Genomic DNA, 144,179 nt, shown 5'->3' with positions numbered 1-144,179 from the left:
ACGCCGGGGCATTCTTTCCTCTCCGCAACAAGGTATAAATAAACATACTGTACTTAAACTTAATGAAAACAAAGTGCTCGCTCCACCGCCTTTCCACCCCTCTGAATTCCACTCGTGTTTTATCAAAAGTGATTTAAATCTTCCATATTTTTTTTTTGTTCTAGAACTAATTTAAAACTCCTGTTATTTATGGCCCCCGACTAACTAATGTTGACCATTAAAAAGGAAATGTTTTTTTAAATAATGAGATTATGAGACATTTTCATCAGGAATGAGGAAACGAACTTTCTTTCGTCATGGAAGGACAGTGGACAGATCTTATGGGCAGCTGATCAAGGCTTTAATGATCTGGTGAGAAGACTACTGACGGGCAAGAGACGACCTTTATAAGGTTGATGTCAGGCACTGGATTCAGGCCGTTTCCTTGGCTTTTATCCAGATGTGAACATCAAATGATGATGGTATTTTATATATTATATTTTCCTATATCAAACTCCCCGTGTGTATCTTGAAACGCTTCAACTAGAACGATGACGAGCAACTTTTGTCTTGCGATTTTCTCAGGACAGTGGTATTACGAAATCTACAAAAATTGTTTAGTTTCCTTCTTGTAAAATTTGTATGATTTTACAATAAACTCTCCTGTAATGCCTTTTAAAAAAAATTAAGGAGTTAATTATACAATAAGTTGTCAACAAAAACCCTATAACGATTGTAATTGATACTATAGCTTGTGAATTATTAACTGGAATAGCGTGTTAAAAACGATTGGGAAAACAAAAAAAAAGTTCGTTTGATTGTACCCTAATAAACTGACCAGCTCATACATCAGTGTGTTTCAACCTTTATTATTCCACGTCTACCTTGGCCTTTATAAAATGTTTACGCATAAATATTTTTTATATTAATACAAAAGTATTAATCTCGGGTCGAGTCTATTAAGGAACAGCACACATTAACAACCAAATTGCCCCACTGTGGGACGTGGACCCCAAATTGGGAAACACTGTCATAAATGCTCAATTAGTCATTGAAAATGCTATGTTTAGTGATTTAACGGTGGTAGTTGTGTAATTCGCATGGTTTGCTGCATGCGCATTTATCAGCGGGCTGGCGGGCGGTGCACTTTATTGCACGTACGACTATTGCTACATAGCAGAAGTAGCTATTAGTATATTAGTTCTTTTCTTACTTAGGATAGACTTCCGTAAAGTAACGCTTGAATCTATTAGATGCTATGCTATAGTCGGAATTTTTGACGAGATGAAACCAGAGATTAGGATGTCCGTAGACTAAATAAATTAACTGCAGTGGGCAGGCCACTTAGTGCTCTGAACAAATGGCCACCGGTACCATAAGGGCTTAGAATGGAGAACACGAACCGGCAAGCGTAGCTAAGGAAGTCATCTTACAAGGGGGACAGACAACCATGTTAAAGTGGTTGACAGACGCTGGATCACCAATTTTTTACCGGTCTTATTGGAAATCTATGGAGACACCAAAGTCCAACAGTGAAAGTCCTGTGGTTGAACTGATAGTGATGAAGCTGTTCGCAGAAAAAAACACATTACGACTTAAAATCTGATAAATTTGTAACTACTAGTCTACGTTATTTGAACCTCAATTTGATTTAACTCCTGAAAAGGTAAGGCAATATTAATAAAACAATGTAAAGTTAAAGCTATCTGAATTTATTTCTTAGTATTTATCCAAATACAGGTCGAGTTTAATTAATTAATTAAAAGGGAAAATTCTCTGCGAAGTTTCCATGAATTACAAATTTTGCTTTTATTCCTCAACCTCATTTAGCATTCTTCTATACAATTTTAGTTAATCGGCCCGATTTAATCTACAGTATATCCTATAAACGCGACAATTTTTTGTTTTATTTTTAAGTGCATACATACCGAATAATGGTAATGATAATGATAAATTCCGATATAAAAGGCATAGACAAGGTATTAATGTACAAATGAATGTTATAATTTCTCACGAACTTTTCTTTTTACTTGTGACAGTTATAATTAAGCTGTAATTGAACTAAAAATAAAAATTATTCGCAGATTAACCCAGAAATTATTCAACTAGATGAGCAGATATCTAGGATCGCTTTGCTACATCGCAAATTATGTAATTGAGATTGCCTTAACCTCCTAGCAGTCCAGACTTTGAAGACGATATTAGCTTGTCACTTTGAAATAAAAAAAAATAATTTAAAACATTTCCGAATGATTATTTTATTTATTAATTAAAAGCTTTCACTTTTAAATAAAACAATTTTGATATCGATAATAAAGCTTGGTCAAACGTGAGAATATTTTTATCAATCTGACAAAAAAATTACAATTATTTCGTGTTGTGTCTTTTGAGCAATTTTCTGTTTTTTTTTTTCATAGCATTCTTCCACAAAGAATTACGAATGTTATAAAAAACGATGAACGAACAAGAAGTTCTCAAATTAGGCGTGACCAAGGGAAAAAGGGATAAAATAGAAAATAGAGTTAAAAACTTATTAAAATGCTCTGTGTCATGGTTGACTATATAACAATATTTATACATCGCATTTATAACAACTTAACAAAGCTTCATGAAATCCTTTGAAACAAGTTTGAGTCAAAACGAAAAAAAAACTTTAGTGGTTACTCAGTTCTGCGAATGACGTTTTCTTTAAAGTTAGCCTTTAACTTGAAAAGTTTAAATGTGGAAAAGAATTTTGGCTCAAAAAGTTTTAGCGGCAATTCAGTTTGTTTGGTGAAATGAACGACTTTAATATAAATAGTAATTCTTAACCATAGCAACCTATGATTACGCAACTCTTTAAACTTTTTTCTTATATGCTATAAATTTATTCATCATCTTCATCATCACCAGACCTTCCCTGCTGAACATAGGACCCTCCCATACATTTCCAGCAGGATCAGATCAGACCGGTCCGTGGTATCCACTCCAAAACCTTAATGCACCAATGGCAGTCTGTTCTGAGGGCTATTTAGTCTTCTAATGCTAATTCAAGTTGCCAATCTGCTGTGCATTGCCTGTTACTCCTTCGTCTACTGATGTTCTCATTTTTCATTCGATCTCCTAGAGAAATCCCTAGTAAAATTATTGATGGAGAGTATGTAATTAATTAAAAAAAATATATTTTATTTTTTATGAAAAGGGTGTGTTTTTCATCACTTATCTCTAAATAACTAAAGGTATGTACCCAATGTAACATGACATACCCTTACTTATAAGTAGGAACGTATCATACATAAAGATGTTCATTGCTTAGAAATGCATATATGAAATTAGAACAGCAACTAAATGTTGTTTTGCCACAGCATGAATTACGATGTTTTTGAAGGGCGATGAATTAGTGAAAAAAGCTAGATATATGGGACCATGTCTCATACAATTTAAAATCGGCTCTAACAGTTCGGATATTTTTTTAAAGGATAATATATAGAAAAATTATCGAATACTACAAAACATCCTGTTAACTATAAAGATCGCAGAGGAATTAATAAATCTGTTCCTAGCTTTCAAACATTTGACGTCAATCAAAATCGAGAAAAGGTTTGTTAAGATGTTATTAAATCAACGATAAAGTGCATTAATAAATATTTACAATGAAAACCCAAATGTCTCGGAGTGTACGAAATATAAAATTTATGTTTTTAAGCAATTAGTAGAGTTTTCAAATGGCGACCACGTGCCGGCACACGCGGCGTGGTTAAGCCTTCCACTAGGCGGACCGAGTCATAGTCAAGTTACTTATAAGTAACTTTGGGGTAAGCCTTTGCCTTGCAGTGAGCATCCATCGCCTGAAAAGAAAAAGTAGTAATTGATTTTAAGACAATTAAAGGAGGTCAATGACATTTCACAGCATGGAATTGGAGAAGCCAAAATAAAACCAAAAAATCTGTTCAAAACCAACTTCAGGAATTTGAATTAAGGCTTTAATTTTTGATTCTATATTCACGTGTAATTCAAAACAACTGAACTGTGGAATGCTATTTGTGTCCGCAAACGCGTGGAAGGGTTTACACAATAAAATCTGAAGCATCTAAGTGGACCCTGAGGCTTTGTGTCGTAAAGTACACAACGAAAATAACACTTCATACAGTTTTACGATCAAATAAATTAATAAAATTACTCGAATTATAGTTGATGTTCTTTTACGCAACAAATTTTAAAGTTTGATATTATTTAAACTTCTGTGTTTGGCACTAATCGGTGTGACATAACTTCTGAAGATGCCCCGTGGAGGGGTGAAACATATGTTGAATGATGTAATAGTGGCAGTTGTGTAGTTCGCATTCTTTGCCGCATGCGCATTTATCAGCGGGCTGCCGGGCGGTGCACTTTGTTGCACGACTACCACTGAATGTACGGAAGTGGCTAAATATAATAATTATTTAAACTTACCATATTAATATCGTCTCTAAACTATTCATATAAAAATGCTATTTTCGATATTTGTTCATTTATTTAAAAATGAATTACTAAAAGACTCATACAACGAAATGAGATATCAATTGCTAGCGTCCCTGTATCGGGGAAGATCTTAAGTAGTTTCTAATGTAAATTAAGATTCTTCATCTATTTCTTAATCATCATCTCTGTAGATCTGCATTTCAAATTTACAATAACATCGGGTGGAATCGGCCAACATATAGCATTCTCTGTCGACAGTAACATTTGTCCACTTTGTGGGTAAACATCCTATGCTGCTTTTGTCGATCCGTGGTTTCATTCTAGGACCTTAGGTTTTGGGGAACATTTCTTCTGTATGCCACATGATCTACCCACTTCCATTGGATTTTACGAAGACAGCTACAAAGTTTTTTTATTCCAAATAGTAATAACTGGTAGGTTTCATCCTCTAATTGATGTTCTGCAACGTCGTCTCATTAAATATACTATACTTAAATGATGTCCTTAGCATTCTTCTGGATAAAATTTTAATAACTTCCAGACATTTGCTCAGTTATTTTGTATGACTCCGAACCGAATACAGAACCGCTCCAAACATACCCTGGATGAGATTCGAAGAGAGAGTAATATAATGTTTTATCTTGAGGAACGCATGACTGGTTTGCTTTAGGCGACAACTTCAACGCTGTAGTAAGTACGGTCATAAAAAGTTCCTAAAGTAAGCAGTTCTCACGTGTTTCAATTAAAAAAAAATCTTTTTTTTCGATCCTTACAGAAAGATCATGTAACGTAGATATTTAGAGATCTCATGAGTATTTATAGTGAATATTTATTCACTGTAATTTCGACTCAGAATCAATTATGGTAATAACTCCTGTACGTCGAGAGCCATTGCATTCCTTATTAAGATGACTTCGTCAGCCTGGCGAGGGAGTAATGACTATGGGAACATGGTACGATCTAAGACAAGATTCTTCGCTATTCCTCCTTCATCGAGAATTTACTTGAAAATCTTTGGATCTTAAGACATTCACAGTACCTTAGACAGTAAATCTCCGATGCATTGTCTTCTTTGATATAACATATTTTTTATTTTTAAATTGAACGTTTAATGGCTATGATCATCACATCAGCCAATTGACGCCTACTGTAAAACAAAGAACTCCTTCAAAGATCATGATGATGACCGGTCTTGCGTTGCCTGCTTCCAGGAACCTTTCGCAACCTTAACACTTTAGGCAACCTAATGGAGGCTTAACACAGCTCGTAGTCGCCAGTCGAGTACCAATCGTCTCCAACAGCCATCGCTTTACCTTCCTCATTGCCATTTAAGACAAGCAACTCTTCAAGCTTTCTTCGACCTTGGTTCTTCTGCATATCAACTCATTTTTGATTTAAGCACGAAAAAAAAAACTCTGAGCATAGCCTATAATAGAGAGATATTTTTTTTCTGTCCCATCAGTCACTCGTGATGCTTGCGTTGCTCCTTTTCCTTTAGCCATCTTTGCCACGATTGCTTAAAGCGCGGTAAAGCAGTTTCGGTATAATACAGCGTAATGATTATTATTTTGTAACAAATTACTAATATTTTTTCAGTGCTTGTACACAATAAAAAAACTAAAATATTCCGAACGTAGTATAAGTATTCGTAATTGAAAAATATGCATGAAAACCTATTCCAAAAATTTACAAATGTAATTGAAAAAAATACAATAAAATTATATTATCTATTTTCAACAATTCGTTTGCAATGCTGACAAATATTCCCAGCTAGTTTGTAATTCCATTGAAGAGCCGCAATACAATACGACACTCTTTATTGGTTTAGTTATTGTCGCGTATTTTCAGTGAAACTAACCTATGCCAAATCGTACAAATACTGTAAAATATTTGTTTACAGGAATTCAATGCTCTTGTTTTCGCTCAAAAGTGGTTTCCACCTCATTGAAGTATCATATTCACTGAAATACCATACTCATTAAAATAGGGGGACCGGAAACTAATATTGTTACTATCGACATATTTTACAGAAAATCCGATTAATTTTTACCGCTTCGTCATTAAATTTTTTTATACCAAATGGCAGAAGGTTGTTGACGACGACAAGTGAATACATTGTTGATTAGAAATAAACATTGTTAAAAATGTAATCGCGTAAGTTTAACTTTAGAAAATGACATTACTTTCCGGCCCCCTCAGTAGATACATATACACAGAATGGTTGGTTGCAGGTATAAAGAATATTAAAGGATATGTATGACTAACCCTATTTAAAAATCAATGCTTTCGGAACGTAATGATAACACGGTAAGGAGAAAACTATTCCAGTAGTGGATTTTTCTTCTCTTTTGTTTTAGCCGATGGATGCCCACAGCTGGGCAAAGGCCTCCGCCAAGGATAGCCACGATAACCGGTCTAGCGCTGCTGGTATCCAGCGACTTCCTGATCTTAACAATATCAGCAATTCATATTGATGACATACCGCATTCCAATAGAAAAAAATCATATTGGATGACCATTCTACGCTTCGACACCAGCTTTCTGTTACCGTGCCTGAATAAAATTATTGAAAAAATATTGACACATGAAAATATTTTTGTTAATTCACAAAACCACAAAGCTTAAAATTTCTCTGATAACTTAATCTAGAAAAAAATATATTACTAATAAAATCAGGTGTAAAGACAGTGATGTACAAAGGGATCGCGTTCCAAATAATAAACTTTTAAATAATCTTCAAAGGGCTTTGGAAATGTTTCGAATTACAAAGCATATACAGCAAAATTTTTGAGCAGTAATTGCCCAGCGATAGAAGACTGAGACTTGCGATCGTAGGTCGCGGTTTCAATTCCCTGAGTAAAATTTTGTGAATACACAGTTTTTGAATCAATCGTATGACATTGCCAATGCTCACAAATAAGTTTTAAAAGTATGGGCGTCTTCTGCATACCATAATACCATGCCGTGATCACTAACCCGATTACGGCATATCCTCCCATAGATATCTTTGGAGAAGACCTATGCCTTTGCAGTAGGCATCTGTGACCTGAATCAAACGAACGACCAAACGAATTTTCAGCTCAGAGGGTCATGGTCTCGATGCACCTTGGGCGTGAAGGCCTCACGTTGCGCTTACCGGTCCTTGGTAGAGACTCTAGAACCATAAGGTCCCAGCTGTCATCTCTTATAAAAAACAACGTATTGAATAAATAAAAGAAAAAAATAAAATTTAACTAAAATTTCAGGTTAAAAAAACAGTTTTTCATCTTTAAACAAGAAGGTATATTTAAATAAGAATAAATGTATTGAATTCATACGAAATAAATCACGAAAGGTGTAAATAGGCATCCAATCAAAAATAAAGATGTGACTTTTCGTTATGTTAATATAAAACAAAATACAAACATTTTATATTGCCATTAATATATCACCTTCAAGATAAAGTCTGTCTTTTCTCCGTACAAGAGTATCGCATGTAAATTTAACGGAATTTGCATTTTATGATGAAAACACTGTCAGCCCGTAAAAGAAATACTAACACACTTCTTACATGACACTTTGCAACTTGGTGTTCAAAACGCAAACGCGGATTTATGTTATTATACAGAACTATACAGTTCAGGTCATTGGATGCTTATATTTATGGCAAGTCCTATTTACGATCATCATTATCACCCATATTTCACCCGTAGAAAGTGCATTACTGAATTAAGATTTCAACCACGTGTGATGTGTGTTAAAAATAATTCCAATCTATATTTGTGATAAGAAGGACTGAGATGATTAAAAATATTATTAAGTTCACGAAATAAAATTATTTAGCATCAATTTCATCCTTATCTTTATTTGCGTTGTCGATGCCACTACCGTTTTTGTTGATGATGATGTTTGCGATGTCGTTGTCGTTGTCGAGATCTCACCATTTCACATCTCTCTAACAACACTAATAACAATAAGAGATTCCATTACTACCTCATATATTATAGCATACAAAAGCCCAGGGTTTGTCCTGTGATGATCTAAGAAGGCTTTTCTTATTAATATTAATTCTAATTTGTATCGCTAGTGTTTTTTTAAAATACTTATTTTTCCCTTTAACTACATGCAGACAGTTTGGAGAGGGTTGTCGCTATTTGATACGTATCGTTCTTCTCCCAGCTGCGAGGCACGAGAGCGTTTTATAATTTTTTACAATTTTTCTTAAAAATTTTCTCTTATGCGTAAATACAGTTAAAATTTATACATATTAACAAAACAATTTGAAATACTCAATTATATATTAGTAGCTACATTATTTTATTTCAAGTCGCTGCCCAAGCGCTACAGACCGTTAAATGCCTTGAGATTTAGGACAATGTGCCGGGCCAACTCATCAAAAGATACTGCTGTAGATTTTTTCTTGAGAAGGTCCGGTAAGTTGAATGGAGGTATATTAAGGTTTTCACATAAGGTCACGTGGTTACGTCTTTTGGATGCGAATCGGGAGCAGTGGATGAGTAAGTGATCAAAAGTCTGTACTATGGAGTCGTTACATGGGCAAGTCTCATTATCGATTATTTTAAAACGGTGCAGGTACTGCTTGCAGTACCCGTGCCCGCTTAGTAGTTGTGTGAGATGGAAAGATGTCTTGATGAGTTTTCGCAGTTTGTGTAGGTCAGTTTCGAAAGGAGTATGTCGACCCTGAGCGGAGCTCTCGTATCTAGCCTACCAAACGCGGTTGTGTTAAGCGCGGATTCTAAGATCTAAGAAGGCTACTAAGTTTCTTTTAAATAGGTGTATATCACAAATGTTTCAGATATCCCATCAGCGTTCGTAGACAGAGTACGTGTGTGACTCTCTCACATGTCCATTGCTTGAGAAAATCAAGCATGTTTTCTCCCGGTAAATGATCTGCCATCCAAAGATTGACAATACATGTAATATTTTCAACCAAATAACGACGTTACCTATGTCCCTTTCGATTCACTTAAAATTATATAACCAATTAATCAACAGAGGTTTTTAATAATAATCCAAATACTAAATCACATGTTTTATTAGAACTTTGGCATCAAAATACGATAGGTTTAATGAACGAATTAAAATTTGCGGTTCGAATTACACCCAGTGAGTTTTATACAAACTGCTCTCGGTGCCAGCGGTAATAAAGAGAAATTATTTACGATTTCTTATTGCGCTGTTGGTTAAAGTTATTGTGCATCAAGTTGTTTTATTAATCATAAATACAAATACTAAACAAACAGCTCAACAAATAACATTAAAATGACCTAGACCAGTGATTTCCAAAGTGGTCTATATCGACCCCTAGGTGTCTATGACAACCTGCAAGGGGTCTACGTCAGCGAAAAGATTTTCTTTTAATGTTACGTATATTTTACATAACAGATACAAAATTTTATTTTGAGGGGTTTTAATTTAAATTCAATTAATAAATGTATAAATTAACATGTGTTTTTACTTTAAGTTTTCAACACTAAACTTCGCTACAGTTAGAAAGTTGCAGGAAATCAATATCAGGTAAGTAGGTGGTCTACCCAACACGGAAAAACATGGCAAGGGGTCTACGACACAAAATAGTTTGGGGAACTCTGGACTAGAGGAATCAAGGTAAGTTCCCCAGTGGTCGATGAGATATAAAAATCGGCACCTATTTATCCTCCTTGTATTGTATGCTACTAAGAATTGTGACCCTTTTTGGAAAGTTAATCGTGCACTGCCGCGTCATTTGTGCCGGTCTTCGGCGGTATGTATTGCTTCGGCTACTATTGTACCAAGCAGGGGCAAATAAGATCAGACCAGCGCACCGGACTGCAGCCTTGTGGTCACCGTACATCTACTTTTCCTATGATCAAAAGCTTTTAGTTGCCTGTTTTTAAGGTATCTACATCTTTGACACGGCAAATCACCACTTATTATTCTTTCACTAATGGTTTATTATTGGCTTTAGGTTCGGGATTGTATAAAAACTGAGATTTTTAGGTATATTAATTTACGCTCTACTCAATGGAAAATTATCTATGCTATTTTTATCTATTTTTACTATTCGACTGTATCATTTCTTGTTTATTCCGCCTATGTAGCTTCATTTCAAACTCAAAGTCAAATTAAAAACATCTGTGTTACATTAGATAATTACATTCATTTATAATCGACAGCTTAAAATAAAGTTTATGTCAGTTGGTACCATGCCATTTCCTAAGAAGAACATTCTTAATGAATTTTAAATTTCGAACGCCATTTGAAACATTTAAATATTGATAACAAGAAACAAAAAGAGAAAAAAAACATTTTTTTTAAATTCAGAATTAGATATTCTTATAGCCTGGATAAGTGTTAATCAAAATCGAGTAGATGTAACACTAGCCTTCAAGAAATATCTCAGCTTATTTTGTCTTTTCAGAAACAACTCACAAACTAGATGCCTTTAATAAAATTTACAATTTTTGAAAAAAATATTTTTCCGAAGCGAAAACAACTATTTCCATAAATCAACAGCACAACAGCTGCGAAGCGTTATACAGCCACATTATTTATAAAGGTTTACGGACACAGCCGAAATATACCGTTATTAATTTATTTTGCTGACCATACATCATATGGTGACGATCGTTGTTAATAATTGCGTTGAAAGAGTTTAACAGTAAAGATTTCACTCGCTGGGTGTTTTAATAAGGTCACTGAGAGATATTTCAGAAATTACTTCCGTCATTTTAGCCCATAGACGCATCGCATCGCGACCACCGAAGCTGGTAATTGGATGGCCGGTAAATTATGATAAGCATTGCTACTTCAACTAGTCGGCACTGTGTTGACTCCTAGTACGCTCCGATAGGAGGGATCTGGCCTTACCGGTAGGTAATGGGATAAAGGGCCCCGAGCTGTAAACAACTCGCGCATCTGCTCATTCTTATACTAATAATATTTATAAAAAGGTACGTGTTTATATATCCATACAGAAGTTAGTCTTCGAACGAGAATTTTTTAAATGTTTCCAAAAGTTGACTAAGAAAGTTATTTACATACGTTGATTGATGTAAAAGCGTCATAGTGGTGAACGTATAGTTTACTTTTTGATAATTAATGTACCTTTTGGAAAGGTTGCAAAAATAATAAATAATGTGATGATAATACAATAAGAAAAAACGTTTTTTTAAATTTGAACTACTAACTGTTACTGCAGACTTTATACTGCTAGAAGTTATTGGCAACTCATATTTATAATATAAAAATGAATGTTACATATTTCATAGTTAATATAGATAGGGTGATTGGCAATAAGTGTAAATCTGCCTATGTGCTATACAATCATCTCTTTAAAGCTGTTATATCTATAACATTGACACTGTACAGATCATAAATGTTACACAAAGTATTATAAATAAAAATAAAAATGTTACGAGATGTTTTATTAGACAAATAAAAATAAAAAGTTTTTATTATTGAAACTGGAATAAAACACATTGATTTGCAAATAAATTTACTAAAACTAAATTGTTCGTTCAAGGTTGATAAATGACCTTGTTATGGTCGAAGGAAAACGCAGGTTGTTTCCAGCTGGCCTTATTGAAATCTATTGTGGGGGCCCACTGTTCAGCAGTAGACATCATACGGCTGAAACTTAATGATCTTGAATTTAAACTTTCAGATGAATGTATATATTAATGTAATATACATTATACCAAATAACTTGAAACAGTCATTAAAGTTCATCAAATTATGTTTAGCATTAGCTCATGACTTTTTATATCTTTACTTAAAGTCGACAAACTTTCATTACAGTTGAACAATAAATTCAAGTTACGTGTTAAATTTTAGCAGAACTGAATCTCATTTTCCCAGACACTAATTAAATTCTACGGATTCTGTTTGTAACACGGCATCTGTTCAAGCAACAAAAACAGCTTATCTGCTTAATATAGTCAGCTAATAGTCACACTGTGTATTGAAGTAGAAAATTAGAATAGAAAAATATAGGTAAATAGCTAAGTATGCCAAAAATATTACTTCGTAAGTATTTTATACTGTTTTATTTATAACAACGTGGTCTCTCACTTTGAACCTCATTGGCAGAGTCACAATCAGAGAAGGCTGTGCTCCCGAACATTATACATATACACACTTTACATTCTATAAAATATTACTAAGTAAGATAGATACAGAGGAACAGTAGCCCAGTGATCATAAATAATTCACAATTTGTGCATTAATTATATAGGATTAGATACAGAGCAATAGTAGCCCAGTGATCATATATAATTCACAATTTGTGCATTAATTATATAGGATTGCCACTGCTCACAAACAAGTTTCTAGAGGATGGATAGCAGCGTCTTCTGCGTACCATAATACCACACTATGATCGCCAATTCGCCTGCAAAGCGCAGCGATTATGATATATCCCCCCCCCCCCCCATAGATAGCTATCATTTGAGGAGACCTGTGCCTTGCAGTGAGCGATATATGTAATACAGATAAGTCATGGCATTAAATTATATTTTGTTTATTAATTGTTTCTATTTGATCGCGTCATCGTTCAACGAGCCATGGAGACTACTAATGTTTTGGATTTATCTAAGAGATCGAATAATGAATTACGACATTAATAGACGGATGAAAGCAACCGACGTAGTCCAGGGATTTAGCAAGTTGAAGTGGCAAAGCGTGTCACAGAACAAAGCTACTGAGGCCCGGAGTGGATAAAGTGGACTGATAACCATAAGTCCAAAAACTCAGTAAGAAAAGGACCAATATTTAGCCATTTCCGCACATTACACCGATTAGTGTCAAACACAGAGTTCTCTCGGTGTAACATAACTCCTGAAGATTTTTTTTCTTTTTTTCTTATTTTTTTCTCACGCCTTCTTAGCTCATAAGTGGCAGAGACATACATATATGTACAAATATATATTTATATGTATATTAATAACTATTTTAGTTTGATTTTTGTTTACAGTATTACTTATTCTATTTCTCTTTTTTTTTGTCATCTGATCGCTTCTTGGCTCTTCCCATATTCCATATATTTATTTACTCTGTGTTTGGCACTAATGTAACATAACTCCTGAAGATGCCCCGTGGAGGGGTGAAACACGTGTTGAGTGATTTAACGGTGGCAGTTGTGTAATTCGCATTGTCTGCCGCATGCGCAATTATCAGCGGACTGGCGGGCGGTGCACTTTATTGCACGTCTACCACTGCATGTGCGGAAGTGGCTAAATATTGATCCTTTTCTTACTTAGGATGGACTTCCGCAAAATAATGCCTGATTCCATTAAATATCCAAAAACTCATGACGCAACTTGCTTCCAACAGGTCTCATGTGAAATTTATGGGAAAGATCTATGTTCAGCATTGGATCGATATTTGTACATGTAAATGTTCGTTATTTTTTTCATATTTTGATCGTAATAAGGTGATGAGGATTGGTATCCTAAATAAGAAAAGCCCAATTTGATAGAAACTACTTTCAAATTCAGATTTGCTATAATGGAATCGCTTAAGTTAAAGTACATCTATTGTTTTATTTAGTTCGTAAATCCGATAATACCGTCGATTGTACATCTGTATTGTTATTACAATGTTTCCATGTAATTTTAATAGGATTAACATAAATCAATGTATAAATAAACAAACAAACACTTTAGTAGTTACAGCAAAAGTTTACAACGAAGCCGTTTCGTTAGCAATCCTCAATAATTACAGAACAATGATTTGCTCTCAACTTGTCGGAACAGAAATAAATTGTCGGCCATAATTTGAAATTAATTTGAGGCCCGTTGCGGCGTTTGTAGTTCAATTTGCGAATGTTCGCTCCAATAATTTTTGGGACAGTGAACGATGTTAATTTCATTTATGTTACTTAACGGTTCAAAAAAATAGGTCGTTCGTTTCGGAAGTATAAGCAACACTCATTTTATAATCGTCTTTATGAAGGAGAAATATTTTATAGCCAATTTGTTAATTAAGTGCACAATTTCTTTTTAACTTTATTTACACGTGAGAGATATGGTGATGGCGTTGAATGTGAAGAATCCCATGAACATCGCATTAATTAGACTATTTTTTAAAATTTCAAAGTAAGAACCTGACTTTCGACAGGCTGATTCAACAGAATCATCTAATACTTCGTCCTCATTGCACGGAAGAGCTCGGATAATCTAAAGAAGGTAATAGTTGTCGGCAAAATGGAGAATAAAAGAACCAGAGGATGGTCACCTACTCGCTGGACTTACGCAAGGCTCCTTGAAGCTTTAAGAAAACAGAAAAGGTTTGCCAAAAATGGAATCGGGGACAAGTTTCGTCGAATAAGAAGTATTTTTTTTTCGCTTCTGTGAACCGGGCGTTGACCAGACCGTGATCCACCTTGTGACCCAGTGTCCCGCATTCGGAGGACTCCGGTTCGACTTCGTGTGCCGGTCTGGTGAAAAAATCAGGCAGGACTCAATAGCTTCCCTGATAAGAGAAGAAAAAACAAAAGAAGACTTCCTCTTACTCTGTAGGGAAATAATTAGTAAAGTGATAGATAAAAACAAAAGCTTATAAAAATGTAAATAAATAAAACACATAAAAATAATGTAAAACAATGTGATAATGTAATTAAAAAACCTTAGATAGAAATAAAATAAAAATCTAACATAAATAAAATGTGAATGAGTTATGAGAGATGAATGGAAGGCGTTATAGAGCGAAAGGGTAAGAAAGAAGGAATGTCGTAAGAAATATCGAATGAAAGAACATAAGATGCATGCAAGAAAGAGAAAATAAAAAAGTTCGTGAAAAAATTTATAAATTGTAGAACAAAAGTCCCTGATCCCAACAAATTAAGGATACGAGTATAAAGAAAATATTGTTTTCACATAGGATCACTCAAAGTGATCACTTTCGTTCGTCAGATATCTAGAAAAGTCCAACTTAGTAGAAACTATAATCAAGGGACCTATCCTTTTAATAATATCCTAAACTTTAAACCTCGAGACTTCCATATGTGATTTGATCTGAAGTGGTCGCAAAACAAACTTAAACAGATTACATGGACCATTTTACGATCTTAATAATCATAGTTATAAAAAAAATTCATTACTTAGCTTTATTACACGTATTTAATGGAATCAGGCGTTACCTTGTAGAAGTCCATCCTATGTAAGAAAAGGACCAATATTTAGCCACTTCCGCACATGCAGTGGTAGTCGTGCAACAAAGTGCACCGCCCGCCAGCCCGTTGACAAATGCGCATGCGGCAAACAATGCGAACTACACCACTGCCACCGTTAAATCACTCAACACGTGTTTCACCCCTCCACGGGGCATCTTCAGGAGTTATGTTACACCGATTAGAGCCAAACACAGAGTTGTGGCTAAATATTGGTCCTTTTCTTACTTATTACACGTAGCTTCTTCTTCTTCTCTTTATCTTTACAATGTATTATGATACTTTATAAGATTATTTTATTCATAACTCAAAGACATTACAAAAACTTTAAATACGATTGTCCCATACATATTTAACTTCATAGAAGTTAAGGTGATATTTAAAGACTGACTAACCAAACTATCCTTGAATAATGACATCAAACATAAAAAAATGTTATTGTTTAAGTAACTCAGAATTGTTCAAAGTTAATTTACTTAAAGTTTGGAGCGATATTTATAGACATGTTTATTATTATTTGACTGTTAAAATTTTAACAATCGCTTTTAGTATTCTCAAATAAATGTTTTGAGCTCATTGGCGTAACAATTATTGAACGAAAGACTTTTCTTAATTGCCTATAGCTATAAAAAGATAAACTAAACCACATTTTTAACAGGTAGTTGCAAATTAGGAGCAGCAGTGGGATCCCAGCGGTAGAAGATTGAGATTACCGCGTTCGATTACCGGAATATACTTTTATATGTAATTCACACGTGCATTAATTTTATACGAATCCCTCTTCTCATAAACAAGTTTTCAAGAGATAGGCAACAGCATCCTCTGCGTACCATACTGTGATTATCAAGCGATTTTGTTACATCCTCCCATAGATATCTTTGAGGATAACCTAGGCGTTAGAGGGGGTGTCTATGGGCTGATAGGACCTATTAAAAATAAACGTTTTCTATTTGTCCCAGCAGACTTTGTACTGTTAGAATTTATAAGGCCATAACACATTACAGTGTGTACATAGTAGCTTGTGATCTATTCTATAAATATATATAAGTAAAATGTAAATAAATTTACCTTTTTAACTTCTATAGCCTATGATGTTTGTACTAGTAGTTATTCACTTTTAGAATTGATTTTTGAATTGACTTGCACCGTATCTGTTTATAACGTTATACAGTGAAATATATTACATTGCTCACTTTTTTTTAATTTTTTATGGGTCCTGTTATCGGAGACCTCTGCTTCCATCTGGTTTGGGACAAGGTTGTTTTTTAACTCTACTAATTCTTCAGACTTTTTTATTTTAGTTTATAGCTGCCATCTTTCACATAGTCTATCATTCTATTCTTTCATACCACAATTCGATCTGTATTTCTGTCTCATTCTTATTGCCACTCGTTCATCGCCTCATCCTTTTCCCTCATTTCTTAGTTTTGACAAAAAAAATTACATTCGTTTATTATTTTTACTTACTATTAATACTATCGCAGTATACTTATCTTCTAATTTATCACAGATTTTTGGGTTTAATTTCAATTACTTTGCCGTCTCAAGACAGGAGAAATCTGGTGAAATTTTTTTTAAGAGGCGTAGTTTTGATTAGTCCTACGCAACAAATATTATAAAACTTCTCTGTGGCGTTATCGCATTGAAATATTAATAAATGAAATGAAATGAATATTTATTCTTTCGAATAGTCTTTGCTAAGCTTACACTCTTAGAAAGGTCAAGAACTAGTAGCTGAAATGATAAAGTAAGGAGACCGAATTTATTGATGAAAAAAAAAATTCTGCGATATATGAACTTAATTGTAAGAGAGTCGATGGTAGCGTAGTTTTGGACACGTTACCTTACCATGTGAACTTTTATCTTACCTCAATGACTGTAATTACTAGATTACTGTAAATATTAAAAATACTAGATGTTTAATTGGATTCCCTAATGATCGTGTGGAAAAAAAAATTTAACTATGCACTCGACAGATCCCGACCCTCCTAGCATGAAACTACTACAGCGCTCACAGTTCAACATCAAATCCCATTATTATTTATTGTAAAACTGTATTACAAAATACAATATATTCTGTTAACTGTCGACTGCAATACTTTATTTGAATTTAGAATCACCTCAATTGTATGTATTTCTAAAAACAAAAGACGGTGTTTCTTTATGTAATTTCTCATGGCGAACTAGCAATATTCAATTTTTTATCTGTTTCTAAGATCATACATTTTTCGATAATAATATTTACTATCTGTTTGTCATTGATAGAATCTGTTATAAAATCACAGTATCAAAAAGATTCTTTTCACAGAAAAATCCATCTTGCGCTAATGGCGACAGTGAGTTCATTCGTATTATATTCACAATTACAATTGTCAAAGGTCACCTACAACCTGTTTATTCTAGCGAAAGCACATTTAAAAAATTTTTACTTAAAAATTTCAAATAGAATTCTCGCGTGTTATTATCTTCAAATGGATAATTTATTACTTTCTTATAATAAGGAGAAGTAAAATGCTTTTATAATATAAACATTGCCAGTTTTTTTTTTTGATAAAACACAAGTTATTTCGTTATTTTTACATAAAATTAAGTTTTATGCATTTGAATATAGAATGTTTCTTCATTTTTGACTCTCAGTATATAACAGCTAATAAGGCACTGTGACCGATTTTACAAATTTTGTAATTTTTTTTAATAAATATTTAAAAATATCGTGCATTGTAATGAAAATATATTATTACAAAGTTATTGAATTGTACGTTAAATAAAAATTATTTGTAAGACGAACAATGTTTTATTATAAGATGAAAAGAGACCATTATGAAACACGCCTTTTTTATTCTTTTTTATTGGATTTCAAATTGTTTACGACTTTTACACAGTAAAAGTCACTTGGGGCATTTGAATAAATATTTATAAATAAGAAATTTGATTAATAAGAAAAGTGCTGTCTCTGAAAGAAATATGAAACAATTAATAACATATATATATATATGATAAGATAAATAAGTTTTAATGTTCTATTTTTTAATTACTAAGCGCTCCTTGATGATAAATGTCAATGACAGGTTGTCAAAAGGGTTGTGAAAGCCAGAGATTTCATTTTTAATTTTTCGAGATTTAATTCCATTTTTAAAAGACATTTTAATTAATGAACGAGTGAGTACTCGCCTTTAACACGTTCACTGCGGGCCCAATTTTGAAGAACTTTCAGCTGGTGCGGCTGAGGTCGAATCAGCCTCAAGCTGAACTTCCTAGTAGTGCGGTTGAGGCCTTTTCTGCCTCATGTTTCAATCATTTTTTTTACAATATTGAGTCAATTCTTCGCAGACATTAAGAAAGCTATATTTGTCTTTGTCATATCTCATACGGTTGAGTGTAAACAGCCGCCTCACTAGAGAGAAAACACGAGTTTTACGCGCCGCACCAGTGCAAAGTCTACCATGAGGCTGAATCGGCCTCAAGCCGCAGTGAACGTGTTAATTGTCGCCTGCCCATATAAATAACGATATATATCGCCCTGCTTCTTTCAGTACTTCTTTAGTATTATATCTGAAATTATATTCACTTTTACCGCTGCATCAAGTCTACAGCATCTCGCATAATATATTAAAGGCATTCTCGCCCTTGCCAGTGCACTCGCGCGGTTAAAATTTAAATTCCATGAATGCAATATTCCACTCGGCAGTGGGGTACGAAGTTAAACTTTGCACTACATCCTCGGAGGTGTCGTAAATAAACTTAGTTACGTTGCTCTGTCTCGATATCACGTGGAAATTTTCATTGCTTTCTCACTGAAACGTTGATTGTGTTAAAGTAAATATCTTTTACGGGTGATATTTTTTTAACTCTAATTTGTATCGCTAGTATTAAAAGATCAATTCAGCAAGTTTTAAGTGCTACGTATTTTAAAGTAGGTAGCTATTTACACTTTTTTTTCAAACAAGACAAAAAGAAAACTAAAATAATTATGACAAATATCTAATAAATTCAGGCGTTATCTTTCGGAAGTCCATCCTAAATAAGAAAGGGACTAATATATAGCTACTTCTGCTATGCAGTAGTAATCGTGAATAAAGTGCACCGCCCGCCCACTGATAAATGCGCGTGCGGCAAACAATGCGAACACAACTAACACCGTTAATTCATTCTACAAGTGTTTCACCCCTACACGGAGTATCCACAGGAGATGTTACATCGACCAGTTCCAAACACCGAGTCAAACTACACCGAGTAGTATATTAGCGAACGGGCGAGCAGTGCACTTTATTGCACGACTACTGCTGCATAGCGGAAGTAGTTATATATTACACCCTTTCTTAGTTAATCATGACAAAAACATCTTCATCACCATATATCATCATCAGGACATAGACCTCTTCTCGCAAAGATGACCGGTCTTGCTCTATTATAAAATAAAGATTAAAAATTAAAGCCTACATTTTTTAAATTTTCAGTCATACGACATCCTCTGCTGAACATAGGCTTAATTCACAGATTTTTTTGCAGCCCCCGTTTTTGGAGACGTCAAAGTGCTCTATCTTATAGCTATATCAACGACCCTTAGTGCAATAATTTTTCATTTATTTTTATTAGCATTCTCTACTTAAATCCTTCGCAATTTCTTCCATTTTATTATCTTTAAAGCATCATATTTTCTTACATTATATTTAGATATTTACAATAGTATAAGTTAAAAGCAGACTGCATCCGACGTCTTACAATGACAAGGTTATAAGCGGTCGTCAGAACCAAGTGACCTGATCAGTTACTTCAACTTGCGAAACATCTCAGCTATGTGCTTTAGTCTGTTTACACATATCCTTATTTCTAATTCGACGTCCACTTGATCGAATGTTACGCCAATTAAGATCAGAGTGGAAGACCACGTTTCACTGCAGTATGTCATCATTCAGACTCGCCTTATCAATGTTGGACGAGAAACATCGATACAAAGAAAAATATAATTAATAAGTAATTGAAATGTCATTTATAAAGTTTATATATACCCGAATAAAACACAAATAATTACACATAAAGAACAAGTAAGCTAAAAACAGAAAATCTATTTTTATATTTATTTTCTAATGTTCTATATATAGTAGCATTTCTGTTTTTAGTTTATTTAATCTATATGTTTATATATATATATATATACATATAATATATATATATATATATATATATAAATATTTATAACGCTTCGATGTTTATTATTGAAACATTTTTTTTATTTACTCCGTGATTTCTAAGAGAAAAATATTGTTTATACTATTTTTCCCGTATTTTCTTCATTTCTCCCCCCTTTTAGAACGTCCCTCGTGACCTAACGTAAATATGAATAACAAGGGAAATAATTTCGCATTTAAACACACAGTAAAACATTTTTATCGTTGTAAATGACTTATGATTGGATTACATATAAAATAATCATCCTCGTATATTTATAATCAACGATGGTATTTAAATAATTACTAGTTCATAGTGTAGGATACAAGTGTGCCGCGGTAAAAATTTATAAATTGAAATTTTACGACTTTTCATTATACATATTTTGTATTTAAGACACCGAGGCAAGTAATGTTCACACGTCTCTCGGATTTATATTTCTGTGTGCCACAAAATTCTAGGATAGATTTTAGTGTGCCGTAGATGAGAAAAGGTTGCCGAGCACTGGTGTATACCACGAACCAGAAAGTGGAGAGAAGGATGTCTACTTATAAAGACATGTACGAACTTGTTAAGACGGTAGCGTCCTACCACCGACCACTCTAGTAGATGTGCTATGACTGATATGGTTAAAAATAAACTGCATATAATAGACGCATTTACCATAAATTACTTAGACGAAGGACATACTGCTATAAATCAAACCAAGTACTTTTAATATTTAATAATAAAATTATTAAAAATATATTTAATGGAATCAGGCGTTACCTCGCGGAAGTCTATCCTAAGTAAGAAAAGGACCAATATATAGCCACCTCTGCACATGCAGTGGTAGCCGTGCAACAAAATGCACCGCCCGCCAGCCCGCTGATAAATGCGTATGCTGCAAACTATGCGAATCACACAATCGCCACCGCCAAATTACTCAACACGTGTTTCACCCCTCCACGGGGCATCCCCAGGAGCCATGTCACACCGATTAGTGCCAAATAAAAAGTATATGGCACAATAAAAATGCTACACATGAAATCAGAAGTAAAAATTTAAAAAAAAATTCCTCATATTGTCAGTGCATCTAGAGTTACTTTAAATAGAAACACGTAGAGTCCCCAATTGGGACAGACAGAAGTTCGTAGACGCGTCGAGAATTCTAATTAGTTTGAATAAACATGACAGTTCCAACCCGCATGTAATAACGCTAAACAACTACCAATATTTATATATTGTGCGGCTCGTAGCAGACTGTTGCAATCGTAGCTCCGTTTATCTAGTCGTAGCAGGTCTACGAAATACGTAGCAAGTCTACGAAATACGTAGCAAGTCTACGAAATACGTAGCAAATCTACAAGGTAACCTTTTGCGAATTTGCTACGGAATACAATGTTATGTTAAGAAAAATCAATTATCAATTTTGTTGTGAAACCGGCCCAAGATTAAGACAAAGATCGCCACATTATGAAAAGATTTACAAGTTAGTTTTGACACATCACCTGCAGACAACCTGATAAATTCGACAAACTACTAATTGTAGGAAAAGCAGACAGTAAAAAATCACATGGCGATCACTTACTAGCTGGTCTGAAAAAGTTAAATCTATACCCGAACTCTCCGCTACTATTGTCTTGAGGAATGCATATGAAAATTACGGAAAAAGCTATTGAACTATTTCGATAAAGCGTTTCAAGTCGGACACGACCTTCATAAATGAAAAGTTGACTGCAAGGATGTAAACGTGAAAAAGTTAAAAAGTTTGGAAATACTTTTTTTAATATCTGGGGCATTATGTTGCCTATTGCGTTAAACGTCCCATTTAGCGTAATATTTCGCAGGTTTTCACGATACATTCCCGCTGTCAAAGCCTTCTTTATAAAGAGCATGTGAAACAATTATACCCGGCGGACTGTCAAAGTTCAAAATAAATTAAATACTTCATGGTACTTGATCGATCTACCTCTGCGTCAAGTATATATTACTTAAGTAAACAGTAACGACTTCTTTGAAAATTTGCGCAAGTATACAATACCCTCTAAATCTCAATTTTATTCTAAAGATGATAGCTGTTCGTTATGAGTATTTTTATGGCGGACAGTCCCACTACGTTGGACGGTCCTGTCCGCGGCGGCAATATGCGCGCCCTAGCGCATTGACGTAAGCCCGGATACCCAGTCGCTTGGCGCGCGCGTCTCACCGCACTCTGGGTTCGGCCGCACATCAGCGCACACGCAAGCCCTACGTAATAAATACTCGCTCCGACGCGCCTACCTTTGTATAGTGGTTGTGTGAACAATAAATTAAGATTTTCTCAATTACATCCGTTTATTTCATTTCATCACCACATTTTTATTGTCACTCTCTTTTAAATCATCGTGTACGGAGGTCTACCGCATGGAAGCCATATCTACCACATAATTAGTGATTATCATCGATGGTGACAAAGACGTCCACTGCACGGCACGAGCGTCCCCCAAAGATTTCTATGGAGTGACTTTTCCGTAATCACCGCGCTTGGCAGACGAGTTTTTTTGTATATTGACACCCGTTTTTGGGGGACTCTTATTCTTCCTTGTGTGAGGCAGAGATGTCACAAATTCGGGTAATATTAGTATTTCAATTTTTACTCTACATTCACTTTTATCCTCCACATAATTTTTATTCATTCCTTTTACGCTTCATATGATCTGTCATTCTTCGCTTGCTGATCTTCTTTCTCGCTTCTTCTTCCTCCGGTCATCACGGTTTTTACATTAATTATCACATATTATTTTTTTAATATTACAGATGGGTTGGCGATCCCAGTGAAGTATTATAGTACTCAGAGCATGCTGCTGCCCATTCTCTTGAAATTGCTTTGTAATCTATGACAATCCTATGTATTTAGTGACCTACGGTATCAATTCCTTGTCCAATACCGATGGACAATTGCTCAATAGTAATATATGTATGAATAAATAATTGCTAAGAGATATCCCTGAGGCCGTAAATCTGGTATCTTTTTTGCAATTTCTGTATAAATTGTGTCTGCGCCGAAAAATAATTAAAACTCGTTCCTGTCACCCTTTGTCAACTGAAACAGCGTAGCCGCAATCTACGGGTTGTCTTTTAAAAAACTGAAAAATGTTTATAAAAATCTCTGTATATAATACCGGTGAAAATTTCGACTCAAATTTCAGTTACGATAAAAAAGTTCGAATAATATAAATATAGCTTGAAGTATTGAGTGATCGAAGCACAGTGTCATGAAGATTTACAATTTTCTGATTTTTTTAAAAATAATACCTGTATATGGTTACCACTCTTAAATATTTATTCCTTCTTCGATGGTGCAGAAATTGAAAGCCATGTGTGATCGATGTTGTATATATTATATACACAGGATGATTGATAGCTGAAATATAAATAAAAGATCATATAAAAGAACCATTACTAATACTCTGAATGTACTTCAAACTTACTGCTGGTGTACCAAAATAAATAAATAAGTAAATATCAACGAAAATCATTAGTCTTAACAGCTATTTCCAAACACCTTATTAAAAATTATCACTATATAATGTTTGTCACTATTGTTTCTATTAAATAAATATAGAATAAATTCCGGCTTTACTGTACTCATAATAATCTGCGAGACAAAATGCTATGATGTAAGACGTATATTAGATTTTTGATTTTTTGATTGTTTTAAAGTATAAGAATGCAACAAAAGTAGAGCTAAATTTTATTCTATTTTCTATCAAATTGTGTTCTATTGGAATTTTTCTAACTACGTACAATGATCACCGTACATTGTCTAAAACAGATGACTAAATAAATATTTAATTTTTTATATCCATGAATTATACAATATTATTTATATGAATAAAAATACAGATTATTCATCTAATTAATGCAATCTTAAACTCGAAGATTTTAAACATAATAATATTGACAATAATATCTATTTCGTTGCAAATCGCTACAAATATTATTGATTTGTTTATTCTCTGTCTTTGACAAATGTGTGTTGCCGATGATGAAATACGGATCCGAGACGTGGTCACTAACGACAGACTTGATAAGAAGGCTCAATGTCACCCAGAGAGTAATGGACAGGGCAGGGGGCGTCCATAAGCTGAAAAGAAAGAGAGAATGTTATTGCTGGTACTTATTGAATTATCATTTAAGACAATTATATAATTTATTACAATTGATATCAGAAGTCAATCTATAAAACACGTTAACTGTAACTTTACAGTGAAGTTATGACGTTAGATTTTCGATGTTTAGTAATATAATTTTTATTAAATATTTTTTTAATACTTTACGGTTGCTATAACTTGTGGATCTTTAACAAGATTATATTTAGGCAAGCATGTACCTTGTCATCGCTTAACATCAGGCGAGAAAGAGTTCAAATACTTTGCCTATAAACAATAAAAAAATTAAAATAGTACTGCAGAACGCGTTTCGTTTTGAAAATAAACAGATGTATGAATCTTTTTTTTAAGGGACAGACACACATGAGTGTCGCTGGGGAAATAGAAAAAGCGGCTGCACTACCAAACTGACTTATATAATATAACTGGGTCATAGCATCGTTCTTATACATATTGTCAAACTGCAGTCGTCTACCAGTCTGACTTATATAATATAACTGCGTCATGGCATCGTTCTTATACATATTGTCAAAAACAGCATCAAAATTTACACAGGGTACCTTGTACAGCAGTGATAGCTACGCGGTAGAGGTACAACCTTTCAACCTCTCATACCATTTTTAAAAAAAACCTATCACAATCCGTCTGCCCAAATTTCCGGCATCAGTTCTCTATCATTAATGTCTACAGATAACACCAATGCTTCTAAATATTAATCCACCTCTTAAACATATGCCTCGATATATAAAACATTCTTTACCCATATAAATCAATGTTTTGAAATAATCAATGGTTTAAAATTGTTAATTAATAAATATAATGAATGAGAGGCGAATCGCAGAGTAAAAAAATTAAAAAGTTTGAAAGAACTGATGTCCACAAGGGCCTCTAGTTTTTTTTATACTTTTTTCTCAAGTTTGTTTTTGGGACAGGGATATTTACCATCCTATTTTAACCGTCTCTCCCATCCTTTACAATTTCCCTCTTTTTTCTCTCTCCTCATCATATCTCTCATACTTCATATACTCTATCATTCTTACAGCATTCATCCACATTACATTCACGCAGCCTTCCATTTTTCTTGTACCATGGTTTTGTTACGCTTAATTACATCACCCATCACCCTGAAAAGACCCGTAAGAAAGTTTGGTGGCTCTCCACCTCCTCCGAAAAGGAAGCGATGTTTCCTCAAGCAATACATCTACCTGAGATGGACGTGGTTTTGGTCCAGCTCTTCACGGGGCACGGAGGCTTTTGTGAACTGGGCGTGGAACAGACCGTGTTCCACCTGGTATCCCACTGTCCCGTATTCCGAGGATTCCGTGTCGGCTTCGAATGCCGCTTAGGCAGTAAGGTTAGCAAGGACTCTATGGCCTCGTTAATCAAAGACAAGAAACAAGACTAGCGTTCCTGAAAATTTGCAGAACGATTACGGAAAACATGATAAAAAGAAACAACAGTTGATCTAAAATTAAAAAATTGGAAATAAAACTGTCAAAATAGGCAAGTAAATAGATAAGTACATAAAATAGTACATTTAAAAGTGTATACCTAGAATAGATAAAAAATGTGATATAGAATAGAAACAAAGAAATTGTAATAGTTAAGGTATGAGAAGAAGAAAGACTGGTATTGAATAAAAGGAAAAATGGAAATGAAAGGGAAAGAAAGAAAGAAAGAAAAACAAGGAATGAAAGATCATAGGACGAACAATAGAAGAGCGCGAAAAAATATAAAATGAAAAGGTCATTGACCCACAATAGATAGGGGGATACGAGGGTTCCCCACAGAAGGTGCCTTATAGAAAAAAAATACTTCTACCCATTTCCACTTCACAAGCCACTCTAAGCCCTCCATCGGGTCTTAAGTTTCTGAAGTAGAGACCACTGATCAGCATACGCAGTGTAGCTTTCATTTTGCCCAGGATAGAAGGTCTTGTTAAAGCTGTCGGGAGACGTTACATCCAACATTCATCAGCTTCCATCTGGTTCTATTGGAAATATTAGGGGAGACTTACACCCACCAGTTCTTACTACTACCCTACTTCTTACGGCTGGAATGATGATAAGGATGATGAATAAAGATAATGTATAAGAGGTCAATTAAAAATGTTAAAGTCACTGGTTTAGCTAATTTCATAAGCCATCGTTGTGAGCGAGCACGGGTATACTGCATGTAAATTTGAAGCGATTTGCATTTTATGATAGAAGGTACCGCTCTGCCAAGCGCTTTGATACTAACTTGCTACACCGCTTTTTGCTGTGTTAAATTATTTTGGAATACGTAAATATACGTGTTATATAAGCACTAATATTTTTAAAAGCTTTTTTTATGTTTACTATAAACATTTCCAGGACACTTATAAAGAATGTCTCTACGCAGTTATACCTTTGTACCGTTTTTGTGTAGGCGAAAAAGTTTTAAAGTCCGCGACACAAACGACAAATTTAGACGGACATTTAACTTTCATATAAACTCATAAAGTATGTTATATTTGTTAAATAATTCATAAATATACAGGATGATTGCTCACAAGTGTAAACGTTTTGCATATTTGCTTTCAATTATTGTATGATGCTTTTCACACAAAAATTAATGATTTCAGAAATAATAAACAAAGTAAGTAAGTAAAAAAGAGTTTTTAATTTCACACTGCACATCATAGATATAAAACCAAGGTTTTACTATTCGTCAAGATAACACTAACTTCTTGTTTATTATATAACTTTAAAAAAACCGAGAACATACATAGTGTATTTACAAGCCCGTGAAAAACTGACTGCACCAAAGTTTCGACTGCAAAAAGTCTCTAATTGATTTTTATGCCAATCAGATATTTTTATTAAATTTCACAAGACATTATAAAACTACATTTACAGAGGATTAGAAGTAAATTGACAGAAAAATCTTATTATTAAATGAACGAATATTTATTTGACCAGAATCGTTGACAGTGATGTCGCCTGATTATTTTGATTTCATTTAGGGAAAATCTGATAGAGTGTATATGTAAAAATCTATAAAGTTAAACTTTATTAAAAGATGTGTTGTTTTGAAGTCTCTTCATGCTTTTTCTCCACAACTATAACACCTTGCGAAGCAGAGTAGAATCAAAATTAAAACCGAAAAAATAAATAAATAAATTATTGATGATCAAGAAAAGTTATGTTAAAAGTTCCTGTGTTGAATAAAAGAATTTTAACTTTAATATTTATGATTATTCGTTAATCATTGACGAATTGTTCACAGAAATGTTTTAAGATTAAAAAGATATTTTTATTCGCTATGATTTATTTTAAAAGTTCCCAAATTTGTCTGAAAGTAAGGTAAGGTAATTCTGTAAGTAACAATATCTATGACTCTTCTATTTCATAAACGCGGCGTGGGCAGGCCTATGCCTTGAGTGTGCGTACATAGGCTTCTATTTAATGCGACTTCATTTTAAATCGTTCGTTTTTGAAAATATTAATTTCACGAGCACAATATCTGAATAAACATAAATTTTAATTTAATACAATTGTGGCTTACTATTAATGTAATGAAAGAATAAAAAGAGATTTTACAGACTTTTCAAAGAAAGACGGACCGCTGGTAAAAATAAAATGATGTAGGATATATAAATTGATATTACATGTCACGACTCTTGCAACAATATTCACGGACATCTAGACACACCTGTATTGGCATGAGTCATATGAATATTTCATACAGTGTCCCATTTTGTGGAGCAACGGAAACATGTGACGCGCAACCTCATCCGGAATGTTTTAAAAAAGGCCTAATACGACTGACTACGATTTGAATGTAAATATATAGAGTATACGAAGTAGCTCGAAGAATTGCTCATTTGCAGTGGCATTGGGCTTGACATCGCTCGTGCAACTGATGGCCGCTGGGACCGAAAGGTTCTCTATTACCTACATGCAAACTTAGGATAGATTTATAATAGAAACGGCTTACACCTAGCGCCTTCAGACGATCTTGCCATGGTCGCCTAGGGAATATATTCGTGGAAGGAGGTGGTGCACTCTCTGAGTAGGAGAGAATATCCTAAAATAGAGAAACCATCTGTACCAAGTATCAACTTGACTAATGTATCAAAATTAGTCGAGAAACAAGTTCTCATTAGCCAAGGTCAAAACCACCCACGAGGCTCAGGAGCTATAGAGCAAGGCAGAAGCCCTCGCACTATATAACAGTATCCATCACGTGGTGGTAGCAATATCATGTCACACGAATGCATGCATGCATTACACCCGGACCGAACCCAAGATTTGATCGCAAGATTCATCGATGTGACGAATACGGTAACCACCGCATAAATACTGGCGTACCACCTGATGGCAAAGTGGAGTAGGGATGAGGAAATGGTCACACGAAAAGTTTTTTTAAAAAACCTTTACATTGATAGAGCGTCGTTAAAATGGACTTGATAAACAAACTTGCTAAAAAAGGAGACTTGGTATTTACCAATGCATGTTAAAGTATTTACTTAAACATGAAAAAACTTCAGTATAATATCTGTGGAATATAGATCCTCACAATAACATGGGGATCTATCCACGCTCCAGGAGGTCTTTTGACACAGCTTGCCGGTTCGCGGTCTCCACTCTGAAACCTATCGATTATTTTTTCTATACGCTATATGGCCTACACCTTGTAACTTTAAATTGCCAGTTTTCTGGACTGTTTTGGTTACTTTCATAGGTCTATGAATCTCTTCATTCCTGATAAGATCACGACAGAGAATAGAATTCGGGAGATCATTCCTCTGAAAAGTTCCTTGAGCAATGAAATAATCCCGTATGGGTACACGTTTCACTCATGTTAAATTAAATTTATTTTTAGATATTTGACAATTTTCTTGTCGAAAATTAAAAAGCTTCCATTAGATATTCATTTTGGCAGGTCAATGCCCTCTATTTTGTATACCGTTATGGGAATACGATACGGATTTGATAATAAATATTCAAATATATTTTCATAGGGGATATAGCTCAGTGGCAGAGCAATCGACTGCAGATCGATAGGTCCCCGGTTCGAATCCGGGTGTCCCCTTCATATATCTCACTTTTTTTTAATGTTAATTATATTTGGCAACTACTTTTTTTCATCTGCAAAAAGGTTAAGATTACTTACATATAAGAACTTCGGTATCAAGTTCGCTAAACTAAACGTAATGTGATACTTTTTAAAACAGTGTAGACACTACTGTATAATACCCGCTGCTTTGTCCAAACGGGAAAACAATTGCACAATTCAAACGGATTATCCTCTTTAACCCCATTACACATTTACCATGTATTTATGTGTTTGCGCTAAAGATTTATTTACTGGTTGAATTCCGCAGTTTCATTTCCGTACAAATGTAAATACCGTAATGTATTTGATTTTATTTAAACATATATTCTAACAATTTATTAAACAATATATAAAACCTCTTTACATAGAAATTAAATTTACCGATAAATCCATCATAATGATAATTTCAGCTGTCGAAATTCCACTACAGAACATAAGTCTTCCATATATATTTCCAGTAGAACCGATTAGAATTAACCTGCATCCAGGGTCTTCCAGCTACCTTTACAAGGTCGTCTGTCTACCTTATGGGTACCTACCTACCTACCTTTACCTAACCTACCTTTACCATTCCTTGGTCTCCATTGCAGACCTTTAAACCCATAGCGGCTATCTTTTCTGCGCGGTATTTGGTAGACTCATTTCCATTTCAACTTACGAATTCACTGGGCAATGGATCCCCACGATATGATCTCATGGAGAAATAAAAAAAAATATTTTTTTTTAATTAAAATTAATCATTTAAATGTAATTTTTAGTCTTCGGTTATTTAAACTATATAAGTAGTAAACTGCCAAAGGCTCGGAAGGCTGATCTGTTGAAAAAAAATTTAACAATTTCAACAAACCAAATTCCACGCTTCGATCAACTAAAAATTCTTGGATGCTATAATAAGATCCCTTAAAAATATATATTTTAATTTAAAATTTAAAACTAAGAAAATTGAGTCTAAGATATGTTGTGTAACTTTATAATATATATGTTACATCAAGACCCATGAAAAATTTGTTTTTGTAAATTGTAAAGCCCAAAGTGAGAAACCATTTCAGAATAGTAAGTCATTTCTTGTAACACACGCTGGTTTATGGCATTACTGATACTAAGGAATATAGTTCGTACGTTGCAACTGCAATTATTCAGAAGGTAATGCAACTGCAATTATTCAGAAGGTAATCGAAATTGATTAACTTGGCTAGCATTTAGCTCAAGAATCAAGATTCTCCCTTGATTAATTTTTTCATTTAGTTAAGTCGTAATTTTGTGACGTCACTAGTATGGTGATTACTTAAGTTATTCTGTTTAAAATATTCTAGTAATATAAAGACAGGTATAAAAACTTGAATGGGGTGAATGGATAGCTCATTTGCTGTGAATTAATGTATAGTCTACGCAATCTCAGGAGTGAAAGCCAAAGAGACTGAGTTGCATGTTCGATATCCGGGATACAATCTTATATAATTCACACTTTGTGCATCAAATATATGTGATCGCTACTGCTAGGAAACAAGTTTCCAGAAGATTGGCCGCAGCGTCTTCTGCATACTACACTATATAATACCACACTGCGATCGCCAACCCGCCTGCCAAGCGAATAAATTATTTTTACAACTGTTTGTTGAGAAATAATTAATGTTTTTATATCTAGGAATATAACTTACAATAAACTAGCAGTACAATAAACGACGGAGTGAACAAATTACTCAAGCTAAATCCATGATGATTTTCTAAAACTGTGTTTTAGAGTAAGATCTATAACCACCGAAATAATATTAGTCATGTAATCATGCTTTTTTAAATTCTTAAACTAATGCTCTGAAAATAACCATAACACCACATAAAGATCGCCTATTCGCCTGCCAAAAGAGGTGATTATGATATATTCTCCTATAAGTATCTTTGGAATGTATCTAGGAAGAAAAAGCATTTTCAAAGTCGCTTATTATATTTTATAATTTTATATATAGTTGTAATGGAATAGGCTTTTGTCTTCCATCTCACCTGATGGAAAGTGTACATGAAGACGAAGGTGGTACTCGCCCATCCAAAAGAAACCAGTTCACTCTACTCTTAAAGGCTCCAGAGTTCAACTTATTGGGAATAATATATCCAGGCAGGTCGTTCCAAATCTTGGCGACTGTCTCCAAAAACGGGCTGTCAAACCGTTTAGTTCGACTTTTTGTTATATCAACAACGTATTGCATGCACATTGCCTGTCACATTGCTATAGAAAAAAAAAATAATGTTACAAATACCAGAGCAATCATTTCATAAGCATTGATTAGAAATTAGTGTAAAAGTTTTAAAACTTTTAACGCATACAGTCAATAATCATGTAGATATTTCTGTATATAATAGTTCCGACAATGTTAATATATTTTAAATCGACCGGAAGGAATTAATGAAAATCGTATGGATCGCTTTTGAATATTCAGCAAATCACCATTAACGGTCTGTCATTAAATTTAATATATTCATATGAGAATCAATTTAATTCCGGACGTGATTCTGTGAATTATGATTGCTCACAATATAATTTCTGTCGTCATAATCATCATCTAATCAACCATTATATGTCTATTGCAAGATGCGGACGACGGTAGGCTGCTCTTCAAGGAACACAAAAATTCATTTTTGTCTAAAATACTTATTTATTATTAGGATCACGTATAACACGGACACATGTAGTTTTAAAGACAACAAAACGTCGGCAAATCAGTACCGTCTATGAGGTATACCAGCGCCATCTAGTTTCTTTTTAGAGAAAATATGATAAAACAGTTCCATATTTACCACAAGTCATACGAACCACTACATCATCGTTTCACCACGATGATCGGTCTCGCGTTGCTCGTCCAATTTCCCACAACCTTAATTATGTGGTCGATCTACCTCGTCAGGTTCTACCCTCTCCGTGCCTTCCGACTTATAGTCGCCACACGAGATTCTTCCATAATTTCTACAAGACACTCTAATCAGGGTCTTAACTTAGTTTTCTTGTATCTAAATTATTACATAACTCGTTAAAGTAACTTTATATAATACCTGAAACTCGATCACATAAGCTTAAAGCTCGTTTACGTAATGACGTAAGTTGTAATCGTCAGTCACTGAAGCTTTCAGAGATTAATCCGATTTTAGCATACCAATAGTTATCGGTATAAAACTGGTTACAATTTTAAAAAAGCTCTCTTTCTTTTTCTATATAACACAAAAATCTCACAGCATTTTATACTCAAGTAAATAATATAACCTGCATAAACTTATTTTAGGCGTATGTATATAATAGTAACATAAAAAAATCTTATATAGTTATAATATTACAGGCGTTTTAATTTTCTTTTTTTCTACATTTTCAATGCTGTCACACGCTGCACAACTGTCGAAAGTTGTTGCAATATAAAATCACTTTTCGGACTATACCTAATCTATATTATTTTTTTAAGCAATGGATATAATTGTAATTTTAAATATGTAATTTATCACATATATAATAACAATACGAAAAGAGATGATCTAAGAGTCACAGATTTAAAAAAATAATCAACGTATTAATAGTATCGGTGTTCTCCCAGAACTGACAGCGGTTAAATTATAGTCAATCAGTAGCTTTAGTTATGAAACAGTACTTGACAGTACAACCTCAACGTACCGCGTGACAAGTAAACACTGTTACGGAGATTTGCGGTTTCTTGAATAATTATATATCTGATGAAATATATTTCATTATAAATTTCACAAATATCTTGATTGTTTTCTTCTTCATCTTTTTCGACTTCTGGACGCCCACTGCAAGGGATAGGCCTCCCTCAAAAATCTTCACAATCACCTTTACTGCCGCTGCGTCTTGTGGATTGTATTTGCCATTCGAAACCTGCAACTTCCGACGAGGAATTCTTTGAGCCACGTCAATGGTTTTAGCTTTTCCGGAGATCTGTTCATTTCTGATTCGATCTCGCAGCGAAACTCCGTGCATAACCCTCTCCACTGCTTTCTAGTAACCTTGAGCTTTCTCATGAAGCCTGATATAAGTGACCACGTCTCGGATCCGTATGTCATCACCGGCAACACATATTGGACAAAGACCTTCGTCTTCAACGTTACGGTACTTTTGACGAGAAGAGGTTTCGAAGTTTTCCGAACACTGCATCCTGGTTGGATTCGGCAAGTGATCTCTTTCTTGAAGTTGGATTTACGAAACTGGGGAGTTTGTTCCAGGTATATCATCGTTTACGATTTCTAACGTAGCACATCCGACAGCTACTTGGTTAAGATTAGACATCACTTTCGTCACATCCATTAAAGCTTACTTGTTCGGAGGTTTTATAGAGATCATCGAGCATTATTTAGCCAGGTCCTCCGTGGTCTGACTTAATACAAATTAGTCTGCTTTAATTAATTAATGTGTTTTTTATATTCTAGAAGAAGCTATTATTGAATCACCGTCTCCTGCCTTCGTAGCGCGATAATACAGATCAAAATACCATTCTTAAATATATATATATATATATATATATATATATATATGTATATATATCTATATATATATATATATATATGTATATATATATAGACATTTATATTATTAATAAAGGGCATAGGCGTTTTAACAAAACTACGAAAATGAGTTAATAATAAATAGATTCTTTATTATTGAACGCGTATTGATCTGTAAGAATCGCTAAAACGAGAACAATTGGGGTTTTTTACTGCACATTTGTGATCACGAATATCATTAACATAGTGAACCAATACATATTCAAGCTCCATTATAAATTACAAAACCTTTTACACTGAAACTCTTATCATGAAGAAACCGGAAATCATATTTATTTAGAATTAAAAAATATTAAACATGTATCGTATTGAGCCCTTGTGATAGATTATGGCCCATATCATCTTTAAATTAATATGAAATAATCCTCATACAATTATTGTGATGGTTGCTTGTTTTTAAAATCTAAACCAAATAGAAATAATACAAATAAAACAAACTACACAATAACATACATTTCTACGTTTCAAACTGAAGAGGCGAATAAGTAGGTTGTGCGTTATTAAAAACAGAACATTGTTTTTTATTTCATTATACTTCAAACAAACGACTAATCAATAGAGCCTGACAAAGGCTTAACATTAATTATTAACAAGTGTTCTTTGTTATCTTTTAACCACCATACGAGAGTTTAATTAAACTAGTATGTGTAATTAATATTTACTTCAATTGGGGCCGAAGGGTTTTCTAATGGTGACGGTCAATAGACATGGTGTGGGTAGACCGCCAACTAAATGAACTGACGACATTTTCAAAGGACGCAGGAAGTCGGTGAAGGATGATTATGGCCATCTTTTATGGGAGGCGTATGCCTTACATTGAGCTTCTATCGAATGACATGATGATGATGAAAATATTAATATTTTTATTCTGAACATAGAGATGTAAATTCTCAGCAATCTATAGACCAGGGATGAGCAACCCGCGGCCCGCAGTAATTTTTAATTAATTTTTGTATTATTTTTTAAAAAATGCTAGAATCAAGGCTTTAAAAATAATAAAAGTGTCTAATTAGTTGTAAATCGCTTGATTACGAACATAAATTACGTTTAGAACATGTTTTGAACCTTGAATATATACTTTTTTTCATGGCTCACTGTTTTTGAAACTGCGGCCCTCCGACCAAAAAAGGTTGCTCACCCCTGCTATAGACGATTGCGGTGGTTGGGGCTGACGACCCAGGAAGCAGATTTAACCCTTTCAGGACCATAAGGTTACGGTACCTTATTTAATTAATTTAGCTAGATGTAATGAATTAATAGGCATCCTAAAAACATAATTTATACTAAAAATTCAAAAAAGTTTTACAGTTTTTTTGGAAATTTATGGGACAAATATGTCCCTATGGTCGCTAAGGATTACTTTCTACTTAAACTCAAAATTTTGGTTTACTTGTTGGTAAGTCTGTTTTGTTGTAAATAATGTACATTTGTTACTTAGTGTACTTTTTTTTACTTGTTTATGAATAATATAAATATAATAGGGCAAGTTATTTGTGGTACTCGGCGAAACAATTCCTGTTGTTAGATGATTGGTTAGTGATTAGATGGATTGTTTTTTTGAGACGTTGAAGGTTCAGGTGATTCTTGCCGTTGAAGAGTCGTCGTCTCTTCAACATCGACATCAAATACCCTTTGGTCATCATCCTGTACTAGAAGTCTTTGGTCTTCGTCATCAAGCACTAAGTCATCTTCCTTATCGCTATTGTCGCCCACAAAAATTTGAAGAATTTTACTTTTTCGAAGTTCAAAAACTCCACGTCCCTTACGAAACATATTCTGAGAAAAATGTGAATAAGAAAATGATAGCATTTTGGTATATCACCAGGCCAAAAGTTAAGAAATTCCGTATAAAAAGTATCCCTTTACGCCGACAGGGACATCCGTGTCCCATAATCTTTATAACGATTTATCACAGAAAACAACATAAATACATTACTACTGAATATTTAGGATAACAATTTACTTACCAGGTAATGATAATTTGACACTGTAAAAACTTGAAAAGTACTTTTACAATATCAATTATTTATTCCAAACAGCAGATCATTCGCGCCAAAAGAACTCTAACGTTCCGATGACGATAAACAACAAACGGTGTTAGTTATCCTATATTGCTAGTAAAAAATAATAAAAAGGTACTTTCCGAAATATTAAAACAAAAAAATAATTTACAATGGTTACGTAAATATTTAATTAATCCATGATTTTTGCTTGGGACACCGGCGTCCCCGTGGTCGTGAAAGGGTTAAAGAACTCCCTTTTGCCTGCATTTACATTCATCTTCACTGACCTACCTACTCTCCATATCTAACCAGTTTTAAATCATCTCACTTAAGATGATATAGTAGCCCGTTTCACACTCAAGCTGATGATCACTCTTAGCCAAATTGAAACAAAAGGTATTATATAAGTAAATAACATATAGAAGTTATTCCCAAAATAGTTTTGAAAGTCCAATTATATTTTCTTTAATACAAAAACAGTGGTTTTTAGTAAATGAAAGGGTTCTATAATTTTCTTGAAAATACTTGTTTTATTTTGATACAGGAAACGGTGTTTTTGTTGGAAAACTCTTGCAACGCTCATTTGAACAAAGAATTGACGTGACATGTTATTAAAAGTCTTTAGAAATAAATCGACATCTTTATTCGTAGTTGACGAGGCCATTAATTCGATATTTTATTTTTGAAGAAACTAACAATATTATATACACTAATAATATATGTGTTATTCACAACATAATGCCAAAATAGATTCAGAACACACATTTTTTTATTATCATAACCTGTTACTTTTAATAAATTAAGTTAACAAAAAAAAAAACAAAGTTTCTATTGGAAAACTCGTTCTTATTCAATCGTATAGATCGTTGATATGGTTTAGATTGAATACATTTTATATTATACAGACATCATTTATATCAGCCGAAATTGTCTCTTTCCAAAGGCCGATGTGCAATATTTATCGTCGTGTAATATAAATATAAATAAAACAAATGAATTATTGGTAATAAAATGATCCTTGCTTTTGAACGTGTAACAAAAATTGAGAGAGAACATTGAAAGCTTACTCAAGCGAAGCTTATGTTAGCGTAAAGTTGCTTGTGGAGCGAACGAAGTCATTTTAAGTAGAAATAGTGTTATTTCTATGACGACAGCTTCCAAAATTCCAGTCACGTGCAGTTTGCAGAGTGCAGTGTGCAGAATGCAGGAAATACTGTAACATGCAAGAGAGATGGGGTGTTAAATGAAACATTATGTGAGCAAAATAAATCGTACTTTTGTAACGAAGCTATGACGTCATACGTTATTTATTAAGTTTAAAAAATACACGGTATTAAAAATATTAACAGAATTTCGTATATTATCTCTATACAGGTTGATAAGGGAGAATATGAAGCTCATTTCTCCGTAAAAAGCTTTTGCAACTATTTCCGATCACCTGTATGAATGAGTTTAAACATGCTACATTATTATAATTTTTTTATTGCGTTGCGATAAGCTAATAATTTCTAGCAATTCAAAATCTATAGAGACATACAGTATCCAATAATTTATTTTATTGTTTTAATACATATTTTAAAACACTTTTTCCTATTACGATGCTTTTTTTAAATAGAACAATTTTATTTTATGAATAATTAGCGTAAAACAAGGTGTAAGTGAATTATTTGGTTTTTCATTTTATATTTTTTTAGACCCTTCTTTACCATTTAATTTAACAATGATGATTTAAAATTAATTGACATTATTTCACGAGACTATAGCGAGATACCAAGATAATGAGGAAAATTAAAATTATTTCTTCATCAAATTTATTAATTTGCTATATACAAAATTGTAGAAAGAAAGATGAGATCACATCAAATATAAATACATTTAAAAAAACTTTAAGTTAAACGGTTTTTTGATACCCATATTGTGGTGGTTGTGGAAAAATATGTACCTAGTCCGCCATGTTAGAACGGCGTCCATCTTGAATTTTAAATTTTGACCTTTCATTTGATACCCATATTGAGGGGGTTAAGGAAAAATATGTAATCCGCCATTTTGTATCGGCGGCCATCTTAGATTTATAATGTTATTGATTTTATTATATTGTATTGTCATCTAAATTAAATATGTGTACCAAATTTCAGATCAATCTGACAACAGGAAGGTGCTTAAATTTCAATTTCTAATTTTAACTAAAATAAACAAATTCCGTACGGGTCGAACTAAATAAATCCGTTAAAAAAAATTGAAGCGAAAAGTGAACGCTCGTAAGAGAAAACATGTGGCTTACGACTTTAGACACCAAAAGAGTTCTTAATTTGAAAATGTTTCCTCTGACACGCAATCTTCTTCAAAGCTATGTGTTTAAAAATACTGAATTAATATTTAAAAATCCGTTATCGATACATTGAAATATTAAGTTGGTTTCTAAAGACTCTATAAGAGTCACTATAAATATTGATGGCAGGCAATTGTTAGAATATTATTTTATAAAAACTACACGTTCGTGAGATTGTAGAATGTAACCCAACGTTTGTCCAATAATAGGGCTTACGCAAGATGGCTTTTATATATATATGTATAGCGACGAGGTATATAGCACAGATCGTCTTCATCATTTCACTTAAAGGACATACACTGCTGTGTATAAGTCTCCTAAATAGATTTGTAATAGGATAGGCTAGAAGCGACGTGCATCCAGTGTCTTGGGACATTATTTACAAGGTCATATGTCTTCGTGGGCGAACTTCGTACGCTGCGCTTGCGGGTCCGTAATCCTGTGTGTTATTATGTTCGCTGCGTCAACATTTTCAAAGAAATATTAATTTAGTTTAGTAATTACTTTGTTGTAATTAAATTCTCCTGTACTGCGTATGAGACACAATAAGTCAGTTATATTACTTTATTATGCCATTGAATCAATTTCAATCTTACAAAAGAAACTTAAAACATGGCTTCTGCTCCAGAGTGTGACACTATTTTTGTCGTCGCATAAAACAAAAAATCGAAGGGTCTTTCAGACCTCCTAACGCTATAAACGTATTAAGACCCCCACAGACCTGTGGTTGGCTGCCTAGCCCTTTACTTGGCAGTTTTTTTTTAAATATTACATTAATATTTACACCACTTGTCTTTTAAGACCCAAGGATGCCAACAGAAAAAACTAAACAAGCGTTCGAAAATTAAGAAATTACCTAAACATTCACATACAAATGATTACTTTGCGTTCAAAATTGATGCCACTATTTTTTTTAAATTCTGATGTATCTCTACAGATACATTATCAAGAAAAGGGATAGTGCCACTTCAACTTCTCATTTCACATACCAAATATACATCCTCTTTTCTAATTTAATGTAATAAAAATGAAAAACTTTTAAACTGGCAAGAACGACATTTTTCTTTTTTCTAAATTTAATTTTATTTTTCGAATACCTAGCGAAGTAACTCGAACAAACAATGTGTGAATCATTAATTCTTTTGAACTGCGCGAACTGGAAGTAACCATCTGGTGCTGCTAGCATCTGGCGTGCTGCAATATACTTCGACGTTCAGTTTAATTACTGGCCGTAACAGCGAAGTGGAATTTTCTGCGTTTTGTTACACCGAGGTTGCTCTATTAAAACTATCCTCCTGGACTCAGTTCAATCTAGAATTTTGTTGAACTGAAATATTCTGAGACAATTTATATTACGTTACACATAAATCTAAAATGATTTATATTGCCAAATTTATTTACACATCCGCAACTGACAAAAATATTAAAAACAAACTTAAATGTAACATAAAACATAGAATAACACGAAAATATAATTTTGATTTTAGTAAAAACATGAAGTTAATTATAATTTCAAATCAATGTACACAATGCAAATAATATTTTAACAAATAAATTTAAAATAAAATCAAAACGAAACAAATTTTGCAATGATAGGAATTAAAAAAAGTCCAGAAACTTATTCAATCAATCAATATAACATTAAATTGTCCAAGATATCGTAAACCCTAAATATATACGAACTAAAAAAACTACTAAGGACTCACAGTGTCTCTATGTTTTTTTTAAATACGCTTTTTTAATTTGCAATCAAGTGTATATCTCGAGGTTCGCCGCGACACTCACAGTTGGGCGTGTAAACCTGATTCATCAGTAGAGCCAGTTTTCGAAATAAACATTAAGTCAAACAGTCCTCGATGGTGAAAACCAAAGAGAATTTATTTTAGTAAGTTGTAAAAGTAAATTATATCTATATTAAACTTCCTTCTTATTTGTCGTATTCAATAATATTTATTGGATACTTTCATCAATAAACAAAGCAATATTCATGTTTGGTTTAATGCAACAGAAAGAATAGTTGTTAACAAAGGTTAAATTATTAAATAATATTTATTTTTTAATAACTCATGACACTTAAAAACATTTATCCTTATAATCTTATGACATTCAATGGATCACTTAAAATAACTCTTCGTGAATAATAACATAAATTCAATAATAAGTAAATTAATAAAAATCGTAACGTATATGGATGAGTACATAATTGTATTTTAATATTTATTTATTTCAAATAAGCAAGCCAACTGCAAAACATTAATTGAGTTTACATGAGTTTCGAATCATATATATATATATATATATATATATAAACAAAACTATAGTTCTGATATTCTTTGTATTAAAAATAAGCGGTCATGCACCTTGAACAGAAATCTATGGAGCAGACAGTATAAATATATATTGAATAGTAAAAGCACGCGGCTTGAATAAATTAAAAACACCAGACAATACAACTCTACAGCGCCTGTATTAATAAGACGCGAGCTTGCAATGAATTTTAAAGTAATTTAATTGCATTTGGATGTCATCGAACTTTCAATGTTTTATGAAATGTTGATTGTGTATTTTAAATACTTTAAGACTGAAATCGATAAACTAAGGTGAGTACTATACTAGGGGACGTGATTAATCGATGATTTAGTTATTGACCATCATCTTTTCAGTTTATACGCCCAATACAAGGCGTACTCCTCAACCAGAGTTCGCCACTACGACCAGTCATGCGCTGCCTGTAGCCAGCTACTGCCGCAACCGTGACCATGTCGACGTCGGCTCGTCGAAGATAGTCAAGAAGCTTTCATCATGGCTTTAAAATAATTTATGGGTGTCAGCATCAGTACTCTCGTTTTACATTCACTGCGCACTATGTTCTCCAAGACAAGGAAGTCGACATCTGTGATTCTGCATCCGTCGATTAGTCCTCGCTTTGCATAACATACACTACATATCATTCACTACACTATACACCCACTCGGGTATAGTCTCTCTTTGTGTGTGCGTCTTCGTTGTAACTTTGATACGATCACCCAACGTAATTTTTAATCCACGGACCTCCTGTTTCCGCTTAAAAAAATATTTGTACAATATTAGATAGGGTCCGACTTAAAGAAACGTAGCTTCTGTTAGTATGACTTGTCATTTTGACAAGTACCCTTTGAAGACTAGATAATCAGTATATGTGTGTTTCTATGAACTCTGTCATAATCACAATGCGATTCTATAAATAAAATGCGACAGTAAATAAACAGCGAAAATTCTAGAAGCATTTCTTGTCACATATAGTGTATTATAAAGGAAGCAACTTTCTATTAACAAAAGACTTTTGCATTATTTCAGGATACATAGCCTATTCTATAAAAAAAATCTCACTGATGCACTGTTTCTCTATAAACTGGTGAGATATATAATCGACAGCCTAATTCGCATCAAATAAGGTTCACTCGCCTTTTCGCTATAATTTAAATATAATATGACCTCTATATCCTTCTGGAAAATAACGGATATGGGCACAAATTCGCAAATATGAAGACTATCAAATCTTTAAAAGTGTTATCTACGCAGTAGTATAGCACTGCATTTTTAAGTGTGCGTCCGAATTATACCAAATAATTCCCCCATCTCCTTTCTTTTATCGGACAACAAGAAGTAAGGATTCACGAAATCCATCTCATACTCATTTATTCCTATATCCCCAAGATGAGGAAAGCGGTCTTGAGGCTCACGTTTTACTTCGATCCACGTCATTCCAACTGCCTTCACTTGTTCAGTGATCATCCGCCGCCAGGTTTGCTTTGGGCGGCCACGTCTTCGCTTTCTTTGAGGATTCCATTCTAGGGCTTGCCTCACTATGTGATCAGGGTCCCTTCGCAGCGTGTGGCCTATCCAGTTCCACTTGCACGAAATACGTATACGGTCGAAATTCCTTCCACCAGCACTAAGCGTTTTGCTTCCAGATAGTTATAACTTAGGAGTATTTAAAACAAGAGTAAATATGTTTCTTCTAGGCAAGCGTGTACCATCTTAGGTTTCGTCATTGCTTAAGGTGAGGCAATACAGAAGTCAAAAACTTCGCCTATAAAGGATTAAATAAAGTATTGGAAAATTATGACAAATAATAGTGGAGCGGTTTTCAAAAGATTACCTACTTTTAAATTTTTGCATTCTTAATTAAAATAACATTAATGCTACGAATTGCGTTGTTCTGTTATTGGTTTTTATCTCTGTTCTGTGTATGTAGAATTAGCCTGTAAGAGGTTATTGCGCTTATTAATGCATACCTTATACTTACATTATTGGCTCTTCAATAAAAGTAAAGACTCTAGGGATGAGAAGTAAGAAAGGAAGGAGAAGAAGATATGACAGAGAACAGAAAAAAAGAGATGGTAAAGAATCAAGTGAGAATGATGAACAAAAATTAAAAATTTAACCCAACCCAAACACAGAACATATAAAAAATAAATAAATAAAAGCAAAAAATTGTAGGCTAGTCATTAATATAATTAATAAATAACTCTGCATTTAAATGTGTAAATTGTTACAGCAAATTGTCATCATCAAAACATCAACACCTGAATCAATCATCAGAATTACTCATATCATCATAAATTAAATAAGTTATTGATCTCTTTGTATCTTTTATAACTGTTGAACATATAATGACGTAGATAGTAGATCTAGTATCTCTGTTTCCGTCAGTTACTAAACAAACAGAACTGGTAAGCCAGGACTTGTAAATCACATTGTTGACTATACGATTTGTGGCACTACCTGTTATCACAGTTAGTTGAAACTTCATACCAATACCGTAAAGGTTTGTCTGCAATCATAGATTATGGATCGCGTAATTTTAACTTCTCTAAGAAGTTATCTCTGAAATACCGTAACACTAACAAGTTATATTTTAAAATATAATTGCTTTAAAAGGAAAAATAAATACATATAAAAAACTTTTAAGTTAAACGGTTTTTTTGAACCCATATTGTGGTGGTTGTGGAAAAATATGTACCAAGTCCGCCATATTGGAACGGCGTCCATCTTGAATTTTAAAATTTGTCATAATCATTTGATACCCACATTGAGTGGGTTAAGGAAAAATATGTAATTCGCCATTTTGTATCGGCCATCTTAGATTTATAATGTTATTGATTTTATTATATTGTATTGTCATCTAAATTAAATGTGTATACCGAATTTCAGATCAATCTGACAACGGGAAGGTGTTTAAATTTCAATTTCTAATTTTCACCCAAATAAATAAACAAATAAATTCCGTACGGGTCGAACTAAATAAAACCGTTTAACAACATATGGAGGTAGTTTCCTTATTTGCTTTTCCTACTTAGAATGTAACTAAAGATCTCCACAAATGATATACAAGTTTTATTAGTCAAACTAAACAATTAAATAAAGAGAAATAACAATCGAAAAGTATTAGAGTCGTGACTAAAGCGACGTACATTTAACGCTGGGTCGTTTGGCCGACTGGAGACACGAGGGCGCGCAGAGCCGGACGAGCTGCGCAAGAGTCGGATGCAGCGCAGGGCCGTACTCGACACAGGGCCGCAATCAGCAGTCCCCACAAATTGGTCTTCGTTAATATGTTACTAAAACTTGATGGTTAGAGGTACACTTATTTGTCTTCCCTTTCAAAGAATAGTTTTGTGCGCAAATTTTCTAATACCTAGACACCTAGGATCATTATTTATTTATTTTCATTCATTCCTTCATAATTTATTTATTCATTTCATAATAGGACACTATTTATTATCTACATAGTATTGTTAAGTAACCACTTGCGTAGAACATGAGAAGAATTCCACATGAACCCAATTCAACAGAAACTTGAATCAGATTGAACGGCCCCATACGAGCATTCTTTATCTTAAAGCCAAGAGAGTTCCAAATTCGTGTTGATTTGAGAAAAGACAGCTACGAACTGATACCAATTTTTTCCTACGGTCACTTTTACAACGGAGGTATAGTAGTAGATTAATTCGTTGTCAAGTTTTAATGCACACGATATCGCATGAATATATCATATTCAATTCGTAGCACTCTAGATTTGCGTAGCACTAACCTAACCACTTGCGTAGAACATGAAAAGAATTGCACACGAGCCCGAATCTACAGAAACTTGAATCAGGTTGAACGCCCCTGTATGTGCATTCTTTATCTTAAAGCCAAGAGAGTTCCAAATTCGATTTGATATGAGAAAAGACAGCTACGAACTGATACCAATTTTTTCCTATGGTCACTTTTACAACGGAGGTACAGTAGTAGATTAATTCGTTGTCAAGTTTTAATGCACACGATATCGCATGAATATATCATATTCAATTCGTAGCACTCCAGATTTGCGTAGCACTACGATCGTAGCTCTAAGCCAATCGTAGATCTCATCCCGTCCAGAGCATTGTGTAGTGACATCGCAAATGGCTCGGAATGCAGCGAAGCTGAATATACTGTGACCACATACGGCCGCCTACCCGCACTCGGGTTCTTGTAAGTGTTTACAATTTAGTGCGTAGTCCATTTACTGTTTGATAACTACCTTTAACCTTACCAAAGAGTTTTAGTATCATTTTTATAACCTTTTTTAAGTCAACGATTTCTATAACATAGGAATTCGATTCTAATTTCCATCCTATGTGATATCTCTCGCTGATGAAAAACGTTTTAACTATAAATCATCCTAATCTGACAACTATATGAATAAATAAATAATAATATTACTTGAAGTTAAACTATCAATCAATGCACACAGTGAGGCAGTTTTTAAAATCAACACTAACTCTATCAAGAGACTATAATTCGTGACGTTTACGGTACGCGGGCTGAGCCGGACTGTCGATCGGCCGAGACTAACCTTCGACACAATCATTAGAGAAACCTTTTTTCAAACATCTATTAGTCTTACGTAAGATAGAAAAGAGATTGCTTAATGTCGGCTTTGTATAAAATTAATGAAGGTAATATATTATAATAATACCAAGAATGGGAACCCTTTGTTACTTATTGCAGTACAACTAAACACGTACTATATCGCTGATTTTCAGTAAGGAATCCAGTTATGTATCTTTATGGGCAACCGTTACTGCTCGCAACCGTAACGGTGGTATAAGAAAATATAGCACATAAAAATCGAATAAAAAACCTTAATGTTATGGAATACTTACTTTAGGTACAATTGCTTGAATAATTGTTACGCGTACATCTGTTGTTTAAGCAAAGGCATTTAATGTATAATTACAATAAACAATTGGTTCACAACAAATGTAAAATAATAAAGGATTTCTTACCGCATTTTGGCAGCAAAAAGTGCAACAACTAACAAATCGGTTGCCAATGTTTTTGAATTCGCGAACTGTGCGGTTATCGCATAAAAGCATTTGTGTGTTCAGTTTATTCATTATTCAATGTAACAATGTGCAAATGTTGGACGATTTAAGATTAATATTTAATTAAACGTTTCAACTAATCTCCGAACACTACGTACATTAAATAGGTTATTACAGGTTGTTATAGAATATGTTAAAATGTGTTTTATATTAGATTCACTAAACTAGGCTTTACGTACAGAGTGAAGGGTCTATTTTTCTTATTTTTTCTCTCAGGCCTTCTTAGCTCGTAAATGGCAGAGATTTTTTTAATATATATATATATATTAATAACTATTTTAGTTTGATTTTTGTTTACATTGTTACTTATTCTATTTCGTTTTTTTTTTTTTCTTATCTGATTGCTTCTTGGCTCTTCCCATATTCCATATATTTATTTACTCTGTGTTTGGCACTTATTGGTGTAACATAACTCCTGAAGATGCCCCGTGGAGAGGTAGAACACGTGTGATTTAACGGTGGTAGTTGTGTAATTCGCATTGTTCGCCGCAAACGCATTTATCAGCGGGCTGGCGGGCGGTGCACTTTGTTGCACGACTACCTCTGCATGTGCGGAAGTGGCTAAATATTGGTCCTTTTCTTACTTAGGATGGACTTCCGCAAAATAACGCCTGACTCCATTAAATATATATATTTCTCAGCAAAAACTTTTAAAGGTATTACATTTATTCAACACAGCAAAGATTAATTAGACCAATAACTCGTATAACTCGAAGAAGACACCAGACACGAAGTTTAAATGGAATAATAATAAATGGGAAAAAAGCTAAACATTATTTTTTAATAACCAACTTTTAGTGCCGCTGCAGTTAAGTCAGCTTACACGGGAGGCTCTGACGTGAGTCTAAATTATCGAACGCTTACGTTTTAGGTCAATTACCTCATTAACAGCGAGAGCAATTACGCGAGCTTCCTAAACTACGCGGTGTAGCGCTATTATGTAATATAGCTCCAGCTAAATTATGAAAAAAACTTTTATTATTAACACGTTCACTGCGGCTTGAGGTCGATTCAGCCTCATGGTAAACTTTGCACTGGTGCGGCGCGTAAAACTCGTGTTTTCTCTCTAGTGCGGCGGCTGTTTACACTCAACCGTATGAGGTATGACAAAGACAAATATAGCTTTCTTTATGTCTGCGAAACATTGACTCAATATTGTAAAAAAATATTGATGAACATGAGGCAGAAAAGGCCTCAACCGCACTACTAGGAAGTTCAGCTTGAGGCAGATTCGACCTCAGCCGCACCAGCTGAAAGTTCTTCAAAATTGGGCCCGCAGTGAACGTGTTAAGCTGCAACCACATTTGCCACAGCTAACATTATATCATTGTTATCTCATATGTTTAAAAAGCATAACTTGAACACATTGCTTTGTAAAATAAATTTTTAGCGCCTTTGCGTGTACTGCTAAATAATAAATAGGCTTTTGTTAACTAACTACAAAATATTTAACTTCAGAATAACATATAGCAGACATTGATAAACACTGTTAATTAAAACTCTTTTAAAAATGGGAATAAATTTATGCCAGTCTCTCTATATCAATATTGTGTGAAAAACTCCTATAGTACTAATTTCTCATGTTTCAACCTGAGTATATACGTATTTCTTCGTTGTCTAAGATCATAGAAAATCTATAGAATTTTTTTTACATCTAAGAAAATCATCTCAACTATTCCACAGTTCGAGAAAAACTACTCAATAACTACGCTTTTTGTTACTAGCTTTTTTATAAACGAATGGATGAATAGATAAAAGAATTAAAAAAGACTGACAGTAACGGAATGCCAGTTATTATTATTGCCGAGTTTGATCACGGGTGGCCGATTTTTATCATTTTAGCCCTAAGACTTAATGTTGGATATAGGTTTTCCTCAGAGATTCTAAATATGACGATTTGATAGGAATACGATAGGGTTTTAACAGTAATAGCAAGCATCGGCAAGTGTTAAGTAATTTCAGGAAGATGCAGGATGATATAGGCTGCATTCATCTCGTCCTATTGGAAATATGTAATGGAGCCCTTTGTCCACTAGTCAATATCCTATGCCTAAAGCAAAGACGATGTATAAATAAATGTCCATAAAATCTCTTTGTTACTGTTGTTTTAAAATAATTTAAATAAAGAATATACAAACTTTTTCGTAATTTCTCAGCCTGATATGTAAATTTTATAAAAAAATAAGAACAGTAAAAGCAAAAGAAAACTTGATTTGCTAAACTTCAATAGAATGATAGTTGACATTGGAAGCCGAAATTCAGTTCTAATACAAACATCTCTAACAATTGAACTCAATATCAGGAGCTTCATCATTTTAATCAAACCGAAACCGAATTGCTTCTATCGATTACAAAGCGGCTGTTAACCTGTTGTGTTAAAATCACTCAGCCTTAAATTTCAGTTACAGGTTTCAATTTTATCAAGCGTTTCAAACGTTTGTATGGTTGTGGTACACACACACACAAACGCACACACACGCATACATACACAACTTAATGTTACTATTGATACATGCGTTGAAAGATGTAGTCAAACAAATGATACAATGAAAAACAAATGATACAAATAAATTTAATGGAATCAGGCGTTACCTTGCGGAAGACCATCCTAAGTAAGAAAAGGACCAATATTTAGCCACTTCCGCACATGCAGTGGTAGTTGTGCAACAAAGTGTACCGCCCGCCAGCCCGCTGATAAATGCGTATGCGACAAACACTGCGAATTACACAACTGCCACCGTCAAATCACTCAACACGTGTTTCACCCCTCCACGGGGCATCTTCAGGAGTTATGTTACACCGATTAGAGACTGTGTTTGGCACTATTAGTCCTTTTCTTACTGATACAATATATCTGAGTTTTTGTTAACCAGTGTTTCTGTCGACTCAATGTTACGTAGGGCTTCATTTATTCCAATTATTATTTCTAAAGAATAATTATATACATAAACATTACATGTATACGTCATTAAGAGAATTTTAGAAAAGCCTTATTTAAATTCCCTTTATAAGAAAGTTTTGTTTCTGGTCACTTTTACAATGTCCTTAACAAAGCAGTATAGCCTCTGACTATATACTATACCAAGTCATTAATGAGAATCTTCAAAAAACATATATGTGGTCGTACTAACAAACCTGGTGCCGACCTGCACTGGTACAAATGAAAGGCATCGTGAATATATACAACAAGACTAAACATTCATTGAAGTACCTCTCTCTCCCATATTCGAGTGCCGTCTTTAAGTTCTATGTTTTTTTACGCTTTATTGTATGGCATAGATAACAACGAAAAATATCAATTTATATACATGTACAAGAGGCGGTCTTATTGCTTAAGGCGATCTCTACCAGGGAACCTTTGGATGGAGACAAAGAGGACAGTTTAAGATGTACGTACATACAAATACATTCATATATATATATATATATATATATATATATATATATATGAAAATAATAAAACAATTGTAGTAGATTATGTAGCAGTTATTTAAGAATGTAATAAATTCTTACTGTAGCAGTTAGCTACGTAGTCCGCTAAAATTGTTTTGTTTCAGTGAGTAATACTCGCGTAAATTTACGCATTCATAACAAATTATCATCATCATCATTTTAGGGGGTAGGATATCTACCTCAGGACATAGGCCTGTCCCATAAACTTTTAAAAGGACTAGTTGAAAGCGGACTTCATCCAAAATTATTCAACGTATATATAGGTCATATATCTATTTTGTAAGTCACAGTCCTGTGCTGCGCTTGACACTTCATGTTCTACATTTTAGTCATAGTAAACTCTTGGCAGAACTGTGTTATACAATCTGCAGCTATTGTTTCCCGCAAAGCACTTTGCACACAAAGATTCCATTGACTTTTACTACTCTAAATTAAAAAAAAATGATAAGTGGGGAAATCCACAAAAGAACCAAGGACACCGACGTAAATCGAAGAATTGCCTATGAAGAGCGAGTTGACGGGACATGTCGACGTCTATTGAAGGTAGAAGGTTCTCGAATACGACAATGCACGTAGACGCAACGTGGGTAGGCCTGCCAATAGGTAAACCAACGATATAGTTAAGATTGCCAGAAATCTCTGAAAGCGGGCAGCATAAGACACTTGAAATACATCAATTAAAAATGAAGCTAAATTTATTTTTTAATTAACATATCTCGTAGGTTCAAAGCGTAACATATTTACAAATGTTAATAAATAATTCCAGTTATTTAGGAAAGAGGTCATATGACGTATGTATAGACGTAGATATAAATCATTATATTTACATAGAGATAGTATATTCTGTGGAGTATATGTTATGTTCGATCTGTATCAGTCGTGCCTGAACTTCATTTGCATTCTAAATGAAATTGATATACGACGTCGGCTTCATATAGCAAATTTGAACAAAGCAAATCAATGTTCATATAAATTAATATTGTACGTATATCAAGTGTAATAAAAACCAAAACAATATATTTATTATTAATCTAATAATTACTATTTTTAATTGATGTAAATGTGATGAAATAAGCCTCTCGAAAAGATATCTATAGAGGGACATACCATAATCGTCAGGTTAGATAGGCGGGGTGGCGATGGAAGAGTGGTACCATAATGTTAGGTAGGTGGTAGGGGAACAGGACCTCGAGTTACCGGAAACATATAATTCTGGTAATATAATTAATGCACCAAGTGTGATTTATCTATTAGGGACTCTCGTACCCCTCTTGTTTGGAACAGGATTTTTATTTCTCTTTTATAATTCTTTTTTATTTCCTTTTTTTACTTTTATGCTCTGCATTTCTCTTAAGACCTCTCTTTTTCTTCTTTCATTCTATTTTTTTCTTTCATTTTTTCCACGCTAATTTCCGTTCATTCATCGCCTCACTTCCTTTACCTCGTTCCTCAAATATTGCTGAATTATCACATTTGTATTTGTTTATGCTATTTTACATTGTTATCCTCCGTATAATATATATATATATATATATATATACATTCAATACTAATTCTACCTCCTGTTTACTTGATGTCTTAATCGACCTGTATTTGTTTTAATTTATTTTGGTGACATCCTTCACTATTTTTCTGCAGAACTCGACCCCTGGCCTATTGTTTTGTCTCCCACCAGTAAGGCGATGTGTTTTGAATTACATTATCTAAACATTGTATGTTCTTAAACAAATCTACGATACGCATTCAAATAATTTTGCATCGATTTTAAAATAAAGGGTACATGTAACAATGGCTATGTGACCCAGACGGGACATTGCGGTCAAATAATTTATTTAATGTCGCATTCGGAGTCAGTGACAGCTGCGTTGAGGTCGTTCTGAATTCAATTGAAAAAATGCAAAGAACTTACTAATGTGTATTGTAATTGTCTACTAAACTGTTATGAAGTTATAAAAGAAATTTATTTACAAATTATATTAAATATTTACGTTAAAAATGTTTCTTAATAAAAACGAAGACCTAGAAATAAATAGTTCAGAATTGAAATACATAATCATGGATGACAAAAAAATGTGAAGATTGTTTTTCGCAAATTATTTTTGCATTTTCAAGCTTATTTAAAATTTCTTACATATATTGAGTGATAGGTTTAAAAATTTCAAAATTTGAAATAACCATTGAGTTTTTACACCTGTTTCCAATCATTCCGTTGAACTGGACCAGGCTTTGAGATACTTCCTAGGGCCGAGTAGATTTTGAGGTAATATCATCACGAACTCCGAAGTAGAGGTTATTCATGCAGGGTCCGCCCGTATTTATAGCTACGTAAATGAACAATTTTATTTCTGTGGAATTCCCCTTTTCGATGCGCCGCTGACCATGACATTTATGTTGCTCATACAAGGCTTTTTAGAGAGCATCGCCGTAATGATGGATGACGACAACCTTTGCCCATCATTCCGATCGTTTGCTCGTAGGGTGGTGAGTGACACTGTTAATAGAAACAAAACAGTATAGATAAGTAGGTACCTAATAAACTGCACATAAAATAACTAGTCAATTAATAATAGGAAAAATTGAATAAGAAAAGTGCAGTAATGTATTAAGAAAGCACAACCCAAAGAAAACTGTGATAAAAAAATTATTATATAAATAATAAAATAAAGAATAAAAAAATGTACCTAGCCACCTAAGAGTAAGAAGATGATGGAAGGAAGGCGATGAAAGCAAGAAGGAATGAAAGAACAAAATGAAAGATATTGTGATGGAAATAAGGTAAGAATAAAAGAAATTGAGAAGTATAACAGTGAGTGAAGAATAAAGATGAAAAATCTGAAAAACTTATTTGTAAACAAAGCTCTTGATTTTTGTAAAGAGTGTACCGTACATTAATTGACAGCAAATTAACTATGCATTTACCACTTTAAGGTTTTACATCTATAATAAATCACCGTTTCATCGCCATCATCATATAGGCCGATAGAAACCCTCCGCAAGGCATAAGCCTGCGTCAAACATTGCCTCGATAGCCAGTCTTGCGATGATCTTGAATAGTAATTTAAACAGAAAAATTAAGATACTTAATGGATCTCTGTGTTTGGCACTAATCGGTGTAACATAACTCCTGAAGATGCCCCGTGGAGGGGTGAAACATGTGTTGAGTAATTTGGCGGTGGCGGTTGTGTGATTCGCATTGTTTGCCGCATACGCATTTATCAGCGGGCTGGCGGGCGGTGCATTTTATTGCACGACTACCACTGCATGTGCGAAAGTGGCTAAATATTGGTCCTTTTCTTAAATTAAGATACCCTTTCAATAAAATGTTGTCGCTCTAACAAATTTAATAAAACTGTTACAGGCCTGTAATGTAGTACATAAATAAATATTCATATTAATTAATTAATAATAAAATACTTCAGAGAGATCACAGTATTTATTTAATGTTTTAATAATAAACAAAGATTATCAGCAAAAGTACAGCAGGATATTCAATCTTTCTTGTCTTTCTTATATAACATACTTTTAATAATGAATTAAAAATGTATCGTGTTTGATTTACTCTTTCTGTGTTTGCATGGAAAAATAATTGTGATTTTCTTTTAATTTTACCCGCAATTTATTTATTTTTATTTTCACACTGTAACAAAGATATTAAAAAGTTGTTATTAATTTATTACATTATTAAAAGTTAGCAACACATTTGACTTTTAATTTTTGAATGAATGTTACGCGTTTGCTGTTTAAAATAAAAATATAAAGCAAAACTCATAAAACCTTCGTGCTTCGATAGCTGTTCCAAATTTGAAGAGTTGAATTCTAAGAAACAGAGATTCGGGACGAAGCTTCGAATGCAGATGTCAGCTCGTTATTCGTGAAACTTTCGTAACTTGATTTGGTTTGAACCCGGATGAATTTTACTATATATAGACTCTTGAGAGTGTCGTCTACTTTTCACGATAAGAAAATACAAATAATGAAAAATAATTAATGTAAGATATTTCTGAGTTAGTGCCTAAATAATTGGAAACAGATGTAAATGCTTTAATTCGTTTTTTTTTTATAAATAAGCTGTAAAATCATCCCTTTAAAACTATAGGCTTCAAGCATGTAAATAAAACTTATGCTTTTATATACCCACAAGGTAATGAAAACTGTATTTACAGAAATTCTCTCGTTTCAATTTCCCCGAATCAATTTAACAAAAATTTAGTTACAAGAAAAAACTATATAAAAGTAAGACTTAAATAAACGCTTCTGTTTTCTATTCAAATTCATATAATTAGATTAAAAATTTATAATGAGAATATACAATAGATTGACTATGGTTCTTTTTCCCGTAAAATATTATTTATTGCAAAGATATCAATGATTTCTAACGAGTTATGTGTATAAACAAAATAAAACATTAATAGTAGAGGACATGCTAATCAAAATCTTATAGTTTATACTTTTTCTAATCACTCGTATCGAGGTTACTCCATTATTTGCTTCCCGTGTGCGCATAAGAAACAAATGAGGGTACTTCGTTCGTAGTAATTAAAATGGAACCTCGTTGCTCTGTTCATCGCCGATTGGCAACACTTAATTGCTCACCACTAGAGAGCAAGCGGCTCTGTGCTGGTAATCTCCAGAGCATTGAATAGGTATGATGCATGACGTTATATCTTCGTATTATAAATAGCAACAATTTATTTACATTATCACAATTACTAAATGATACATTTCATTATTAATATTTCAGCTGTAAGACGTCCATATAAACCTCTTCCTTATTTTTAATCGTTTATCTTTATTGCTGTAGGTCACGCTCTTCCTGGAAAGCCTTGGTCTAGGATTATACAAATTGCCTCCACAGGTTTCTTGACTTGCCTTTCTGAGGGCTTGCATCACCACCCGCACAGAGTCCACCCATCGGTTTGATGATCGCTTTCTTAGTCTCTTTCTTATCTAGAAAAGAAGCATATAGAAATTCTTTAATTGTCTCTGAGACATGTGGCTGAAGGACCCAGGATTACGCTTGTTTCAGATGGTGGAGAACCTAGTCTTTATACGGAATTGATCGAGAATAGATCTATTGATTCTCCTGACAGACCAGGGCATACGTAACATTCTTTGCTTGCACATATAAGTCTGTCCCAAACATTTACAATTCTGATTAAAAGCAGCTACTGTGGTTCACCTTGTAAATAATCGTCTTAGGCAGCGCTTGCGGACCCATGGTTTCTACTCCAAAACCTAAATAAGCAGCACATTGAGGTATACATATGAACAGCGAAAAACCGAGATCGTCTAGATGACTTCACCTACTTTTTTATATTATTCCGCATATTTAACTGACAAAAAAATATAAGCAAATCGCAAAACTGCAACCTGATTTTGTTGGCGAATATAGGCGCTCTTATATATCATTATTATAACGAAGACACATAAAGGTACACTATTGCATCATGCTTTGTGAAAAAAGTATATCTTAAGTAATTTCTAAGTAGGTCTCTCAGAGTTCTCAAATTTAAGTAATTGGTAACATCCCGTTAGAAATATATTTCGTTAAATATCTTCAACTTCTTCACGCATAGCACGTGGACGATCAAACAAGCATCCTTGCGGACGGTGTCATATACTTTCATCGTCTGATCTGTCTGATTTTAATCTTTAATTTTCATTAATATGTTACTAAAAATTCTTATGAACAGAAAAAAACAAATACTCGGAAACGTTTTACGATTGTGTATAGTAACACCGTTTACAAGTTTACAAACACACAATAGAGTTAAAGTTACATATTAAATGAATTTAATATCTAAATATAATCTATGAAATCTTTTTTTAATTGTCATAGGACACCCATTAGATATAGATAGATCTTTCCAATAAATTTTCAATTGAAGCGGTCGGAAGTGTCTTCCAAAGATTTTTACAGCTTTCTACGCTGCGGTTGTCTGTCTTTCATCTTGACTCAGAAAATTAAGGCTCGAGTGGCGATTTTATTAGTCAATACAAAAATATAAAATAACATATTAATATCAGTCAGATACTATATAAGCAAATCTGCTATTTCTCGTTTCCATTCTGCAAAATAGCCTATAAACCATGATGAGCTTCCGTGAAAAGTAAGTTGTAAATTCAGAAGTACTTTGAATGCGGTAAAAGCTGTTTCATAAAAATAAATAATTCATACCAAACTTCCGTCTCGGGAACCGTCTGTCTGGATACAAGAGCTATTTCACTTGTTTTGTTATTAACAGAGGTTTCATAAATACGTCTGCCCCGTCTCCTGGACGCTTTCGACTGTGAAAGGGAATGACGTAAAAATAAAGAATCACGTCCACATACCTGCAAAATAAACGAAATAATAGTGATATACTCTACCGTACAAAGGTGAACCAATTAAAACTACTAAGATGTCTTAGTAAACCTTTTGATTTTAGAATATTTTTGTCATTTAAATAACACATCAAAAATAATTTTTCAACTAATCTGTAAACACAAATAAACATAAACTTTACTGTATCAATTATTGTTTGTCTTTATATCATTTTATACTAATCATAATATACATATATATATACATATGTATATATAAACATTCACACAATATATCATAGTATTTGATTTCTTAATATATAGTTATTCTAAAATAAACAGATCAATTTGTAACTAAACACACTTTTCGATTACAGAGGTTGATATAAAATAAATTAAAATATAATTTTTGGAGAACAAATTTGTGAGCATTAAATTCATAAAAAATAATTTCATTGTGATTTATTTATAAAATTACCAATTTAAATTTAAACTTATGATGCTTGTTTTGATAATATTAGCCAAAATTAATTTTAAAAGCTTTAATAAACCAAAAGGATTACTAATTTAGGGGACACCCGGACTTGAACCAGGGACCTATCGATCTGCAGTCGATTGCTCTACCACTGAGCTATATCCCCCGTTGAATGTTCTACAAAAGTAAATAAATAATTATTAATGAAAATACTATTTAAGAAAATAAAACAAGTGTGTGTTCCTAAATATTTTAACTAATTTTTAAATTTCTGTAAACAACTTTTGTAATTATGGTGGAACAAAACGTTTTTTTATATAAACATTTTATGTTTATAAACCTACCACAAATGTGTGTTACAAGTGATGAGTTAAGGCATGGAAACACGGTCTCTCGATATAAGCCTCATTGGTAAACCTTGGAGAGGGCTATGATTACGAGATCGAATCAGAAATGAGACATATCCTTACAAGTTGAAGATATAAAAATATGTGTTGTTGTAGAGTTTCTTTCTTCTTCTTCTCCAATTATAACACCTTGGGTAGCAGAGTAAAACCAAAAATAAAACCGATTAAAAAATAGATAAAATATTGACGATCCACAAAAGTTCTGTTAAAAGTTCCAATGCTAAATAAACGAATTTTATCTTTTGTCTTTTAAAGTAACAATGGGCAGGCCACATAGCGCGCAGTACAAGTGACCTCTGGGATCTAAAAATGGACTAGGGATTGGTAAACGTAGCGTCTACCACCCAAAAAGTAGACAAACGTCCTTGTTAGGGTCTTCAGTAAGAGCTGAATGCGGGACTGCTTTCAACAGATCCAACAGGAAATCTACGGAAGTAGGTACGCCCCTTTAACATAGATTCACCAGTGAAGATGTTTTGGTGGAAATGTTTAGATGATTTATAAATAACATTTAATGTAAAAAGAACATATATTTAGCATCTTATCTTTCATTGTCGCAAAAGAAATATTAAGTCACAAACCAATATATATCTAACTTATAAATAACAGGTTTTAGGTTTAGTTTTATCTCTATAAAGATTTATAGTGTTGAAAACAAACAAATCTTCTTTACAACATTGCTATATTGATCATTGATATACAGATAGTGTGTTTGGTATGGTTTAAAATCATTAAAGCTGAATAGTGAATAGATGACTGTGTTTGGCACTAATCGATGTAACATAAATCCTGAAGATGCCCCTGGAGGGGTGAAACACGTGTTTAGTGATTTGACGGTGGCAGTTGTGCAGTTCGCATTGTTTGCCGCATGCGCATTTGTCAGCAGGCTGACAAGCGGTGCACTTTGTTGCACGACTACCACTGCTTGTACGGAAGTGACTAAATATTGGTACTTTTCTTACTTGAATAGTGAATGTAAATGCGCATTTATCGGTGAAAAGCAATAAAACTAGTTCACCATTCTTCTTATTTTCAGCCAATGGATGTCCATTGCAAGATATAGGCCTATCTCTAAGATCGCCACGATGATCGATTCTGCTCTCCGCATCCAATTACTTCCTGCGACTTTAATTATGTCGCCAGTTTACCTAGAAGGGGGCCGACCCGCAACGCATCAACCATCTCGTCGTCGCCACTCAACAACCTTTCGGCTCCAACCACCATCAGTTGCACGAGCGATGCACCGCCCACTACCATTTCAGACGGGCAATTCTTCGAGCTACGTCCGTGATCTTGGTTCTTTAGAAAATCTCCTCATTTCTGATTTCACCATTATCCTATTTATTTGTTCACTCTGAAATATGTTACAATAACTGATTTTTCTATGGAATGGCCAATAACTTCTTGCAGTACAAAATCTTCATGGACAGATAAGTAATAATTCAATTTAATAAATAGCTATTTAAATAAAATAAAAATTTTTAATGGTCGCCAAATTTTAGCACATTTGATGAAATATAATTTAGTTTATGGAATAAATCAATTTTGTATATATGTTATATATATGTTAATAAAAAAGGTTTGTTGAGAAGGGGACACCCGGACTTGAACCGGGGACCTATCGATCTGCAGTCGATTGCTCTGCCACTGAGCTATATCCCCTTATAATAATAATAATAAAATTAAATACCGCAATGAAATTATTTTCGGTATTATTTCTGACACCTTTTAAAATATTTTCAAACTATTTGAAAAAAAAAATATTAACCGTATTTCAAAGTGACCACTTTATACATAACTAGCTGTGCCCGCGACTTTCTCCAGGTGGAATTTAAAAAAAGAGATATTTAAATTATATTTTTTATAACTTTTTTTTTTTGGAAATAAAAGTAGCTTGAGTAACAGCCAGTATAAGTCCCGTTAAAATCGGTCCAGCTATTTCAGAGATATTATATAGATATATTCAATGCACGAAGTAAAAAGCGGTTATATTTTATTTTAAAATAGCAACAAACAGAAAAGGCCAATGAGAATGGAAGGTTCTCGAGTGGGGCCCACGAACCGGTAAACGTGGCGTAGATAGGACAGGACTATAAAGGATTTAAATAAACGCTTTTTCTTTATATTTAAATCACAAATATTTGTTCTATTTTTAAGACATAAACTAATTGTGATATTTCTAATAAATGTGATAAAATATGATAAGGAATTGAATATTGCTAACATTAGTAATACTAAAATACCTTTTTTCATATGACGAATTATAGAAATAACTGAAATATTTTACATTACATTTATTTTCTATATATGTACACACGCACACGCTTGTAAATTGGAGTGTAGCCTAAATCCTGAACTGAACACTCTACTGCTAAAAAGTTTCACCTGAACAACAATTTTCACAGTGGCATCGTATTTCATATAATGTTTTATGAATGTCATTTCAACCATAGAACATTCACTGCCAGACGTAGACCTCCTTTATATATCTCCAATAGGATCAGTAAGAAGCGGACTGCGTATAGTCTTACACGATCTTAAATTTTTAAATCTTTTTACTGACAAATAAGTATATATTTATTTCCTCATAGCTTTTACATCTGTTATCAATCACCGTGTATATTTGCTTGTCTTATCATCATCATTGCAGCCGTATGACGTTCACTGCTGAGTAAAGGCCTCCTGGAAAGACTTTCAATAAGGCCGGTTGGTAGCGACTTGCATCGAGAGCCTTTCGATGACCTTTATAGTGTCGTCTGTCTATATTGTGGGCGTATGACTTCTACTGCATTTGACGGTTCGTGGTCACTACTCTCCTTGATGTGGAGACCAAGGCTCCGGCGGCCATATTTTCGTATAACATGGTTTGTCAAAATTTGATAATGGTCTATTGCTTTTTTGAACTTGTACTCCCGGAGAATAAATAATAAGTTCTACAACATTAACATGCTTCAACTTAAACTACAGCTATTATTTTTTACAAATGCTCTCTGATGTGACAATTGCGCACAATAAATTCAGACCAGTTTTTTTTTTTTGTTTTTTTTTTTACAAATATCTTTAACGAAGTAACTTTTTAGCATTCAATTGATTCACAACGCGAGAGTAGGGTTCATTGTTTAATAGAGAGAGAGGCTGGGTGGGTGCACGGAGCAGTCGACTCGCGTAGAATGTTGAAGGAGGTCTGCAATGCATTGGTGTTCGATCATCTTTACATGTTATAGTTGTTTTAGGGAGGTTTTATTTAATAAACTTTTTATATACGTTTCATAATAACTTAGAAACAATAAACGATGGTATATAAACATGTACACAGTCAAGAGAAAGATATATGAAACGTATTTTTGCGCTAACCCTATGTAAATTAGATTACTTATAATATATATCCAAAAAGTAACTGACTTATTTTTGTAATATTAAAATTGCATACTTAAAATACACTCAAACCTAAACAAAGGGTGATTCTCTAAGTACTTGTATAGGTTCCAGCTAAAGGAGAGACTCTCGTGCATCTGTGAACAGGAGGTGAACCAGGACGTGGTGCACATCATTGATGGCTGTCAAATGTTTGGAGGACTCCGCTCTGATTCCGAAGTTGAGGTAGGAAAAAGGATGGAAAATGAGTGATATTAGATGTCGCCCCATATTCCTATAACTCTCTAAAAAAAAGTAGTACAACATACAATAGAGAAGAGACACGGAAATAAGTCAAAAAGAGTCGAACAATATCCCAAGCTATTCACGAGTAAAACCAATATAGGTACAGTAAATAACAAAAGATAATAATTACAAAAAAAGTCAAAACTGTGTAAATGGGGCAAATTGTAGTATAGGAACGAAGGAAGGTGATGCATGGAAGACTATATGAAATTGAAGAAAGGTAGACATGTAGAAAGGATAGAAAGAAATGATAATATAAGAGATAGTGAAAGATAAAAGGAAAAAGTGTTATAAAGAATAAAATGAAAAATTAGTTTACCCCAGTTGTAACGTTCCTGCCCCACACATGGCAGAAGAAAAGAGAGATTCCCAAAACGGAGGATCATCGTGGAAAAAAATACACTGCAATTTGTTTTGTGAAGTCCTTTTTCAGACAATGCATTTTTATTTGCGCTATGCACGTAATCACATTACATAAGTATAAAGTCAACCAATTATATTAAATATATATTGATTTCTATAATCGCGTAATTTATTATTGAAGCCACTAGAATATTCGTGAAGCCCTAGAGTAGCAAAACGAAAATATATTGATCGGAAGTATAAATTGAAGAAATGGAATAAGTTTTTCTTTATATCATCGGTAATAGGGATTTACCACTGTCTGTAGCGCTTGAGCAGCGACTTGAAATAAAATAATGTACCAACTAATATATAATTGAGTAAAACTTACAAATTTTATTGTTAATATGTATAAAATTTATCTGTGTTTACCCATAAAAGAAAATTGTGTAAGAAAAATTGTAAAAATTATAAAACGCTGTCGTGCCTCGCAGCTGGGAGAAGAAAGATCCGTATCAAATAGCGGCAAACCTCTCCCAACTGCTTAGAAAAGTGAAAAAAAAATATTGTCAAAAAAATAGCGATACAAATTAGAATTAATAAAAAAATAGGGATTTACTGCATAAAAATACATTTTAATTTTGTTGCGAAAAGTATTTTCATAGCTAAATGTTAAGATTTTTTTTCGTTTGTTTATGCATACATAACATTTTGCTTGATATAAATTTTTAGTTCTTTTAAAAGCATCTTTATTTTCCTCGCCTGATCCAAAGTGTCGTTATGCAAATTTATATAACCTCGACATACACGAACAACCATCCTTTTGTTTAGTATATACCTTGTATTCAGATGAAGCGTTTAACTTAGTTGCTTATAACGCATACATCAAATGTTTGGAATAGTTTGACGACAGTGTTTACTCCTGAATAATTATTTATATAGTGATATATATTGCTTATATAGTGAATATAAATAGTGTACAGTGGGGAGTGATGTGCTTGGGGTTTCTCTACGAGATAGAATAAAAAATGATGAGATCAGTAGACAATCCAAATAATCAACTTACCTCAGATGTTAGGCAAGTCGAAGAGGCAATGGGTGGACCAAAAAGCGAATAGTGCAGATATCCTTCAGGTCCTTAAGATTCTGTAGCGGAAATAATGTGTTAATGAAAATCTACATGTAACATAGAGCATATTGAATATAACAGGTGGTGCAAAAGTGATGTCATAATGTGAAGATACCTTAAATTTTACTAATGATACTACTCCATAGCTAGTTAACAACTAATCCAATTTTAAAATTAAATATCAAAACGAACGAACGAACAAATTTAAAATTAAATCACAATAAGACATTACTATTGCGCCACCTTTTGCTAGTGCACTTGTATTACAGAACTTTTTATATTTTATTTTACACAAAATTATAGTCAGTTAGTTATAGGCTATATCTATACAAATAAATAGACTTGAAGTGTCTGTTTGTAATATTAAAATTTTAGCCTTTTGCTTATTTAGTCATTATTTACTGCACGCGCATTTATCAGCAAGCATGGCGGACGGTGCACTTCATTGCACGACTACTGCTGCATGGCGGAAGTAGCTATACATTGGTCCCTTTCTTACTTATGTAAGAAGCATATACCCTCAAAAATATTAGATTATTGGAATGTTAATTTTAATACAGGTAAAGATTAAGGTATATGTGGGGAGTGCAAGACTATTCTTCATAGCGATCTTTAGCGGAAAACTATACCTTGTTGTGGTCTTCTATTGGTTAAAAAGTAGAAGAAAAATAAAAGAAACAATGATAAAAATTAATCCGATTTAAACTTAAACGTAAAGAAATTAATATTGGGAGTACCGGAAAGTAATTTGTAATTTTTAATTTAATTTTTTACCGTTCTGGCATTGAAAATTTTTATACTAGATGGCAAAAAATTGTTAATAATGTAGGTAAATATGATATAAGGATATTGTTGTTTAGAATTAAAAATTTGTTAAAAATGCAGTCGTGTGAATTTAACTTAAGAAAGCGACATTATCAGGTCCTCTAATATTTGCATGTAATAAATAACATAAAGGTATTTTTTTTTTTACTTTGTTAACTTGGAAAATGAGATTTAAAAATTAATTTATACATTTTGCGTTTAATGCATAATTAATCGATAATCAAATGAAATATTATTCCTTGCACTCAGTAACTTAAACGCATTGTATTTGTCTATGATTGATAGTTTCAAATTGTAAATACAATAAGGATCGTTGTCCCATCGGTGGGATTGTGCGAATCATTATCATACACATAAGTTTTATGTAAATGACAATTGTGAGCCTTGTTATTGATTTAACTTGAACTGACTAACGGATAGGTGATCGCCCACGTGGTCTTTTTATCGCCTACTATCGCTACGAAGAGTAGTTTAAGAAAATTAACAACTAGTCTGCGTTTAAAATGATGTTGTAATTAAGTATTAAATTAAGTTACTTAACTCTATGATAATTTAGTGGTTTACAATTGTTAATAATCATCTTTAAGCATAGGTACCATTCCAATGAACGGAAAAATTTCCATACCATAGGACTAAAAACTCTCAATCATTTTATTTTATTTCACGTGAATAATAAATTAATTTTACTTTACCGATAATTTTTCAGCGAATTCCGAAGGTAGATTGAGTTTAATTCGGCAATAAAGTATTAAAATATTAGCGGATTCTCATTAAATCCACACACAAACATTTAAAATACAGACATTAAAGATTTTAAAATGATACAGTGGAAATTATTAATAATACGAAATATTGGTGAAATAAATCCAGATTTGCGTGAACATTTTTACACACTCACTACGTACTGTTAGGCAAGATAGGTGCAAAGGTTTCTTCTTAAAGTAAGCTAGATTAAACAATAGAAAAGTGATAACTCCAAAACCTCCAAAATCTTCTCGTCCGAAATACCACAACGTTCGAAGACAAAGATCTTTGTGTTCGGCAATGTGTGTTACCGGTGATAATATACGGATCCGAGACGTGGTCACTTATGATGGGACTTATAAAAAGCCGTTCAAGGTCACCCAGAGAGCGATGGAGAGGGCTGTGATATAAATTTCGCTGCGAGATAATAATATTGCACGTCTGAAATGACAGTGGGCGTGAAAAACTACTCGTGCAACCGATGGCCGATTGGACCAAAAGGTTCTAGTGGCGACCACTAGCCGGTCGACGCGATGATGATAAGCCGCCCACTAAGTAGGCTGACGTCATAGCTAAAGTCATGGGAAGTCGCTGTATGCAGGAAGCGTATGTCTGCACTTATACGATATTTGTAGATACCCCCAAGAAATGATATATTATATATGAAACTACGCCTTACGAAAGCGTAGCTATGATAATCTGTCATATAATTAGTGAAGATTTTAAGTTTATATGGTCACCGGAAAACGCCGGCCGCTTCCAAACAATCTCTTCGGAACTCTGCGAGGAAGCGCTATGTCAAGTTAAGGCTGAATTAGTAATAGATTTTTTTGCACTGTCAGCTACTTCATAGTGGAAAATATAAATAAAAAGGCATAGCTCTTTTGGGATTACTGAGTAGCGATAGCACAGTGCTAGAGAACTGAAACTTGTGATTGTAAGTTGCAGGTACGGTTCCTACAGAACAGTTTTAGGTCCGTGGTACCCACTCCAAAACCTTAAGGCCCCAGAGGCTATCTGTTCTCCGCTCTATGTAGCCTGCAATTTTGTGATACGTAAATCTGGCTAATGGACCATAAACATGGGCTACGCATAGTAAACAGAAAGAATACCTAAGTCGTAAGTTTTGTTGTCAAAATTTCTTTTCTATGTCTTAAAAACCTTATGTCTTGAAGTAATAAAGTTATCAAGATCATTTTACATGTATTTTCAATCCATAAGAAAATTAATATTAATAAATTTGCCTATTGTAAACATAATTAGTCTCACGTAAACAAAGATTATTTTTAATATAAAATTACCATTGTTATTATACTACCCAAGCGAAGAAATTTGAAATAAAAGCAGACGAGACTGATCAAATAATTGCCGGCAATTTATTATTTAAATCTTACAGTAATTTGTGAAAATAACAGTAAATAATTTAGAGAAATATTGATGAAAATGATTAACCATCATAATTAGTTTTTAATATTTTATCTACGAACGCTTTTTTCAAAATAAATACGAAAATTATATTTTATCGAGTCTTTGATAACATTATGCGTTGGTATGATAAAATACTTAATAATATACACAATTTATGCAAATAATTTATGTAAAGAAAAGTAAAAATATTGTAATCAAAATTTGATAGTGTAGGGGACACCCGGATTTGAACCAGGGACCTATCGATCTGCAGTCGATTGCTCTGCCACTGAGCTATATCCCCTGATGAATAGAAAATATAACGAAAAATCGTATAAAAGAATTTTCCGAGTTACAAAACTTTTAGCCTATTGTCACCAGAATTTTAAATTCATTATATAAAATTCTATTGATCTCTATTTGCGTTTTTTATATCAAAACTTGCTGATCCCGCAAACGATGTTTTGCAAAAAAAATTGATATTTTAATTTACACATAAAAAATAAGGGTTGATCGTAGAGGGGTGAAAATTTATGATTGTATGTATTCTTGTATGCTGTATCATATAAAAATAAAAAATTTCGTTAAAAAATTTTTTTTTTTTTAAGTGTGAACAACCTTTATCACTTAGGGGTATAGAAAATAGATAGTAGCCGATACTCAGACCTACTGAATACGCATATTAAATTTGGTAAAAATCGGTCAAGCCGTTTCAGAGGAGTTCAAGTTCGAACACCGTGACACGAGAATTTTATATATTAGAAGTTGCTTTGTTCCGTGTTTTAGTATAACATTTTTTATTGTTTTTAAACTTTAAACTTTATTTGTTTTAACAGTAATGTACAATATTTTAACACAATATTAAATCGTAGTGGTAGAATCAAAGTATATAAAAATATTACATTGAGCTTGACTCTTATAACATTTAAGTATGTTGTCCTTATTATAAAGACTATATTAACCATGAACACCTGTCAAGCTGGTTACAATATACAATGTGTTATATAAACACAAGTATATGTTACCATTATATTTACCATTACATTACCATACCATATATACCATTGTGTTTTCTATTGTATCTAATCTAGATATAGCCTGTTTCTTAGATATCAAAAAGTTCTAAAGAGTTAGCGTCTTATTAAAAGACGTTTGTAACACTTTATCAATTTATTTAACACACGAACAAATTTTTATTAGCGCTTGAGTGCGAGCAAAAAGGACGTGCATTCGTCGTAGGACTCTGGGGCGCAATGTGCTCTGCGACCGAGTGAAAGCGGGCAATAGAACAAAGGCGCAAAAGAAACAAAAGTAACAAAAGTTCTGCGCCCGCGTCACCGGTGCGTGCATGTGCTCGCTGCACTAATTCGGCACACTAAGTTCGCCCGTCGGCTACGCTCGCCCACAAAATCTTACACCTATTATTCATTCAGACATCACGTCAGTGTATATACGACTCCCACAGTTTCATTATTTACAAATATTCAATTAAAAGTATAGTAGTATTGATTTCATTAGAGATAATCGTAACCAGGGACCCACCACGGCATATGATGTTTGCCCACGAGGTGGACAGGAGTTATAAAAGTCGTTAGAACACGACTGAAGAAGATGTAGACCGCTTCCAACTGGTTTAACAATCTATGAGGAACGCCCATATCCAACAGTGGTCATCCTATTGCTGTAATAATGATCAAAATCCATGAAATCATTCTGCCTTACTCTAACATCAGAGAATTTGATAGGTACAAATAAAATATCATACAGTCTTTTTAAATTAATATTCTAGATAAGGACACTTCCTACCTTATTACTCAATTTCGGTTTGACTTTGTTATGGAACCAGCATAATGAATTTGAGTTTTGTAATTGAATTAGGGGGACTGGAAAGTAATGTAATTTCTGCACATGTCAATATTTAATTGTCATTTGGTACCTCATTACATACTTAGAAAACGTTGTATACTAGATGGCAAAAGGTTGTTAATAACGAAGGTGAATATATTGTTGATTAGAAACAAAAACTCTGTGTGTGAATTTAACTTAAGATAGCGACATTACTCCCCCTCCCTTAGTATATTACTTCTTGATTTATACTGTTTACGTGAATACCACGTCGCTGTCAATCATTCTGGTACTAAGCACTGGTGTCATCATTCCTATCGTTATGTGGTGGTGAAATAAGATAAGCGGATGCTATTGATAAAATTTATTGTTCACACAACCTATACAAAGGTAGGCGCGTCGGAGCGAGAGTTTATTAGGGCGTGCTTGCGTGTGCGCTGATGTGCAGCCGAATCCAGAGTGCGGTGGGTATTTACCTCCCCCATATTTTTCCTATAGGACTGATAGAAATGTCTTCCAAAGACGTTAAAAAGATGATTACCTGGTCGATGGTTTCCCAACGCTGAGCTTACCAGTCCGTGATCTCCACCCTTGTGATGCAGTAGAAATGTGGTCACAGTTGATGAATTGACAGCGGTGATTATTCACTATACTACTTAGTCCAAACGCTACGCAATATTTTGTTTAAACATAATAAAAGTTTTATTAACGATTTCTGCTTTCCATCTCGCGATTATAAAATATATAATCATCGAGCATCGACAAATACGGATAAAATATATGATTAATTAGTCAAACTTCGATACAGTTTCGATCCAGATATATATCTCAATTAATAGCTGTTGGCAGTGTTAGCTAACACTAATAACGAAGTTCGAAATAAGTTAAGTTAGTACTTTAGAATTTCAGAACGACTAAGTTATCACACACAAGTCTTCATAAGTTTTGTGGGCAAAGTATAGCTGTGATTTTCTTACTGCATTAGATTTTGCTTTTCCGGGCAGTTGCCCACCTGCTATGTTTTAATAAGCAATATTATTTGATAATATAACGCAGGGGCGTAGTTATATATACATGTGTATATATATATATATATATATATATATATACATGTATATATAACTACGTACATATATGTATAACTATATATATATATATATATATAGTTATCTACATGTATATATATAGATAACACACGACCGTACCATTACCTAGGCGGGCTACCACCGTCCCTAGATGACAACTAACGAAGATATCCCTCGGAGGCTTTGTGAATGCTCGAACAAGGAGTCATCGAGCAGCGACGCTGACTTATTGTCTGCTTATAAGGTCTTTGCAATACTCGCTATCACGATTAAAGTTGTATATGTAGTTATACAAACAAAACAATATGCAGTTTGAATTACGAAAAAATAGGTTGTTAGTTCCTGTCTTTAACTTTTTGATGTTAAAAATCATACAGTTACTTTTACAGCTTTAAAGTTTAGCTATAGAGAGGTGAATATATCGCTCATTTGCTGCTAAATAATGGTATATCATATCTAAAAATCAATGGTATCTGAAATAATGAATATATATGATAAGAAGCGTTTTTGAAATTCGGTTTACTATTTTCAAATTCCTTTATTTATTATCTATCCTCGCAAACTTTTGGGCCTGTAGCAATCTTGTAAAAACAATGAATATTCCAGAGACGTTGCTTACAATTTCATATATGTTGATTGGAAATGGGTGTAAAAACTTTTATATTTAATGGAATCGGGCGTTACCTCGCGGAAGTCCATCCTAAGTAAGAAAAGGACCAATATTTAGCCACTTCCACACATGCAGTGGTAGTCGTGCAATAAAATGCACCGCCCGCCAGCCCGCCGAAAAATGCGTATGCGGCAAACAATGCGAATCACACAACCGCCACCGCCAAATTACTCAACACGTGTTTCACCCCTCCACTCCCCACCACTCCCTCCTGAAGATGCCCCATCTTCAGGAGTTATGTTACACCGATTAGTGCGAAACACAGAGTGAGCTCAGTCCGTCGCCGCTAAAAACTTTTTGCTGACTTATAATCTAAATTCATTTATTCCTTTAAAGCCTTCGCACTTATATCTAATCATTCTAAATTTAAAGAATTTCCAAATATGCGTAAAAATTTTTTAAAGTAATCGAAACACAAATTGTAGGAGAACAATAAAGTATATTGTAATACGTCAGGAATTGTAAACGAGTCACGTATTTATTTCAAGTAAATAATTAATTGTTCGGGTCATATCTCATATATCCATGTAATTGCCGGCGTTGAAGAGGGTGTGACGGGAGGCGTTTGCCACTGTATTGTACATAGTACATCTCTCCTGACGACTGCCGCGTCCCGAAATTCGCAGATAGTTTGACCTTCATTAATAATAATAATCCGACGTGAATGTTCGGAGGTTCTACGTGGGTACTTCTAAAAACTGGTATCATAAATATTACAAATGAAATATCCTAATGACAGGAACTTCGACATGGCCTTTTTGATTGTTTATTGTGTCTAAAGATCAACGTCACGGTCCGGTCATGTACGGAATACTGAAGCCTGTGAATGAAAGAAATATGAACGACAACCGGTTGGAACGGCTTCCGTCCGACTTCTGCCGATGACCACAATGCCGTCAGGCTATTTCGTAAGTGAATGACTTATGTTGCGCTTATCGAACTGTGGTTTCTATTCCAGAAACATAAAGTTCCAGTAGCCATCTGTTTCATGCGCTATTTGAAGTATAAATGCTGCCATGACTGACTTGTTTAAACTTACTGTGTCTCTCTATATTTATAGCAGGATTATATAAGTATATATATACAAATACATACGTGTGTGTATATACATATATATATATATATATATATACATATGTATGTATGTGTGTGTGTGTGCGTGTCAGAACTCTGCAGTTTCGGCCGGCGCTAGTTGTTCTTGCATAAATATGAAAGGGGCACCGCCTGGTAAAATCGACATGTATGTGTGGAATCTAGAATTATAAAGAAGACTCAAGAACGAAAGGATATTTTTTTTTCAAACACATCGTTTTCAACGTTATTTTTCTATTGTTACTTTAGTGTACAGTAAAGTGTATAAATAAATACAATACAATACTAATAAACATTATTTTAATTCTTTTAATAAAGGATTACATTTAATAATTAGAACCGTATTTTCACCTTAACGTTGTGACTAAACCAGCCAAGTAAGTAACAATACGGCAAGATTTATTTGCATAAATAAGCTACACGAGAGATTGTAGACTCACTCTGAAAAGTGTACGCAAGCCGTCTTTTCTATTTCCCGAGCTGACAAGTTAAAGCCTCGAATATATTGCGGAATTTTCCAGATGCAAGACGGTATTCAGCTGTGTTAAGATTTGCTTGAGTTTGTCGCTTGGAAGCCAACTATGGTTATGTAGTTGGGAAGACTTTCGTAAGCGTATAGAGGCTTTCGAAATGTGGACATATAGACGCATGCTGTCCATAAGCTGGACTCAGAAGGTGACCAACGTCGAAGTTCTGAAACGAATCGGCCATATACGCGCACTAATGCTCACAGTAAAACGAAGGAAAATCGCTTACTTGGGTCACGGTCTTCGACACCAACAATACAATCTCCTTCAACTTATCATGATGAGAAAGGTCGCTGGTAAAAGGAAGGTTGGTAGGAGAAAGAAGTCGTGGCTTCGTAACATTAGAGACTGGACCGGAATCGCCAGCGCTGCTGAGCTATTACGCAGAACCAAAAATAAGGAAGAGAGCAGGAAGCTGATAGCCAACCTCCACTAGTTGGAGAGGCACTTCAAGAAGAAGAAGAAGTTGGGTTTATTCATAAATTTTTAACTCTGGTATCAATCAAGCTTCTTCTCACTCCCTTTTCTTCTGTAGAATCTTTCTAGCTGTTCGCTAAATAGGGAGTTTGATTATCGATCTTGCCAGCGAAGGCGTGACTGTTCATGAGGTCTTATACTGCCCATTTTCTCTACAACCAGTGGTTTGTCGAAATTATTTGATTTTCGGTGGTCAAAATTACTTAAATAACATTTTTTGCACACACCATGAATTACCACAATGTAGTAAAATATTCGAACATTTATTATACTTCATTTGAAATCGTAAAAATGCAATAAATTATACGAACTTTTACAATGTTTCAGACGTATTATAAATTATATTTCGACCGCGACTTTCACCAATATAAAATTATTTTAAAGCGTATTCCGGTAGTGAATTGGTGTTAATATGAAAATGAAGTTTCAAACAATAAAAATTGTTATTTTTGTTTGAATCGAATACGAATAAAATGTGATATTAACTTATGTTTTTGTATGAAACATTTTCTCGACCTATATCCCTCAATAACTAAAGATTAAAGTCTATAACCTGTATATGAATCTCGTATGAAAGTGCCGTAGTACAGACAGTTTAAATTCACTTCTAGCCTCATTAAGAAGCTCACAGTAGGTCAGCGAGCAATGATGCTATAGATTTCTCAACAAGATGGTATTATCTAATAGCTTCAGGCGTTACCTTGCGGAAATCCATCTTAACTAAAAAAGGGACTAATATATAGCTACTTCCCCTATGCAGCAGTAGTCGTGCAATGAAATGCACCGCCCGCCAGCCCGCTGACAAATGCGCGTGCGGTAAACAATGCGAAACACAACCACCACCGTTAATTCATTCAACACGTATTTCACCCCTCCACGGGGCATCCTCAGGAGATGTTACACCGACCAGTGATAAACACCGAATGCTTAGCGCTGGTGGTGCACTTCATTGCACGACAACTGCTGCATAATGGAAGTAGCTATATATTAGACCCTTTCTAAGATAGTATTAGGAATGAAAAGTCCGGTAAATAAATGAAAGTAACCGATAAAGCCTAGCAGATTTGCAATTTAAAAATGACAGTGCCCAGGCCACGTACCGCGCAGTAAGGAGGTTCCGTAGTGGAACCTTTTTTCCTGGACCTTTATCCACAAGATGATATAGTAGGCCGCTTCAAAATAGACTTATTGTTAATCTAGGGGTTAAGTCTATATCTATGTTGACGTCCTATTTCTGATATGATGATGATGATATAAAAACGTATGAAGAATGAAATAGTTATCAAAAATACTTGTAAAAGAATTGAACCAATATTTAGCCCGTAAAGGGGTGAAACATATGTAGAGTGAATTAACGGTGGTAGTTGTTTCGCATTGTTTGCCGCATGCGCCCGGTGCACTTTGTTACACGACTACCACTGCATGTGCGGAAATGGCTAAATATTGGTCCTTCTCTCACTTAGGATGGACTTCCGCAAAATAACGCTTGATTCCATTAAATAATTAAAAATACTTGAATTATTTGCATTTTATATAAAAAATAATATAATTAAAGAGATTTCCAAAACCTGTGAGCACTGGCAATGTTTTTCATGGCAACCAAGCCATCATAGTGATTGGCTGTAATAAATCGAAAGTTGCAATAAGATAGCAATCCTTACGTCTTTTTCTAAATGATATATATTTTAAATTAGATTATTTAAACTCGTCTTGTACATTAATGTACCACCCTGCATCATGTGTGTCACTACTCAAGATCTTGATCCATTTTAGTTTATAATGCAATGTATTAAACTATCCATCCCGGTGTTCGGCTTTGTTTATTGCCTTGGATGCTATTGAATCTAACAAAGTTTGAACCTGATAGTATCAGTGTGGCAGCGGTCTCGTGTTCGCCGTCAATCTAACTCTCATATAATCAAAAGTGTTTTTGTTAATGAACAATAAGGAGTTTAATAAATAAGTATACGTAATATGATAAATAAAATCATTTTTACATACACAAAAAGATGAAAATTGTATGAGATATTTGCAATAAAGACACGATCGAGTCATCCATCCTGAAGAGCTTCGAAAATGTACCCTTGCGGTGTGCCAATGTCACGTTTTTAGTATTTTAGTGAAGATATTGCATAACGTAATACATTCAAATAAAATTACAAGGAAACTCCACGCGGAATATAAAGCAGGCCATCTCCAAACTGCCGCGAAAGAGTCACTTGAATGCAGTGTATTTCGGTTTAAAACAATATCAACCTTATACTATTCTATTAGAGTTTAAATACGTTTAAAATGTACAAACAAAGGTAATAAGTAAATTTAAAAATTTGTCATTTTTATGAATTCGTATAATAACATTTATCGTACGAAATTCAAATTGCTTTTATTGTTCTTAGGTACTTTCTTATTTGACTTTCTGTTTGTTAGCTAGTTCTAACTGGAAATGGTCAATGTTCAGTGTTTTTAGAGCGATAAATATATAATAGTTACTAAAAATAAATGGGTTTAAAAATATAAGGCATAGAATTCTTTCTTTCTTTCTTTTTAGACGATGGCTGCCCACTGCAAGGCATAGGACTACCCCAAAGATCGCCACGATTATTGATCTAGAATAATTATTAGCAGTTAATTAATTATATCCTAAAATACATTATAATAACAATAAATAATTGAACAATATTTTAATATTTTGACAAATAAAATAATTAATAATAATGGTCTTAGTAGTAACAGAAGTTTTTAATTAAAAGTAAAGAACGTGGAGTTTACTTTTTAAGTTGTATTGTACTATTTAAATTTGTTTAATTATTATTGTGAATTAATAATGTAACACAAAAAAGCTTCTAAATTTAAAAATATTCAAGTAATATTTTATGGAGACGTCAGTGTGATAAAATACTACAGAAGAATATAATTTATGGTTTTATATATAATTACATATGGTGTCCTTAGAAACATATCAATCAAAAATTCGATTCGAAAGGGGACACCCGGATTTGAACTGGGGACCTATCGATCTGCAGTCGATTGCTCTGCCACTGAGCTATATCCCCTTATAAATTTGTTTCCAAATTTAACAATGTTATAGTGTGTGGTAATCTAATATTTTTTATAAAAAATCAACAATATTGCAATGTAACACAAAATTTCATAATACGCAATCCTTTGCATCTCCGTTACTATGTATAGATATTTATGCAATGTATTTCTTTTTAGTCTTCAACGATATCGTTTCAACTGGAAGATGTCCACTGCTGAATATGGCCTCCCACACAGGTTTCGAATAAGACCGTTTCGATACGGCACACATCCTGCGTCTTCCGACGGCTTTAATAAGGTCGTGTGACCACCTTGTGGGTGGACGTTCTACCTTGCGCTTGCTTATCCGTGGGTACCACCACTTTATGACCTCAGGGTCCATCTTTTCTGCGTAACACGTAGCCTGTTCACTTACCACGTTAACTTACACATCTGCTAGATAGACTATCTTGGTCAATTTCGTTCGTCTATGTATCACTTCAGTGTTATCTACTCCATTCTTCTTCCTTTCGATCTTCTTTTTAAGCTTAGTACTTAGTTCACTCTTACCAAAGCTCTCTTCTTACAGTCGACCGTCGAGGAACTTCAGGGATTTAAGGGCGATTCTAAGACATGCCACATGAGATCCATTCGTCAAAAACTTAGGCGTCCTGTGGATTTTGAACTGAGGAGTGGTCGTTAGAACAAGCCCTTCGTCCCGTAATAGATAATTCGATGTAAAGAAAAACACTTGCCGGATGGTTAAAACTTATAATATCACAGAATAAAAAATCTCAATCTGATTTCCAATTATTTCTTTTGTTATACAGCAGTTGAAGCGACACGTCTGCTCGGTAGCGCGGCGCGTCAGAGAGAGAGCGATACGTACCGAGTTTAAAAAGAGACATATAAAAACAGATGCGTTCTTAGATAATAAATTTGGGTGCGTTCTACTGAACCCCACAGAACCATTTTTTCTACTTAACAACAAGTCTTTCCATCGTGTCGTTTTTAATTGATCCGATGGTATAATTAAACTAGAAGACACTAATTATCATAAATAATTAAACCAAAAAAAACAATTGTTAAACGAAAACTTGTAAATAATACTATTATTTAATGTCAATCTGTTAAGTGATAACAGAACTTATAATTAAAATGTACTCAAAATATTGTTAGTGACCACAAAAACGAGTAGTGGCAGCCCAGAAGTAGAGGACTGATACGTGAAATCGTAAATCGCAGGTAATATTTTCAGGATTCAATTATATAATTTACACTTTGTACATTAATTATATAGGATTGCCACCGCTCACAGATACGTTTCCAGATAATGGCCAGAAGGATCCTCTATGTGCCATGATACCACACTGCAATCGCCAACCTGCCTGCCGAGCGTGGCGATCATTATATATCCCCTTATAGATATCTTTGAGGGAAGCCTATGCCTTACAGTAGGCATTTGCTTTGCAGTGGGCGTCTATGGACTCTTTTCAGGGCCCTTTAAAAACCCTTATAGCTTTAAGTTACGCCTTCAACCCGAAATATACATATTAACTCAAGTAAATAAGTATAAAACTTGATCAGATTTTTTTATGTGTTAAAAATTACCAAGGATGGAATATTTGAATTTTCACGCAAAAAAATCAGTGCCAGCCGATATTTGTCAATATCTTCACTCGCTTAGAAGAGAGCAAAAATTGAAATGTTGTTCATCTAGATGATATAATTTTTCAAAAACGCCTTTCCTGTAAATAAACAATTTATAAAACATTTTAAAGGTTTTTTTATATTAATTATACAAATTTTAACTTACTTCATGGCCCATCCCATATAAATTATACTTGACTAATAACTTAATCTTTTGATTTACGTAATCGCGTATTTCCTACATGCACGCCGCCTGCACGATGCATGTGACCGTTAAAGTAAGCCTTAAAAAAACTTAAAAGCGTCCTTTGCCTTAAAATATACTCGCCAACTTTACAAACAAGTCCGCAATGTGTTTAAGTTTGCCGCGAGGAAGTTTCTTATGTCGTCTATGAGCACATATAGTACATGCTTGTTAGATATTTAATTTACATATCTTTTTTTTGTTACGATATATACATGTGTGAATGTTCCTGTATGACAGATGTATTTGATTTCGAAAATGATTTTTTTATTAAAGAAAGAATTATTCGTTGGCTTTTGGTTTCAATCTCGCTATAAACCCAGACGGAAGGAATTTACTGTCCGGTAGAGGAAATAGTACGAAATCGGGAATTGTTCGAGAATCCAGGTGTATCAAGTTCCACAGTAGTCGATTGTAAAAAGCGATTAACTATTAAGTAAAAAAAATGAAAGAAAAAAGGAAGGAGTGGACTACACTGAGATAATTCATAGATTAATGTTAAAGAGGCTTTCAGACAGCCCTGTTGAAAACCTTTAAGCCTATATTCGGTAGCTTCATTTTATCTATGACAAATAGCGAAACGCAAAGGATTCCAAGGAGGTTATATAAGAAAATCTTATGTAACATTATAATATTTCTAATTTCTCATTAAACTTATTTATCTCTTTAAAGTTACGCACTTTAATAATTTTTCTGGCAATAAGAATTAATAATAAAATTAATTTGTTTTATTTGATTGTTTAAAGATTTGATTTAACACAATAAACTATGTTAAATTTTTCTTGTGTAATAATGTGAATGCTTTATAATGGAATCAAAAAGAAATTTCAACATCACGGGATTTTTTCTTATAAAAGAACTACTGAGTTTCATATAAGATGACATTTATTTTACTTCGTGGTCTTTGCACCAGAAACTAAGAAAACATCGACATTGAAATAATTCTTGTAGCGAAAAAAATATAAAACAGTCGATGCGATATGAAATTGTTCACGCTCACGCAAATAAATAAATTAAAGACGGTTTAAAAAACTGTAATTACAACTCTGAACAAAGTTATATACATAAATATATTATTAATATAAATTAAATTGACTACAATATCTCCATTAGCTTTCATTTTATATGAATCGGAAATTAATTAAAACTCTGTAACAATAAATTTACAAATTAAACACTCAATTTCAAATCCAATTTGTGTGAATAATTGTAAACATATAAACGAGTGAAGTCTAATTATAATTTCATAGTAACATAGTACCTATATGATTATGACTTTATGATCCATGCATTATAAATTCTTTTAGTTTGCGCACGAGTACCAGAGATGTAGATAATCATCAAGCCGTCTATAGTTAAATATCTAGTGATTCCTATCTATTACGCACTTCCCGTTCTCACCGCTGACCTAACCTGCCATTGATTAACATTTACTCCTATAGAGTAAAAAAGATGAGGAAAGGAAGGCGATGAAAGCAAGAAGGAATTAAAGAATAAAAAAAATGCGAGATATTGTGAAAGATAATAGGAAAGAATAAAAGAAATTGAGAAGAATGAAAGTGAGTGTAGAATAAAGATAAAACCCTGAAAAAAATATTTGTAAATAAAGTCCCTGTCCTAAACTAAATAGTGGTACGAGAGGCTCCCAATAGAGGGGGCCATAAAAAAAAAACATTTACTCAAATCATCATCATTATATCATCTGCTAGATGACCACTGCAAGGTATAGGCCTTCCCAAAGATCACCACTTGGCTTGTGAAATGGAACTGGGTAAGATCATTACTAGCGACAGCATCGCTTCCCTTTTGGAAGAAGAAGAGAGCTACCACAATTTCTGGCGGTTTTGTAGAAGGTAATATGGGATGTAATAAAGCGTAACTAAACCGTGTAAGGTGAAAACAATAGAATATTATGGAAAAGTATCATAATAGTATTGAAAAAAATAACACGAAATTGAAAAATTATAGGAAAGAAAAATAATAATATTCTATTGGAAATGTAAATAATTAAGATTTCAAGAAATGTGGCCAGGGATAGGAAGCAATGCGTGAATGTAATATAAATGATTGTTGCAAGAATAATAAAAAATATGAAGGATGAAAGAAGGAAGAAAGAGAGAAATTGTAAATGATGAGAGAGAAAGAGTGAGAATAAGAAAAAATTCGTAAAGAGATAATTATAAAATATATTCCTGTTCCAAAAATAAGATATGAGTACTAGAGGCCCCCAATAACGGAGGCCATAAAAAAATTAAAAAACAAGAAATCTCACCGCGATGACTGGTCTTGTTGTAGTCTACACACACTATAATTTCTAAATACACAAACAAGTTTGTTAGTCGTAATTATAAATAAATACATTTAAAAAACTTTTAAGTTGAACGGTTTTTTGATACCCATATTGTGGTGGTTGTGGAAAAATATGTACCTAGTCCGCCATATTGGAACGGCGTCCATCTTGAATTTAAAATTTTGACATAATCATCGTGTCTTACTAGTGTAGCCCTTTCATTTGATACCCATATTGAGTGGGTTAAGGAAAAATATGTAATCCGCCATTTTGTATCGGTGGCCATCTTAGATTTTTAATGTTATTGATTTTATTATATTGTATTGTCGTCTAAATTAAATGTATGTACCAAATTTCAAATCAATCTGACAACGGGAAGGTGCTTAAATTTCAATTTCTAATTTTGACCCAAATAAATAAACAAATAAATTCCGTACGGGTCGAACTAAATAAAACCGTTTAAAAATAAACAGTATCGTCTGTCAACACATCGTCTTTTTTTTCTTGATTATTTACTAAGAAAACAATAAATATAGTACAAATGAAAAGTTTTCTAGTTAACATAGTGTGATATATTAAATGTTCTGAAAGGTGTTTGGCTTGATAAAAGCTTACGTATATGAGTAACCAAGGTCGACGACGTGGCTACTGGCATTACTCGTTTGAGGTGGCAGTGGGCGTAGCCGAAGGCTGTTGGGAACACAAAACATTCTCAATTGGCGACCCCAATCCGACAGACACAACGTGGAAAGCCTATGTGTACCGACGACTTAATAAAGATCGTGAAAATAATGAATGTGGGCAGTGCAAAGGCGGTCATTGTGGTGACTTTTAATGTCCATCAGTGGGCATATACTAGCTCACATGATGACCATGATATCTTATCCAAAATTACAATAAGAAACGACGTGTTAATAATTCAAATTACTAGATTCCAAAATATTTTTTTTTTACTATCTGCCCTTTGCAAGCTTTTACATCTAGAACCAATCACCTCATATACACGATTCTTTAGAACAAACTTTTCTTTACGAAACCCACTAAGCGCAACTCGGCGAGTGCTGCACTGAATAAATTATGAAGCATTCGTTTTTCTCGAGATTTTTCGTTAATGTTATCTCAGTACAGCTTTTAAATTCATTGAACCATTTTCAGACGGGCCGATGTATAGTATCCACGTCATTATTTATTTTATTGAATCTTGTTTTAATTTACAAGTTCTCGTTGTAAATTAAACGAACAAACATACTGCTATTTGCATTTGTATATATAAATAAAAACATAACTTTACACGTAGATAAAAATATATTCTGTAGTAATATTGCTTCCAAAAAACCGCCATATTTAAAAACTCCCGCGGACGTCGTCACAACGCTCATAACCGTTCTCTCGTCTCGCTCACTCGCACGGCGTGCACTATACGCGCTCTTGCTTGCACCCTTGGCACGCAGCCAACGCGCAGCACGCGCGCCTCCGTTTGTAGTTTTCTGAGAGTCTGTTTGGAACTAGGGTTCGACGCGTGACCGCACGTAGGCGAATTATAATTTATTTTTAATTATCGTAATTATTAAATTGTATTAGATAAACGTTTTTACAAACCACATTACTTTTATGTTTTTATTTTAAATATAAATAAACATTAGTTGCACATTAGGCAACAAAATTCTTCGGTCAACATTTTTTGGTGTTGATGTAATACATTTAATTATTTCGATTTTTCTAAGAAGGTCGCTGCGGGTATAAGATTGTTTACAGCCACTAACTACATGTCATATCAAATTAAATAAATAATAAATATATAAAATGAACAAAGACTTTTTAGTTATTTCACTTCGACTCTTACACTGTAATATTACCTGCAATATTTTTATTTGCTAAATACTTTAATGAGCAGTGGTAACCCAGCGATAGAGGACTGAGACTCGCGATCTTAGGTCGCCGGTTCGGTTCCCGGGATACTGAGCATTAATTACAATTGCCACTACTCACGTCATCTACCAAACGTGGCAATTATATTGTATCCCTCCAAAGATGTCTTTGGGAGAGGCTATGTATTGCAGAAGGCATCTATGGGCTGATGAGACGACGAAAATATACCGCAATACCCATCTCGTCCTACAAAAAAAAAATGGTCACAAAGTATTTCAATTTTAATTTACGTAACATTTTTACTTTAAAACATGGTCACCGTATTTTATTCAGCTGTGAAATTAAAACTAAATATTTATTTAGTGTTCATAGCGTTTTTCGATTATAATTTACATTTTAACGTCAATATTTATACTTTATAATTGATATTTAGTTATGTATGAAATCCGTAACATGATTTTTGGTAGTCTTGTATCCACATCACTTTTGAAAATTTATATTCATCACTTATGTATGTATTTTTTATCGATTACAGGCTAAAGAATTTGACCTCTGTTACTGATGTAAAGCGATGACGAGGCCTTCGTATACAATTGTTTATATCGCCAGCCTAAATATAAATTAATTTTTCATTTAATTATATTCTATAACTTAGAATACGAGTTTATACCTTTTTAAAAGCCTACAACAAACTTAGATTTTTTATACAATTACTTACATGCTCGTCGACATTGTTTCAACCTATATATGTCCACTGCAGGGCTAGCCTCCTTCAAAGATATCTATGAGGAGATATATCATAATCACTTGGCAAAAGGGTTGGCGATCGAAGTGTGATGCAATAGCAGCGAAGGTATGCAGAAGAAACCGCTGAGAATCCTCCGGAAACTTTTTTGTGAGTAGTGGTAATCCTATATAATTAACACACAAAGTGTGAATTATATAAAATTGTATCCTGAAAAACGAACCCGCGACCTACGGACCAAGTCCTTACTGCTGCACAATTAATTGCATAAATATCCTTAACTCTGCAAATAGGGTAATCGATTTCCAATTTGTATTATCATTAAAAATTCTTTACACTCTAATGGGGTTTTTGTTAATTTATGTTCGTATAAAGTGTTTAATGTAATTTGTAGTAGTAATCGCTTTATAAATTATTGCATTTTAAAATAAATTTAACTCTGTACATTTTGTCATATTTATGTATATGTAGCATATGTTGAGTAAAAATTATAAAGTCTTTTATGACACCGCTGCAAGTGGAAGACTTCAATTATTCTCTTGATTCTTGGGAACCGGTAGATATATTCCTAATAATATATATTACCCTATAAGTGAAAGTATTGTTCAGATGTTGGCCCAGATGATTATTTCTGATACTTTAGACGAGTATTTTTTTCTTTTTTATATTCTATACTCTACCTTGGCCTCTATAAAATTCTTTCGCCTGCTATGTAACATATATGTTTATTATATTAAAGCGAAAGTGTTAAACTCGTGTCGACTTCACTTTACAATTGCCCTCCTTAACAATCAAATTGCCTCCCTATTGGGAGTGGGTCCCCCGTTGGGAAACACAGCTTTAGAATATGTTATTCGTAAAATTTTCTGTGATTCAAAAAAGTGATTAAAAATTGAAGCAAAAAAATCTTTGTTCAACATAAAATGGATAACATGTCTTATTGACATCAAAGTGTGTTACTGAATATTTGGAAAAAGATACCTGAGACATGAAAAGAACAGGCGAATGTAATTCGGGAGATTACATATTTAAATAGTACGGAAATAATATCGTAGTTTCACATTATGTATATTATGTGCTAAGTAAGAAAAGGACAAATATATAGCTACTTCCGCCATGCAGCAGTAGTCTTGCAATAAAGTGCACCGCCCGCCAGCCCGGTGATTAATGCGTATGCGGCAAACAATGCGAATTACACAACTACCGCCGTTAAATCACTCAACACTTGTATCACCCCTCCACGGGGCATCCTCAGGAGTATTGTTACACCGATTAGTGCCAAATAAAGAGTGAGTAACTGTGTAAATATTGGTCCTTTTCTTACTTAGTATGGACTTCCGCAAAATAACGCCTGAATTCATTAGATATATTATGTGATATAATATGAATAATAACAAATACGCTAGCGTGACCACTTTGTAAGATTGCTTCACTATTCATCATCATATTAGTCGAAAGACGCCCTCTGCAAGGCATAGAAATACCCCAAAGATCTCATGCTACATCCACGATGTACATCCACATCCATGACGACCAACCTTGCGCTGTTCACATCCAGCGAGTTCCCGCAACCTTGACTAAATCGTAGATCTGTCTACCACTTTTCCTAAATGACCATTCGTTTCTCACAGCCTTTTTTAAAAATACCTTCACATAACCCTGTAATTTTGATGATTGTTATGATTTTCAGTCCTCAAATTATGTTTTAAAAACACTTTTTTTATTTTTATGTTGTTACTTGGTGATATCTTAACATACAGTAACATACAAACAGTATAATGAAACTAACATTAATTACATATAATATACAGAAAATATTTAACAGACGTATATAAGTTAAAAAGAAATCGATATTTTTTATCAATATTGTTGCTGCCCCTTGACGCTCAATCTACTCGTATCTATAAAATGGAAATAGCTCTTTTATAAACGACGAAATATTTCTGAAATCAACCAAATACTCCATTCGCTCAAACGGTATGTGAAGGACCTTTCTGTTGTGAATAGCTATTAATATCAAATGCATACTATTAATTAAAATATAACCTAATTGTGTGCAAATTTCAACTATTATTCGTAAGCGATCTTCAAACTTTCATTATAATTTAAAAAAATTCCAATAATGAAAGTCCTTTTACGTATAATTTCTACACCTTACTAACCTTAAACTCAAGTTTAAAGTCTCAATTTATATTTGATCAATGCTTTCTCACGCAATCCAGATTTACCACCAAATAGGTCATAAAAACTAAGAAGCTGAAAAGGCAATAGAAAGCTGGCGTGTCACTCTAAGGAATCGATAGCAGATCGATAGATTTTTAGGTTAAACAGTGTATTGTCTTTGCGTGTTATATGTAAGTACTGGTAAATACATAGAACTGTTTAATCATATTTTATCTAAAAATCTACTAGATGGCGCTAGTCAATAATATGAAGCATAGATGTAGTGCTGATTTACCGACGTTTTGCCATGTTTGTAATATGTTTTAAAAAAAAGTCTTCCTGAACCTGGAATACCAGTCTATCGTCGTCTACAAGTATCAAAATAAATGCTTTTTTATTTGCTTTTCAAGCAACGCTATTATTTAATTTATATTAAATTGTGAGTTAAGAGGTTTTCCTTTTAAAATCAAAAAATTTCTACAAAAATATGTAAACATCATGGTCCAGCCAAAATATTATTTTATTATTCAATAGCACACTCTCGGCGCACGGCTAACTTAAAAATTCATCCGCGAAGTCCTAATTAACTCAATTTCAAAAGAGCCAGTCGACGAAAAGAAGAATGAAAAAAAATTACAGCAATTTTGAAATCTCTCGCCATTTCTTTTTGTTATCTCTCTTTCAATAGCTTTTCCGTAGTCTTACTATGAAGTAGCCTTAAACATCGTAATCCTGTTTTAAATTCGACTTGAGTACTGGAGGATTAAAAACGGTATGTGTACCAGTAACATAGTACTTGCAGCATTCATGTGATAATAGTGTTTATAACTGGCCATTGCGGCCACAATACTTTTTAAAATAAAAACTATGTGTGCCCGTCCGAATTTAAATTTGAACTTCGAACTGATTTGAATTCGGAAATTAACAGTGATATAGTCGCTGGCATATCCTTGAGTTAAGGTTATGATTAAATATATACATACATCACCTCCACCTCACCAGGCTTTGAAGGAAAACATGCACTGATGGATCCTAACCATCACCAGCAAAACACGTATATATTATAATGAATTCGTAAATTATGACACTTCATATCAAAATATTAACAGTTAAATATGACATCACCACAAAATTTATTCTAGGTATATAATTGTCGTTGTTATGTATTACAACTAATAAGCTTCTACAGTCAGAAAGACTGTATTGCAACGTTTAAACTTTATTTCTCTATTTTAAAGTTCCTATACCAAGATTTAAGGAAATTCAGCCTATGTTTAGTACTGAAAATTCTAGAACTAAAATTATGATAATGTAAATTAACTGGTGCGCCAATTCGTGAATAAAGGTTCTTTTTTTTTCATTTCATGCACCCCGTATTTGGGGGCCTATCGTACACGCTTGTTGTGAAAAAGGGATTTTTACATTTTTCAATAAATTTTTCGTGTTTTATTTTCGCTCTTTTCTGTCTTGTCATAATCGTTCATTCACTCTTCTGACATATATAACATAATCTAACATTCTCATTCATTCTAAATTTCTTTTCATCATCTCCTCAATTAGTTTAAGTCTATTCGTAACAACTTACCGCAATCTATTCTTATTTTATTTGAGCGTAATTTATTTATTATATTATTACAGATGTATATTTATGACAGTTTATAGTTCTTTGGTTTCCCTTTATTTCAAAATTTTATGTACAATTTTAATTTTATTACCTTCTTCTGTTACTATCATTGCTCTTTTATGTTTTTGTTCTTGTTTAAATTGCTTACCTTACCCTATTTTACTTTTGGATTTTAATGTTTTATTCTTCACGATTACGTTCTTGGTCACACTCCTGCAGTAATTGAGGAAGCTGCCTCCTTCGTCTTATATAATAAAGGCGATGCTCGTCTCGCCTACCTTCCTTGCTAACCGACATGTAAATTCGTGTTTAAGTCCTCCGAATGCGGTACAGCAGGCGATGGAAGTTCACTATCGATAGCTTGATTACCTATAATGAAGTTTAGAGGAAACTATATACATACATGGCCAATTAGCGTAAGGCTGACTTGAGACGACCGCTTAGAGTAGGTTAGATGAGCCCAGCAGCTCATCACTGTTGCAGAGCAAAGATAGATCTGTGATCTATTTATTTACCGCAAATACGAATCACACTGAGAGTAAAAAAGCTGTCGTTAAAATTTTAAGTGTATTACACAACATAACGCAATTAAAATTGCAAGTATATATTTTATATTGCGTTTGAAATTATTATTATGTGGTAATCATAAGCAGTGGTCTTCACACACTACTTAGCGTGCAGAACAGGTGACTTGAGGTCTTAAAGTTCTGGAGTAGAGATCGCGGACCGGCAAGGGTAACGAAAAACATTCACCCACAAGGTGTACGACTACATACGACATTACTAAGGTCGGAAAACGTTGGCAGGCCGCTTTGAACTAGTCCTATGGTACATCTATAGTAAAAGCCTATGTCAAGCTATAGACGTTCTAGAACTAAAATAGTGATGATGATGAAATCCTAAACTGGTTTTTTATAGTTACATTTCAAAGAATTTGAGAAAAACCGGTGGACAAACATCTCTATTGACTAAAGTATGTGACTCTACCACCTAGGCCATTTTAGTACTTTTGCTAGAAGTAGCCATATTAGTGGGGCACATCGCTCGTGCAGCCGACGGCTATTGGTGCTTAAAGGTTCTTGAATGGCGAGCACGAGCCAGTAGACGCAGCGTGGATACCCCACTAGGTGGGCCGACAACATATTTAAGATCGCGGGCAGCACAGGAACTATCATCTGACTGAAAAGAAGAAGATGAAGGTATCTCCGCTAGTTTATAATTTCGAGCCTGATAGCGGTATTATTCACACAACAGTACTTCAGTTTAAATGCGATTCGCGGCATATTCAAGTTATAAAACTCATACAAACTGACTCTGTGTTTTTTTTATGGTGCCCGCTGTTGGGGACCTCTCGTTCCCCTATCTCGTGTGGGACAGGGACTTTTTATTTCTACTAATTTATTCATATTTTTTATCATTATCATTCTTCTCTTTCATGTATCATATTGTCTGTCGTACTGTTTCATACATTCTACAATTTTCCCAGTCTTTCTCTTTCATTCCATTAGCCATACATCCATCCTCAACATTCTAGGTTTCCTTACTATTTTATTTTGCAACATTAGATTTATTGATTTATATGACTCTGTGTTTGGCACTAATCGGTGTAACATAACTCCTGAAGATGCCCCGTGGAGGGATGAAACAAGTGTTGACTGATTTAACGGTAGCAGTTGTGTAATTCGCATTGTTTGCCGCATACGCATTTATCAGCGGGCTGGCGGGCGGTGCACTTTGTTGCACGACTACCACTGCATGCGGAAGTGGCTAAATATTGGTCTTTTTCTTACTTAGGATGGACTTCCGTAAAATAACGCCTGATTCCATTAAATCATAATGATGATACAGACCTGCTATTCCGGATTTGTATAACAATAAAATCAAAAAAATAAAACATCACCGTTATGTTTTTTTTTTTAGTAGATGAAATATTATATCTAATTTCCCGACAATTATTTCAAATTCCTCGTTCCATTTGTTAGAAATATGGACGTGTTCTACCGAATTTATACCAGGCAACTAAATTATGAGAAAAAAGTTTTTATATAAAACTTGCGATATTTTAAAAAAAATTACGCAGATGACTCTCTTACTATAAATGCTGTACTACAGACAGTATCAGATTGTTGGTCTAAAAATGAACCTAGTTAAAACAAAAGATATGGTTAATCATATGAATACCAATATAGATTAAAGATTTTTTACCTTAAGTACATTTACTTCGCATTTTAGTCATGCATTTCGCTTTGTAGATGAATATAAAATAGACGAAAAGTTTTTACACGTACCTTTTGCGTATAAGGGAAACAACGACATTATAAAAATATACCTTGTTATTAAACAAATGACCTACTTCTATATGCGTCTTCAATGTAGTCGTACTTTAACATTCTCTTTGATATATAATTACGTTCGTTGTGAATTTATTATTTTAATTATCTCTTAACATGGGTTAGCATTCAAATAGGGACATAAAATGTATTTCCATTTACAATACAAGCGGAATTAATCTTGGCTTGAAGGAATTACTGTTCATTAATTCATTTGACAAGAGTCGTTGCGAGTATTTAAGATTAAATATAGTTTATTTAAAACGTAAGACTTGCACTCGCGAGATTAAAACGATACTATCTATATTTTTTTTATTTATCAGATATACACAAAGAATGTATTCACAAACAGAGAATGAATGATTGATTGATTGAACGAATGATTTTGATGAGCCGACCCGGAGATGCTCCAGCATAGTTGTTTACAGCACGTGTCCTCATCTCACTACCAATGGAAAAGGTCCTATCTCCAGTATCGGAGCTTTCTAGGAGTCAACACAATGAGCAATGTAATAGCCGTGAGAAGTGCAGACAAGCAAAAGAGGCTAGGTCTGCCATAAGCAGCTGGCTTTCTAACGCCCTGCTCCGGCTGTCGCGACTCCGACTGCGCTCGGATGGACAGGGATCTTAACCGCTCATGGTTTTTTAGCTGACAGGACTGGACAGGACAGGAAAAAAAATAGCACGGTGCGAGGGAATACCGCGTGGCGATCCCTGACCGGAAGATACCGCGGTCCCCCGCATAGCGCAAAGGACGACCACTGGGGGGAGGGGGTTAGTAGGTAGGAATCCCACATACCCCTGTTCTCCCCCTAGAGGTAGGGCATCTTGAACACCGGAAGAATTCCCCCATCAAAACTATAAAAAAGAACAGGACAGAACAGGACAGGACAGGAAAGGACAGGATAAGACAGGACATAAACGAATCATTGTGTATCGCGATATTGGTATTTGCATTGCATATTATTTTAATAATGCCCCATTTTTGGGGGCCTCTCGTTCCCCTGTCATGTGTGGGGCAAGAATGTTAGATATTTGGGTAAATAATTTATTTAATTAAAATTTTTATTTCTCATACTCCTTCTATTCTTCATAAATTCAATGGTGTACTATCAATGGTTTCAGAAATAATTAATAATATAGTAAGCAGTAGTAGCTCGGCTATGGAGGACTGAAACTTGTGATCGTAAGTCACTAGTTCGAATCCCAGGATGCAATCTTATATAATTCACACTTCGTGCATTACTTATATAGGATTAAAACTGCTTATAAGTTTTCAGAGCCCATAATACAGTGTCAAACATGTCTATTATGGTATATCCCCCCATAATTATCTTTTGGGAAGACCTATGCCTTGCAGTGGGTGTCTATGAGCTGAAAAGAAGAAGTATAATACAGTGAGCAATTCAGCAGTGGATGACTTATTGCTGAAACGATGAGAATGGTGAATGTAATTATAATACTATTTCAAAATTCGAATTTGCCAAATTTTAAAATTAATCATTGTTTACTATTATCTAACTTTATACTGCTAAAAGTTATTTGTCTGTTACATCTCGATAGAAAAATTAAATTAATGTAACATCTAGACGTATTACAGGATGATTAGAAATAAGTATAAAAACTCACTCTTTTATAACTTTCATATCTATCATACTGTATATGCTTTTTATTCTAATTTAGGTCTAGTATGAAACAAAATATCGAAACCAAATCTATCTTGAAAGGTGTGTGATAAGTAAGAAAAGTACCAATATTTAGCCACTTTCGCACATGTAGTGGTAGTCGTGCAACAAAGTGCACCGCCCGCCAGTCCGCTGATAAATGCGTATGCGGCAAACAATGCAAATTACACAACTACCACCGTTAATTCACTCAACACGTGTTTTACCCTTCCACGGGGCATCTTCAGGAGTTATGTTACACCGATTAGTGCCAAACACAGAGGTGTGTTATAATCAATAGGCCAGTTAAATGTATTTAAATTACAGAATAATGGATACAAGAATTTTAAAATTCCGTTTGCTTTTAACTTTATAGGTTTATCATAAAATTAAAATAATAATTCTTGCTAGCACAATGCTCAGGGGATTCATCGTCGTTAGGAATCTGCGTTCGTAAAAATTTAATTATTACCGAAGTTGTAATTCCATTAGTCATCGACGGGGGAGCACCGGCAAAAATTGGATATCATGGTTTTTTTTTTGTTAAAGAAAGTGAAATTAAAAGGTATGACTACATACGAACAATACTCTGGTACGAACACTATTGATGGACTGTCAAAAAGCTTACACTTTTAAACGAAAACTGAGATTGTGAAAAATAATTTCTTGGAGTTGTAAGGAATAGTACTATATATTATATACAAGAAATTAAACCTTTTTTCAAAATACAAATACACTCATTTTTACATCATTTTTTTTTGTACTAAATCTTTTTAATACGCTACTTATTTGAAATTAAAAGTTTGGTATAACCAACTGTAACGAACTACGAAGTTCTCAGAAATTTTCTTCCAATTAAAATGTAGATTTGTTTATTACACCACGCGCGTTCTGTGGAGGATTAAAAATGTACCATCTCAAAAACTATGTAGGAGTTTATTGCGCTTACCTGTTCATTTATTATTACTTTTTTTTGTTTTACAGAACTTTTATTTATCTTTCATTGATACAGGATCACCAATAGAAATTATCTATATATTATAAGTATACTAACAATCAAAATTTATTAAGTGAAATTGTTTATCAATATATAAAAATAATCCACATCTGCTTTGCTCACGCCGTAAGTTGAAAACGACTTTACCAATTTCATTCAACTTTTTTTAAACAAGTTTTCAAACACTTTGTAGAATATTGTTATGGTAAAACTTCAAATATATTATGACTATTGTAACTTTGAAAATTTATTTTGACGTTTATCAACTCTTAACAGCACAGAATTAATATATTTATTTCACATTTAATAAAGTAATCACTCAGATATTATGTGAGTTTAACTAACGAGCTGGGATATAATAGATTGTAAATTAACCATCTATATATTAGAGATTTTTCACACTGTATTCGCGACAGAATTTTATGATTAATATGTAAATATAGCTGAATTGAACATAACAGTTGTAAAGATATATAAAGACGCGTTTACATATGCGTTTACTTTCATTAATAAATGGTTTATACATTATTATTAACCTTTTAAAATTGTATTTCTATTGATGTGAAACATGAATAAAAAATACTTTATAGATTTCTTCTTATTTTCAGCCTATGGATGCCTATTGTTAGGCATAAGCGTCAACCAAAAATCATCAAGATGACAGATCCTGTACTGCCTGTATCCAGCTACTTCCCGCAACCTTAACCATACCGTAGATTCACCCAGTGGTCGGCCTACCCACGCCGCGTCTACCTGCTCGGTTCGCCACTCAAGAACCTTTCGTTCCCAAAGACAGTAGGTTCCGCGTACCACGACGTAGCTCGAAGAATTGCTCGTATGAAATGGCAGTGGGCGGGTTACATTGCTCGTGCAATCGACAGCCCTTGGCGCCGAAAGCTTCGCAAGTGATGACCACAAATCGGTAGACACGGAGTCGGTAGGCTCACACTAGGTAGAACGATGACGTAAAGTCATGATAATGGACAATCGTTGGATGCGAGCAGTAAAGGAACGGTTGTGCCGTTATTAGAAAATAATTGCTGGCAATAAAAAAAAAAAGGCCTGGTCTAAGTTTGCACCGCAGCTCGGTACTCCCCTGATGGTGGTGGTAGGCAGCTGCACGATCTCCCAGGACTGGTCAGGCGGCAGCAAGTCGAGAGCAGGGAGCGCCGGTAGGTTGCAGTATGTGTCGATTCCGGTGCACGGTGATATAATTCCAACGGTGTAAAACTTGCAGTGTAAAACTTGCAATATAAAAGTCGCAGTGTAAACTTTGCAGTCTAAAACTCGCAGTGTAAACCTTGCAGTGTAAACCTGGCACCCCTTTGGGGTGCGAGGCGATGTAAAGACTGTGGCGTGAACTAAATGATGCCCAGAGAATGAATAGGACCAAGACGTGAATTTATAACGCAAATTCTAATTGGCCCCGGCGCGTGTGAAGACACATAGCTGGTGAACGCAACCGACACAAAGAGTGTGAGTCGGTGCGTGAGACGACACCTAGCTAGTGAACGCGACCGAGGCCTGGATCCTTCTCCCGAGCACTGTGTAAACTCTGTCCCTGGTGCGCGGGCGCATTGGAATTTTTGTTATAAAAACAAAGATCCGTTAAACCAATAGCATGCTCCCACGACCCCACGCCACTTGAGACGTACCGTTACCCGCTAAGGGTTGAACAATTTTTTGCTGTATTGCGATTTATGAGACGTTTCTCGTGATAATATTTTTTTGGTTAAGATTTTAACTAAGATTTATGGGACGTTAACTTGCAACGTTACACGGTCATAGTGACTACCTTAGCCTTGTAGGCAGCTTCTATCAACTGATATGATGATTGGTAGTCGAATATAAAAACACAAAATTACAATTCATAATATCTATATTCAAGTAAGCATTTACATACGCTCTAGAATCGTCGATCGTCGTAAAAGAAGATACTCGAAAAGTATGTTAGAATAAATTTTCAAATTGGCTGACACAATTCTAAAAAACATGTCAAGACCTACAGTTACTTCACTGTACACAAAGTATGTTTAATTATTGTTATCATAATAAGTATTTTTATTATTAAACGGTTTTATTTAGTTCGACCCGTACGGAATTTATTTGGATCAAAATTAGAAATTGAAATTTAAGCACCTTCCCGTTGTCAGATTGATCTGAAATTTGGTACACACATTTAATTTAGATGACAATACAATTTAATAAAATCAATAACATTATAAATCTAAGATGGCCGCCGATACAAAATGGCGGTTTACGTATTTTTCCTTAACCCCCTCAATATGGGTATCAAATGAAAGAGCTACACTAGTAAAACACGATGATTATGTCAAAATTTAAAATTCAAGATGGACGCCGTTCCAATATGGCGAAGATATTTTTCTATATCCACCACAATATAGGTATCAAAAAACCGATTAACTTAAAAGTTTTTCAAATGTATTTATGTGCTTTTTCATGTAACTTTTATATAGTGTAACCTATGATCGTTATTCACAATTCTTATCCACTAGGGCACCAGTCTCGCTAAACCACCATCATTACAATTTCCGTCACAGAAGAGACTTTACCCAAATACTTTTCACACTTGAACACGTGACCTGGTGTAAGAGTTGACACTTTTGCTATGTTTCTTTTGATACGTCGAAAGCCTAGTGCCATAGATTCAAATAGCATCCCCCAGGCCTATCGTATTAACGCAACGCCTCGTCTATTTTATAGAAACCTGTGTTTTGTTTACTAACCTACTTCGTGCACACCTGTAGTACGTAGGTCAAACAGAATAACAGTAGTAAATGCATTAATTATTACATTGGTTTGTGTAAAATAGATAAGGATGTGTTTACAAGAATTTAAAAACTGACGGCGAATCAGAGAGTAATAAATTTTTCCTTATCTCTTTGTGAAAAATATCTGGTTGTTATCATTAACTAAGGTGTGATTAATTACATTGTGATTTTTTTTTCAAAAATCTTTTTTTTTTTTTCGATAGACACGACGCGGGTAGTTCCGCCATGAGACGGACTGACATATTTAAAGTCGCGGAAAATCTTTGGATGCGGTACACTCGGCCCTTCTCGCCGCCCTTAAAGCGGAATTTAAATAATATCCGCTCCCCCGTATCAACGCCAGGACACACGCCTTACATCGAGCCCGGGCGGTCTCGATGCACATGACACGGCGGCCGCGTCCGCCTAACCCGCGTTCAAGCGAGGGCGGTCCGGAGAGTCCCTAGTCTCTTCCGACCACCGAGCATTCCTCGCTTCGTACTACATACACTACACCCCACTTACTACACTATACACCTATACGGTTATAGTTCTCCGCGTGTGGACGTCTTTGTCGTAACTGAGGTACGATCCCAAGCGTAAAATTTTTAGTTTTTTAGGCTCAATTTCAATGAAGCTGTACTAAGCCTAGACCAGCTAGCAGCACAACTTCTAACACATCAAAAGAGATGCGGATAGCAAAGAACCAGCCATTGTGGCGATCTTTGAGGGTAAGTAGCTGTGCCTTGTAGTGTGCGTCCATTGGTTGAAAAGAGAGGCAGATATTGATTGTGAAAACGACCATTATTGGGGACGAAATGTTTTTGAATGATGACCGCTAGCCGGTATAAGCGTCGTGGTAAGCCAATGGCTTGCGGTGAGCGTCTGTCGCCTGATATGATTAAGATGATGATTTATTAATATGTTTACAAAGTTCTATACAAGTTATAATTAAACTACATACGCTTATATTTGGTGTTAAATATGCAAGTACGTTAACATAGAATTTACAGTTTTTAAAGCAAGAATGTAATTACTTGATATCAGGCATATCCGCATTAAATCAAAGAACTTCACTTATAACTTTAAATAATTTCCCGGCATCTAAGTTATGCTTGATTTTACTAGAGAGCACATTGTTAATTTTCCATTATGCCACCTAATTAATGATTAACGCACACAAAGTTACGGAGTCATGATCTCGTAATTAACAAAGTGACTCGCGCTATAAAACGTTCAGAGTTGTTTGTTAGTATAACGATCATATTTAAAGGTCATGCGACGGAAGTGACTTGTCTTGTAACAATTTTTTTGATATATTTTTTTATTTATAATATGTCTCCACTTATCTGATATCTAGTCTATAAAGTTCTACAAGAATATATATGTTTTATTCTAATGTCCTTCTCATATTACTTATTTCTTCTCACTCTGGTGAGCAGCGATTCCTCTGAAGCCTAATCCAGGATTGAGCTATGACCATTCGATGTTCCTCACTTTCTTAACACGAGTTTCTTGGAAGAGACATCGGATGTATTCATCGTTTTGGAGACAGATTATTTGGCAAAGTCTAGGAAATAGAGACAAATTGTTCCCTATTTAATAAGTGTAAAAGCCTTAAAAGTGTGAATCTATAACCCATTTGTATCCGATCTATATCCAATTGCCTTATACCAAAAGATCGCTCTGATGTAAATATTAAATTCATTTATTTATTATATTAGAATACGACAGGCTAATAATTTTTCTCAGAACAAAGTTCGCAAGGACAGATAGTAAACAATAATTAATTTCAATAAATGAAAACACTTGGTTTTTACCAACTAGTCCTATTTGAAATTTATGGGCGAAGTCAGTATCTAGCAGTGGACGATTTACTGCTTAAATAACAGCAATGATGATGGACGGATAAGTATATGTTACGACTGTGATAAACAAGTAGTTTTATTTTTTTATTTAAGTCAAAACTCATCGATCGAATTTATAAAGATGACGGTTTCATGAACAAGTTTTGTAACTTAATATTTAAGCAATAAATTCAGTTAATATATTAATCATTAAGATAATAACATAATATAATATATTTGCTTGTCTAAAGTAGCAGTAGGTGGAGACATCGCTTGTTCAACTGCCGGCTGTTGGGTCCGAAAGTAGGGACAATAGCTGCAAGGGATGATAGGCTTTCAACTAAGTGGACCGATGATATAGTTCAAGTTGAGAAAAGTTGCAGGATGCAGGCAGAAAAAAACCGGTAATCGTGGCGATCTTTGTGGAAGGCCTATGTCTTGTAGTAGGCGTCTACTAGCTGATATGGTGATGGTGATGATGATAAAGCATTCCAAAATCTTAGTTTATCGTAAACAAGTAGTAAATAATTTACGGCACATAAAAATTTAATTCCGCTGAAAAGAATTCTTTCGCAGATAAATACTACAAATAACACGATGCCACTCACGTGTGAGCTTGAATAAATAAGGTGTTCGGTGAGTAACCAACATTTGTTCTCGTTTCGACAACGGAAACTCTGAACGTTTACATTCGTGCAAAAGTCGAAAGTAGTGAAACGATTTGAGAATTTATATTCCGCAGAAATGTGATAAATGTAAGCATGCACAATTTTTTATACATTTATTCATTTAAGCCCAAATATTAATAACAGTATTGATGTACTCTTTCATATAAATTATTATCACCGCCATTTCCAAAGGATAACCATAAAACCACAGGGACCTTAATAGGGACCCATAGACCTCCAATAAGGCTGGTTAAATGCCTATATGGAGTACCTACGAAGGACCTTGAAAAGTCATCTGTCGAACTTAAAATCTAGTTACATTTTACAGGCGATTTATACATCAAGGTATCATTACAAGTTTTTATTATTTACATTGTGAGGACGTAAGAGGATCTTTGTATTAAACAACAGAGTAATTGTCATTTATTTTAAAAACAGAGATATTAAAAACAGAGATATAATTTCTTATGATACATAAAAACAAAACACTAACACGAGAATTAGACGCTTAGTAACGGAACAGACATGAGGCCGTCGCTTCAGCGAAAAATCGTCAAATTGCTCCCGTCGTTCCATCAGTCGCCGCAGAATTTCAAATGTCACGTACTTTATATTTATAAATGCGAATTCAAAAACAACACGTTATACATTTGACAGAATGACTATGTGATATTTATTTTTTGTCTATAACAATTTTTTTCGACTAAATATATAACTAGATATATAGATATTTATATGAATATACGGGCCACATAACAAGCAAAAATACATTTAAAAAACTTTTAAGTTAAACGGTTTTTTGATACCCATATTGTGGTGGTTGTGAAAAAATATATATCTAGTCCGCCATATTGGAACGGCGTCCATCTTGAATTTTAAATTTTGACATAATCATCGTGTTTTACTAGTATAGCCCTTTCATTTGATACCCATATTGAGGGGATTAAGGAAAAATATGTAATCCGCCATTTTGTATCGGCGGCCATCTTAGATTTATAATGTTATTGATTTTATTATATTGTATTGTCATCTAAATTAAATGTGTGTACCAAATTTCAGATCAATCTGACAACGGGAAGGTGCTTAAATTTCAATTTCTAATTTTGACCAAAATAAATAAACAAATTCCGTACGGGTTGAACTAAATTAAACCGTTTAAAAACAGATGACTGCTAGGACAAATGAGTTTTGAGACGTATGGCGTTATTCATTTGTTTTAGGATAATTTGCTTTCACATCATCTAAAACGACATGTGAAATAGTTTCCTACTGAATCTTAGCTCTTTTATGACAGTTCTAGTGTTAAAGTCTTTAAACTTTTGAAAAGAATGGACCTGCTTATTATACGTTACACGCACTTTATGCGTAGAAGGTTGAAATAAAGTTACCTGCTAGTTGAACAGGATAGACAACCTCGTTTAAGTATTTAGAAGTTGTTGAATGCAAACTGCTTTCAACCGTATGGTAGTGTCTAAAGTCTAAATCCGGTGATTATTTTCAATAGGAATCATGATGATGATGATAAAAAATCGTTAATAATTAGCTGTATAACATAATCATTAATTATTACATTTGTTATAATCTTTAACCGTTACAAGGATATATTAGAATATTAATGTCAATATTTACTTCATTAAACACTTATGTTGAGAAATCTAAAAACAAATCGTTTGAAAATGTGAATTCTGTTTTTAAAATTGTATTATTTTTTAAATATAGTTTATATGAATGAAATACATCAGGATTAAAAAATGGAATGTTAATTCATTTACCGGTTTTTAATAAAGAGAATGGCAGACAAATCTAGAATCAGAATAAAATTGCTCTTATTCTAAATTAGCATTAGAAGTTCATCAGAAAATTATAAAGATTAGGAAGAAAAAATACAAAATTAGACATTGCATCTGCTTATAAATAATATAAAGTCTACCATCTGAACTAAATGCTAAGTAAAGGTGAGACAAATAATAAATACAAGTAATAAACATAAATTCACCTTCTAAAAATTTAACAAATCCTTCATAAGTTTGAGTGTATTCATATATAATAAAGTTCCACAACATATCTTAGATCCACCTTTTATTTATTTTCAATTTTATATACAAAATTAAAAGTATATTATCAAATAAATCTCATTAAAGCGTTCAACAGTTTTTAATTGATCGAAATGTGTACACTTTGGTTTGTTGGCTCATTTATACGGTTGATATTATAATGTACACATTAAAAATAGTTATATTTTATTTACAAAAACAACTGTTGAGTTGCATCAACATACTGAGCCTGTGGTAGCTTATTACTTATATTATTAAAATAATCGACGATACAGAAGTGCATATAAATGCCTATTTGAAAAAAAAAGTTTTAGGAAAATTTTGAATTTAGAACGAAGTTAAAGAAATTAGCAATGGTATCGTAAGTTTAAGTTAAATGATTCTAATATACGGGATTCAAAGCATCAGCGAAAGCTAGCCATGTCGGTATTCTATAGTCTGCACTTTGAATAGTGTGCATCGGAATTACATCGAATAATTCCCCCATTTCCTTTCTTCCATCGGACACCAAGACACACGGTTTCACGACATCTATTCACGGTTTAAATCCCTTCCACCAGCACTAAGCATTTCTTAACAATTATCGTACGAACAGCCAAGAAATGGAACAACCTATCTGCCTTGTTATTTCAAGCCAACCATAACTAAAGAGTCTTCAAGTGAAAAGTAAATAGATTGCTTCTAGGCAAGCATGTACCATCATAGACCTCGTCATAACTTAACATCAGACGAGACATAGATCAAATGCTTTGCCTATAAACAATGAGTAATGTATATATGTTTTCATTATGAACGATACCATGTGAACAATTTATTCAAACCTTATGAATAATTATATGAATAAATATAAATATACTCAGACAAGAAAAGTGTCAAATGCGGGGAAAGATTCAGAAAATATGACAAATTTATAAACAAATAAAGAGACATAGTAAAGGAACTGGGATGTCTTTGGATGTGAGAGTATAAGACCGGTCTTCGAAGCAATCTATAGGAGGGTGGTCTGTGGTGAAATGAAGAAGAACAGAAAACAAATAGTTCTGTTTGGAGATCCAACTAATCCATAAATAATTCTTAATATTTATATCAAAGTTATCTCGTCACAGGAAAAATTTACAGTTGATCAAGACTTAATTTTTCTTTTTCCATTGGTTACTTTTTATAAGTGTAAATCATAATTTACACTTGTCATTTTATCTTAATTAGATCTAAAGTTATATTTGATCTGTTACGGTAACATAAACATGTTTAATTATACTTTACTTTTACTGTATGTTTAACTATATGCATATATATATATATGTTTAACTATATATTTTCTGTTCGTTTAAGTATACTATAGTTACTATTTATATATTTGAAAGAAACAGTTTGAATACAACACAAATATCAAACATTTCATCGAAGTTATATGGAGCAAGCAATTGAAGTCGCGAACAACTTTAAATTTCGAAGACCAACACCACAACTCAGTTTGAGAGTAGTAATACGTTACTTGACACCTTTCAACTAACATCATAAGATTAAAGTGCTTGTCTGAAATTTAAACGTAGTTTATATGATTATACAGGGTGATCTATTATATGTAAAGCTTTAGAGGTAAATATATACCTCATTCATTAACAAAAAGCAAGTGTACTATACTCTTGACATGAAAATTTTTGTACTTAGATTACGCCAATATACTGTTACATTGATATAAGTACTCATTGTTACATAAGTTAAAAAGGAATACATTCTAAGTGATTGTTTGTAAGAACAAAAACCAATGTATTGTTTACGCTAACAGTATATATCTTATGTTGTCTGTATAATAATTCAAGCGACTGTGAATAGTCCTCCAGCCTTTAGTAAAGGCAGTTCGTACCAGCATTACAGCTAAGTCATAGTACAGTCTCTGATCAATGTTAGTTAAGATTTAATGCCTAAGTGTTCTTTCTTTGCAACAAATATTATATTTTTTATAAAGCTTTGCGGTTTTTATTATTAAGTCACCTTTCTGACCCCCAAACGCTAGACTCTGAAATGTGCAGTATATTTTAATGTCTTTATTTTTATTATGTACACTCTAAGCTGCCTTTCTTCATGTATGTTTCTATACAAAGGTCGTCCGGTAGTCGAGTGATAAAACCGCCTCTTGTACCTACCTATATATATATATATATATATATATATATACATAGGTAGGTACTATATATATATATATATATATATATATATATTAGAGATTATCTGTATTACTCTGTTACATTTCCTTGTTTACTTTTAACGTAGAGTTTTCGTGTACAATAAAGTTTAAAAAATAAATTTAAAATGTGTAAAGCTATTTTCAATCAAATTATATAAATTCATCACTATTTTAACCACAGGAATTCCAATGTAGTGTAAGGTGATCATTCCGAAATAAGTCACAGTAATTTATTTTTACTGCCTTATATTTGAATTTAAAATTCGAACTCTACCACCGGACACCGTGAAAAACTTTTCATAGTTATTTAATATTAGTTACTACGGATTATGTCGTATTTCGTTTATTTTTATTCCCTACAAAAATGAACAAACGACAATCAAATTTATTGATATAGTAACACCATATCTAGCACAAGTTACTCTTGTATTATCGAAATCAAAGGATTGGCTGTAACCGCAAATATCCGACAACTGTACCACGTTCGCATTTATAATTAAGTTTGTGGCATCAAACACAATGGGTTTCCAGGTCATAAGCGTCTTTATAGATCTTCCGTTTAAGTGACGATTGAACTTTGAAGGAATCTGGCTAGGGGGCGCTGGTGTCTAAAACAATATTTTTCTTCATTGCTTTCTGTAGGTACGATGAGAATTTTTGAGGCTTTTGCAGACCTACTATCGCTTCCTTAGGGTCTAAATTAGTGAGGTAAACAAGAGTTTAGTCTTTCCTTCTGTTGTCATATATCAATCTTTAGAAAATAGAGAATAGATTCAACAGTTTCTCGTTCACTGCTAAACCTAGTGCCCAATAAATTCCAACAGGACTGGTTTGAAGCAGTCTACATCCAGCGCTTCCATGGTCTTCACCCCGAACCGCCCTGGGGCCATCAGTTCTGGGCGCTGTGTGGCTTAATTATTCCTATTGTAACTTCGTCAATAAAGACCCTAATTTGTCATTTGTAACAATCCTATGATTTCAATTCTAATTTTTTTCAAATTCAGAATTTAAAAATTGTAATATTATCATTTATATAAATAAACTTAATTGAATATCACTTTAATGACATAATGATGAATCTAAATTTATTTTCATTTTCCTTTTGAAATAATTATTTCATATATAATGGTATGTATATGTTAAACTAATACCTCTTCACGAAGTTTTCCAATTAGAGGCATTTGTTTCCGTACCTCCATTTGTATACAGAGTACGTGTAAGGTATTCAAGCTCAAAGTTCATAATTCAATTTGCTAGCTCGACCAACCGATGCGTAGCGCCGTTAACTTTTGTTACCTGTTCAGCTTCGGGTTTCGAATTTACGTACTTACGAGAACATTTTTGTCTATAATCATCACGTTGCAATTTTTAATTTAAAGGTCTATTATTATTATATCTAATTGATTTAAAAAAAGTATGTTTTTTAATTGTTTTGGAGTTTAATGATGCAAATTCCCATCATCATGTAAACCAGTGATTCCCAAAGTGGTCTATATCGACCCCTAGGGGTCTATGACAACCTGCAAGGGGTCTACGTCAGCGAAAAAAAATTTAGGGGTCCATCAAATGAAAATGGGGGTCCACGATAGTGGATCTCAACACATACACTGATAGTACCTATTTACTTACATCATACTATCTTATAATATCAAAACATTTACATTATTTATAAAATTACCTATGAAGTTTGTGTAAGTTGTAGGATATTGGTATTGGCTTTGTGGTTGCAATACATTTTGAACTTGTAAAAACCTGAGAGTCTCAGTCTTATGTTTATTTAATGTTACGTATATTTTACATAACAGATACAAAATTTTATTTTAAATAGTTTTAATTTAAATTCATTTAATAAATGTATAAATTAACATGTGTTTTTACTTTAAGTTTTTAACACTAAACTTCACTACAATTAGAAATTTACAGGAAATCAATATTAGGTATGTAGGGGGTCTCCCCAACACGGAAAAACATGGCAAGGGGTCTACGACACAAAAAAGTTTGGGGAACTCTGATATAAACCAATAAATGTCCACTGTAAGATACAGGCCTCTCCAAAAAATCGCACGATTACATTGCGCGTACGCAGCGACTTCTCGTTACTTTGACTGTTTGTCAATCCATTTAGCGCGAAGTCTATCCACGCCGCGTCTGCCGACTCGTGATCTCGTTATTTATTATCTTATAACTATCTTAATTTGAATTTTTATTTTCATTAGTTTCGTATATTTTAATTAAAAACTACTTTTGTTACTATTTTATCTACCTTGTGTGCATTAATTTTATATAACATTAAGTTAATAAAAATAAGTCTATACTTTTGTATTAAAAGATTTGTCAAAATAATTCTTGACAAGATATTATATAGAGCACTACATAAAGTTGAAATAACTTTCACGAAAGGAAACCTTATAATCGAACCAAAGATACTAAATAAATATATAAATATATAAATATATATATATGTATATATATATATATATATATACATATAGTAATACTAAATTTAAAAGAACGTTGACAACGTAAACTAAAATATTACGTAATGAGTACGTTCAGTATTAAAAAGGAGTAAAACCTAGAACAGAAATAAACATTGTAAAACGAATTGTGATAAAATCGATATAAAATTGTGATAAAGAAATAAATAATAGGTAATAAAAATAATGGATATGACAAAAAACTTAAATAATATGTGCGGAAGAATGATGCGTATACGGGAAAAGAAAGGCGATGTATGAAAGGTATGTAGTATGAGTATAGTAAGTAAAGTATGTAGTAATGTTTCAAAAATAATGAAAGAGAATGAGAAGTATAACGGAGAATTGATTCTCAGGTGTTAAGAAGGACAAAATAGGAGCATGAAAATATCAAAATTCTGTAAATAATTTATTGCAAATTGTGTTCCCGCTTACAGAAGAGTACGAGAGATTCCTTAAAACGGGGACCATTAGTAAAACACATACACAACATTTTAATTAAAATTGAATATAACATATAAACTATCTTTATTAAATCTTTTAACAAGAAAGAAAAACAGAGATAATAAGAGTAAGTTTGTCGTTAAATCGTTTGTGGTACACTATGTTACGCCATTTGTTCCTTCTGAACTAAATTTTAAGTGATCCTGTCAAAGACAAGAGACAAGTTCAAATACTTCAGCAGATTATAGAGAAATAACTATATCATTTTTATGCGGTGAAAATATTTAACTAAACACAAGTATTTATATTTTCATGTGTTCTTTGATACGGTACAGTGCAGTTTCCCATTAATTATCTAACTTATCTATTATTTCCAGACGGTTAAGCGCACTAGTATTGCTGAATGGAATACCAGACAACATGTTGCAATAGTGTTTTATGATGGTTTCCTATTTATACTATGTCCAATGCGTTATATATGGTGTAAACCTGTAATCCGTATGTTTTTCGTATTGCGAATGATGGTTAATGGAGCAGTCTGTTACATGAGATAGATTTTGAGTGAGAAAAATGCTTTAGAGGAAAACTTATGACAATACATTGCTAATAGATATATAAACATTTTCTGTGACAATATACACAAGGTATGTATGCTTAAAATTTCTTTACTTTTATTTAATAATTAAATTTTAAAATTCACTATACATAATCAAAGTATTTAAAGATAATGCATCTTCTTCGTAGACTACCCTTGAAACGTCAGATAAATATCATGCAATAAATGTAAAAAACATAGAAATATTTATATATATAGACATTATAATCTTTTTACATTATATATTAGGGGAACTGAAAAGTCATCTCGCTTTCTTAAGTTAAATTCACATGACTTCATTTTTAACAAGTTTTTATTTCTAATCAACAATATATTCACCTTCGTTATTAACAACCTTTTGCCATCTAATATACAAATTTTCAATACTGGAGCGATAAAAATCAATCGGTTTTTCTGTAAAATATGTCAACAGAAACGACATTGCTTTCCCGTCCCCCTAATATATATATATAACTGTGGGATACTAGATAGAAATACACTCTAATTTACATCTAAAACATTAATTAATACAACTGCTTAACAAGACCTCCGTATCACTACAATAGTCGTCATCTGACAAAATTTAACAAACTTCACTCTTGATCACTCTTGTATATATTACATTAATAATTTTTTTTATTGGACTATAACAGGGCAATAGCTTAATAACAGTTCAAGAGCTACATAGAAGAGATTGGGGACAGATACTAAACAATAATCAATTTTAATAAATAGCAATTTTAATTTTAAAAACACTTATAGGATAGCTTGTACCATACATTACTTGACAAGTAACCATGTTCATTCCATCATCCCTTTAAACCTTTAACATAAAAACCAATCACCATGTATGTAGTAAACAAAAAAGGCTTTAAAAGAAACTAAACCTATCATATTATTGCACAGGAATATTTTTTCTATTGAACGTGAACTGAGTAATATTTTTTGACAGTCGTTTGCAGGTCAACTACGTATAAGTATTACAAACATACGTAACTTGGCACGGAGGTGCGCGAGAGTCGTGTGGAGGGGAGGCGGGGAGGGGAGGAAGTCAGCCGCCCTTAGCATTTATCAACTAGATTTCGAACCCAACGAATAAGCAGATGCAGTTGTACATATATTGTAATTGATTGTTCTTATAAGTTTATAATACACGAGTTATAAAAAAGAATTATAAACAAGTCATTCAATCACCTAGCCGAAAAGCCTTCCCAAAGGAGACTAAACCGCAACATTATTAATATAGCAGAACTCACCAGGATGTGTAACAAATGTCATCTTGACAAATTCATATTAATTATCTCGTAAGAGGCGGCTGCCCGCTCCCTAACCGCGAACAGCGTGGCCGAACCGGAGTTGGATCCAGATCTAACCTTGATTCGCCTGTGGTCCACGCTGCCGTCTCAGGCCATAAACACAACATCAACACTACACAGCTCTACTTGGGTAGAGCGCTTTACCGCGTGTGAACGTCATCGTACAACTGGAATGCAGCTGTCCAGATTCTGTTTTATTATTAAGTTCACGAACCCTTCCGAAGCTGTAAAAGTCTCTGGGCTAATAGCATCATCTTCAATCAAAATCAAGCAAGATATTAATTATCTTAGTGTATGAATAAATATATGAAGCAAGTTTTGAGGGATTTTTATAAAAATTTAAAAATTCATGTAAAACTCTAGGAAACAAACTTATTTAACAGTTTTAGTTCTCGATATTCAATTGTATAATTGGAAACGTTATCGACAAGCGTCCGAGTGCATGGAACATCGAAAAGTGCAACCTCGACAGAATTCAACTGACGCCCCAAACTGAAAACGCTATCCGGGCGAAATATATTATTTTACAATTTTTCGACCGATCATTTAAAATTTATATTTGATCAACAAAAAATTTTATAGTGTGCAGTACATCTGTGAAAAAACAATCTTTTGTACCTAGATGATATCTGTATACTATCTTTTTTACTTGTGGTAACTTAAAAACAAGTTACACTTACTACGATTAATACAAGAAGAGGTTATTACAAGTTTCCGCCTTTAGCATTATTAAGTTTGTGAGTTTTTGTTGAGTGTTTGTGAGTTTGTGATCATAATTCTACATAGAAGAACTCAATAAACTCTATAGCATATACAGGTGTGCAACAAAATCTTGCAAGATACACATAAATATATACTCACATACACGTGCATATATACATATATATACAGCGCAAGCACACACACATATGCATATAATATATAAAAAAATAAAAAAGTTGTAATTTTAAATAAATTTATATAAGTACTCATTGTTATCCAAGTTAAAAAGTAATACTTTGGAAGTGATTATTTGTCAGAACAAAAACCAATGGGTTGTTAACTCTAACAGTATATATCCAATGATATTTGTATAATAACTTAGGCAACTATAAACAGATCTCCAGCCTTAGTAAAGGCAGTCCGTTCGTAACAGCATTACAAGTAAGTCACAGTTCAATCTCTGATCAGTTTTAGTTAAGATTTTACGCCTAAAAGTTCTTTCCTTGCAATAAATATTACATTTATTGTGACGCTGTGCTGTTTTCATTTTCAAGACCCAGTTTTTGACCTCTGAACATTACAACGCTGACAATGAATTTATCTTAAGTAAGAAAAGGACCAATATTTAGCCACTTCAAACAATGCGAATTGTAATTCGCAACAACACCACCACAACTACCACCGTTAAATCACTAAACACGTGTTTCACCCCTCCACGGGGCATCTTCAGGAGTTATGTTACACCGATTAGTGCCAAACACAGAGTCAAATGAATTAATCATTACGTCCACTGTTGTACATTGGTCTGTAAAGGATATGTGTTTAAATATACTCTGCAATTCGTATGGTAAAAGAAAAGCGTCGATTGTACTACTTTCACTCTACACGAAGCTTCCTTGAGGCTTATTTATTTATTTATTCAATACTGTTTATTGTGTACGCTAGGAAATATTGGGTCCACAACCTGGTAATAAAACTTAAAAGTTAGTCGAATCGTTAAAGCCGTTCGCGAGTTTTGCGCTTATTAATAAATATATCGTTTAAGTTTTATTCATTTTGATTTTAGAAATGAACCGACTTATCAGTGGGACAGTGAAAATAAACAGTCCTATTGGAAATCTATGGAGGAACACTGACTAATAGTAAACGTCCTATAGTTGAAATTATAACAATAATAAAATTGTAAAAAGAAATATTAACCCTTTGACTGCTACGTAACGCGTTGCGTTATTTTGTCTCGAAAACTGCGGTGCAGCGCTTTTGCGCTGTACGTATCTTATTTACTCTTGTACTCGTATGTGCGCCTGTCTACTATGCTACACCCATAACTTATTTTAATTTATATAACACATCACTACTTAAAAACATCGTTAGGAAAAAAATACGAAATAATTAATAAAATTCATAGATATTTGTCTATAATCAAAATATATCCTACATTTTCCGTGCGTTCTTGCAGTAATTGCTTACCAGTCAAACTGTTAAAGCTATTTCGTGAAGGCACAGTGAGAATTTGAATACAATATTATAACAAAGGTATTCCAATAAATTCTCATTAATACTCATTTGTGTAGTGGGATTATTAAAACGTATTTAATGCGGTAATGACATTGAATTAGTAGAGTTAATAAATTAATTTATTGTTGTAACAAAATTATCGTTTCCCGAATTTAATGAACACGTGGGTCGTGTAACCTTCCCATTGTGGTCGTGGACAATAAATTGTGTTTATTGTACTTTATGTACTTATTTTACTAATAATTTATAACTTTATTTATGGATGTTAATCAACTTTTAATGTTTGCAAATAACTTCTCATATATTTTCTTTGCGTTATTTATGAGTATGGAATCATCGCAAAATTAAATTTCATAATTGATTTTTAAAATTCATAACTAACGTACAGGACTTTTTTTAATAGTAATTTTAACTACAAAATTGTATATTTGTAGATTAATTTTTTAAAAAAGCCATCATAAATAATTATATTATCATAAAAATGGCTCACTGCAAATTTTAAGTAATGGAGTCAGACCTAATGAACGATTATTTAAGTAAGTTAAAACTATACATAATAATAATAATAAAAATAATAATAATAATAACAAAAAGAATAATAATAATAATAATAAAGTTTTATTTCATTCCATACAAATTACTTAAAATTAGTAATTTTAAATAATAATTTTGATAATTTTGAACTAAGTTTGTATGGACCCCCCAGAGTAAAAGCCTCCTCTAAAGCTTTCCATTTTTCTCTACCTTTGGCATCAAGAAGCCACCCGTGATCTGCCGCACAAATCGGTGCACCCAAACACCTCGTTCAGCCGGTTCTCGGTAAATATGGCTATGGCAGCAGGAGCATTCGCGGCGAAACACTCATTCAATATGCGCAAGAATACAACCTGAAAGTAATAAATACTATGTTAAAACAAAAGAACAGATGGACATGGATCTCTCCAGACAGTAGCATAAAAACTGAAATTGTTTACATAATGACCACCAAACCTATTTACAAACTATAAAGTACTGACACTGTCATTCCTATCTGGTTCTGACCATAAGTTACTAAGAGTCTCTATCCTCTTGATACCTGACAGAAAATGTAGACGGTCTTTCCAGCAAAAAAGCAAATTGAGAACGATGAAAGAAGAACAGGTTTACCTTGAAAAGCTAAATAGTTATATACCTAAACTTATATCTGCACACGAAAACTATAAACCAAAAGATTGAAAAGCTTAAAGTCTAATAAACGAACAAAAAAGTTTATTATTTTATCTACAGATGCATTAAAGCTCAACAATGTAACCTAAACTTACTAAAACCGAGAAAGAAAAACTGAAAGATCTATATAAAACTGCGAAGAAAGAAATTAAAAGATGTTACGATACATATAGAATAATAAACAAAGACATCTTGGAAACTATAAATAAAGAGTATGAAATAAACAGACGTTAATTTCATAACAAACGTCTAAGATTGTATTTTAATAATAAATTAAACATTAACTTAGTTCTTTAACTTAAAATCAGATTTACGATATAACTGTTTAAATTCAAAGCAGAAACTTAAGTTAGTTCTAACCTGAATCTTACACAACCGGTTTAGACAGAACACGAAATTCAAATTGAGCTTAGCAGAATTTCATCTTTGAATTCCAGTGTCCGGAGAGTACTTCAACTTTGATAACTAGTTGATTCCTTAATAGTTTCGCCTGTTATTTAAATCGGACAACGCTCCGACGCTGTCAAAGACAGCTACACTTGACACAATAACTGATAACAATGCGTACATGAAACACAGGCACTGTGTTCTAAATGCAATCCGACGAAATTCTAATATAAAACTATGATATAGAATAGATAAAAATGTGATATACAATAAAAATAGAAACTAAGAAAATGTAAAATGAAAAGAGGATGAAAGAAAGGTAATACAGAGCAAAAGGGAAAGAAAGCAGAATTGTGACATGAAAGAATAGACAGAAAGAATATGTGATGTATGAAAGGAGAGAATGTAAATAATAAATAACTATGTGAATAAATAAATTGCCCGTAAAGTCCCTATCCCACACAAGATAGGGGTAGGATAAAAAAAATTCCGACGACATTTAGACAAAACTTAAACGTAATCAAAATGCGTACACAAATACACTAACTTCATCTCTATTTAACATGGTATAATATATTCAATATTGTGATAAATAAAATATTTATTAATTTGTTAAATAAACATAAATTAGGTAAGAAAAGGACCAATATTTAGCCACTTCCGCATATGCAGTCGTAGTCGTGCAACAAAGTGCACCGCCTGCCAGCCCGCTGATAAATGCGCATTCAAATTTATGTCACACTATTCTAATTTTCAAGAAAAGATAAAGATAATGCATATATCAGCGCAATTGTATTATAATTTTATATAATTGTTGAGTAAAAAGTTGTGTAAAATATAAATCAATGAGGCTACAGGTATTTTTAACGAGTCTTGTTGAAAATAATGTCACAGCTGTACAATATAAAAGGACACAACAAAAAGACCACTATACATCAGAAAATTAAAATTATAAAACTGTTCAATTTCTTCGTCTTCCAAATTGACACATAGAGATTGTGTGGATAGTTTCAAGATGTACTGAAAGAAGATGCTAAAAACTACATGGCATGTTTTCGAATCAACGTTTCCATTCTCGCAATCTCGATATCAAAACTATTCTTTCTAATATGGGTCTGAGTTGAGCACTGCAATACTTCGGCCACATAGTCAGGAAAAACGGCTAGAATCTAGAACTATTCATCATCATAATCATATCGGCTAATAGATCCTCATTGTAAGGTAACCACCTCCACGTAAGGTCGTCAAGATGGCCGGTCTTGTGCTTTTTCCAGTTATAAATCTATTTCTCACGTGATATATGTATAGTTATACTAAACTCAGGTACATTTGTCTCCTGTGTAATATTTAATGCAATGCTGTATATAAAAAGTAATATCTTCTTTTAAGTCAATGGACGTCCACGGGAAGGCATAAGCTTTCACCAAAGATTGACGATCCCGCGCTACCTCCATCAACTGACTAAGTAAATAGAGATCCTACTCGCCAATGATAAGGGTTCAACGAGATGACTTTAAAACGCGACCATGAAATATCGTTAGGACAAGAGTTCACCAAACTTTTTTGTGTCGTAGACCCCTTGCCATGTTTTTCCGTGTTGGTTAGACCCCTACTTACCTGATATTGATTTCCTGTAAATTTCTAACTGTATTGAAGTTAAGTGTTAAAAACTTAAAGTAAAAACACATGTTAATTAATACATTTATTAATTGAACTTAAATTAAAACTACTCAAAATAAAATTTTGTATCTACTATACGAACTAAATCAATCTATAATAAATTTTTTCAATAAACATATAATAAATTTTTTCTTCATAAGTACTTTTATAAATAATGTAAATGTTTTGATATTATTAGATAGTATGATGTAAGTAAATAGGTACTATCAGTGTATGTGTTGAGATCCACTATCGTGGACCTCCATTTTTATTTCATGGACCCCCAAATTTTTTTTCGCTGACATAGACCCCTTGCAGGTTGTCATAGACCCCTAGGGGTCGATATAGACCACTTTGGGAATCACTGACCTAAACGTTGAAAGTGACGTCAGTAACGTTGACTTCCTTAAAATTATTAAAAATCTTCCATCATCATTATTTGAGCTATAACACATTAACTGCTGGACATATGCTAGTAGCAAAGAGCACCATTGAGTTCCAATAAGACAAGTAGGTAATTGTTTGCATCGTGGAAGACGCTAGGACTTCCTAGTACATTAAACAAGATCATCTGTCTACCTTATGGGCGGATAGCATTCTCTACAGCAGCCGTTCCGTCGTCTCCATTCTAAAACTTGGAGGCCCTAGTGGTTATCTGTTTTACGTGCTATGTCGCCTGCCCAACGTCACTATTTTCATATAACCACACAACAAAATTGCTAAATTCAATATAAAATATAATGTACCGTTACGAGAGATCACTTTATTTAGCTCCCGCTTAAGCGACATTAACTTAAGCGGCATTAGCTTGGCGGCCTTCCAATCCGGTGAAATATCTAACTTAAAAATAGAAGCAGAGGTTCTCAATTGAGCCTTCAAGTTATGTCAGTGTAAAAAGGCTTGCGCAAAGCGTTTTTCGTGCACATGTACCCCAAACCGTATGGACAATCAACTGATCCAATCTTTTCCATAAAAAATAATAACGATATATATAAAGATAGCACCAAAAATATTAAGTCCTCTGTCTACAAATGCGTATGCTATCACAATACATTCCTATCTAACATCTCTTACTTAGGATGTAATAAATAAAAATCAAGTTAGAGTGTGAAAATTTTTTTCTTTATAAATCTTGGAATATTTTTTTTACAATTTTAGGGAGTACACTGGGTTAATTGATTATCGGTGTCAAAATTTTAAAAGAGCAGTAATAATAGATTTAGACGGCAAAAGGATTTAAAAAAATTAATATCTATTTTTAATCAACCTGTATAAAATGATTACTCAGATATGTGTTATATTAATTATGTTTTAATAATGGAATGCGCCATGACACCAAATTCTGACAGTAACAGATAGTAAATAAAAATTGATTTTGAATTTTAGTAATGCAAATTTTTAAATCGTTTTTACACAGTATATTTTCGTTATTTATTATTATTGTAACATTTGATTTTTGGGTAAGATGTACCATACATTGACACCGTCCATTATGACAGAGAAAGAAGGCAGAAAAATCTTTCTCAACTTTTGCAGAACGGTAGCCAAAATATTAATAAATAGAAACAAATGATAAGATAAACAGTGCAATACAAAAATGTATATTAGAACTAATTATAAAAGAAATAAATTAAATATGTAAATACTAATGTTGAAAATAAACGAAATAAGATAACTGTGATACATACAAATTGTATAAATAAACTAAACTGCAGTAATTGAGAATGGATGAAAAGATATTAAAACAAAAGAGAAAAATTGACTGAGTTATAGAATGAAGAACAGAATGATAGAGATTGTGAAGAATGGAAGAAGGGTGTGAAAATAATAAAAAGAAAGCGAAAAATTTAATAAAGAATGTAAATTCCTGTTCCCAACAAAATTGGGAGTGGAACGAGAACTGCTGCCGTTCAAATTCAAATCGGCGTTCGAATTTAAATTTCGAACGTGCAATAATACAATAATTTAACTCTTAAAAGCATTGTGGGCGTAGTGGCCAGTAACATAGAGCGTTCTAACGTGAACGCCATACATTACATATCATATTGTAGTTTTGAATCAAAACAAATGTTATAAATCAACATTGTCATGAATGCATGCCATATTTATGTATGCCTTAAATGCATATTCGATACGTGTCAATTTATTCGTGAATTTAACATTACAGTCATCTTTCAAGAAAAGATTTCATCTTAGAACTGCATTTTAGATGGGCCAACTCATAGCATATAATAATATATTATAGAAATACATGTAAGACGTGTATGTTAACATTTTTATTCAAATGCATGTAAAATAAAACAATATAGACTATTTGTTGCGAACGTGCCGTCGTAAAACAGTATTGGATATCGTCACAGAACAATTCAAAGTCAAATATTTACAAGTTTGTTCATACGAATAATAAATAAGATAAAAGAAATTATGAGAAGAATTTATTATTACTATTAAATGCTCTTTCCTCGAGCAGTGGTAGTCCAACGATAGAGATCTGAGACTTGTGATCATAGTTCGCGGGCTCGATTTGCACACAGCCAAGTTTTCAGAGGAACAGCAGCATCCTCCTGTATACCTCCTACCTGCCAAACGTGATAGATATCTCTGGGGAATATACCACCATTAACAGACAGAAACCAAGATTAAATACTTTTAATTGTACGTGTTGTAGGCAGTAAAATGTAGATAATAAAATGAATTCTATTGTTTCTGAAGATGTTAATGCTGTTAGCCCTAAGACTTTTACAGCTTCATCGGTACTGAGTTCACGAAGCGGAAGAGTCTGTGAACTAGATAATAAAATGAAAAGTTTAAATGTATAAAAAAAATAAATCAATCATTTTTACTAAGACGTTAATTTCGACCAAAATATGAAAATAGTATAATACATATCCTGTTATATTAAGGGTTGTGGTCAAATATGACAGTTCCTGCAACGATCTTTCTCCCGAGGAATTCGGTTTTCGGAAACTTTCATGAATCGATGCACTGTTGTATGCTTTTGTAACTGCGTCATTCCAGCTAGTAGGTGATCATCCTCTAGCTTTTTCATCTTCTACATTGTCGACAACCATAAACATTTCTAGATCTTATAAGCTTCTCCAAACAATGATTTTATAGATTACAACGTATAATTATTTAGTAAAAATAGTATGACTAAGGATTTTTATTTCGTGAGGGATAGGCAGTCTATAAAAGGTTGAGAACCCATGTTCAAAACCAGGGGTAAGCAACCTTTTTAATCGAAGTGTCAATTTTAATTTAAAATATTTTTCGGTGGACCGCACATATAGTAGCACATTTTAATAATTTACAGAAGTTTATTTATAATAAACTAAAAATAAAATTAGAGATTTTCAGGTAGAAATTTTAACTTAAAATGTAAAAACTAACAAGAAAAGAACAGAAAAACGAAATTACTTGAAATAGTTTGCCACTGTTTTTTCAATATAAGCTGATTTATGTAAACTGGAATAGATAGAGCAACAACAACTACAACTCAATTATGATCGATTGTCATTTTTTATTATTTGTTTCGATTCAGTATGAATGACAAAAATCTATAAAATATATTCAAAAAGAGAAATACTTAGTGGTCCACATAAGCATGTTTGAAGGGCCGCAAACGGCTGGCGGGCCGCGTGTTGCTCAACTCGATAACCGAAGTAAAATGTTATTGAAATTAGAACAATAAACTTTATGGAATCGTCAACATAAAATCGTATTTAATTATGAACGTTTGTCTGAGCTTTTTGTTCCTCGTCGACTCACAACTGTTTCACGGATGAGAGATTAAAATCTGTAAAGTTTAATCAACGGAAAGTTAAAGTTAACGATAGTTTAATCAAAGAACTTTTTATTAATAATCACAGTGATGACTTGCATGTGTACCGTACCATATTATAGTGCAGGAGAGACCAACCTGCGGTTCCCGAGCTATATGCGACTATTTCGAAGATTATTTTAATCACACCATAAATATACTTAAGTTACCGATTCATATCTGTGATAGTTATTTAAAAAAATTGTAGTCAATATTAACCAGACCAGATTTTAAGAAAATTACTAAAAAATATGTCTCTAAGTTTGTAGTAAATATTAAATAATTGACAAGAGAAGTAAAAAGTGCCTTTAATGATATTAAAAAAATTAAATTCAGCACCTTTACTTTTTACTTTTACATATATTTTTTTAAAGAATATATTTCCCGTAAAAACGTTTATATTTTTGCATACCTTTTAAAAATGTGTGTAATTGCGACTCGTAAAGAATTTAAAATTACGAAAAACGACTTCCAAGGAGCTTGACCACCCTTGCACGTCTTACAGAATTTTTTTAAACTATCTATATAAGGAATTTGTGAAGAAAAATAGTTTCTAACATAACATGTGGCGTGCGTGTATATTTTTAAAATACGAAATTAACTTTTATTATTTTTTTAATAAGATACAAATAAAACACTGTCAACCTACATTCACTGGGCGCCAATTATTCAAGATTTAAAAAGAGAACACGCTCAAAATGTGGCATTTAACAAAAAGTTCTCAGCCGGAATGAAAATAAAGTACTCGCTTAAGTACCATCCTGTTTTAAAAACGGAAATACTCGGAATGGAGGTTATTCTATTCTTATTTTCCTCGATCATTTCAATCTACGGACCCATTTTTGAAAAACTAGAGGCCCTTACATTGGTTAATCTTTTGTAGGATACATTGGAACGCCCTTACTATGAAATGAATTTTTGAAAGCAGACTTGTAATCGACTTCAGCTTTTTTAAATTAAAAAAAAACAATATTCTGCGCTATTCGCAACAATTCTCAATTTCAATTCTCATTGCCGGTACTATATAAAATATTTATAACGCTTTTGCGCAAAATCATCAATCGCATTATCATCCTTATTTCAGCCATGACATTACCGCTACTTGATATAGGCTCTCAATAAAGGAAGGAAATATTAAACAAATATTAATTTATTCGTTTGGCCTTTGCCAAGCACCTTCTACAAGTAAAGACATTAACATAATAATGTATATTTAAATATGTATTGTATTTGATTCTATCAAGAAGGACCTGCCAAGAATCCATTTATACATCCACTATTTATCACGTGAAATGTGTAATGTAATACTAATCCTAAGTACATTTACCTCTTATATAATCTTTAATACAGTTATGTGTATAAAATTTAATATCTCCTTTTTAGTCGATAGACACGCAATGCAAGGGCCCAAAGATCGCTATGATGACCTGTTCAGGGACTTCCCCGTGATCTTAACTATGTTGTCAGTTCACCTAGTGGTCTACCGTCTCGTGGTCGCCACTTGTAAACCTTTCTACCCCAATGGCCATCGATAGCACTAACGATGTGTCTCGGCCACTGCCACTTCTTTCTTCGTTTTCTCATTTCTGATTCGATCTAGCAGCGAAACTACAACCATATCCCTCTCCATCTCTCTCTGAGTGACCTATAACCTTCTTATAAGGCCCACCGTGACTACGTCTCGGATCCATATGTCATCATTCGTTTTTCAATGTCTGTTACATTGGCAAACACCTTCGTCTTCAAAATGTAATATATTTATTGAAAATTTAAAATGATGATTCGCAAATCCAAACAAACAAAAATTATTAAAATACAAGGCCTAGAGTAGTCTAGTTGATGTTTAACTTGCAACCACCACATCAAGGTCGTCCGAGGACACTACATTGTCCTCGGACGACCTTGACAAGTAGTGTTGCCAGTTTAACGTATGTTATAATGTAAATTTATAAATAAATAAATATAAATTGTCTTTTCATCCCATAGACCCACACTGCTAGGCATAAGCCTTTCCCAAAAATATTTAGGGGGGATATACCATAATTGCGTGACTAGAATCCACCTGGGATTAGCGATCGCAGTGTGGTACTATGGTATGCAAAGGATGGCGCTGCCTATCATTTGGTAACTTGTTTGTTAGCATTGACAATACTATATTGATTTAAAAAATGTGAGTTATACCAGATTATATCCTGGAAATCGAATCCGTGACCCACGATCGCAAATCTCAGTTCTCTAACACTAGGCTATCACTTTTCAACTATAGTTTAGATACAACAGATTTCAAAGTAATAGCAGGTATATGAGTTTGTACAAAACTATGCGGACATTAGCCTTTGGGTAAACAACAAAACGGTTGTTAAATTTCAAAGCAATGGCTTTGCGATTCTAGCGCAGTGAACGCCTAAATTGCATAAACAGCTTGGTTTAATTAACCATTATGGCCAGAGCTGTGTTTACGAACGTGTATGCTCTCTGTCTAATGCACTGTGGCAGCGAGATTATCTTATTCCAGAATATTGACATACTATAAACAAATAATTAAATAAACTGCACTTGGTAATAATTAAATAAATATTTTTTTCTTTCGTATAGGCTACGATAGGCACTTTTGAAAAGTTCAAACATTAATGTTATGTGCATTTTAATATGTACACCTAGTATTTTTGGTCTCAATTTTCTCCACATAGAAGTGCAAGACTCAATAGTTACTCTTTTAAAGCAAATATTAAAATTTTCAACTATTGTTATGATAACCTACCTGACACTGATTCCAATTATGTTTTCGACCTCAACAAAAATGACTGTCCACTTTGAAGTTTCTACGTTGCGATTGCCGATCCGAAATGCCTCTGATTTTATGAAAATATTTGATAAAGGTATCTGAAATATTTATTTTAATACGTAAAAATACATTACATTATTTAAAATTATATGTATAGGAGTAAAATAGGCGGATTTCTTAAAAAAATATGGAAACCTGTTCTCCAGTCTAACGTGAATATGTCTTCGCAATGAAGAAGTTGAGGGACTAGATATTCCCCGTAGTTTAACTATTCAGTGTAAATGTCCAGAATGTGTGATACCGCCTTCACAACGGTTACCTGTCTCGTAAACTGTACGCGGAGAATGTTTGTAAGGAACAGAGGCTGTGTGCTTCCTTGTTGTCTTGTTAAATATTTGTATAGAAACTTCAGAACGGATTGCAGCTTAAAACAATTTACTTTAAACGAGTCATATACTGATTGCAATGAAAAAAATAATATTACAATGTTGCTAGTTTAAAATGCGAAGAAAAATATTTATATAAAAGGCTGTTTTGTAAGCAACCTACATAACCTTGTTGATTAGCATGATGAAGGTAATCTATCCACATAACGCGAGGAATAGGTGATCAATAAGTTTTCAAGGTTTTGGAGTGAACACCATTGATTAAGATAGGCAGGTGACCTTGTTAGGATTATTGGAAAACGCTGGATGAAGATCGCCTCTAACAGATCATAAAGAAAATCTATAGGGGTGGCTTATATCCTGCAATAGGCTCTTATAGCTGAAATAACGACGATGACAGTGATAGAACTAGTCTCAGAATCTCGGTATGTCTTACCCGGCTTAATCCGCCCAAGTTGATTTAAGTTGACACTAATACTCAAAATGACTGTTTAAGAAACATTAGCTTGATTCTGAGCAAAGTTATCGTTAAGTTCTTAGATTTTGTTAAATTAATTTTATCGGAAACTAGGATAGTATAGAGGATACGAGCACTATTAAAAACTGTTTTTTTTAAATGGCCCTCGCTATTGGAGGCCTCTCGTACCCCTAATTAGTTGGGAGCAGGGTCTTTGTTTACAATTAAGTTTTTCAGATTTTTCATCATTATTCTTCACTTACTGTTATACTTCTCAATTCCTTTTATTCTTACCTTATTTCCGTCACTATATCTTTCATTTTGTTCTTTCATTCCTTCTTGCTTTCATCGCCTTCCTTCCATCATCTTATTACTCGTAGGTGGCTAGGTACATTTTTTTATTAATCTTTATTTTATTATTTACATCATATTTTATTTTATTTATTTTTTCATCACAGTTTTCTTTGGGTTGTGCTTTCTTAATTATATTTCTTTATTATAAACTGTGAATTTATATGTTTTAATTTTTTTATTAAAAACTATTGTAATAAAACTGACATAACTTATTCATTTATTTAACTCAGATGGGCTGCTTTTGCTCCGAAAAATCTTGTCGTCAAAAATACCGCAATGTCTGAAGACGACGGTCTTGAATTAATGAGTGTTGCCAGTGACAAGATATGGATACGAGACGTAATCACTCACGATGGGCCTCATAAGAAAGAATCATCTCATCTGAAAAGCAATGGAAAGAGCAATGAAAAGAAAGTAGGAGATGCGCAGGAACAAAGAGAACAAAGGTCACTGACGTAACTCGAAGAGTTGCTCTTCTAAAGTGGCGGAAAGTGGCGAGCATTTCTGGTGAACCGGTGAACGCAGCGTGTGAAAATCCCTCCGCTAGATGATCCGACAAAGTAGTCAATGTCGAATTCATAGCGGTGATGTTTGTGGCAGATCCATGCCATGTACGTCAAAGAGCTGAAAAGAAAAAGGTCCCACCCACATTATTTTCCTTTTTTTAATTATTAGGACATTAATAGAAATTAAATTAAAATAAATTAAGAATTAGAACTATAATAACAAAAATCCTTTTATAAACACCCAGGAAAAGTACACGAAGATTATTCGTAATTTTTTGTCACGTTATATATTTTATGTGTGCAATAATCGTAATAAAATGGGAAAACAAATATAATGTATGTTCCGTATAAAAATGGCCAAAGAAAACTCACGAGCGGAACAATAAAATCTGGTGTTATTACGGCATGTTATTTTTATTTCCTTAATCATAATGCTTTATGTGTTTCGTTGTTGTAAATATTTACACGTACGACATAATTCATAATAAATCTCAAATTATATGAATCACTAAATGTAATGCCGAAGTAATCTTTTGGTTGAAGTGGTTGGTGTTTTTTTACATTTATTTACCAATTGTTTGATTAAGAAAGAGAAGTCAGACAGTTTTATACTCGTATAGTATAATATAACACATATACGTAGATCATACGAAAAACTTACAAAAATGTTCCTTCACGTTATATGAAATTCGAGACTTATTTTTTCAAAGTTTGTATATTAACTATATATTTAAAGATAAACTTTTTAATTTTGTTGCCCCAATTTAGGGGCACTTTTGTACTCCCCTATCTTTTTATAAGACAGTGACATTTTTAACTTTTTTACTGTGTGTTTTCTTTTAAACTCTTCTTTCATTCTTCTTAAAATCTGTCTTAGATCTTCTGACATTATACAATTTATCTAGCATTATTTTCTGTAATAACATATCACTCTATGGATCACATACAGATAATTTTATTATTTATGAAATTAACTAATTCTATCGTTGTGCCATTTTACACATTTTTATCACAGTTAAAAATTACTATAGTCTATAGGTACGATAGTATTTTGATGTCGGTGCTGTAGAAATATGAGTTCTGTTCAAAAAACAGCGACGAATAGATTTGGCAGTCACCTCTTTGATGGTAACCACACAAAATAGAGAAAGGTGGAAATCTGATGACCTTAAAAAATTCGTCTGTGCGCCAGTCGGTAGATGTTCAACGCTGGTTTTGTCAATCCGTGGTTTTTTTAACAGGACATTAAGGACCTAGCAGCCATGTGTTTTGAGCGATATAGATAAATAAATAATAATAAAATAGTGTAACAATAATTAAAAAATGACAAATCTTAAAACCCACTTTACCAATTCGAAAACAAACGAAGAAAAACATATAAATTTAAATGTTTGACGGTACTTACCTCTTGCTATTATCATAACTATAGAATTTCTCCATTACATTTTGTAAGAATTACAGAGTTGCGATCTTGTTATCTATTCGGAACTTAAACTAACGACAAACGTAAAATGCATTTACGGTTATTGCTTATATGAAGTTTTTACAGCAAGAACTAAACCTAAGTTTAATTTATTCTTCTCTGGAACACGTTGCTCCTCGATATTAGGATGATCAGGAATCGCTGCACATTTAAAGCGTAAATTCGAGAACTGTTGCTTGACAACCTAATGGAATCATCACGGCTTGATTTTATTATTATATTTACATTAAAAGTACATGTACCTATTTAAATATATATACACTTTTATATATAACTATAATTTGATTTTACTTTTGTATCATATTTTTTCGTGTTTTATGATATTAATTAGTTTCACCTACCTTTACTAATTTATTTCTGCACTGTCGATACAGTTATCTGGCAGAGAATACCTTCGGCATAAAGTTCGCTGTTATATAAAAAATTATGAATAAATAGATAAAATAGGAACATTATAAAGTATAAAGCATTCCTTTGCATAAGATAAGAATAAATGGTCAAAATTTAAATGAAGTTTATTAGATCAAAATTTAAATAACTTGGAAATGTCTTAAGTGAACTAAAGTGACAGTGGACAGAATACAAAGTTATGAAGCTAACCCGTGCACCATCACCATCATCATACCAGCCCAGATGAAGCACACCTCCCCCATAGATCACTATTTCACCATATTATCATCCAGCGACTCCTCGCGATTATGTCTCCAGTCCACTTATTGGAAGGCTTAACCACGCCACGCTTACTAACTCAGGGTTACCATTCAAGAACCTTTTGACATCAAAGGTTATCGGCTTCACGAGCGATATACTCTGCACACTACCTCAGATGATCATAAAAGCGTCAAGTCGAGAAGGAAACAGCGGATAATAAAATTAGGTCAAACCTGGATTGAAAAATAATCGACCATCGATTCAGGTTGAAAGTTAAAATCAATATTACGAACATAACAATACTATATGAATAGAAAAAGGATCAATAACACTATGTATTATATTTAAATTTAGATTGTATCAATGTCTAGACCAGTGATTCCCAAAGTGGTCTATATCGACCACTAGGGGTCTATGACAACCTGCAAGGGGTCTACGTCAGCGAAAAAAAATTTGGGGGTCCATGAAATGAAAATAGGGGTCCACAGACTGGACATCATTAGCCGAGGAGATTTAAGATTAACCCTTACAAAATTGACGCCAAATGTTGATAATTTATTATTAAAGCATCAGGTTCATCTTTCTCACAAAAATTATGACTTATTGCTTATGTTATTTTATTTATAGTTTATTTAATGTTACGTATATTTTACATAACAGATACAAAATTTTATTTTGAGTAGTTTTTAAATTCAATTAATAAATGTATAAATTAACATGTGTTTTTCCTTTAAGTTTTTAACAATAAACTTCACTACATACTACAGTTAGAAATTTACAGAAAAACAATATCAGGTAAGTAGGGGGTTTACCCAACACGGAAAAACATGGCAAGGGGTCTACGACACAAAAAAGTTTGGGGAACTCTGGTCTAAACATTAAGAATATTATTTGAAATAAATAATATTAATTTCACTGTTTAGTTTATAAATACTTTAATTAATAGTTTTATATTAAAATATTTTCGAAATATCATAACTAAAAATAAGGGAATTTTATTAAAAAGTTTTAATATTACTTTATTCGGTACTTTATTCCGTTATAACAATGTTGTTTTGTATAATATGATAATTAATCCATATTGTTGATAGATATTAGTTTCAAACCTCGGGCGGATATCAGAGTTTTGTATTGATGTACCTTAATAATAATGGCTTGCAGTTATCCTTTAGTTTACTATGAACTTAAAAAAATAAGTTCACAAATGATATTCCAAAAGCGGTTGACGCGACGTGGGTAAGCAGTAAGTCAGGTGGAATAAAGACATAGTCAAGAACCTTTCAAATATAACCTTTGACAGAGACCTAAGGCTTGCAGTTGGCAATGAAATTCCAAAGAAGTTTTTAGTCGTCATAATGCATATGAAAGGTCACAAATACGAAGGTTGCTGTGGGCAGTTCTCATATAAGGATATACCATAGGTAACCTTAAGTTAAAAGATTCCATCTTAAAGAAACTCAATTTGATTTTAGTTTCTATCAAATTGTGTTCTTCTGGCTTTCTTAACAACGCATTAGTAGCATGGCGGTAGAGGATTGAGCGATCGTAGGTCGCGGCCTCCATTTCCGGTATACAACCTTATGTAATTCATACTTTGTGTATTAAGTGTATAAGATTGCAACTACTCACAAACAAGTTACTTGAGCATGGCCAGTGGTATCCTCTGCGTACCATATTGCCATCGCTAACCTATCCACCAAACGCTGCTATTATGGTATATTCTGCTATAGATATCTTTAAGGGAGGACTATACCCTATAGTGGGCGTCTGTGGACTAAAACGACGAAACTAGTTAAATTTCTAACATGATAAATCAAAAATTACAAGTTACAACAAGCTTATACTCCTTCCTTATGTTAACTTTATACAAATTGTTATTCTTGTTATATTTATTACTCTTTTTTTTTTCAGCTGACAGACTCCCATTACAAGACATGAGCCCCAAAGATCGCCACGATGTGCCGATATAATAATAAGTTGAATTAAAAACTAGTTAACATATCACATATAAATTTTACTAACTTGTTCCATCATTTAAAATTAACCTTTTTAATTACATATGTTAATTAATTTTTTTACCATAAAAACCAGCATGAAGAAGCAAAACATCTAAAGAGATATTCTTACAGTTTTTTACAAAATATTTCTTTTTGTTCAATATAATGTTTTCTTCGCAATTCTTTTCTCAAAGAGTGTCCTGTAGAATCATGGTAATTTAAAATACAATATAAATATTTTTTAATGTTTAGATAACTATAACTTGAAAGCAGTAATAGCATAGGACTGAGCCTTGCGATAATGGGTCGCGGGTTCAAATTTTATACGTTCATTATCCAGGGTTGCCACTATCTACAATAGAATTTCCAGAGGATGGGCAGCAGCGTCCTCTGTATACCATAAAACCACACTGCGATCGCCAACATGCCTACCAAGCGTGGCGATAATGGTATTTCTCTCCGAAGATATCTATGGGGGAGGCCTATACCTTACAGTGGCCGTCTAAGGGATAAAACAACGAGATAGCTCTAACGAAACCATTACTATTAATTTTTTAAATTTGTCATAATTTTAATAAAAAGGTTTGTTGAAAAAAATTTGTTTTTACTCGACGGAGGAGAAGAAAAGTGGCCATTACTAAAAATAGCAAGGCTGAACGTTGATGCAAAACGATGTTCAATACAAATTGCACTTTATAATACTTCGCTTTAATACTGTTTTGCAATAACTCGTTTCTACCAACAATAGCACTCCCTGAGGAAATTATGGTTTGTATTTTTACTCTGTTAAGAAAAGACAGATTAGATGTTATTTTAAATAGCAGCTTTTAAAGTTATTGACATTTCTTACTTCAAGAGTAACGAGCAAAGTTGAACTGATTATGTACTAGAACATTCTATAGATTTCTTTTAAAACGGTACATTATATGTATTAAAGTTTTTTATAGTACATTCAATTATTTTGTAATAAAATTATAAGTTCACAAATCATATTATCTCTACACATGACAAGATATATTAGCCTAGATATGTTTTATTAACTAATGCTACAACAACAAGCGCTTTCATCTGTGCTGGAAATCAAATCCGAAATGAATAAATCTGCAGAACAGCCAAAGTCACCAATGTATTTAGAAGAATTTCTCGTCTGGAGTCGAAGCGGGCTGGACAGCTGGCTGGTGCAGCTAAAAGCTATTGTCGCCGAAAGGTTCTCAAATAGCAACAGTGAGTTGGTAGATGCTTTGTGGATAGGCCCCTCACTATATGTACTGCCGACATTATGAAAGTCGCTGAATTCGGGCAGCGCACAGGGTGTCGTAGCGATCTGTGGTGGAGGCTTTTCCTTGAAGAAAAAAGAAGGCTTTTCCTGAAGGAAGGTCCTTGCAGTAGGCGTCTACAGTTCCATAATAGTTTGCATAGGCAGCAATGTCTCTGAAAATCCATAACAGGGGAAAAAGAAAAAAAAACATTTTAATAAATACATTGAGACTCTATGTTTGGCACTAATCGGTGTAACATTACTCCTGAGGATGACCCGTGGAGGGGTGAAACACGTTTTGAGTGATTTAGCGGTTGTAGTTGTGTAATTCGCATTGTTTGCCGCATGCGCATTTAGCAGCAGGCTGGCGGGTGGTGCACTTTATTGCACGACTACTGCTGCATTGGCGGAAGAAGGTTGTTGGTCCTTTTCTTAAATATATTATCATATTGTGAATGAAGTTTTGCAATGTATTATTCAAGAAACTAAATATATTGGATTACTGCAATATACCGTATGTGTTGAGGTCCTATTGAAAACATAGGTCTATGAAATACATATTGTTAAACTAATTTTCAAGTTTAAAAACTATGTATAAATAAACGAATGTCTAAAGAATTCAGATTCTTGATCACAATATAACAGTCAGGTCTAAATAGTTCTCTCTACGTAAAGTGTTTAAGTGATGCATTCCCAGCTCGTCTAGAAAGGTTTCTTTTGTGCGATGCAACAATTGTAGATTTTCTTCGCTGAATGGAGCCGACATTTCTAAAATGTACATTTCTTTGTTTAGATAAGTACTCTTGCAAAATTTTTATAGATTCAATTTTAAATGTCAATAATTAATTTGTTTTGTTTTATTATTATTTTAATTGTAGCCCGTACAGTGTTAGACATTTATCTACTCAAGCTATTTCCAATACTGGACTGGTTGGTGACGGCCTGCAGCATCATTAATATCCAGCGTCTTCTAAGCGTCTTCTAACGACATTAATAAGGTCCAAATGGCCAGCGGGTCCGCGCAGTCATACGCCATAATGAGCGACTCGCGGTCCGCCCTCGAAACTGTCAAACGTGGTGGTGTGGACACCCTCCATCCTTTGGCGTGAAGAGTGAAAGAGAATATTATGAAAGTGAGAGAAAATTGAAAGGATATAAGACTATACTGGGTGAAAGCGCACGCGGGGATGGAGGGGAATGAGAGGGCGGATCAGTTGGCCAAGGACGCGGCCCTAAAGAGCAAAAGGAGACCTGAATATGAGAGATGCCCCGTTTCATTCGTCAAGCGACAACTGAGATCGAAGTCGCTCGACGAATGGAATAGGAGGTATATGGAAGGTACTACGGCTTCAGTGACGAGGATATTTTTCCCGAACGCCACGCAGGCCTACCGCGTGCTCCGCAGTGTCGAGATGGATACAGTCTTGGCCCAGCTCTTCACGGGTCACGGGGGGTTCTTTGAGTTCCTTCACAGGTTCAAGCTCAAGGAGGACTCCTCGAGCTTCTGCGAACCGGGCGTGGGCCAGACCGTGGTCCACCTTGTGGCCGACTGTCCGACGTTCGGAAGACTGCGCGCAGATTCCGAATGCCGGATGGGCAAAATGATAGAGGAAAGGAGTATCTCAGCCATCATGCAAGATGAAGGGGAGAGAGAATGCTTCCTCAGCTACTGCAGGAAGGTGGTTATAAATGCCATAGGTAAAATAAAACACAGTTATAGATTCAAATAGACTTGAATATGAACAAAAAAGTAAAGCAAAACACTAAAATATAGAAATAAAATAAATAAAGTAGTCCCAAAAATAGTGCAATAAACAGTATAATATAATATGATAATCATAAAAAATATGTGTTAAATGTTTGAACAATAAATGTAATGTTGCAAAATAAAATAGTAAGGAAACCTAGAATGTAGTGGTTAAGGATGGATGTATCGCTAATGGAATAAATGAGAAAGACCTGGAAAATTGTGGAACGAAAGAAACAGTACGACAGATAATATGATACATGAAAGAGGAGAATGATAATAATTAAAAATTATATGAATAAATTATTAGAAATAAATAGTCCCTGTCCCACACGAGATAGGGGAAGGGAGGTCCCCAATGGCGTGGAAATAAAAAAACAAGGTCCAAATAGTGAATTAAGAAGAAATTAGTTGACCTCTGCATCCTGAATCATTCACCATACCTTAGAACACAAGTCTCTTCAAAACGTTTCGTTCGCATATTGGACAAAGTATTTTAAATTTCTATGTTAATGTTTACCGAGATATTATTACTTTAATTAAAAATAGTAAATTATATTTTAATCAAACAGCTTTTGCTGTTTTCTGTACGGCGATGTGCCTAATTCTTCAGACCTAATTTTAGTATCATTTTAGCGTTTTAAAGTCTACTTCTGGACATAGAACACCCACATAGATACTCAACAACTTGTAAGAAACGGCCTGCTTTCAGTATTTTCCAAGGACCTTATCAACGCCATCTGTTTACCCTGTGGGTGTTACGTGGGCTGCCCACTGTTACTCCAGCGTACTGATCCCCTAGGCCAGAGTTCCCCAAACTTTTTTGTGTCGTAGACCCCTTGCCATGTTTTTCCGTGTTGGGTAGACCCCCTACTTACTCCATATTGATTTCCTGTAAATTTCTAACTGTAGTGAAGTTTAGTGTTAAAAACTTAAAGTAAAAACACATGTTAATTTATACATTCATAATTGAATTTAAATTAGTACTACTTAAAATAAAATTTTATATCTGTTATGTAAAATATACGTAACATTAAATAAACTATAAATACAATAACATAAGCAATAAGTCAATATTTTAAGTGAGAAAGATGAACCTGATGCTTTAATAATAAATTATCAACATTTGGCGTCAATTTTGTAAGGATTAATCTTAAATCTCCTCGGCTAATGATGTCCAGTTTGTGGACCCCCATTTTCATTTCATAGACCCCCAAATTTTTTTTCGCTGACGTAGACCCCTTGCAAGTTGTCATAGACCCCTAGGGGTCGATATAGACCACTTTGAGAATCAGTGCGCTAGGCTATGTCGGGTAGTAGTGAAAAAACATTTTTAAATAGTTCTATCAGGTACTTTAATTTCTAAGTTAGACTAGTTGTTCTTGACAAACAGCTTGCTTTTCACCCACGGTAAAGCTTAGAGGAACGTATGAGATATAAGGGTTGAGAGGTGACGCGGAGGGAGAGGAAAATCATCACTCATATAGTAGACAGATGCACACTGTAAGGCACAGGCCTCCCTCAAGGACCGCCACCATGACCGCTCTCGCGCTGCCGGCATCCTTCGACTTCACGGAACCTTGGCTACAAGTACTTTTACTAAACACATAAATTAGTAACCGTCTTATTGCGTATATTTTATAATTCACTTTATCACGACGTTATGTAAAATATTATTATTGTTGAACATTCATGTTTCTTATATCGGGGATATAGCTCAGTGGCAGAGCAATCGACTGCAGATCGATAGGTCCCCGGTTCAAGTCCGGGTGTCCCCTTCGCATCTGATCCTTTTTTTATCTCTCACTTGCCTCAAATAATATTTTCGAATGACAAAAATACTTTTTATTTAAAATAAACTGATAAATGAAATTTTAAGAAAGTAATCACTGAGTTAAGAAATTATGGTAAATGATCATTTTGTTTATTGGTTATTAGATTTTTTTGCATAATCATGTAATCAGCATCAATACATTTATAATACAGATTGATTTATCATTTATATTTATTTATAGTTGTAAAACATTTAAGCGGGTGAGTGTATAGCATATTTGTTAACTAATTATTATTTATATTAATTATTAATTATATTAATATTAAACTGTTATAATAATTTATAATTTTTACTATAGAAAAAGCGTTTTTAAAATTATAATTACTAGATACAAAATTTATAATAGTTTACTATTAATCCATAAAGTTTTTTTAACGTAAGAAGTTATCGGCCTGTCGCATTTGTTATAGAAAAAATAATTTAATAAGAAACTTTTTGCTGACAAATGAACTATATACTTCTTCAAGGTTTTTACAATAATAACCAATCATCCTGTATACAAAAACGACAAAGAAATTATAAATATTAAACTGTCATTTAACTATTCAAGTCAAGTAATTAAGTCAGTCAAGTCTTTTAATGGAGGCTGTATTTATTTAAAGGACATTACATCGCTAATGTATCGGTCTGGGTAAAGGTTCGCGAGGATGCGTTTGAGCTCAGTCTGTTACCTCTGGTCAAGAGGTCAAGACGAAACTTTACTCTCACTTTATCACCACTTTTATCACCATCAACATTTCAGAACCTCCACTGATGGACATAGGCCTCCCATATGTTTCTAATAAGACTAGTTTGATACGGCCTACATCCAGAAACTTTCAATACCCATCAGAAGGTAGAATGTCCACTTTGTGGTCGAAGGCCTTACTCTGAGCTTCACTGATCATGGTCTCTACTCCTGAACCCAGTGACCATCTGTTCTACGCGCTATTTGGACTGCCCACTGCAATTTAAGCTTGCCAATTCGCGAGGCCATGTCGGTTATTTACTTTCGTTTACAAATCTCATTTCTAATTCAATCTTCTGGTCTGCTATTGAAAATTCACAGGACAATGTTCAGCTCTGACCGTCCTATAGCCAAATTAATCTATACAAATTAATAGAATTAGAGTGTCTGTTTATGATATTAAAATTATCTCTTTTTAAAAACATATTAAATAACATTTTTTTATATTTGTTTGCCTTTCCGTTTGTTTCAGCTAATCTCGGAAATTGCTGAACCGATCTTGACGGGACTTATACTGGCAGGTAACTAATGTAATAAAGTGTAAGTAAATGAAAAAACAAAAAAAATAAACTAATTACTTTTATTTGTTAAATTCTAAGCGAACGAATTCGCGGGTCAACTAATTTGGAATAATAGTAAGGGTATTCGTTCAGACATGTTTTTCTAGTTTCTATTACATCAGAGCTTAAAAATCTATATATAAACTAGCTGATCCCGCAAACGTTGTTTTGCAAAAAAAAAATTAAAGTTATAATATATAAATATTAACAAATGTAAGATAAGGGTTGATCGTAGAGGGGTGAAAATTTAGGTTTGTATGTATTTTTGTATGCTGTATCATAATAAAATAAAAACCAAAAAAATTGTCTAAAAAAATTAAAAATAAAATTTAGGGGTGGACCACCCTTATCACTTAGGGGTATGGAAAATAGATAGTAGCCGATTCTCAGACATACTGAATACGCATGTAAAATTTGGTAAAAATCGGTCAAGTCGTTTCGGAGGAGTTCAAGTTCGAACACCGTGACACGAGAATTTTATATATTAGATGATCATATATTATTATCGGTGAAATTTACTTGAAGTGAACAAAGTTAAGTGGTTAACGCGGCGTCTAGAGATCACTTACAACGCAAGCGAAGTTCCATGCACGATCTTACCTTATTTTTGAAGAGCACTTATTCATTTGGAGTGAGATAGTTTTTTTTCTTAACTTTTTTCGATGCTCAAAAGTGCACAGCTTACAGCTTACAAAGACCTTTTTGGTATAAATTCAGATAATTAAATTCGGAATATATATATATATATATATATATATATATATATATATATATATATATATATATATATATATATATATATATATATATATATATGTATGTAATTAGAGAGCTTTTCTAATTGAAAAAAAAAACTATTGTTTGAAGTCAAACGCATAACTGTTCTATTGTCATCGACGTCAATTCATGATATAGACGCCCTCTACAAGGGATAGTCCTACAAAGATCGCCACGATGACAGGTCTTGTGCCACCCGCATACAACGACTTCATTAGAGAAAAAGTCACCGCTCGAGAACACTTCGACCCCAATGGTCAAGTGTTTCGCGCATTGCCATTTAAGACGAGCAATTCTTTCAGCTACGTCAGTAACATATTTATTTAGCGGATTTACTCCATTCAGATTCTATCTCTCAGCTCCCAACATATCCATCTCCATTTCTCTCTGCGAGAACTTGAGCCTTTTTATAAAACATACATAAAAATACTAACAATAAAAATAGTTGATGTTCTTACGTGTAATCTTCTTCAAAGCCCAATTCGAAGCAAAAACTCTCTGCCTTTCGATTTTACATAACGCGAGCACCTGACATACTAAAATTTATAATTCAATAACCTAGTATTTGGTTGCGCATAGCGGCTGTTTAATTCCTTTCTAACAGTAGCCTACGGGTTCATCTGTATTAGGTTTTCAACACCATCGATATTTAAAGTTGTTACTTTTACGCTACAAAAATGTAAATGATACGTGCTATTTTCTACCTGTCAAAACTGAAAGGAATAACTTACCATCGTGCCATAAGACCAGTAAAAAAGTACCAGATATATTAGATTCCATCCAAAAAATGTATAAAATATTTGAACTAAGAAAATCATTTTTATAGATTTTAACTATTCCTCGCCCACTTGGCGTCGGCCGGAATGCCTTTCGTGGATGTTTTTCGAATAACATTCGTTCTTGGTAATTTTTAAAATAGAAGAAAAATATTCGGGCCAAATTTTATTCATTTAAGATAGTTTAAAATATGCATTTTTAATCAACGCCCACTCGAAACCCTCATGAGTATAATTTGTAAAATTCAGTCTAAGCTGATCTCTGCGTAGTGAAACAATTATTCCCATCGAATTTCAAGTCTCTAAGCCTTATAGTTTCATAGATATTATGATGAGTCACACATATTGACATGTCTTAACCTAAAAGATGGCTTTTGATATGTAGTTTCGTAACACGCCGATAGATGGCGCTGGCATTTTATAGGCAATCATTTGACACTCGTGGATGTACAAAACAAAGTTCATTTGAGTCGGCATTTTAAAAAATGAGTCGGCTATTATTACAGATAATTAAGAATTTAAACTTTACATATTTAGAGTATTTGTATGTACAATAGAAATGTGGTTGGGTTTAATGCTTTTTACACTAGTTATCATGGTCCACATTAAAAATAATAATTAACCAATTTCAGTTACCTCTAATTAAAATATTTAAATCTATTTTTATACCTCGTGTGCTTGTAAATTTTTAGCTTTTTATGAAAATATATAACATGTACACCATTACTACAAGGGTATTATATAAAAGCAAGTAAATATTAAATTCTTTGGAAACACCTTTGTAAATCATGGAAATCTTTTGGGACAGATCTATGCCCAGCAGTGAATAACGTATGACTGATATGATAACGATGAATGATTGTATAAATATATCTAGAGATATTTAAATATACGCCGTATTATATTCTGATTTCACATGATACACAAACGGCGTCGGCCGCCCGACCTCGTCATGACGAACAGCGTGGGCGATCCGAGGTAGGATCAGTATCTATATATATATATATATCTCTTAGATTGCCGAGTGGTCCACGCTGCCATCTAATCCTCACTCCTCACGCACTACATCAACATGACATGACACGTTCAAGTAAACTTCGTCTTAGCTGCCTCATCCTCCGTCGGAATGTCACATGCAGGTTCTTATACGAAGGCTTTAATTTTTAGTATAGATCACGGAACCTTCCGTTCCGTGAACTCATATCCGACGAAGCTGTAACATCCTTAAGGCTAAAAGCAATAACTTCATCGAAACAATAGACAATAGAAATTATCCATAACGTAAAATATTCTTACTATCAACTGAATCACTTTATAAAGCATTGGTAATATGTTCCGTTATACTATTACTATATACTTACTACTGGATTCCTGTTGATATTGACGCTGTTAGAATTGCACTACTACAGCAGATAATTTGAGTTTAATATGTAAAAGTAATTTAGATCAGAGATCCGCGAGTTAAATTTCAAGCTTCTCGTGCTACTAACAATTCTGAGGCCCCACATGAATATTTGTCTTTTCGGGTGTTTTTTGGTTAAAGCATACCTTGGTGTGCTGCTGATGCCGTCATTATTTGTTGCTTCCGTAGTTCTTAACGTCGGAGTCGAGGTAACCTGTTTCCTGTTCTTCTTTGATTTGCTTCTATCGGATGGCTCTCTTAGGCATATATATCAAAAATCAAAAATACTGTAAAAAGTATCCATGTGAAAAAGATAGTATATAAATAAAATTTTAAAAAATATTTAATAATATGAGTAAGTTTTAATTTAATTTCTTGGCAACACTGTTTAGGGGAATTCCCTTGAAATGTTTTAACAGCGCTATTGTTAGATATCAACGCTAACGACATCCTATCGTATAACCGCATTTCGCAACACGACGGTGACCACGGTTTTGAGGGATTTGCGGAGATTATTTAATATTTAATATTAAATAATTATACAAATTAATAAAGTAAGAAAAATATTTGTTAAGAAGAATTACACAACGCATCTAAACAACGATACGCTGAGTAAATAAGGAGAATGAGTGTAGTTGTTGACAATTTAAATAAACTACAATTATTAGCCATAGATCGTGTTATAATGAAAAATAAGCAAGATATAACTTTTGAATTTGGAATCTGTCATTTTTATATGATTGTTCAATGTGTTTTCTTGTTTTAAATTACAATGGAGTAGGGTGATGAAGAGACCACAATTGCTGTGCCACTTGCCTAAATTTCGTCTTCTAAGTAACCAAATCTTTCATAGGTCTAAGTGTATAAGTAATAAAACTCCTAAACATATCTAAAGCCTTCCATTTCTTAGTTTTAAGTTCATATTTAAATCAGATTTGCGCTGTGCACGCTTCGCAGCACGTACTCACACAGGCTGAAAAATCAAAAAACCTAATATAGCTAAACGACTCGAAAAAAACTGAGGATAATAAATATATATTTATTTTAATTTTATCTTAATCTAAGAACAATTTATGAAGGAACATTTTCTTTTTTTGCCTTTGATTTCTTTTGTCACCGGTTGAATGGCAAGCACGGTTGCACTAAAAGATAGAAGAAAGGAACATCGCCTCATTGGTGAACAAAGAGAAAAGCCGCGAGATCTTTCTGGATTCCTGCTGAAAGGTTATAGGAAAAGTGATCAAAAATAAAATACAATAATAGTAGAAAAAGATATTACAGAAAGTAAAATATAAAGATGTGATATAGATGTAAAATATAAATCATGGTTGCACAGACTTATTAAAACTAGGGGCCACTCGGGCAAATCATGAACTGATGGCGGGCCGGCCGCCAGAGGTATAGGTAATTCAATATTTTTCAAATGTACGAGAGTATTATTTTTGCTGTCGACGGGCCACCAGTATTTGACCGGCGGGCTGCGGTCTGTGCATCCATGATATAAATATTAAAAGAAAAGAAATTAATGAATAGTAAAATGTTAAATAAATATAGAAAACAATATAAATATATAATAAAAAAGTGGCGATATGTGAAAGGAATGAATAGAAACGGGAGATAATGTGAGACAAAAAACAAGAATGAATGAAAAGTATGAAGATGGATATAAGAAAGTAAGCAAATGGATGAAAGAGCACGTTGTAAGATTATTAATCCAAAATAGCCCCGAGTGCCCAAGACAGAGGAATGTACGAAGGAGCCAAATTAAAAAAAAACACATAGCTTAATCGGATATCTATTTTTTTACGCTGTATTGCAAATCAAAATCATAAAAAGTACAATGATATGCAACACTAAAAATATAGACACGAAATAAATGATATACAATTAATGCACAGATCTTTATCAGACTACCTTTGAAATGAGATGAGAGACATGGATGAAACAAGATTTTAGTTGTATTAGGGCTAAGTCTGAACTTTTCAATATTTACTTAACCTCTGCTTGTGAACGATGAAAAGATGAACCTCCGAGAAGGGGAGGCTTTCCCGAGTGCTTCGACAGGGGTTGTCATTTTAGATGTTTTTTTATGGTTTCCGTTTTAGAGGATCTCGAGTTCACCCATATCCTAAAATAAGGAATTTTATTTCGTAATAATTTTTTTAACACATATCTTATTGATACTGTCTTCTCTAATCCTTCGCAATTTCTATTTTTCTATCTTATTTCGTCCTTTATATTATCTAACATTATCTTTTTCATTATTCACAATCTTTTCATACATTTCTACCTTCCCTACAATATTTGCCATCACTGTTTACTATTTACAATTTTAGTTCCTATAACTTATTTCTACTTTTATTTTTATAAATTTCATCGTAATTTTGCTTTAGCAAATCTTATGTTTTATTTTAACTTATAATCTCCCTCATAATTTTATGACACTGTTAAACATACATGGCTTTTTTTGTCCCCTATTGTTGGGCGATGGTGTTACCCTTCTCTTTAACTTTAATTTGCAATCTGACCTTTCTTTTGCGAATACGAGACAGATAGTTATTGTGTACTCCTCTTACACCACCGCAGGGTCACAGATGTACAAGGAATTTTTTTTTTAAATGTTACTCAATTCTTGAGTTAAATTCACATGACTACATTTTTAACAAGTTTTTATTTCTCATCAACAATATATACACCTTCGTTATCAACAACCTTTTGCCGTCTAGTATAAAAAATTTCAATGCCGGAGCGGTGACAAATCAATCGATTTTTGACAGAAACGACATTACTTTCGGGTCCCTCCCTCTAATATTAACTATATTTAAAACTGGGCGGATAGATGATCAATATAGTTTGTTCTAATTTTAATTAATTGCACTTTTTATTTGTTCCTAAAGATTTTAGATTTATATATGAATAAATGTATTTCTATTTAATTATTTTTAATTACACGTATAATATGTGTAAAGTTACTAGTTTAGTATTTGAGTTTTTTGAATGTAATTGTGTGGTCGGTGTTCGATAGTGGTAATTTTATTTATTTAAATTTTGAGTAAAGAACTTAAAATTTAAATAAATAAGTCATGCAATAATAAAAATAATAATAAAGCATGCAGGCAAGTCCAATCCCTATATTGCAACCAATTATTCCTGGTGAAAAATGATTAATGTGTTTTATATTAGCTATGCATGGAAGTATTAAAGTCTATGTATAATATATTACAAATAAATATTTAAGATCACATAGTTTGCTGCAGATTAAAAACTTTTAAGTTAAAAATGTTTTTTTTTCAAACTACTTTAAAAAAAATTATACAGGGTGGCCCATAAGTCCTTTGATATGAAAAAAATTTATTAAAATAAAACTAATTGCAATATGAATTAAATTTTTATTTACAATAAAAGCTTAAAAAACGGGAATTATTTTTTGAAAATAACGTCTTCTAAATGTAATCCGTTGCGATCACGGCACTCTTGCAAACGACATCTAAAATTGTCGATGACTGCGCGGCACGTCACTGCTGTAATGTTTGTCATTTCTCTGCGGATGTTTTCTTTTAGGGCCTCAATTGACCGCGGGTTTGTGTCGTATACTTTAGCCTTAAGGTAGCCCCACAAAAAAAATCCATCGGGGTCAGATCTGGACTACGTGGAGGCCAGGAAATGTCTCCTCTCTTAGAGATCACTTTGCCAGGAAAAAGTTGACGGATAACGGGCATAGCAGTGTTAGAGGTGTGAGAAGTGGCCCCATCCTGTTGAAACCACGTCCTGGCGTTAAAGCCTGAAAAGTTTTGCAATTCTGGTATGAAAAACTCTTCGATCATAGCCACATATCGCTCCGACGTAACAGTAACTGCGCGCCCTCTGCCATCCTCAAAGAAGTAAGGCCCTAGGATACCATGGACTGACATAGCGGCCCAAACAGTCACTTTCGGACTATGTAAGGGCTTCTGATGCTTAAGTTTTGGATTGATGGGGCTCCAATAGCCGCAATTTTGTTTACTAACATGCCCGTTAAGATGGAAATGAGCCTCGTCAGAGAACATTATGTTATTGAAGGAAGTAAACCGATTCAACATTTCATTCGCATAATTTTGTCTTTGAATACCGTCAGTTTCCTTTAATTCTTGAACCAACTGAATTTTGTAAGGGTGCATATGTAAATCTTTCTTCAAAATCCGTTGTAACGATGTCCTGGATACGTTTAATGCTCTGGCGCGCTTACGAGTTGACTGTGTCGGATTTTCGCGAATAGACTGTGTCACTGTGTCTATGTTTTGTTCCGTACGTGACGTCCTTGGGCGATCCAACCGTGGTTTATCTAACGTCGAACCGGTCTCCTCGAACTTAGCAACCCAGTTCTTTATCTTTTGAAGAGTTGGAGTGTCGTCAAAGTTGTGTAAACCTTTGTGTTCTCGAAATATACGCCGCGCAACGGTTGCCGAATTGTAGTTTTTATAAAACTCGCGCACACAAAACGCACGGTCCGCTCCGGTAAAACGCTTCATCTTGACTAAATTCCCAGAAACCGAAGTTCCTCCCCCCGCTTCCCCTGCACCGCTCACGCGCGCCCTGTTCGTTTTATTCAAATTTTACTTTTCAAAGGACTTATGGGCCACCCTGTATTAGCTTCATACTTCTTATACATTCATTAAAAACTTAAAATATTTTACATCATGTACATAAATTAATGCGTATATCTCAAAATATTCGACTTTATATTTAGCTGTGTTTCTACTATACTACAGTTATTGTTATAATGGTTTCAAATAAACAAACAAAAATTAAAACAAATCCTTTATTATATTTTAACATTTTCCTTATATTTATATCACGTAATAACATAAAATTCCTCAATATGAATGTATCTTATATTCTAATTTACTTATAAAATAATATCAATGTTTATTATAATTGTTTGCCTATGGATACATTGTCTTGTATGCTTATTTTTATGACCAATCTTAGGATCCAATTGGAGGGAGCAACAGTGGACTTGAAGTAGATATAGTTCGCAAAAAAATCTAATGCAGAAGCAAACAGAAACCACAGTATTATTTTATAGAAAGTATATCTAAAAGATCGCTGCGTTGGTGTAAAATTGGTCATCAACAATACACTTTCTGGTTAAAATATTAAATATGATAATGATATTGAATAATTATTTTTATTAGTTCAGAATTTATTAAAAATTTTACGGTTTTACAAGCTCGAGTTTTCTAAAGATTCAACAATTTGTCGTCTGCTCTGTGAATCAGATTGCCACGTTAATCGTGAATTGCTTTTGCACCATTTAATCGATTTATATATAAGAACACCGATTGTTATGGCCAAAACTAAACCGACACAAATCTCTATGAACTTTATATTAGATTGTAAAGATTTTTTTTCATTTGCAAGAAAATCGTCTTGATTATTTCTGTTTCTACTCATAGCTAGGGATATTTTATTGTCAAGTTCAGAAAGTATAGTTTCTTTTTGTATAAACATTTCGTTCTCTAGATTTTGTTTAATTTGATTTATGTATGAAGATAGATTATCAAATGTTACATTTTCGCGTGGCATCGTTTTAGATTGTCTGTCAGGTTGGTTTGTAGAAATAAGAACCTTTAAAATTCTCTCTAGCAAAGCGTATGTTTTATTGCTGTCAGCACTGGTGTACAATACTGCATTGTTAATACGTTGCAATTGTTGTATCACATCATCGTTAGACTTTCGTATTGAATTAGAGATATTCGCAATGTACTTCTGATTATCAACCTTTGAACGCTCGTTAATTGAGTCTGATCTAGATGAATTTGTAAATATTTCTTTTAACACATCATAAATCCTTTTTGAATCATTATTTTCTTGTGAAGGATGATGGTCTTCGATGGTTGGATTTCTTTCATTGCACGTCACACCTTTTACATTTTCCCTGTGTTCATCATATCTAAGAGAAGTTACATCAAAAGATACTTTCTTTTTTAATTGAACAATTTGTTTGCATGGTATAGGATTGTCACCTATACTTAATTTAGATATATGAAGGTCGATAAGTTCATAAGAGTTTAGAGATTTGATTCGGTTGTTATCAACTATTAAACTTTTAAGGCTCTCTGTTTCACTGAATATATCTTTTTCTAAGTTTTCGATATAATTAAAAGATAAATCTAAAATATCTAAGCTTACTAGACCGCGCAGTGTTCCGTAATTCAAATCGATGAGAGAATTATGAGATATGTTCAATAATTTCAAATTATAATTGTTTTTAAAAGTACCGGGTTGTAAAAATTTTAACTGATTGCTGCTTAAATCCAGAAATTGCAAGTTGTTAAGTTTAATCAGTGAATCTTTATTTACTGTCGAAATTTCATTATACGTCAATACCAGTTTTTCTAAATGTGTAAAATTATCAAAGGAACGATTCGTCAAATTTTTTATATGTGCATGTGATATATCTAAATCAATTAACTGAGTATCATTAACATGAATTAAAGAAACATCAGTTGATGTTCCTGTCAGTTTAACGCTTTGTAATTTACTAAGAAAGGAAAGTAACGTGAAATTAAAAATTAAAGTAGGGTTGTATGATAAATCAAGAAATATTAAAGATTTTTCATCAATAAACGCTTCGTTATGAATTGTATTCAGGTTGTTATGTGAGAAAAATAGTCTTTTCAGATTAAATAGATTTATTAGTGAGCTAGAAGAGATTGCAGTGATTAAATTGTTGTTTAGCAGAAGAATGTTTAAATTTATTAGATCGGTGGTGTTAAGCGCAAAGTTGATAAGTTTATTAAAGGATAAGTCGATCGTCTCCATTTTGAACGAACGAAAAAAACAATTGAACTGAATATCTGCAATAGAACTGTGTGACATATTTAAATATTTCAGTTCTTCCATATCCTTAAAAGTATTGTTTTTTAATATAGTTATTCTAGATTTTGAAATGTCTAGATCGGGTAATGAAACGAGACCGCTAAATGTTTCCGAACCTAACCCTTCTAAAGGATTATTTGCAATATACAATGACGTTAAGGTTTTCAATTCCTTAAACGAGTTATTATCTATACTAGAAATATTATTGTATGATAAGTCAAGAATATTAAGCTGATTTAAAAAATTAAACGTGTCATTCTTTATAACAGTTAACAGATTGTTTTTTAAGGAAAGCGATCTTAAATTTGTTAGGTGATTTTTTTCAAAATCAATATTAAATATATAATTATCGGAAAGATCTAATAATGTAACTTTTATCAATGTTTCAAAGGATTTGATTGATAAATTTACAATTTTATTGTTGTTCAGTAACAAAGATTCAAGTTTATCTAAACCAGTAAAAGCATAATCCTCTACAGAAGTCAAATATTGATTTGAAATATCAATCCTAGTAATGTTATTTAAACCGAGAAACATTCCATTAACAAGTTTACCTTCTAGCATATTATTTTCTATGGAAAAATATGAAATATTTTTTTCTTTGAATAATTCTTTAGGGAGATGTTTTAGCTTATTCACGGATAAATCGATGCTATTTAAATTAAAAGTATATTTAAATATTTCGTTATCTATGTCGTTTAAGGCGTTTTCACTTAGATCAAGCTGAATTAAATATGTCATATTATCAAAGGATTTTTTTTCTATATCCACGATTCTGTTAGAACTCAAATCTAGTTTTTGGAGATTTACAAGGTTTTGAAAGTTACGATTAAAGATTCTTTCGATTCTATTATGTTTAAAAGACAACTTTCGTAGGTTCTTTAGACGAAATAACGAGGATTCTATATCCACAATCTGATTGTATGCAAGCTGTAGATTTTGTAAATTTTTTAAACCTATAAATGATAATAAATTTAAAGAAGTTAAATGGTTATTTGATAGATTCAAATGTTCTAATTTAGACAAAAAATCGAATACAGTTTCTGGAATGTTGTCGAGAATATTATTTGATAAATCAAGTTTTTCCAGTTCGTTATAAATATTTTCCGAACTGTACACTTTTATGTCCTTTATTGCATTATATGAGAAATCTACTTCCGTTAATTTGTTATATAATTGTCGATCCGACAACTTAGCCACCGTTAAATTATTATAAGACAAGTTTAAAACTTTTAAGTTTTCCATAATACCGAGCGCCGGCTGGGACTGCAGTTGGTTATTGCTCAAATCAAATGTAACTATCATGTTTTTTAACTCATAATTAATATTATTCCAATTAATCAAATTATTTGTGTTATCGAAATTTCTGTAACTTAGGTGAATAGGCTTATAATATACGCCGTTATAATACAAGAGATTTAGACATGAACTTCTTGAGTAATAGTCGTTGTATATATTAAAATAAATACGTTGAGTGCATTTCACATCAATGAAACAATCTTGAGAAAAAGAAACGAGGCAGTCTGTTGGTGATGATGATGTTTTGGTAACCGCGAAAGCACCAGCGATGAAATAAATCCCTGAAATTTAAACAAAGCCTATCAAAGCCTCCTATTAAATTTATAAAGCGAGGTCAAGAATATATTGGTCATATTATTTATCATTTCTGTTAATAGACACGTGACTTCCAAGTAGATATCTAATAAGACCAATTGGAAGCTGTCGACACCATGCTATGATATCCTCCTTTAGTTTTCAGGAGCCATCCGTTCAGTGCGCTATGCAGCCTGCCAAGTATTACATCTACTTGCCAATACACTGTATATATATATATATATATATATATATATATATATTATTTATATATAAATGTATATATATATATATATATATATATATATATATATATTTCTAATTCGGCCTTGCATACAAATCCCAAATATAGCCTTGTACATTGCTCGTTGAAATAACAGTTCTTGAACAAAAGTTGATTCTAAGCTATATACCCGTGCTTAAAAAATACGGTCAAACTTGTCATTTAAAACTCCCGGGCATTAGGAAGGCAGATTATTTTTTTTCCTAGGTTGATTTAGGCCTATCTATAACATTTTCAAGCGTCTATTTAACAAAAGGTTTAAGGTCAAATGTTTCAATTTTATCAAATGGGTTTAGTCCCGATTGGTGCCAAAATCTCAAAATTTGTTGAAAAAAACAGCGTCAAAACACGACATATATCGGTCAGGTTTGGGTATATAAAAACCCTAATCGAATGTCTTGAAGGCTATACCGGGAATAAACTATTCCGACTGTTTAGAGAACTACAAAAAGCGCTGGAAAAAGTGCGTTTAATCGCATAGGGACTATTTAGAACTTTTTTGCGTAATAACGTCTAATAGTCAAAAAAAAATTAAAGACAAACTGAATATTGTCGGTAAGAGTCATATAGAATAATTGATGCTAAAGTTTATTTCATAAATTTATTTGCGTTCGTTATGTGTTGAACATAGAAAAATATACAAAGTTCTCATTACTTTACTTACAATAATTCACTCCCATTATATTTCTGACATCTGAAACAGAGGAAATATGATTTTTTTTTTTTTTATTAATAAATAGAAGCAAGCACAGTAGGAGATCCGTCCAAAAAGTAAAAAAGACGACGTTGTTAGGATTTTGCTGGATACAGGCCGGTTCCGGTCTTATTGGAAAACTTATGAGGGAGAACAATGCCCAGCAGTGGACGTCTAGATGAAACGACGATGATGACTAGAAAACAATCATAGAGTAATAACAACCGGTCGGTATTTCGACTCACTCGTTCGCCTTCAAATTGAGGTGATGTAGGCTAAGAATATAGAAGGTCTCTCCACGAAGTATACGTGCAAACATAGCTTAAGATAGTCTTGAGAGATTCTGATCTTATTATAATAAAACTACATGTTTGAATGTCTTACAAGTATTTAAAACAATGTATTTTCTAGTTGCAGTGACGAGAGATCAACATTCAATATAACGAATTGGTTTTCTTTATTATAGGCTGAAATTTTAAAATCACCGAGGTAGCCAATTGGTCGATTTAATTGTCAGCGGGTAGGGTACATTGCACGTGCAAGCGATTTTCGTTAGGAATGGAAGGTTGGCGAGTGGCAAACACTAGCCAGTAGACGCGGCGTGGGTAGTACCCTAACTAGACGAAGCGACAACATAGTTAAAGTCGCGGAAACTCGTAGCAATATTTGGAGGAAAGTCTTGAAGTAAGCGTATATAGGTCGAAAAACAAATTCTTAATTATATAAGCATAGCAAAACAGGCTACACTTCACGGTTTAAAGACACCATAGATTTCTTTTAAAGATAATTACAGACACGTCTATCGCGAGGTCTTTTACGTGCGTTTTTTGAAACAATACAAAATCAGTGTCCCATTAATGTGAATCAACAAGAGTATACTTAATATACGAAGACTTAACAAATACAGGATGATTACTTATCATTAGAGGTACGGAATTTTCGCAAAAAAATTTTAAATTTGGGTAAATTAGGCATTTATTAAACAAAAATTTTTGTTTAGTAATTTTATTGCTAAATATGAAAGTAAAATTTATCAAAATTTTAAAGTACAAGTCTTAACATCAAACAGTTTTAATTAATTAAAAGATAACATTGTAAAAAATAAAGATTCGACTTTTTAAACGTCGTTTTTTGGTCTGTACGACGAGATTTTATATGCAGAAGAAGCGTTAAGCGTCCACGCTGTTAATTGCACTATGTAATGCTGCTTCAGCAAAAAAACGAAAAGTTGCATTTGCGGCCAACAATATGTCCTGCACATTGGGGTTTTTATTTATATTAATGGACCGAATAATTAGCCTATGACAGTGTGCATATTCATCAATTAGCTCATTTTGAGGAAGACTTTGGAAAAAAGAAAAATACCATACATTTCGCATTTATTCGCATTTATAAGTAATTTTCGCATTCATTCGCATCTATTTCGTAAATACGAAATTTCCGTACCCCTACTTATCATTGTAGAAGCTTTAAATTGGTGAATGTATTTATCTGTCAAAAGGCGTATAAAGTGAAACTCTAAGATATGTTACAATTATTGATTTTTTGAATTGAAATGCGACAGTCCAATAACTCTTTGCAGTACAAAGTGTTCTAAAACAAATTGTGAAGAATAATTAATTACAATATGATATGATCTTAATTTTGATAACGATTTTATCTTACTACCTTATGATAGCGTTCTGAAACCGTTGATTTGGTATTTGTATATAGCATAAATTAATTGACATCAAATGAGCTCTACATTCACCCCTTTAATGATTTCACATCTATAACCTATAAACCAGTACGAAAAACCTAAAGAATTCTTAATTCAATCTGTCGTGAATTACACCTAATATGCACAAATATTAAAATATTGTTTATATTTATGAAGATAGCGTAACTTTAGTTCTATGCATGGTGATAAATATGTTGCAATCTAATATATTATATAAAATTCTAGTGTCACGGTGTTGGAACTTGAACTCCTCTGAAACGGTTTGACCGATTTTTACCAAATTTTATATCCGTATTCAGTAGGTCTGAGAATCAGCTACTATCTATTTTCCATACCCCTAAGTGATGAGGGTGGTCCACTCCTAAATTTTTTATTTTATTTTTTATACAAATTTTTTGGTTTTTATTTTATTATGATACAGCATACAAAAATACATACAACCCTAAATTTTCACCCCTCTACGATCAATCCTTATCTTTAATTTGTTAATTAAAAACTTTAATTTTTTTGCAAAACAACGTTTGCGGGATCAGCTAGTTTATGTATAAAGCGTTATAAAGTTATATTTAAAATATATGTTGATTCGTCTAAAGACCTAATTAAAATTTAATTTTCAAAATTCAAATTCAAAATTCATAATTTAAAGTTCAAAGTTCATAATTCAAAATTCAAAATTTAAACTTCTACATTCAAAATTCAAAATTCATAATTCATAATTCAAAATTCATAATGCTAAATTCAAAATGCAAATTCTTAACGTCACATGTGCCTTTTAAAGGTCGATTATTATAAAATTATAAGAACTACTAACGGCTCGGTATGCTGATCTGCTGAGAATAACCAGCTACAACAGTATTTTTACATGTAATTTAATATTTTTACGTGTGCATTATAATATCAGACATATAAATAAGTCAACTAATCAAGTTCCTCGCGTTACGATCATTCAAAAGCACTTGAATGTTATAATAATATTTATTTAATAATATACCTATAATTTTTAGATTTATAACAAAATAGAAAATAGCTAAGAATCTTGTGGAACTTTATAATATATATTCCGACCCGTGAAGGATTTGTTAACTTTAAAACACGGAATATCGGTGTTACGAATTTACTTTTATTTCTTGTATTTATCATTTGTCTGTCACTATGTTTTACTTAATATTTTAAATTTTAACGCATACATTACATGTCAATTAATGATTCGGACTAGTATCTTCATTCTACAGGAGAACAATAACAAACAACACTTCTCTTTTAAATTTTACATTAAAGGAACAAAAGCAAGGAAAGACTTGTTGTGCTTGATAGAGTTATTTTATGGAAAAAAAAAATAAAGTTTCGTCATAAATAGATAAGACAGGGTCCATAAATGCGTGAGTTGTACCTCAAATTAATAATTCATTAATAAGAGAATGAATACTTCAAACAGCTACTAATATCCTGCCATACATTAGTAAAAGTACATAAAAAAAAGGGTAGTAGTTATTCAATTTATAATTTATTGAAGATAAATGCAGGATTTTATATTTCAAAATAATCCCGGGTAACCTATATTATCATAAATAGAACAATTTGTTAAATAATTCACTTTATTTAATAAAATATTATCATTTGCTTACCAATATGAACGAAATGAAATTTCCACGAGTCGTTTCTTCAACCAATTTCTTTTCTTCCAAAATTGAAATCAAATTAAAAATTAACTTCTGGTTTAACCATCAATCGAATGAAATAATTTTTCACACGTTACAATATTTCGAAATCTTCATCAAAAATTCTAAAAAAATTTGAGTTTTTTTTTAAAAAGAATCGTATTTTATTTAAAAAAGCAATGTGGACTCGAGAGAACACTGCCGTATATCAGTGTAATGATAAAAGTTCCAACACAACTTCCAGCAAGCGCTGATAAATAGATCTATAAATATAAGTATTGGATAGTAGGGATGTCGTTTTACAAATAATTATAATAAATATATATATACATGTCGCAAAAAATTAAGTTTCATAGCAAGAAAGATATACTTTTCTGTTTTAAATCTAAAACTAAAATGCATGTCTTTTAACAAACCTTATTACAGCGTACAAGAGTTTTAATTTATCGAATCGTGTAGAACTTGATTTGTTGGCTCCTTTACATGATATATATTTCAATGATAAAAAGATATACATCAAACAATGTAAAATTTAATTAAAATAAGCAACTGTTGAGTTTCTAGCCGGCTTTTCTATACAGCATACCGAGCTGGTGGTACCTATAAAGTTAAAAAAATCGATGATTTAAAAGCGCATGCGCACGAATTCTTTTTCTTAATATTAAATGGCGTTTAGGACGTTGTAACATAAATTTGTTGAATTAACTTTCTAAATCAACGGTAGTGTATTTCGCATACCAAAGAGTTT

The 144,179-nt window shown here is 33.2% G+C and overlaps 1 protein-coding gene and 6 non-coding genes across 7 annotated transcripts; 2 read left to right on the top strand and 5 right to left on the bottom strand.

Moving 5' to 3' along the window:
- The first annotated feature begins 29,856 nt into the window (after positions 1 to 29,856).
- Positions 29,857 to 29,928, top strand: TRNAC-GCA (transfer RNA cysteine (anticodon GCA)). The gene has a single exon. It is a non-coding gene; the product is annotated as a tRNA-Cys (tRNA).
- Positions 29,929 to 56,560: 26,632 nt separating this feature from the next.
- On the bottom strand, positions 56,561 to 56,632 carry TRNAC-GCA (transfer RNA cysteine (anticodon GCA)). Its single transcript has one exon. It is a non-coding gene; the product is annotated as a tRNA-Cys (tRNA).
- Positions 56,633 to 58,463: 1,831 nt separating this feature from the next.
- Positions 58,464 to 58,535, bottom strand: TRNAC-GCA (transfer RNA cysteine (anticodon GCA)). Its single transcript has one exon. It is a non-coding gene; the product is annotated as a tRNA-Cys (tRNA).
- A 6,677-nt stretch (positions 58,536 to 65,212) lies between these two features.
- On the bottom strand, positions 65,213 to 65,284 carry TRNAC-GCA (transfer RNA cysteine (anticodon GCA)). The gene has a single exon. It is a non-coding gene; the product is annotated as a tRNA-Cys (tRNA).
- An 8,373-nt stretch (positions 65,285 to 73,657) lies between these two features.
- On the bottom strand, positions 73,658 to 73,729 carry TRNAC-GCA (transfer RNA cysteine (anticodon GCA)). The gene has a single exon. It is a non-coding gene; the product is annotated as a tRNA-Cys (tRNA).
- A 52,523-nt stretch (positions 73,730 to 126,252) lies between these two features.
- On the top strand, positions 126,253 to 126,324 carry TRNAC-GCA (transfer RNA cysteine (anticodon GCA)). The gene has a single exon. It is a non-coding gene; the product is annotated as a tRNA-Cys (tRNA).
- Positions 126,325 to 128,792: 2,468 nt separating this feature from the next.
- Positions 128,793 to 140,048, bottom strand: LOC137921633 (chaoptin-like). The gene is made up of 5 exons (XM_068764432.1): positions 140,024 to 140,048; positions 138,379 to 139,063; positions 136,369 to 137,145; positions 134,934 to 135,194; positions 128,793 to 128,847 (listed from the first exon to the last, which is right to left on the bottom strand). The coding sequence occupies exons 1-5, from the start codon at positions 140,037 to 140,039 to the stop codon at positions 128,793 to 128,795; spliced, it is 1,794 nt and encodes a 597-aa protein (XP_068620533.1). The 5' UTR covers positions 140,040 to 140,048.
- Between the last annotated feature and the right edge of the window lie 4,131 nt (positions 140,049 to 144,179).

The sequence above is a fragment of the Battus philenor genome, unplaced genomic scaffold (assembly GCF_028537555.1).
Source record: "Battus philenor isolate CCGP_79_NKW_IND1 unplaced genomic scaffold, ilBatPhil1.0.hap1 SCAF_19, whole genome shotgun sequence".
In the NCBI taxonomy this organism is placed as follows: Eukaryota; Metazoa; Arthropoda; class Insecta; order Lepidoptera; family Papilionidae; genus Battus; species Battus philenor.
Note: the sequence above shows the minus strand (reverse complement) of the source record. Positions and strands in the feature narration are given on the sequence as shown.

Excerpts from the sequence above, each read along its gene's own strand:
- LOC137921633 (XM_068764432.1), bottom strand. Across the intron at positions 135,195-136,368 it reads TCAAAGGTTGATAATCAGAA|GGCGCGCGTGAGCGGTGCAG; the intron begins GTACATTGCGAA and ends TAAAACGAACAG. Across the intron at positions 128,848-134,933 it reads TCGACGTTAGATAAACCACG|GCTCAAGTTCTCGCAGAGAG; the intron begins GTTGGATCGCCC and ends TTTTATAAAAAG.